The 112,118-nt window shown below is 51.6% G+C and overlaps 7 protein-coding genes across 9 annotated transcripts; 3 read left to right on the top strand and 4 right to left on the bottom strand.

Moving 5' to 3' along the window:
- The first annotated feature begins 6,198 nt into the window (after window positions 1-6,198).
- On the top strand, window positions 6,199-14,385 carry LOC122920555 (uncharacterized protein KIAA0895-like). Its single transcript, XM_044270145.1, has 7 exons — window positions 6,199-6,290; window positions 8,034-8,615; window positions 9,006-9,149; window positions 12,026-12,158; window positions 12,697-13,002; window positions 13,352-13,449; window positions 13,529-14,385. The coding sequence occupies exons 2-7, from the start codon at window positions 8,103-8,105 to the stop codon at window positions 13,691-13,693; spliced, it is 1,359 nt and encodes a 452-aa protein (XP_044126080.1). The 5' UTR covers window positions 6,199-6,290; window positions 8,034-8,102; the 3' UTR covers window positions 13,694-14,385.
- Window positions 14,386-20,486: 6,101 nt separating this feature from the next.
- LOC122920978 (anamorsin-like) lies at window positions 20,487-28,546 on the bottom strand. Its single transcript, XM_044270838.1, has 9 exons — window positions 28,409-28,546; window positions 26,681-26,844; window positions 23,938-24,090; window positions 21,836-21,912; window positions 21,466-21,607; window positions 21,305-21,378; window positions 20,897-21,018; window positions 20,742-20,823; window positions 20,487-20,654 (listed from the first exon to the last, which is right to left on the bottom strand). The coding sequence occupies exons 2-9, from the start codon at window positions 26,841-26,843 to the stop codon at window positions 20,544-20,546; spliced, it is 924 nt and encodes a 307-aa protein (XP_044126773.1). The 5' UTR covers window position 26,844; window positions 28,409-28,546; the 3' UTR covers window positions 20,487-20,543.
- LOC122920977 (ubiquinone biosynthesis protein COQ9-B, mitochondrial-like) lies at window positions 28,465-35,526 on the top strand. Of its 2 annotated transcripts, none has more exons than XM_044270837.1 (9): window positions 28,465-28,628; window positions 31,352-31,493; window positions 31,569-31,704; window positions 31,778-31,920; window positions 34,408-34,489; window positions 34,840-34,944; window positions 35,033-35,188; window positions 35,265-35,318; window positions 35,407-35,526. In XM_044270837.1, exons 1-9 carry the CDS (start codon window positions 28,547-28,549, stop codon window positions 35,440-35,442), a joined length of 936 nt encoding a protein of 311 aa, XP_044126772.1. In that variant the 5' UTR covers window positions 28,465-28,546; the 3' UTR covers window positions 35,443-35,526. The 2 variants fall into 2 exon arrangements, with proteins under 2 accessions (XP_044126772.1, XP_044126771.1); XM_044270836.1 differs by having other exon boundaries at window positions 34,405-34,489.
- A 3,631-nt stretch (window positions 35,527-39,157) lies between these two features.
- On the bottom strand, window positions 39,158-47,429 carry LOC122920711 (U3 small nucleolar RNA-associated protein 6 homolog). Its single transcript, XM_044270419.1, is given in 21 exon segments — window positions 39,158-39,632; window positions 39,746-39,818; window positions 39,901-39,967; window positions 40,996-41,099; window positions 41,170-41,250; window positions 41,327-41,506; window positions 41,578-41,655; window positions 41,915-41,994; window positions 42,071-42,252; window positions 42,664-42,745; window positions 42,820-42,901; window positions 43,023-43,100; window positions 46,001-46,037; window positions 46,039-46,103; window positions 46,105-46,118; window positions 46,531-46,594; window positions 46,671-46,718; window positions 46,793-46,885; window positions 46,964-47,005; window positions 47,081-47,165; window positions 47,241-47,429. Coding segments are annotated over 21 exon segments (1,785 nt in total). The 5' UTR covers window positions 47,333-47,429; the 3' UTR covers window positions 39,158-39,474.
- Window positions 47,430-47,482: 53 nt separating this feature from the next.
- Window positions 47,483-51,266, top strand: LOC122920713 (DNA-directed RNA polymerase II subunit RPB3). The gene is made up of 9 exons (XM_044270422.1): window positions 47,483-47,593; window positions 49,201-49,250; window positions 49,572-49,640; window positions 49,718-49,770; window positions 49,857-49,985; window positions 50,363-50,414; window positions 50,547-50,715; window positions 50,926-51,000; window positions 51,080-51,266. Exons 1-9 carry the CDS (start codon window positions 47,508-47,510, stop codon window positions 51,222-51,224), a joined length of 828 nt encoding a protein of 275 aa, XP_044126357.1. The 5' UTR covers window positions 47,483-47,507; the 3' UTR covers window positions 51,225-51,266.
- A 37-nt stretch (window positions 51,267-51,303) lies between these two features.
- LOC122920712 (docking protein 4-like) lies at window positions 51,304-62,605 on the bottom strand. 2 transcript variants are annotated; one of them, XM_044270420.1, is made up of 8 exons: window positions 62,359-62,605; window positions 58,054-58,161; window positions 55,201-55,315; window positions 54,977-55,096; window positions 54,664-54,853; window positions 52,866-53,004; window positions 52,349-52,469; window positions 51,304-51,508 (listed from the first exon to the last, which is right to left on the bottom strand). In XM_044270420.1, exons 1-8 carry the CDS (start codon window positions 62,422-62,424, stop codon window positions 51,429-51,431), a joined length of 939 nt encoding a protein of 312 aa, XP_044126355.1. In that variant the 5' UTR covers window positions 62,425-62,605; the 3' UTR covers window positions 51,304-51,428. The 2 variants fall into 2 exon arrangements, with proteins under 2 accessions (XP_044126355.1, XP_044126356.1); XM_044270421.1 differs by having other exon boundaries at window positions 58,082-58,161; window positions 62,359-62,418.
- Window positions 62,606-69,295: 6,690 nt separating this feature from the next.
- On the bottom strand, window positions 69,296-88,682 carry LOC122920462 (coiled-coil domain-containing protein 102A-like). Its single transcript, XM_044269980.1, has 9 exons — window positions 88,609-88,682; window positions 84,362-85,131; window positions 83,867-84,048; window positions 74,673-74,781; window positions 74,101-74,217; window positions 73,814-74,023; window positions 72,850-73,020; window positions 72,339-72,442; window positions 69,296-70,395 (listed from the first exon to the last, which is right to left on the bottom strand). The coding sequence occupies exons 2-9, from the start codon at window positions 84,905-84,907 to the stop codon at window positions 70,272-70,274; spliced, it is 1,563 nt and encodes a 520-aa protein (XP_044125915.1). The 5' UTR covers window positions 84,908-85,131; window positions 88,609-88,682; the 3' UTR covers window positions 69,296-70,271.
- Between the last annotated feature and the right edge of the window lie 23,436 nt (window positions 88,683-112,118).

Below are 112,118 nucleotides of genomic sequence, written 5' to 3'. Positions count from 1 at the left end.
CTGAGCTGTGATAGGAAGAGCATGGACACGCCTCTTGAGCTGCAGTAGAAAAGACACGCCCCTTGAGCTGTCCACTTGATATGAATGTAGCAGAGCAATGAATGGGGAGATCTCTGGATCCATGTGAGGTACAGGGCTGGTTCTAGCTTTCTTAGAAAGAGGTGGTCATGGACTATATGATGTCTGATTTTTATATTAGTCATGGGATAACCCCTTTAATCCTTTGTCTGCCACGTTTGCAGCACTCCATGTATGAGAGGTTGCAGAGGGTTGAGAGGCCTGTGATCGTTAGGCCTGATGCACCCAGATCCTGATCCATAGGTGTCTCGTGGTCTGAGCTGTGGCTTGGATTCTGTGTTGCATTTGGCTGAGTTGGTGTGAGATCCTCTCTGGTGTTCCTGTTCTTCCATCTCTACAGAAGTTAAGTGTCACGTTTGTATTTGTTATATTCCCTGTTGTTGTATCTGGGCCTGAGACAGAGACTTCCATTCCTCCATCTGGGGAGGAATGGGTTGTCTCTGGTCCTATATTTATTCCAGGGCCTTATAGGGAAATCAGGGCCTAGGTATCCTGCTTATGAATATTCCTACCTTCAAGGTCTATTCATACTGATAGGTAGTCAAGGCTCGGATTCGGGTTGTCTAGGAGGTGACCTGTTTCTTCCTTAGTTTCTAGGCCCAGTTACTGTCCCCCTTCTCTCCGGTGTTCAGTGTGGAGTTTCCCCCCCCCCACACTGATCGTGACACCTGCGCTCTCTTCCTCTGAGCCATGCTGTCCTTCGGGATCATTCTGACCTGAGGTTTCTTCCTTTTGCGTCGAGCCATTCTACAACTATATATATATATATATAAGAACAAAGAGGAAATGGAGCTCAAAACGCCAGAAATAGAAATTATTATAAATATTTATTTATATCATAAAAAACACATCAAGGTTACATATAGCAGAATGCAATGATACAGGGACAAGAAGAAAACAGGGAACAAATGGCTAACAGCGCCACCCTGGCTGGTTCTCTCTTGGTCTATTACTGTGGTGAGTTCCATCTTATTATGTGCATTCCGGTTTGTCTCACATGGATTTCCATTGTGCCGTCAGGCATTGACTTATAAACTGGATGCTTTTGCCCTCTGGGGTATGGGTTTTTCTACCTTGACCTATTTCTTCTTTTTACATCTTTGGACTCACCCCCACTATTGTATTTATTGACATCTGCGGCGCTATTATGCCATTACTATGTACCAGTACCATTGTGTACCTATTCCGCTGACTGTGTCTTTCTACATTCATGACCAGAGCCTCCCATCCAGGGTGGCGCTGTTAGCCATTTGTTCCCTGTTTTCTTCTTGTCCCTGTATCATTGCATTCTGCTATATGTAACCTTGATGTGTTTTTTATGATATAAATAAATATTTATAATAATTTCTATTTCTGGCGTTTTGAGCTCCATTTCCTCTTTGTTCTTATCTATGCTCGGGAGCTTTAGCCGAGTCATTCTCATTAGGGGTGTCGTTTTGGGTATATTGGGGGAGCACTGGCCCCCCTGGACTTTTTTGTCCCCATTTGGACGCCCCTAGGGTCACCCCCTCCTTTTCTATATATATATATATATATATATATATATATATATATATACAGTCATGTGAAAAAATTAGGACACCCTTTGAAAGCATGTGGTTTTTTGTAACATTTTTAATAAAAGGTTATTTCATCTCCGTTTCAACAATACAGAGAGATTAAAGTAATCCGACTAAACAAAGAAAACTGAAGAAAAGTCTTTTCAAGATCTTCTGTAAATGTCATTCTACAAAAATGCCTATTCTAACTGAGGAAAAAGATAGGACACCCTTGCCCCTAATAGCGAGTGTTACCTCCTTTGGCTGAAATAACTGCAGTGAGACGGTTCTTGTAGCCATCTACCAGTCTTTGACATCGTTCTGAGGAAATTTTACCCCACTCCTCAATGCAGAACTTTTTCAGCTGTGAGATGTTTGAGGGGTTTCTTGCACGTACAGCCCTTTTCAAGTCACCCCACAGCATCTCAATGGGATTCAAATCTGGACTTTGACTTGGCCATTCCAGGACTCTCCATTTCTTCTTTTTCAGCCAATCTTTGGTTGATTTACTAGTATGTTTTGGGTCATTGTCATGTTGCATGGTCCAGTTCCGCTTCAGCTTTAATTTTCTAACTGATGGTCTCACATGTTCTTCAAGCACCTTCTGATACACAGTAGAATTCATCGTGGATTCTATGATGGTGAGCTGACCAGGTCCTGCTGCAGCAAAGCAGCCCCAAACCATGACACTTCCACCTCCATGCTTCACAGCTGGTATGAGGTTCTTTTCTTGGAATGCTGTGTTTGGTTTACGCCAAACATGTCCTCTGCTGTTGTGTCCAAATAATTCAATTTTGGACTCATCTGTCCAAAGAACATTATTCCAGAAGTCCTGGTCTTTGTCAACTTTATCTCTGGCAAATGTCAGTCTGGCCTCGATGTTTCTCTTGGAAAGCAAAGGTTTCCTCCTTGCACACCTCCCATGCAAGTTAAACTTGTACAGTCTCTTTCTGATTGTAGAGGCATGTACTTCTACATCAACAGTAGCCAGAGCCTGCTGTAGTTCTCGAGATGACACTTTAGGGTTTTTGGAGACCTCTTTTAGCATCTTGCGGTCTGCTCTTGGGGTGAACTTGCTGGGGCGACCAGTCCTGGGCATGTTGGCAGTTGTTTTGAAAGCCCTCCACTTGTAGACTATCTTCCGGACAGTGGAATGGCTGATTTCAAAATCTTTTGAGATCTTTTTAAATCCCTTCCCAGACTCATAGGCTGCTACAATCTTTTTTCTGAAGTCCTCTGACGGCTCTTTTGCTCTCACCATGGTGCTCACTCTCACTTCAACAGTCAGGAGCACACCAAACTAAATGTCTGAGGTTTAAATAGGGCAAGCCTCATTCAACATGCAGAGTAACGATCTACTAATTATGTGCACCTGGTGTGATATACCTGTGTGAGATCTGAGCCAATTTAAGAGGGAATACATGTGAGGGTGTCCTATCTTTTTCCTCAGTTAGAATAGGCATTTTTGTAGAATGACATTTACAGAAGATCTTGAAAAGACTTTTCTTCAGTTTTCTTTGTTTAGTTGGATTACTTTAATCTCTCTGTATTGTTGAAACGGAGATGAAATAACCTTTTATTAAAAATGTTACAAAAAACCACATGCTTTCAAAGGGTGTCCTAATTTTTTCACATGACTGTGTGTGTATATATATATATATATATATATATATATATACACACAGGGTACAGATATATATATATATATACAGGGTACTGTACAGACATACAGGATACAGTACAGATATTTATACACACAGGGTACAGTACAGATATATATACTAGGGATTAGCGAATTTCATATTTTGAAGTTCCGTCATAATAGAAGTCTATGGCCAGCATAATGGATCCGTCCAGTTTACGTTATGCAGGAGAGGACCCCAGTATAATTTAAACTGGACGGATCCGTTATGCTGGCCATAGACTTCTATTATGACGGAATGAATAACGGAATGTCTCTAAAGGCGTTCTGTTATGCATTCCGTCATAAAATTGCGTTATGGTCCGTGGTAACAAAATCCATAATGCAATTCAGTAAATACCATAACACAAACCCTGCACACGAACTTCAAATTATGAAAGTCGCTCATCCCTAAAAATATATATACACAGGGTACAGTACAGATGATGAGAATAGCAATAGACTGGATACATCACACATCCATTTTCTCAAACAGGTTTCAGGAACAGGCCTTTATACCCTGACTGGTTCTGACCAATTTACTCCATACCCCATATGGCGAGATTCCAGAGCGGGCCAGAGAGACCATCCTACTATATGTCGACCTGGCGGGCATTGCAAAAGATGAGGCTTCTCAAAAACTTATACCCTCTTGGCAAACCCACATTTCCAAGCAGGATCACCCCATAGGGATTTCTACGATTGGCATAAGGAAGGCCGCCCCTCCACCTCTCTATCACTATTCAGGCAGCCCCTCCACCTCTCTATCACTATTCAGGCGGCCGCTCCCCACCTCTCTATCACTATTCAGGCAGCCCCTCCACCTCTCTATCACTATTCAGGCCGCTCTCCACCTCTCTATCACTATTCAGGCCGCTCTCCACCTCTCTATCACTATTCAGGCCGCTCTCCACCTCTCTATCACTATTCAGGCCGCTCTCCACCTCTCTATCACTATTCAGGCTGCTCTCCACCTCTCTATCACTATTCAGGCCGCCCCTCCACCTCTCTATCACTATTCAGGCCGCTCTCCACCTCTCTATCACTATTCAGGCCGCTCTCCACCTCTCTATCACTATTCAGGCCGCTCTCCACCTCTCTATCACTATTCAGGCTGCTCTCTACCTCTCTATCACTATTCAGGCCGCCCTCCACCTCTCTATCACTATTCAGGCCGCTCTCCACCTCTCTATCACTATTCAGGCCGCTCTCCACCTCTCTATCACTATTCAGGCCGCTCTCCACCTCTCTATCACTATTCAGGCCGCTCTCTATCACTATTCAGGCCGCTCTCCACCTCTCTATCACTATTCAGGCCGCTCTCTATCACTATTCAGGCCGCTCTCTATCACTATTCAGGCCGCTCTCCACCTCTCTATCACTATTCAGGCCGCTCTCCACCTCTCTATCACTATTCAGGCCGCTCTCTATCACTATTCAGGCCGCTCTCCACCTATCACTATTCAGGCCGCTCTCTATCACTATTCAGGCCGCTCTCCACCTCTCTATCACTATTCAGGCCGCTCTCCACCTCTCTATCACTATTCAGGCCGCTCTCCACCTCTCTATCACTATTCAGGCTGCTCTCCACCTCTATCACTATTCAGGCTGCTCTCCACCTCTCTATCACTATTCAGGCCGCTCTCTATCACTATTCAGGCCGCTCTCCACCTCTCTATCACTATTCAGGCTGCTCTCCACCTCTCTATCACTATTTAGGCCGCTCTCCACCTCTCTATCACTATTCAGGCTGCTCTCCACCTCTCTATCACTATTCAGGCCGCTCTCCACCTCTCTATCACTATTCAGGCCGCTCTCTATCACTATTCAGGCCGCTCTCCACCTCTATCACTATTCAGGCCGCTCTCCACCTCTCTATCACTATTCAGGCCGCTCTCTATCACTATTCAGGGCGCTCTCCACCTCTCTATCACTATTCAGGCCGCTCTCCACCTCTCTATCACTATTCAGGCCGCTCTCCACCTCTCTATCACTATTCAGGCCGCTCTCCACCTCTCTATCACTATTCAGGCCGCTCTCCACCTCTCTATCACTATTCAGGCCGCCCTCCACCTCTCTATCACTATTCAGGCCGCTCTCCACCTCTCTATCACTATTCAGGCCGCTCTCCACCTCTCTATTACTATTCAGGCCGCTCTCCACCTCTCTATCACTATTCAGGCCGCTCTCCACCTCTCTATCACTATTCAGGCCGCTCTCCACCTCTCTATCACTATTCAGGCCGCTCTCCACCTCTCTATTACTATTCAGGCCGCCCCTCCACCTCTCTATCACTATTCAGGCCGCTCTCCACCTCTCTATCACTATTCAGGCCGCCCTCCACCTCTCTATCACTATTCAGGCCGCTCTCCACCTCTCTATCACTATTCAGGCCGCTCTCCACCTCTCTATTACTATTCAGGCCGCTCTCCACCTCTCTATCACTATTCAGGCCGCTCTCCACCTCTCTATCACTATTCAGGCCGCTCTCCACCTCTCTATCACTATTCAGGCCGCTCTCCACCTCTCTATCACTATTCAGGCCGCCCCTCCACCTCTCTATTACTATTCAGGCCGCTCTCCACCTCTCTATCACTATTCAGGCCGCCCTCCACCTCTCTATCACTATTCAGGCCGCTCTCCACCTCTCTATCACTATTCAGGCCGCCCTCCACCTCTCTATTACTATTCAGGCCGCCCTCCACCTCTCTATTACTATTCAGGCCGCTCTCTACCTCCAGCAGCCGTCCTCGTCCTGCCCGTGACTGAAAAACTACAGCCAGAGCCAAAGCCGCCGGGCCCGGCTCTACTGAACAGCGCATGCGCTGTAACCTAAGGCTACACACGCCTGCTGACGTCACTAACATGAGTCCTCCCACTAATATTCAGTGACAGCGGGTTGTAAGGAGTGGCGGGATGTCACGTGTCCTCTCATCCCAGCCATTGTCCAGAGTCACGTGGTGTCACCGGCACAGAAGATGCTGCTGCTAACGGTAACTGCCAGAAAGGGTTAATATTATATGTGACTGACGTGTATATATATATATATAGTGATTATTATATGCGGTAGATGTGTATACATAGTGTTATTATATGCAATAGACAGTGTATATATATAATATATAGTTATTATATGTGGTAGGTGTGTGTGTGTGTGTGTGTATATATATATATATATATATATAGTGTGTTATATGCGGTAGATGTGTCTATATAGTGTTATTATATGCGGTAGACAGTATATATATATATATATATATATATATATATAGTGTTATATGCGGTAGATGTGTATATATAGTGTTATTATATGCGGTAGACAGTATATATAGTGTTATTATATGCGGTAGACAGTATATATAGTGTTATTATATGCGCTAGACAGTATATATAGTGTTATTATATGCGCTAGACAGTATATATAGTGTTATTATATGCGGTAGATGTGTATATATAGTGTTATTATATGCGCTAGACAGTATATATAGTGTTATTATATGCGGTAGACAGTATATATAGTGTTGTTATATGCGGTAGACGTGTATATATAGTGTTATTATATGCGGTAGACAGTATATATAGTGTTATTATATGTGGTAGACAGTATATATAGTGTTATTATATGCGGTAGACAGTATATATAGTGTTATTATATGCGGTAGATGTGTATATATAGTGTTATTATATGCGGTAGACAGTGTATATATAGTGTTATTATATGCGGTAGACAGTATATATAGTGTTATTATATGCGGTAGACAGTATATATAGTGTTATTATATGCGGTAGACAGTGTATATATATATATATATATATATATAGTGTTATTATATGCGGTAGACATGTGTATATAGTGTTATTATATGCGGTAGATGTGTATATATAGTGTTATTATATGCGGTAGACGTGTATATATAGTGTTATTATATGAGGTAGACCGTATATATAGTGTTATTATATGCGGTAGACAGTGTATATATATAGTGTTATTGTATGCGGTAGACCGTATATATAGTGTTATATGCGGTAGACGTGTGTGTATATAGTGTTATTATATGCGGTAGACGTGTGTGTATATAGTGTTATTATATGCGGTAGACGTGTGTATATAGTGTTATTATATGCGGTAGACAGTATATATAGTGTTATATGCGGTAGACGTGTGTGTATATAGTGTTATTATATGCGGTAGACAGTATATATAGTGTTATTATATGCGGTAGACAGTATATATAGTGTTATTATATGCGGTAGATAGTATATATAGTGTTATATGCGGTAGACGTGTGTATATATAGTGTTATTATATGCGGTAGACAGTGTATATATATATAGTGTTATATGCGGTAGACAGTATATATATATAGTGTTATTATATGCGGTAGACAGTATATATATATATATACAGTGTTATTATATGCGGTAGACAGTATATATAGTGTTATATGCGGTAGACGTGTGTATATATAGTGTTATAATCACCATGGTGCAGGTGAAGCACGCGCCGCTTGTACAGACTGGGACGCGCTCCCTCTTCGGGGAGGACGGACACATCCGGTGTGAGCGCGCGCCTGTGTTCCCGTTCATCTCTGTTTCTTAGGCTCCTTCTCAGGCGTCTCCAGTTGTAAAAAACCCTGAGTGCAACCTTTACCTGCTGATAATGTTGTCTGATAAGCAGCACTGGAATACCTGCGAGCTGCTGATCTCTGGATGGTTTTGCATCTCTCTCCTTGCAGGGGGTCCCAGGGCACAGGATCTCGTCTCCAGCTGTGGTCTTCCCCTTCTGGTGTCTCTGACAGTGGAGAATGGTGGTGGACGCCGCTCGCCAGGCCTATAACACAATGTCGTCTACATCTTCTGATAAAAGTGAGGCCCGCTCCAAGAAGAAGTCCTCTCAGATGAACGGCTTCCATGTGCCCCCGCAGCCTGGTCCCAGCAGGAGCCTGAGTAGGAGCCTCTCGTCGGGTGTGGTGGCCCAGCGGAGGCTCTCGGGGTGCGCGCTCTACGGGGGGGCATGTAGTTGGCTGCGTCGCAGTGAGAGCTCCTGCACCCTCAACAGTAGCAGCAGCAGCAGCAGCTCCCGGGGCAGAATGCGTCCTGCCGGGTCTCTGCCGTCCATCAGTAAGGCTGCTGACAGCAAGGCCATAAAGAGGACCTCCTGCCTCCTTGTCGCTCTTCGGCCCACCAATGTGGAGCAGGAGCGTGATAGTTTCTTCCTCTCCAACTATAGCTACAACCCACAATTCCAGTATCAGGAACCCATGTCCCTCACTGTGCTGGAGAAATACAGCCAAGCATCGAACCAGTTCCTGGTCCAGGTAGGTAATGCGCCATGCCGAGCCTTCCCTACTGGGGCAGGATAGAGATACCGGCCAGGTGTAAAGCATAACATGGTTTCAGAAATACTGCAGTTTTCATACTGGCCACTAGATGTCACACAGCGCTGGAGCAGACGCCTCGCTTTACAGCTGCTGCGAGGACTGAATGCTGTCATCTCGTTAATCAGCAGGGTGGTCCCGCACCTGTGATTTCTCATGTAGACCCCCAGCCACACGTCTGTTGCGTTTATTGGGATCTATAAAGAACGTGTATTTTTCTGTTTGCAGTAGTAAATGTTTTAGCGTCAATTCAGGAGAAAAGTCCAAAATGAGCCTTAATTATTAGCTGCACCATGTCCGGCGTGACTGCTCTCCGTGTTCTCTCTGCAGGCGCTGAGAATACTGAACGCGGTCCTGGATAAATATGGAAGTTATGAAAGCTTTGAGTCACAGACTGGAGGAAATCTGCTCAGCAAGTGTCAGATCTGGTCGTGTTGTCGGCGGTACATGCAGAAAGAGAACTGCAGCGGTGAGGTGAGAGGGCAAAGCTGGAAGACGGGAACATGCATGAAGGGAAAGCGTGAGGATGTGAAAAGCGTGACGTACGGCTGTGAGGGGACTGCAGGGAAACCATAAGGTGAAGCTGACACGTGGAGGAGGAGAGCTGCAGAGGGATGGAGGTGACACGTGGAGGAGGAGAGCTGCAGAGGGATGGAGGAGAGCTGCAGGGCGATGGAGGTGACACGTGGAGGAGGAGAGCTGCAGGGCGATGGAGGTGACACGTGGAGGAGGAGAGCTGCAGGGCGATGGATGTCTGTGTGGAGGTGACACGTGGAGGAGGAGAGCTGCAGGGGGATGGAGGTGACACGTGGAGGAGGAGAGCTGCAGGGGGATGGAGGTGACACGTGGAGGAGGAGAGCTGCAGGGCGATGGAGATCTGTGTGGAGGTGACACGTGGAGGAGGAGAGCTGCAGGGCGATGGAGGTCTGTGTGGAGGTAACATGTGGAGGAGGAGAGCTGCAGGGGGATGGAGGTGACACGTGGAGGAGGAGAGCTGCAGGGGGATGGAGGTGACACATGGAGGAGGAGAGCTGCAGGGCGATGGAGATCTGTGTGGAGGTGACACGAGGAGGAGAGCTGCAGGGCGATGGAGGTGACACGTGGAGGAGGAGAGCTGCAGGGCGATGGAGGTGACACGTGGAGGAGGAGAGCTGCAAGGCGATGGAGATCTGTGTGGAGGTGACACGAGGAGGAGAGCTGCAGGGCGATGGAGGTCTGTGTGGAGGTGACACGTGGAGGAGGAGAGCTGCAGGGCGATGGAGGTGACACGTGGAGGAGGAGAGCTGCAGGGCGATGGAGATCTGTGTGGAGGTGACACGAGGAGGAGAGCTGCAGGGCGATAGAGGTGACACGTGGAGGAGGAGAGCTGCAGGGGGATGGAGGTGACACGTGGAGGAGAGCTGCAGGGGGATGGAGGTGACACGTGGAGGAGGAGAGCTGCAAAGCGATGGAGGTCTGTGTGGAGGTGACATGTGGAGGAGGAGAGCTGCAGGGCGATGGAGGTCTGTGTGGAGGTGACACGAGGAGGAGAGCTGCAGGGCGATGGAGGTGACACGTGGAGGAGGAGAGCTGCAGGGCGATGGAGATCTGTGTGGAGGTGACACGAGGAGGAGAGCTGCAGGGCGATGGAGGTGACACGTGGAGGAGGAGAGCTGCAGGGCGATGGAGGTGACACGTGGAGGAGGAGAGCTGCAGGGCGATGGAGATCTGTGTGGAGGTGACACGAGGAGGAGAGCTGCAGGGCGATGGAGGTGACACGTGGAGGAGGAGAGCTGCAGGGGGATGGAGGTGACACGTGGAGGAGGAGAGCTGCAAAGCGATGGAGGTCTGTGTGGAGGTGACATGTGGAGGAGGAGAGCTGCAGGGCGATGGAGGTCTGTGTGGAGGTGACACGAGGAGGAGAGCTGCAGGGCGATGGAGGTGACACGTGGAGGAGGAGAGCTGCAGGGCGATGGAGATCTGTGTGGAGGTGACACGAGGAGGAGAGCTGCAGGGCGATGGAGGTGACACGTGGAGGAGGAGAGCTGCAGGGCGATGGAGGTGACACGTGGAGGAGGAGAGCTGCAGGGCGATGGAGATCTGTGTGGAGGTGACACGAGGAGGAGAGCTGCAGGGCGATGGAGGTCTGTGTGGAGGTGACACGGGGAGGAGGAGAGCTGCAGGGGGATGGAGGTGACACGTGGAGGAGGAGAGCTGCAGGGCGATGGAGGTGACACGTGGAGGAGAAGAGCTGCAGGGCGATGGAGGTGACACGTGGAGGAGGAGAGCTGCAGGGCGATGGAGGTCTGTGTGGAGGTGACATGTGAAGGAGGAGAGAGAGCTGCAGGGGGATGGAGGTGACACGTGGAGGAGGAGAGCTGCAGGGGGATGGAGGTGACACGTGGAGGAGGAGAGCTGCAGGGGGATGGAGGTGACACGTGGAGGAGGAGAGCTGCAGGGGGATGGAGGTGACACGTGGAGGAGGAGAGCTGCAGGGCGATGGAGATCTGTGTGGAGGAGGAGAGCTGCAGGGCGATGGAGGTCTGTGTGTAGGTGACACGTGGAGGAGGAGAGCTGCAGGGCGATGGAGGTCTGTGTGGAGGTGACACGTGGAGGAGGAGAGCTGCAGGGCGATGGAGATCTGTGTGGAGGTGACACGTGGAGGAGGAGAGCTGCAGGGCGATGGAGGTCTGTGTGGAGGTGACACGTGGAGGAGGAGAGCTGCAGGGTGCGATGGAGGTCTGTGTGGAGGTGACACATGGAGGAGGAGAGCTGCAGGGCGATGGAGGTCTGTGTGGGGGTGACATGTGGAGGAGACACGTGGAGGAGGAGAGCTGCAGGGCGATGGAGGTCTGTGTGGAGGTGACACGTGGAGGAGGAGAGCTGCAGGGCGATTGAGGTCTGTGTGGAGGCGACACGTGGAGGAGGAGAGCTGCAGGGCGATGGAGGTCTGTGTAAAGGTGACACATGGAGGAGGAGAGCTGCAGGGCGATGGAGGTCTGTGTGGAGGTGACACATGGAGGAGGAGAGCTGCAGGGCGATGGAGGTCTGTGTGGAGGTGACACATGGAGGAGGAGAGCTGCAGGGCGATGGAGGTCTGTGTGGAGGTGACACATGGAGGAGGAGAGCTGCAGGGCGATGGAGGTCTGTGTGGAGGTGACACATGGAGGAGGAGAGCTGCTGGGCGATGGAGGTCTGTGTGGAGGTGACACATAGAGGAGTGTAATTCCAGGTCTTTTTCTGTGTCCCGCTTCTGGTCCCACTGTCCTTTCTTTTTGCTGCGTCTCCTTGTTCCTCTTCCCTCAATGTCCTCATGGGTGGTCTGCTGCTGCTCTCTGGGTTTCCATCTTTCTTTCTCTGGTGGTGTCTAGGTGGTGGTCCAGCTGACCGAAGACTTGCTGTCTCAGGCGGTCATGACAAATGAGAACAGCCGTCCGACACTAACCATCAACTTACTAGGTGCACGGCAGCACTGGCTGGAGGGCATGCTCCGACACGAGATAGGTAGGCGCAGGCCGGGCCCTCTGGTGGAGTGGAATTTGGGTCTGTATGTTATTAGACACTGGGTGGTCTCAGCAAATGCCTCCTACAGCTAAGTGCGATGCCAAACTGCCCACTTTGTGAAGCTGCACCCCCTCTCCCTAACCTGTCCCCTTGTGGCTATGTGGGTCGCCCTAACGCAGTCATTGACCCTGAGGGTCTCCAGATTTCACTTGCAAGAAGAACAGGGCCATCACCAAATCGAGATGCACAGGAACAACCCAGTAGACAGGCTGTCTAGCCATCCTCAGCCCGGTGTATACCCCGATGATAGTGGCTATATGTGGGGACATGCACTGAGCAGAGGCCGTGGCCCCCGATGATCTGGGGCTCCTGAAAGTCTCAGTAATGGCCCGTTTTATGCTCCTAATAGACTATACAGAAAGGTTCCAGTGAGAGATGACGGGGAGCCTGTGCAGTACCCCCTGGAGATTGTGGCAGTTCTTGTAACACCCTATAACCCATTACTGCTGAGCAGGGCTCTCTTTTTCTGTCTCTGCAGGGACGCATTACTTGCGAGGAGTGAACGACGCTCAGCAGCCCTGGCATGGTTCAGAAAGTCGCAAACAATTTGGATTGAAGCCAGCCAACCCCACAGAGGAAGGCCTGGCTAGCCTGCACAGCGTGCTTTTCAGGAAACACCCCTACTTGTGGCGCGCTGCCCTCCTCTACTACGCCATCAGTCGTGCCGCCACCTGCAGCTTCTCCAACCTGTTTAATGACCTGCAGCAGTTTGTAGAAGACCCTGCTGTGCGGTGGGAGTACTGTGTGCGGGCCAAGAGGGGCCAGAAGGACACCGGACAACCAGGCAAGCATGGCGTATCCCAGGTTTAGGAGGCAGCGGCTGAGCGCAGGGCTTGTCCAAGTCGGGCAATTACCGGGCACAGGTCAGGTGGTGCCTATAAGACTGCACTTAGCCCCTGCTGAGAGACCTCCTGACAGCCACCGACTGGTGGACCATAACTAGAACCACAGCTTCCTCTCTATTGGTGGAGTTCACCAGGACCACATGTTGTTTAAAGCCAAAACCAGCAGCACATCCTAAACACCAATTATAGCGGAAGATGAAATGTGTGTGACTGGAGCCTAGTGGTGGGGCCAGCATACCCTTCCCCATTCTCCTAGGCGAGGCTGACCCCTGACTTTATCTCCTACAGGCTGCTTCAGCAAAGATCAGGTCTATCTGGACGGCATCATCCGCATCCTGCGACACCGCCACTCCATTGACTTCCGCCTGCTGACTTCTCTGGGAAAGGTAAGCCGTCACGAGATGGCGGAGCACGAGATGGCGGAAAGGTTGTGGATGCAGATTACTGACATTGCCTGTTCTCTAGGTCGCCTTCGAGGACGTGGAGCGGCTTCGTCCATTTGCTCAGATGAAGGACGCTCGTCTTCCTCACTTCATGCAGGACATGGAGAAGTATCATCAGCATCTGAATCACATCATGGTGATGAACCAGCTGAGCGACGAGGAGCTCCGGAGCCTTCTCCCAGACTGACACGCTCTTTCTATATTTATTCATGGGGGACTGGACTTTTCTATTGGGTCACACGAGCCTCACCTTTTTTATTCTTACGCTTTTTATTAGTTTTAATAACGCTCTGAAGGTCCCGGGGATCGTGGAAGGTGTGATCCCCATAGTTGTGTGTTGTGGCCCCGGGCTCTGTTTATTAAATGATAAACGGACTGATCCTCGTCACCATCACTGTTCAGTGCTATGTACTATCAGATCCTGGAGGATCGGCGTATGGCCACACGGTCAGGATTCCAAAATCAGGAGACAAGGTATTAAAGGCAGATACCACTTTTTTTTCAATTCACTTCTGGTTTGGGATAAAAATAAAAAAACCCTGACCTTGTGGCCATACCCTTAGAGACACGTTGGCAGCTGGCTGTTCTCTGATGCTGACTGCTCTAGACCACTGGTTGTCAACCTTTTCACGCCAAGTACCCCCTAGTGAAAAGAAGTTCTAACAGAGAACCCCCAAGAAAGCGAACAATGATAGATTTTAGGGTAAGTTCACACTCTGCCAGAGCTCACTGTATCCGGCCTATAAAAAGGACTAAAACGGGATCCACGTTTTCCAGCGTGAGGTTTCGGACGGACACAAACAGTTGTGTGCAGCACTTTCAAAATGTCAGGCACCACATTAGGATCTATTATGGATGACTAGGAGCTAAAAAATTAAATTCTGCTCTACCAAACATACAGGAGAATACAGCGCGCCTTCCTTCTTACGTCCAGTGACGTCTCCTCTGATGTAGACGTTCTTTCCTCACCTTCTACTTTCAGCCACTTGTCTCTCCAGAGTTTGACAGACAGACATCTTTCCTTCTGAACATCCCATCCTGCCACCCACAATACCAGCAGAAAGAGTCCCCCTGAAGATTCGGGTACCACACAGGTAGTGCCCCCTTCAGTAAGTATTGGCACACAATACCCTAAAAAATAACTACATCCAGCAAATAGAGCCCAACCCCAATAGTGTAAACATAATGTCCAAAATAACAATAACTTTTACAAAGACGGGTACACTCCGCGGTCTTACTAAACCCTCATACTGGTGTTAAATATGAGAGATTAGCCAACAAATCCTGCTGTGGAGGACACGTCTGAGCCCGAGCACCGTGCCAAGGTTTCTCAAGTAGTTCAGGACCTAACGCTAAACCTACCTGTGCCGTATGGCAATACCAGGAGCCAGTGGGCGAATTACAGGAGCGCAAGGTCCGACTCTCAGGATATGTTGGCTAATCTCTCAAATTTAACACCAGTATGAGGGTTTAGTAAGACCGCAGAGCGCACCAGTCTTTGTTATTGTTATTTAGTCTTATTGTTTATCACATCCACACATTTGCTATCCTGTGTAGGATGTCTATTGTGGTACTTGTGGTCCGCTGCGGGCATCCGCCATTGTATGCATTTTGCTGGGGATTGCCATTAGCAGCGGACCACAAGTGCAGGATCTGCCCCCCCCGGTATACATGCACCACTGCTTATGGGGTTGAGCACTGCCTGCTTTTTAATACCACGCCAATTTGTAGTTTATAAACATAATTTCCCCAAAAAAAGTATTGAGCTAAGCTGATACTGTGCCAGAGTGCGCCCCCCCCCCCCAGTAAAAGGACTCCCTAAAGTCCCACCAATAGTAATAATTCTCCCCGTAGTGCCCCAGAAGTAATAATGCCCCCGTAGTGCCCATATTAGTAACCATATATCTGTATAAAATAATGTAACACCGCGCGCTATAGTGCAATTGATACCAAAGAACTACACAGAGCGCCTTCCTCCTTATCACGTAGTAGCCGACCGCTACAAACCTATGTCTAGGTCCTACCTTCACTTAGACGTGTCTGCTGCGGTACAGTGTTCTGTAATAGTCCACGTTTCTATTCTGTATCTGGTGCAGAACAGGAGGAATGGATCCAGGAGAGGATGGCTGTAGCATTGGCTTTAATATTTAGGTATTAGGAAATTCGCTCCGGCCGGTGGCAGAATATACCCGTTACCTGTTGAATTGAACGCTCACGTCTGAGCTGGTGACGTCACCGCGGGTGAGCTACGGGTAGCAGGTCCACTTAGCAGGTTACGGGACTGCTAATACACCGCTGCGAATTTGATGTGGTGTAGCGCTAGTTGACAACATTGTATGTACATATTAGTAACCATGTTCCCCATAGTCCCCTAGTAATAATATCCCCATAGTAATAATTCCCCTTATAGTGCCCCAGTAGTAGTAGAGCTCACCATTATGCCCCCAGGAATAATCCCCCCGCCTAGTAATAAAGCCTCTCAGTGTTTTTCAGTATTTATAATGCCACCAGTAGTAATAATTCCCCAGTAGTAGTAGAGCTCGACATTATGCCCCCAGTAATGAAGCCTCTCAGTGTTTTTCAGTATTTATAAAGCCCACCGTAATGCCACCAGTAGTAATTATGCCCCCGTATAGTGCCCTCCAGTAGTGGCAGAACCCACTGTCATGAAATCGGCTTGTGACCGACGACGAGGGGCTCGGAGCACGAGGAGTTGTCACCCGTGAGCAGTTTATTGGAGGTCACACATGAAGTTGCCGTATTGAAGCAAATCCAGGAGAGAATGCCTAAGCTTGGGGTTACTACCCCCCACATCTGACTACTACCCCCAGTCTCAGAGATACTCAGAAACACATCCGTCCTTCCCCTGTCAGTAGCAGGGGACAGGTTACTACCCCTGTAGAAGTGTAGAGTTCCCAACATTTCCTGAGGGTCACAGAGGTCCTCATCTCTGGTACCAAGGAGATGTGAAGACCATCACTACAACCCCCAATATCTAATACAACACACACTGACCAGATCTAGACAAAATCATAGGAAAATGACAGCCCACAGCGACACCCACCATAATACCCCCCAGTAGTAATTATTCCCCTTTAGGGTCCATTCACACGTGCGTAGTGTATTGCAGATCCGCAACACCACCACCCCCCACCCCATAGAACTGCCTATTCTTGTCCGCAATTGCAGAGCTGCAGCCCGGAAGTTCGGGTCCGCTCTCCGCATCTCTTCCGGCCCCATAGAGAACAAATGGGTCCGCACCCGTTCCCGATATTGAGGAACGGGTGCAGACCCATTTGCGGACGTGTGAATGGACCCTTATAGTGTTGCGACGCGGGGCACAAGCCTCTTCCGGTCTAAATCCTGAGCTGCTTGTTGCCCTAATGAGGTGGTCGGTATGATGATGTCATCGTGCTGTCCTCTGGAAGGCTTCAGGCCTAGTGACTGGTGTGGGAGAGAGACATCACCTCCGTGCCCCGGTGCAGCATTCAACTTCCCTCTGTCCGGCAATGAAGCACCGCTGTATGCCGTGGGGTGCCACGTACCCCTTACTGCAGTGCTGGGCCTCATTCACATGCTTTCTACAAGAGACTGACCAGAATTGTGTCCGAGTCCTCACGGGAGGGACATGTTGGGGGTTGTACAGCCATGTGGTGCTCGGGTGCCAGCGTCCCACATGCAGCACGGCTGTGCCACGGGGGCGTTCCCTGTGCCACACGTCAATTCTCCACTTCAGTGGGGGGCAGAGAAGTCTGCAAGTACAGCTGTGGTTTCAGCATGGCTTTGGCCTGGGGATTTCCTACCTTTAGTCCCCAGCACGTGACCAGTATGAGCACCAGGCCCCGTCTGCCGGCGCAGATAACGGTGTCTGACAACTTAACCCTCTGGGCACCAGGCTGAACTGCGATCATTTTCCTGATTAACTGTACAGTGTAAAGTGCAGAAGCTGTGCAGAGGGTTAACGTGATAACGCTGCGCAGGCGACCGCACACAGGACTGAGAGCAGAACATTTCCTTTACTACTACATACTGCAGCACACAGATGGATTGGTAGCGTCGGGCCTCATTCACACAGTGCAGATGTGGGGCCAGAACTGGGGCGATATACAAGAAGGGTTTCATACTAATTCTGTACAATCCTGACCAAATCTGCAGCGTGTGAATGAGGCCATAAGACAGGGCAGCTATCTCCAGGCTAGCGTCCCTGCAGAGATCCGACATTATAAGCGATACGATGGTTCTTCATAGCTACGTCCATGTAGAGGCGCTCCTCTAGTTCTCATAAATATGCCTGGCCATAATGAAAACCACCATTCTTTACCCTGCTGGCTGAATTCAGAAGAAGTCCTTGTGTTCCCGGAGCCATTAGTCTTTAAGTACAGTCTGTACAGCAATTCTTCTAATTGTTTTCTCAGGTCGATTCGCTCGCAGCCCCCGATAGTGACAGACCTCATCGCTCTCGCACGGACCGGTCGCCTTTACTATACGTACGTTTAGACCCAGTTAATGTTCAGACTGAAAGGAAAGGTTTAGGGCATGTTCACATTGGAGGAGTTCAGATCTGCTGTGGTGAATGACCCCCACGCGTGCTCATGGCTGTTCATGTCTCCTCTCTGCTTTCTGATGGTGCCTCGGCACTGACTCCAACAACCTGCCCGTCACTTTCTCCTCCAGCGGGGGCGCTCTTTCCCACTTGAATCTCTGGTCGCAGCTCCAGCATGAGCTCAGCGCCCACCCCAGTTACCGGGGCCAAGTCCTCCACCCGGCGGAAGCCGTGGATCTTGCGGCGATGGGCTGTGATACTCTGAGCCAAGGCCCGGGTCACACCTGGCAGGGTCATCAGCTCCTCTTCTGTGGCCGTGTTAATGTCCAAGCAGCTTTCCAGTGGTGCAGATCCCAGGAAGGACATCGTCCGTGTCCGTCTTCCCGTTCTACAACTCACAGCCGAACCCATGGCCAGTGTGAACAGTGAGGGAAGAGAGCCGTACAATGCTCACCCCCTCCATAGAGAAGTGCAGCGCGCGGACTCTGGCCCCGGAGGAAGGCGTGCCGCAACCTAATGACTAACTATGCGACCTTTCCACCTCTAGATAAAGGACTACAAGGCAGCGGGAATCACCTACTGACAACCCCCATCATCAGAGCCGCCTCTGCACTCCACACTACCCTCAAAGACCACCCTACAAGGCAGCGGGAGGAACACAACCCCCATCGTCACAGTGCCTCCAGTGCACTACCCTCAAAGACCACCCTGCAAGGCAGTGGGAAGAACACAACCCCCATCATCAGAGTGCCTCCAGTGCAACCCCCAGCAAAGACCACCCTACAAGGCAGCGGGAGGAACACAATCCCTCATCATCAGAGTGCCTCCAGTGCAACTCCCCGCAAAGACCACCCTACAAGGCAGCAGGAATCACCTACTGACAACCCCCATCATCAGAGCTGCCTCTGCACTCCACACAAAAGGTAGTGCACTACCCTCAAAGACCACCCTACAAGGCAGCGGGAGGAACACAACCCCCCATCATCAGAGTGCCTCCAGTGCAACCCCCAGCAAAGACCACCCTGCAAGGCAGTGGGAAGAACACAACCCCCATCATCAGAGTCCCTCCAGTGCACTACCCTCAAAGACCACCCTACAAGGCAGCGGGAGGAACACAATCCCTCATCATCAGAGTGCCTCCAGTGCAACTCCCCGCAAAGACCACCCTACAAGGCAGCGGGAATCACCTACTGACAACCCCCGTCATCAGAGCCACCTCTGCACTCCACACAAAGGTAGTGCAGTACCCTCAAAGACCACCCTACAAGGCAGCGGGAGGAACACAACCCCCATCGTCACAGCGCCTCCAGTGCACTACCCTCAAAGACCACCCTACAAGGCAGTGGGAAGAACACAACCCCCATCATCAGAGTGCCTCCAGTGCAACCCCCAGCAAAGACCACCCTACAAGGCAGCGGGAGGAACACAACCCCCCATCGTCACAGCTCCTCCAGTGCACTACCCTCAAAGACACAGCGCCTCCAGTGCACTACCCTCAAAGACACAGCGCCTCCAGTGCACTCCCCTCAAAGAACACCCTACAAGGCAGTGGGAAGAACACAACCCCCATCATCAGACTCCCTCCAGTGCACTACCCTCAAAAGAACACCGTAAAAGGCAGTGGGAAAAATAACCCTCATCCTCTCCAAAGGAAGTGTAAGAACACAACCGTCATCGTCACAGCAACTCCAACGCACTCCCCACAAAGACCATCCCCTACAAGGCAGTGGAAGGATCACAACCCCCATCGTCAGAGCCACCACTAGTGCACTCATTGGACTCCCCCAAAGGCCTTCCTGCCAGGCAGACGACCCCTGGTGCTAGTGAGTGTTTGGGGGGGGGGGGGTGCAGAGTAAATACAGGAGCAACAGCACAAATAAGGAAGACAGAGGAGTCCACCACATGGTTCCAGGGGCCCTAGATTTGGGGCCACACTACAGATTTGCAGCCAGTTAGATAAGAATGTAGAGAAACACCGTAGCGAGGAGCCTCCAAGTCTACAAGAGGTGCAAGAACATGTACAGTGACACGCACATACAGACACAAGCATGTTCAGAGGCACGCACATACAGACACAAGCATGCTCAGAGGCACGCACATACAGACACAAGCATGCTCAGAGGCACGCACATACAGACACAAGCATGCTCAGAGGCACGCACATACAGACACAAGCATGCTCAGAGGCACGCACATACAGACACAAGCATGCTCAGAGGCACGCACATACAGACACAAGCATGCTCAGAGGCACGCACATACAGACACAAGCATGTTCAGAGGCACGCACAGGCGTGTGTGTGTGTGTGTATACACACATTATATATACACACACACACACACACACACACATACCGAGAACCTCCACAGATACACGTGTGCAAACAGTTCTACACATGCGCGTGCAGTCACAGCGAGACAGTTACCAGACACAGTAACAGCAGCACAGATATATTTTATTTAAATTACAAACACAAGGGGCCCCGGGCCCTCACTAGGAGTCCCCCAGATGACCCGGATTCAGCAGAACCTTCTCTCCTGGTTTAAATGCCGGCATTCCCAAATACGGGCAGCTGGCGCAGCGAAATGCGTCTCCCAGGTAGCACTGAAAGACAAAAAGCAGTCACGGGGACAGCCTGGTGTCTGCGCGCCCGGGCCCCCGGAGTCTGCCAGCCGCTCCCTCCATACTTACGTTACCACACGCTGAGCTGGCAGGTTTGGGGGCAGCGCTCTGGCTCTTCTCTTCCTCCAGCTCCTCCGCGAGGCCACACGAGCTGCAGAAGACAGGAGAAGGTGAGAGATCTCGGCTGCAGACCGGACCGCCACTCCCGCGGACGCGGCGCTCACCAGTTCTTGCAGGCTTTGCGTTTCTTTTCACTCCCTTCCCCGCAGCCATCCGCTCGCAGAGAAGAAGGAGGCGGCTTCTTCAGGTCGTCTTGGTCCAGGAGCTCATCTGAGTCTAAGAGATCCTGACAAGACAGAAGTAAAAAGATAAAAGCAGCCGGCAGTCTACATGACACGATCCCCTCCCCCAGCCCACGGACCACCATCCTCCTCTCCCGGCCCTCAGGCTTCTCCCCCAAACTCTAGCTCAGTGACCCCATCCCCTGGCGATAGGTCCAGGTAACCCCACGTGTCACTCTCCTACAGCTTCCACCATTCTCCTGCTCTACCACCCAGTGTTTTCCAGAATCACGTTGTGCCCCTCCACCCCTGGTGACCCCTCAATGCCCCCGAGCTGGAGAAACAACTGACCACGTCCTCGTCATTCATGTCATTGGCCGACAGCGTCCAGAGCTTCACGGCAGCCGGATCCGCAGAGGACTTCCCTGGAACACAAAGTCCTCATATTGTCAAAAGCCCAACCCACTGATTTAACCCTTCCCCCGAGCATCTCAGACCCCCACAGTCCGTACCGAGCACCGGACGTCTGGACAGTGACAGCTGCTGTGAAGATCCCACTTCATAGTTTGGTTTTTTAGCTGCTAATGTAACAGGAGCCACGTCGGCGCTGGAGGGCCCCTGATCCTGCTGGATGCCGTCCGGCCCCTGAAGAACCTGCCGAGGAAACACAGAGAAGAGCTGCGTAACTAAGACACTCAAATCGGACAACTGTGCGCGGGTTTAGCCACTGCGACTAGACCGCAACACGTGAATACGCCATAACCACACAAGCCAGGGGCCACCAACTGCTCACAGGACGTGCTGCAGCCCCAGGAGCTGTTCAGGCCCCCACCCGGGTCACACAGGCATGGCAGCCGCCCGCATCACAAGTACGGCACCCACCTGCGTCACTTCTGTGAATCCAGACAATTTGAGTGCGGAGTAGAGCTGTTTCAGGGACCGGAGCAAAGCACCGCCATCTACCAGAGGAAGGCATCAACATGGTCAGAGATGGGAGGGCAGGGCTTAGTCAACTTCTGTGAAGAGCAGAGTTAGTAGGCGGGGTCTGTGCAGCGTGGGGGGGGGGGGGGAGTTAGTAGGCGGGGCCTGTGCAGCGTGGGGGGAGTTAGTAGGCGGGGTCTGTGCAGCGTGGGGGGAGAGTTAGTAGGCGGGGTCTGTGCAGCGTGGGGGGAGTTAGTAGGCGGGGTCTGTGCAGCGTGGGGGGGGGGGGGAGTTAGTAGGCGGGGTCTGTGCAGCGTGGGGGGGGGGGGGAGTTAGTAGGCGGGGTCTGTGCAGCGTGGGGGGGGGGGAGTTAGTAGGCGGGGTCTGTGCAGCGTGGGGGGGAGTTAGTAGGCGGGGTCTGTGCAGCGTGGGGGGGAGTTAGTAGGCGGGGTCTGTGCAGCGTGGGGGGGAGTTAGTAGGCGGGGTCTGTGCAGCGTGGGGGGGAGTTAGTAGGCGGGGTCTGTGCAGCGTGGGGGGGAGTTAGTAGGCGGGGTCTGTGCAGCGTGGGGGGGAGTTAGTAGGCGGGGTCTGTGCAGCGTGGGGGGGAGTTAGTAGGCGGGGTCTGTGCAGCGTGGGGGGGGAGTTAGTAGGCGGGGTCTGTGCAGCGTGGGGGGGAGTTAGTAGGCGGGGTCTGTGCAGCGTGGGGGGGGAGTTAGTAGGCGGGGTCTGTGCAGCGTGGGGGGGGAGTTAGTAGGCGGGGTCTGTGCAGCGTGGGGGGGAGTTAGTAGGCGGGGTCTGTGCAGCGTGGGGGGGAGTTAGTAGGCGGGGTCTGTGCAGCGTGGGGGGGAGTTAGTAGGCGGGGTCCTGTGCAGCGTGGGGGGGAGTTAGTAGGCGGGGTCTGTGCAGCGTGGGGGGGAGTTAGTAGGCGGGGTCTGTGCAGCGTGGGGGGGGGAGTTAGTAGGCGGGGTCTGTGCAGCGTGGGGGGAAGTTAGTAGGCGGGGTCTGTGCAGCGTGGGGGGGAGTTAGTAGGCGGGGTCTGTGCAGCGTGGGGGGGGAGTTAGTAGGCGGGGTCTGTGCAGCGTGGGGGGGGGGGGGGAGTTAGTAGGCGGGGTCTGTGCAGCGTGGGGGGGGGGGGAGTTAGTAGGCGGGGTCTGTGCAGCGTGGGGGGGGGGAGTTAGTAGGCGGGGTCTGTGCAGCGTGGGGGGGAGTTAGTAGGCGGGGTCTGTGCAGCGTGGGGGGGAGTTAGTAGGCGGGGTCTGTGCAGCGTGGGGGGGAGTTAGTAGGCGGGGTCTGTGCAGCGTGGGGGGGAGTTAGTAGGCGGGGTCTGTGCAGCGTGGGGGGGAGTTAGTAGGCGGGGTCTGTGCAGCGTGGGGGGGAGTTAGTAGGCGGGGTCTGTGCAGCGTGGGGGGGAGTTAGTAGGCGGGGTCTGTGCAGCGTGGGGGGGAGTTAGTAGGCGGGGTCTGTGCAGCGTGGGGGGGAGTTAGTAGGCGGGGTCTGTGCAGCGTGGGGGGGGAGTTAGTAGGCGGGGTCTGTGCAGCGTGGGGGGGAGTTAGTAGGCGGGGTCTGTGCAGCGTGGGGGGGAGTTAGTAGGCGGGGTCTGTGCAGCGTGGGGGGGAGTTAGTAGGCGGGGTCTGTGCAGCGTGGGGGGGGAGTTAGTAGGCGGGGTCTGTGCAGCGTGGGGGGGAGTTAGTAGGCGGGGTCTGTGCAGCGTGGGGGGGGGAGTTAGTAGGCGGGGTCTGTGCAGCGTGGGGGGAAGTTAGTAGGCGGGGTCTGTGCAGCGTGGGGGGGGGAGTTAGTAGGCGGGGTCTGTGCAGCGTGGGGGGGGGTTAGTAGGCGGGGTCTGTGCAGCGTGGGGGGAGTTAGTAGGCGGGGGTCTGTGCAGCGTGGGGGGGAGCTAGTAGGCGGGGTCTGTGCAGCGTGGGGGGGAGCTAGTAGGCGGGGTCTGTGCAGCGTGGGGGGGAGCTAGTAGGCGGGGTCTGTGCAGCGTGGGGGGGAGTTAGTAGGCGGGGTCTGTGCAATGCGGGACAAGTAGCAGGAATTGGAATTGACCCCTCCCATCTCACCGGCTTTAGGGTCCACGGGCTCCTTGAGCAGCACATTTCCTCCAGGCTTTAGGATTCGAGCTACTTCTTCCAAAACTTCGGCGCTGTGGACAGTAGTGCTCCCAGGAACGAGACCGAGGAGGACGGCGTCAAATCTGGAGTCAGCGTGAGCGGCTGCACAGGAGGGAATGTGTTAAAGAGGAAAGAGTGACAACCTCATGACCCTGCGCCCCACGTCACCCCCCAACAGTTCTGCCCCGAGCTCTGCTCAGGCTTTAAAGGGGTTCTGCAGTTCTTTTAAACTAATGATCTATCCTCTGCTGGGACCCCTGCCGATCCCCCGTGCGTGGCCTTCTCTCTGTTTACCGCAGGCCCAGCGATGCCACGACTATGGCAGCTTCAATGGAGCTTATCCCCGCACATACTAGTCGTGATGTCACTGGCCTGAGGAAAAAAGCGAGAAGACCGCGGTGCTCTAGGAACGCTGCTGCATTCTCAAACAGCTGATCGGCGGGGGTCCTGGGTGTCAGACCCCCACCAATCAGATGCGGATGATCTTCAGCAGAGGGAAGGAGCTCTAGCCCTGCGGTCCCTCATACAGTCTGTAGCAGAGTGCTAGCCCTGCGGTCCCTCATACAGTCTGTAGCGGAGTGCTAGCCCTGCGGTCCCTCATACAGTCTGTAGCGGAGTGCTAGCCCTGCGGTCCCTCATACAGTCTGTAGCAGAGTGCTAGCCCTGCGGCCCCTCATACAGTCTGTAGCAGAGTGCTAGCCCTGCGGTCCCTCATACAGTCTGTAGCAGAGTGCTAGCCCTGCGGTCCCTCATACAGTCTGTAGCAGAGTGCTAGCCCTGCGGTCCCTCATACAGTCTGTAGCGGAGTGCTAGCCCTGCGGTCCCTCATACAGTCTGTAGCAGAGTGCTAGCCCTGCGGTCCCTCATACAGTCTGTAGCGGAGTGCTAGCCCTGCGGTCCCTCATACAGTCTGTAGCGGAGTGCTAGCCCTGCGGTCCCCTCATACAGTCTGTAGCGGAGTGCTAGCCCTGCGGTCCCTCATACAGTCTGTAGCAGAGTGCTAGCCCTGCGGTCCCTCATACAGTCTGTAGCGGAGTGCTAGCCCTGCGGTCCCTCATACAGTCTGTAGCAGAGCGCTAGCCCTGCGGTCCCTCATACAGTCTGTAGCAGAGCGCTAGCCCTGCGGTCCCTCATACAGTCTGTAGCGGAGTGCTAGCCCTGCGGTCCCTCATACAGTCTGTAGCGGAGTGCTAGCCCTGCGGTCCCTCATACAGTCTGTAGCGGAGTGCTAGCCCTGCGGCCCCTCATACAGTCTGTAGCGGAGTGCTAGCCCTGCGGTCCCTCATACAGTCTGTAGCGGAGCGCTAGCCCTGCGGTCCCTCATACAGTCTGTAGCAGAGCGCTAGCCCTGCGGTCCCTCATACAGTCTGTAGCGGAGTGCTAGCCCTGCGGTCCCTCATACAGTCTGTAGCGGAGTGCTAGCCCTGCGGTCCCTCATACAGTCTGTAGCAGAGTGCTAGCCCTGCGGTCCCTCATACAGTCTGTAGCGGAGTGCTAGCCCTGCGGTCCCTCATACAGTCTGTAGCAGAGTGCTAGCCCTGCGGTCCCTCATACAGTCTGTAGCGGAGTGCTAGCCCTGCGGTCCCTCATACAGTCTGTAGCAGAGTGCTAGCCCTGCGGTCCCTCATACAGTCTGTAGCAGAGTGCTAGCCCTGCGGTCCCTCATACAGTCTGTAGCAGAGTGCTAGCCCTGCGGTCCCTCATACAGTCTGTAGCAGAGTGCTAGCCCTGCGGTCCCTCATACAGTCTGTAGCAGAGTGCTAGCCCTGCGGTCCCTCATACAGTCTGTAGCAGAGTGCTAGCCCTGCGGCCCCTCATACAGTCTGTAGCAGAGTGCTAGCCCTGCGGTCCCTCATACAGTCTGTAGCAGAGTGCTAGCCCTGCGGTCCCTCATACAGTCTGTAGCGGAGTGCTAGCCCTGCGGTCCCTCATACAGTCTGTAGCAGAGTGCTAGCCCTGCGGTCCCTCATACAGTCTGTAGCAGAGTGCTAGCCCTGCGGTCCCTCATACAGTCTGTAGCGGAGTGCTAGCCCTGCGGTCCCTCATACAGTCTGTAGCAGAGTGCTAGCCCTGCGGTCCCTCATACAGTCTGTAGCGGAGTGCTAGCCCTGCGGTCCCTCATACAGTCTGTAGCGGAGTGCTAGCCCTGCGGTCCCTCATACAGTCTGTAGCGGAGTGCTAGCCCTGCGGTCCCTCATACAGTCTGTAGCAGAGTGCTAGCCCTGCGGTCCCTCATACAGTCTGTAGCGGAGTGCTAGCTCTGCGGTCCCTCATGCAGTCTGAGTGCTAGCTCCAAATATATGCACTTCAGACAAACTCAAAATCTACTTTAAAGAGGACCTTTCACCTGGAAAAACAATGTGAACCAAGTATGCTGCCCTGCAGAGCGGCGCCCGGGGATCTCACTGCACTTACTATTATCCCCGGGCGCCGCTCCGTTCTCCCGGTATCTTCCCTCTGTGAGTTATAGTAGGCGGAGTCTGCCCTTGTCCTGTGGGCGTCTCCTTCTCCTAGGCTGCAGCGCTGGCCAATCGCAGCGCACAGCTCACAGCCTGGGAGAAGGCTGAAAGGTCCTCTTTAAGACGACATTTTCTGGAGGGTTTTCCCCAATTTGAATGTGACTATTAGTTTAATCGCCACACCCCCAACCTTGTGACCCCGCCCCCAAGAGATAGCCAGCTGATTCACTCACATGAGATCAACCGCTCCACGTTCTCCACGCTGACCCGCCCCCCAGGGGCCACCAACGCCTGCACGTCAGACACAAACCCCTGCAGAGCGTCCTGAACGCAGCTGACATCCCACGTGACGAGCACGGACTGAGAGCGTGACAGGCGGTCCTTCAGAGCGGCCATCCTGCAAAGAGAAGACGACAACATCAGAGGAGCCGACAACCACCCGACAACCGTGTGCGTCCTCAGACCCCCCCCTGTATACAGTGCACCCTCAGACCCCCCCCCCCCCCGTATACAGTGCGTCCTCAGACCCCCCCCCCCCGTATACAGTGCGTCCTCAGACCCCCCCCCCCCCGTATACAGTGCGTCCTCAGACCCCCCCCTGTATACAGTGCGTCCTCAGACCCCCCCCCTGTATACAGTGCACCCTCAGACCCCCCCCCCCCCCCGTATACAGTGCGCACTTCCTCTCAATACTCGGCCCCGCTGTATAAGGCCACGTTCACATCTGCATTCTGGTTTCAGGACCTCAAACCCGGATCAAAACACCTCAGGATGCGGATGTGCGAAATCAAAATGGATCCGTCACTAAATACACTGAAAGTCAAAGGGTGATAGATCCGTTTTTTTTTTTAGGATCCTAAAAACCGGGTCAGCAGTGTTTTTAGTGACGGATCCGGTTTGTTCCGTTTCGATGACCGGACACATAAGGGAAAGCTGCCGGAACGGAAGGCGCGTATCTCATCCAGAACGCATGGGACAAAACGGAACCATTCTGGCCTGGTTTTCAGATCCTCCGCCTCTCCTGATGTGAAAGCAGCCTAATCCGGTTATGTCGTATTACGCCGCGTATCGCACGGTACATCCCCCTATACACATCACACGACCCGCCGTGGCTGGACGCCGCCACATCACACGACCCGCTGCACTGGACGCCGCCACATCACACGACCCGCCGTGACTGGACGCCGCCACATCACACGACCCGCTGCACTGGACGCCGCCACATCACACGACCCGCCGTGGCTGGACGCCGCCACATCACACGACCCGCCGTGGCTGGACGCCGCCACATCACACGACCCGCCGTGGCTGGACGCCGCCACATCACACGACCCGCCGTGGCTGGACGCCGCCACATCACACGACCCGCCGTGGCTGGACGCCGCCACATCACACGACCCGCCGTGGCTGGACGCCGCCACATCACACGACCCGCCGTGGCTGGACGCCGCCACATCACACGACCCGCGGTGGCTGGACGCCGCCACATCACACGACCCGCCGTGGCTGGACGCCGCCACATCACACGACCCGCCGTACTGGACGCAGCTACATCACACGACCCGCCGTGACTGGACGCCGCCACATCGCACTACCCGCCGTGACTGGACGCCGCCACATCACATGACCCACTGTACTGGACGCCGCCACATCACACGACCCACTGTACTGGACGCAGCCACATCACACGACCCACTGTACTGGACGCAGCCACATCACATGACCCACTGTACTGGACGCAGCCACATCACATGACCCACTGTACTGGACGCAGCCACATCACATGACCACCCGTACTGGACGCAGCCACATCACATGACCTATTATATGACATCACCGTCAATTACACCACATTCTATGACGTCTATTACATCACATCCCATTTTATGACATCACCATGTCTCACACCCCTCCCCGTCATATGACATCACGGCCGTTCTCTCACGCTCTGTATAACTCACGTTTGCCGCCGCTGCCGCTGTTTTCTTTACACTTCCTGTTCTATGAGCAAATTCTCCTCGGAAGTGACGTCGTCATGCACGGCACGCCCACTGCCTGGCAGATGAGTCTCCGCCGGTTCCCCGCTGCCAGGACCTGAGATGGCGGCAGCCGCGGTGAGGTCGCTGTCCTTTGCGGGCGGGCGAAGGCTTCTCCTGCTGTGCGGGCGGCGGCGGCGGGCCGGTGAGGAGGGGGCGGGGAGAGATGGCGGGGCGGCAAGGTCAAGTGAAGGGCACGGCCCCAACCGCTAAAACGTGTCCTCCAGTCACCTCCCAGTATATGTCCTCAAGTGTCCAGTCACCTCCCAGTATATGTCCTCAGGTGTCCAGTCACCTCCCAGTATATGTCCTCAAGTGTCCAGTCACCTCCCAGTATATGTCCTCAAGTGTCCAGTCACCCCCAGTATATGTCCTCGTGTCCAGTCACCCCCAGTATATGTCCTCAGGTGTCCAGTCACCTCCAGTATATGTCCTCGTGTCCAGTCACCTCCCAGTATATGTCCTCAGGTGTCCAGTCACCCTCCCAGTATATGTCCTCAAGTGTCCAGTCACCTCCCAGTATATGTCCTCAAGTGTCCAGTCACCCCCAGTATATGTCCTCAAGTGTCCAGCCACCCCCAGTATATGTCCTCAAGTGTCCAGTCACCTCCCAGTATATGTCCTCAAGTGTCCAGTCACCTTCCAGTATATGTCCTCAAGTGTCCAGTCACCCCCAGTATATGTCCTCAAGTGTCCAGTCACCCCCAGTATATGTCCCCAAGTGTCCAGTCACCTCCCAGTATATGTCCTCAAGTGTCCAGTCACCTCCCAGTATATGTCCTCAAGTGTCCAGTCACCTCCCAGTATATGTCCTCAAGTGTCCAGCCACCTCCCAGTATATGTCCTCAAGGTCCAGTCACCTCCCAGTATATGTCCTCAAGTGTCCAGTCACCTCCCAGTATATGTCCTCAAGTGTCCAGCCACCTCCCAGTATATGTCCTCAAGTGTCCACTCACCCCCAGTATATGTCCTCAAGTGTCCAATCACTCCCAGTATATGTCCTCAAGTGTCCAGTCACCCCCAGTACATGTCCTCAAGTTCCAGTCACCTCCAGTATATGTCCTCAAGTGTCCAGTCACCTCCCAGTATATGTCCTCAAGTGTCCAGTCACCTCCCAGTATATGTCCTCAAGTGTCCAGTCACCTTCCGTATATGTCCTCAAGTGTCCAGTCACCTTCCAGTATATGTCCTCAAGTGTCCAGTCACCTTCCAGTATATGTCCTCAAGTGTCCAGTCACCTTCCAGTATATGTCCTCAAGTGTCCAGTCACCTTCCAGTATATGTCCTCAAGTGTCCAGTCACCTCCCAGTATATATCCTCAAGTGTCCAGTCACCTCCCAGGTATATAGTCCTCAAGTGTCCAGTCACCTCCCGGTATATGTCCTCAAGGTCCAGTCGCCTCCCGGTATATGTCCTCAAGTGTCCAGTCGCCTCCCGGTATATGTCCTCAAGTGTCCAGTCGCCTCCCGGTATATGTCCTCAAGTGTCCAGTCGCCTCCCAGTATATGTCCTCAAGTGTCCAGTCGCCTCCCAGTATATGTCCTCAAGTGTCCAGTCGCCTCCCAGTATATGTCCTCAAGTGTCCAGTCGCCTCCCAGTATATGTCCTCAAGTGTCCAGTCGCCTCCCAGTATATGTCCTCAAGTGTCCAGTCGCCTCCCAGTATATGTCCTCAAGTGTCCAGTCGCCTCCCAGTATATGTCCTCAAGTGTCCAGTCGCCTCCCAGTATATGTCCTCAAGTGTCCAGTCGCCTCCCAGTATATGTCCTCAAGTGTCCAGTCGCCTCCCAGTATATGTCCTCAAGTGTCCAGTCGCCTCCTAGTATATGTCCTCAAGTGTCCAGTCACCTCCCAGTATATGTCCTCAAGTGTCCAGTCACCTCCCAGTATATGTCCTCAAGTGTCCAGCCACCTCCTAGTATATGTCCTCAAGTGTCCAGTCACCCCCAGTATATGTCCTCAAGTGTCCAATCACTCCCAGTATATGTCCCCACGTCTCCAGCCACCCCCAGTATATGCCCCCACGTCTCCAGCCACCCCCAGTATATGCCCCCACGTCTCCGGCCACCCCCAGTATATGCCCCCAAGTCTCCGGCCACCCCCAGTATATGCTCCCAAGTCTCCAGCCACCCCCAGTATATGCTCCCAAGTCTCCAGCCACCTCCCAGTATATGTCCTCAAGTGTCCAGTCACCCCCAGTATATGCCCCCAAGTCTCCAGCCACCCCCAGTATATGCCCCCACGTCTCCAGCCACCCCCAGTATATGCCCCAAGTCTCCAGCCACCCCCAGTATATGCTCCCAAGTCTCCAGCCACCCCCAGTATATGCTCCCAAGTCTCCAGCCACCCCCAGTATATGCTCCCAAGTCTCCAGCCACCTCCCAGTATATGTCCTCAAGTGTCCAGTCACCCCCAGTATATGCCCCCAAGTCTCCAGCCACCCCCAGTATATGCCCCCACGTCTCCAGCCACCCCCAGTATATGCCCCCACGTCTCCAGCCACCCCAGTATATGCCCCAAGTCTCCAGCCACCCCCAGTATATGCCCCCAAGTCTCCAGCCACCCCCAGTATATGCCCCCAAGTCTCCAGCCACCCCAGTATATGCCCCCAAGTCTCCAGTCACTCCCAGTATATGCCCCCAAGTCTCCAGCCACCTCCAGTATATGCCCCCAAGTCTCCAGCCACCCTGCTCTCCAACCCTCCAGAACATCCCCTATCACCTCAGAATCCTGGTTGTTTTGGCACGGTGTGGGCACAGAGACGAATGGGCTTCAGTGCGGACCCCCACGTTCTCCCCGCCTGCCCCGTGTAGTGTATGGTGTGACCCCTGAACCTGGTCACCCACATTTCTGCCTCTTCTCTTTCCAGCTCTGACACGGCCAGCCTGGTGCTCCACTCGGACCTTGTGGGTGACCTCCGCTGTGAGATCTGGAGATCAGAAGCCCTCGCCACCTTTTCCAGATGCCCCCCCATTGGACACAGCAGAGGAGCTGGGCACTGCACCCCCCAGGTAAGGTGAGGGCTCTCATTGTCAGGATCAGCTGTGGCCCCTGAGGCCCCAGTCTGATCCCAGCTGTGGCTGCAGGTACACGGACCAGGGTGGAGACGAGTCGGAGGGTTATGAGAGCGAGGAGCAGCTCCAGCAGCGCATCCTCTCCGCTGCACTGACCTATGTGCCCGAGTACGGCTGGAGCGCTGAAGCCATCGCTGAGGGGGCAAAGGTAAGTCCTGGCTCAGTGAGGTCAGTCCCACGTCTGGGGTCGGAGTCGTGTGACCTCTCCCCTCTCTTCACAGTCCCTGGACCTGTCCTCAGCAGCAGCAGGAATGTTCGAGAACGGCGGCAGCGAGCTCGTCCTGCACTTTGTGTCTCTGTGTAATAGGAACCTGGCGGAACTGCTGGAGCAGGAGCACAAACTGGTGCAAGTGGGCAGTGCCGAGTGAGTACGGGGCCCCCTGCTGGATAGGATGGACACGTGACGTATAATCCGCAGGGTAGAATGGACACGTGACGTATAATGTGCAGGGTAGAATGAACACGTGACGTATAATGTGCAGGGTAGAATGGACACGTGACGTATAATGTGCAGGGTAGAATGGACATGTGACGTATAATGTGCAGGGTAGAATGGACACGTGAGTATAATCCGCACGGTAGAATGGACACGTGACGTATAATGTGCAGGGTAGAATGGACACGTGACGTATAATCCGCAGGGTAGAATGGACACGTGACGTATAATGTGCAGGGTAGAATGGGCACGTGACGTATAATGTGCAGGGTAGAATGGGCACGTGACGTATAATGTGCAGGGTAGAATGGACATGTGACGTATAATGTGCAGGGTAGAATGGACACGTGAGTATAATCCGCACGGTAGAATGGACACGTGACGTATAATGTGCAGGGTAGAATGGACACGTGACGTATAATCCGCAGGGTAGAATGGACACGTGACGTATAATGTGCAGGGTAGAATGGGCACGTGACGTATAATGTGCAGGGTAGAATGGGCACGTGACGTATAATCCGCAGGGTAGAATGGACACGTGACGTATAATGTGCAGGGTAGAATGGACATGTGACGTATAATGTGCAGGGTAGAATGGACACGTGAGTATAATCCGCACGGTAGAATGGACACGTGACGTATAATGTGCAGGGTAGAATGGACACGTGACGTATAATCCGCAGGGTAGAATGGACACGTGACGTATAATGTGCAGGGTAGAATGGGCACGTGACGTATAATGTGCAGGGTAGAATGGGCACGTGACGTATAATCCGCAGGGTAGAATGGACACGTGACGTATAATGTGCAGGGTAGAATGGACACGTGACGTATAATCCGCAGGGTAGAATGGACACGTGACGTATAATGTGCAGGGTAGAATGGGCACGTGACGTATAATGTGCAGGGTAGAATGGGCACGTGACGTATAATCCGCAGGGTAGAATGGACACGTGACGTATAATGTGCAGGGTAGAATGGACACGTGACGTATAATGTGCAGGGTAGAATGGACACGTGACGTATAATCCGCAGGGTAGAATGGGCACGTGATGTATAATGTGCAGGGTAGAATGGGCACGTGACGTATAATGTGCAGGGTAGAATGGACACGTGACGTATAATCCGCAGGGTAGAATGGGCACGTGACGTATAATGTGCAGGGTAGAATGGGCACGTGACGTATAATCCGCACGGTAGAATGGACACGTGACGTCTAATGTGCAGGGTAGAATGGACACGTGACGTCTAATGTGCAGGGTAGAATGGACACGTGACGTATAATCCGCACGGTAGAATGGACACGTGACGTATAATCCGCACGGTAGAATGGACACGTGACGTATAATCCGCACGGTAGAATGGACACGTGACGTATAATGTGCACGGTAGAATGGGCACGTGACGTATAATCCGCAGGGTAGAATGGACACGTGACGTATAATCCGCAGGGTAGAATGGACACGTGACGTATAATGTGCAGGGTAGAATGGACACGTGACGTATAATGTGCAGGGTAGAATGGACACGTGACGTATAATGTGCAGGGTAGAAAGGACACGTGATGTATAATGTGCAGGGTAGAATGAACACGTGACGTATAATGTGTAGGGTAGAATGGACACGTGACGTATAATGTGTAGGGTAGAATGGACACGTGACGTATAATGTGCAGGGTAGAATGGACACGTGACGTATAATCCGCAGGGTAGAATGGACACGTGACGTATAATGTGCAGGGTAGAATGGACACGTGACGTATAATGTGCAGGGTAGAATGGACACGTGACGTATAATGTGCAGGGTAGAATGGACACGTGACGTATAATGTGCAGGGTAGAATGGACACGTGACGTATAATGTGCAGGGTAGAATGGACACGTGACGTATAATGTGCAGGGTAGGATGGACACGTGACGTATAATGTGCAGGGTAGAATGGACACGTGACGTATAATCCGCAGGGTAGAATGGGCACGTGACGTATAATCCGCAGGGTAGAATGGGCACGTGACGTATAATGTGCAGGGTAGAATGGACACGTGACGTATAATTTGCAGGGTAGAAGGGACACGTGACGTATAATGTGCAGGGTAGAATGAACACGTGACGTATAATGTGCAGGGTAGAATGAACACGTGACGTATAATGTGCAGGGTAGAATGGACACGTGACGTATAATGTGCAGGGTAGAATGGACACGTGACGTATAATCCGCAGGGTAGAATGGACACGTGACGTATAATGTGCAGGGTAGAATGGACACGTGACGTATAATGTGCACGGTAGAATGGGCACGTGATGTATAATGTGCAGGGTAGAATGGACACGTGACGTACATTATATCCTGAGCCCTTTACATTACAAGTCACATGATAATTCACATTATATTCATTATTATATTTTGTGGCAGAAGGAAACCAACAGCTCAGTTCCTGAGAGACGCCCTGGAGGCCAGACTGAGGATGATTGTGCCGTACATCGAGCGCTGGCCCCAGGTATACTGAGTGCACCTAGCAGGTGGAGAGAACACACTCATACCTGGAAAGCTGTGATGTCACTTCCTGTATAATATACCTTGTATCTTGAGAGCAGTGATGTCACCTCCTGTATAATATAGCTTATATCTGGAGGGCGGTGATGTCACCTCCTGTATAATATAACACATATCTGGAGAGCGGTGATGTCACCTCCTGTAGTGTATAATATAACCCATATCTGGAGAGCGGTGATGTCACTTCCTGTATAATATATATATATACTGTATGTTATACACACAAGGACACATGGCAGCAGGTGTAAGAAGTGGAGCGTGAGGAGATTGCAGTCAGTTGTGTTACTTTTCCAGGCGTTGGGGATCCTCCTTCTGCCGCCCAATCTTCCCTCCAGTCTGGCGCTCCTGATGGCCATGGTGGATGACATTTGGCACTATGCCAGTGACCAATCTACAGACGTGAGTGCCCTCTATGATGGGCCTGTTCTGGTCTTGGGGGCAGCAGGCACAGTTCCTGACTAGTTTCACGCCGGTGTCATGTCCGCAGGTCAGCTGGTACACGCGCCGGGCAGTGCTGGCCGGGATTTATAACACCACCGAGCTGGTCATGATGCAGGACAAGTCTCCAGACTTTGAGGACACCTGGAACTTCTTGGACAACCGCATCTCTGAGGCCATGACTATGGGAGACTCTGTGAAGCAGGTATGGCCCCGGCCAAAGCGGCCACTCACCCCGCGGAAATACTTGCACTCTACACATTGTCTCCTCTCTGCCATAGGTGACCGCCACAGGAGAAGCTGTGATCCAGGGGCTGATGGGCGCTGCCGTCACTGTGAGTACCATGAGGTAGAGGCCACCATGCTTTTGCTCCTGGGGCCCTCAGCACAGACGTAACTCAATTTATTTTCCTCTTTTTCCAGTTGAAGAACCTGACCGGTCTGAACCAGCGGCGGTGAACCTCTGCCCCTCCCACATGACTCCTGTACGGTGCAGCGCTGCCCCTCCCACATGACTCCTGTATTAAAGACATGTAGACAGCAGCTGCCTCCAGTGATTGTGTGCACCCCCGGTGTATGATCACTGGGCATTACAGCACTCCATAGTTAGGCCCTGTTAGGGTCCATTCACACGTCCGTTGTTTCTTTCCTGATCTGTTCCGTTTTTTGCTGAACAGATCTGGACCCATTTATTTTCAATGGGTCCTGAAAAAAATCGGACAGCACAATGTCTGATTTTTTTTTTTCAGGACCCATTGAAAATGAATGGGTACAGATCTGTTCAGCAAAAAACGGAACAGATCAGGAAAGAAACAACGGACGTGTGAATGGAATTTAGCCGTCCGTATTCCTGGTGCGTTCCGTGGCCTGACTGCACGGGTAACTGACTCGATCCTTAGAATGCTGTGAGTGCAGGTCAGTAGATACAGCGGCCATAACATCTGAATGTGGCTCCATCTTTAGGCCTCATATACACAAACGTGTTTTCTTTCCGTATCCGTTCCCTTTGCGGACCTATTCATTTCAATGGGTCCTTTCCGTATTTCCTTTCCGCAAACAGAACATGTCCTATTACTGTCCGCATTACGGACAAGGATGGGGACGGCTGTTCCGTTCTCTACACGGACGTCATCAGTATTTTTTGCGGACCGCAAAATACATGTGGTCGTGTGCATGAGCCCTTATACATAGTCTTACTGTTACCTCGCTCTTAGGACAGGCCGTCACGATGAGAAGGGTGAGGTCCGACTGATTACAGCAGGCTGCTCGGGTAGTCAGAACGCCCATGTTGTCGGGCTCCTATAGGTACAGCGTTCTGACTACACAAAGCAGCCTGCAACCCGATGTAAACACTGGAGATGCTGCGGCCCCCTGACTGCACTGAAGGAGCCCATCCTGAAAGGGCCACTAAACCCAGAATCCTAAAAGATTCAGCCAAACCTCATCTCCTTGTGTGTCTGATATTTGCACCAATTTCATCAGATATCACAAATGGAAAAGCCAAGCACTGTTGTCTCAGGCCGCAGCCATGTCTATGATGCAGGGCTTCTCAGCCTGCCTCTAGTCTCCACGCCCCAGCTTCTGCCCTCTAAATGGGTAACAGAGCTTACATTTGTTAAAGAGGCTCTTTCATGTATTCATTTTTTTAGTTTAATAAGTACCCTTACTTGCGGGGTACGCTCCACAGTTTTTTCCCCAAATACCCCTCAGTTGCCCGCATGCAGTTTTCACACCCAGTACATTAATACTGAGCATCGGTACAGGGAGGAGGAGACGCCCAGGTTTCTCAATGGGTGTCTCCTCCGTGGCTGTGACGTGCTCTGCTGCGACAGGACCACAGCACAGCCATGGAGAAGCAGAAACCCTGGCGTCTTCTCCTGCAGAGGGGCAAGTGAGCGGTATTTAAAAAAAAAAAACAATGATTGAGGAATCAGCAGAGCATACCTCACAAGTAAAAAGATACTTACACAAAAAAAAATATAAATACATTAAGGGCTGTTTCACACGAGCGGATGCCGTGAATGACAGCCAGGACCCGATGCGGACAGCAGAAGCACGGAGCAGTAACATGATTGATAACGCTCCGTGCCTCTCTACTACGAAATCACAGTGACAACTTTATCTCACTGTGATTTCGTAGTAAAGAGGTCACAGAGAGGCACGGAGTGTTATCAGTCATGTTACTGCTCCGTGCTTCTGCTGTCCGCATCGGGTCCTGGCTGTCATTCACGGAGCGGATGTCACGCACGGCATCCGCTCGTGTGAAACAGCCCTAACAGTCCTCTTTAAGCCGGATTCACACATCAGTGTTTTCCATAATTGTTTGAGGGACAAAACCAGGATTGGCGCTTCACAGACATGGGCTGGTTTCACATCGGACTCGCTGCGTGTCTGCGGAAGCTCCTGACCTCCCAGCACTGCCGGGGTCGCATAGTATTATATTGATTTATAATGCTATGTAATCCTTAGGCCTCTTTCACATGGGCGCAATGCGTGAGGTGAACGCATTGCATCCGGACCCATTCATTTCTATGGGGCTGTGCACATGAGCGGTGATTTTAATGCATCCCTTGTGCGTTGCGTGAAAAATCGCAGCATGCTCTATTTTGTGCGTTTTTCACGCAACGCAGGCCCCATAGAAGTGAATGGGGCTGCGTGTAAACCACAAGCGGATGCGGTGCCATTTTCACGCACGGTTGCTAGGAGACAATCAGGATGGAGACCCGATCATTATTATTTTCCCTAATAACACTGTTATAAGGGACAATAATAGCATTCTGAATACAAAATGCATAGTACAATAGCGCTGGAGGGGTTAAAAATAAAATAAAAAATAATTTAACTTAATCCACTTGTTCGCGCAGCCGGCATCTCTTCTGTCTTCATCTTTGCTGTGCAGCAGGAAAAGGACCTGTCGTGACGTCACTGCACTCATCACATGATCCATCACCATGGTGATAGATCATGTGATGAGCGCAGTGACATTATCAAAGGTCCTATTCCTGTGCACAGCAAAGATGAAGACAGAAGAGATGCCGGCTGTGCGAACAAGTAGATTAAGGAGAGTTAAATTATTTTTTATTTTTAACCCCTCCAGCGCTGGTGTACTATGCATTCTGTATTCAGAATGCTATTATTGTCCCTTATAACCGTGTTATAAGGGAAAATAATAAAATCTTCACAACACCGATCCCAAACCCGAACTTCTGTGAAGAAGTCTGGGTACCAAACATGCAGATTTTTCTCATGCGTGTGCAAAATGCACTACAATGTTTTGCACTCAAACGGAAAAATTGTGCATTTTCCCGCATCTTATCCGGCCCTAAAACATGACGCCAGTGTGAAAGAGGCCTTAGAGTTCTGGAATGTAGTGTATAACACTGACAAAATGCTGGCCATGTTATACAATACATTCCAGACCTGGAAGGGTTACATAGTATTATCCTGATTTATGATGCTATGCGACCCCGGCCGTGCTGGGAGCTGCTGCGAGTCCGACATGTGGCACTTGCTCGTCTGAAACCAGCCATAAAGTATAAGGGAAAGATCTGCGCCTGGTTTTGGCTCCAAATCACGGACGAGTGAATGAGGCTTTCCGTGTCAGTGCTCACCATATTGCAGGACACCGTTACGTGTGGCAGAAAAGTCAGTCAGATAAGAGTTTTCCCCAAGTTGATAAGTGTCAGTTCCTGCAGCTTTTCTAAAGCAAACGTCTCCATTGCAGAGGGGGCGACGGAGAATACAAGCCGCTGCCTCACACTTTTACCCAATGTCCTGCTGAGGATGGATTCTCCGTTGTAAAGGGTCAGAGCGATGGGGGAGACTCGCCAGTTTTCCAATAAATGATCACATCCCCTAGTCCAGGGTATTACAGGAACACTTACACCGCGTGGTCCAGGTCGGTGTGGCTCCTCCAGAAGGCCCGGACACACCTTAGGTTCTCAAGCAGCTGCTGGTAACTAATGTGTGCAAATACTCCCATCATCCATAGGGAGAATTCTTCATCTCCTGGGACCGCAGTTTATGGGGTGGGGACACAGCTGGCGGTTTCTACCCTTTACATTGTGCGGCTCCTGTGACATGAAGAGTTCAGGACTTAAGAGATAAAGAGCAATAACCCCAAAACGGCAGAGTCACCGCCCCGTTCTGTGGCCAAAAACACGTTTTTTTTGTGCAGATTTTTATTTTATTCCTGAAGTCCAGAGAAGTAACTGATGGCATAAAAAAAACCTCAACGGGTCAGGGCCCTGGACATAAAGTTTTGTTGTACAATGTTCCATATGAGAGATGACCGGTCTGTTCACACCTGGAAGATACAACCCACTGACCTACAGCTGATAAGGGGCTGTTCACACTGACCAGGATCTCCCCAATGGAGAGATTAACAACACAGTAACAAACCATCAGCTCTGGCTGAATCTCCAGAACAAGGAAAGTTTCCACTCACTGACAGCAAGCAAGCAGATAGCTGAACATGGTGTGGACGTGACATCATAAGTGTCCGCTCTGCAGCAGTGTGTATTTACTAACAAACACCTCCACGTCGGCCCCCTGCAGCACTTTCATGGCTCTCCAGTGGATGGCGCCACAGTTCTCCGGCTTCCCCTCCCCATGGCCGAGCTCTTCTCTGATATAGGACAGCCAGAGGTCTGAGGAGGAAAGAAACTGCTGTCAGCCCAGCTCCAAATACAGACCTTACACCTGCTGCCCACTAGGAGGCGCTCCTCATACAGCAGAGCTGGGAGGGTATCAGGACACTGACCTGGCTGTGTGGCACCAAACTCCCTCAGTGCCCGCTCATAGTACTCTCTCAAATTCGCCATCTTGCTCTTCTCCTATTTGTGACAAGGAAAGATGAAGTAAGTGCTGCAGAGCAGAAATCCCCTCCAGGCGGCCCGCACAGGCCACACCACCCACCTGCTCCTTCTCTATGTCAATCATCCTGGTGAAGAAATCCTCCGAGAAAGGACGATTTTCCTGTAAACTAGAAGAAGAAGAGGGGCAACTCAGGGAAGGCGGAGGCACAGACAACGGGAAAGGGGCAACTCAGGGAAGGCACAGACAACGGGAAAGGGGCAACATATGAAAAGTGGAGACATGGGGCCGGCCGGGAAAGGCGGAGGCACAGACAACGGGAAAGGAGCAACACTGGGAAGGCGGAGGCACAGACAACGGGAAAGGGGCAACACGGGGCCGGCCGGGAAAGGCGGAGGCACAGACAACGGGAAAGGGGCAACACTGGGAAGGCGGAGGCACAGACAACGGGAAAGGGGCAACTCAGGGAAGGCGGAGGCACAGACAACGTGAAAGGGGCAACACTGGGAAGGCGGAGGCACAGACAACGGGAAAGGGGCAACACTGGGAAGGCGGAGGCACAGACAACGGGAAAGGGGCAACACTGGGAAGGCGGAGGCACAGACAACGGGAAAGGGGCAACACTGGGAAGGCGGAGGCACAGACAACGGGAAAGGGGCAACTCAGGGAAGGCGGAGGCACAGACAACGGGAAAGGGGCAACTCAGGGAAGGCGGAGGCACAGACAACGGGAAAGGGGCAACTCAGGGAAGGCGGAGGCACAGACAACGGGAAAGGGGGAACATATGGAAGGCGGAGGCACAGACAACGGGGAAGGAGCAACATATGGAAGGCGGAGGCGTGGGGCCGGCGGAGGCACACAAAGAGGGGGCAGCCCGGAGAAGGTGGAGACAGGAAGAGGGATGACGGCAGCAACAACAACTCGGGGAAAGTGGAGACACACAAAATGGGGAAGCAGCAACATATGGAATGTGGGGACATGGGGGCCGCTCTCTGGAGATAGAGGGGGTGGCAGGCCGCACACAAGAGGGGGCCACCCAGGGAAGGAAGAGACATGGGGCTGCTCTGTGGAGACAAGCAGAGGGATGACAGAAGCAACGCCGGGAAGGATTGGAGGCACACAACGTGGGGAGGTGAAAGCACGCAGGAAAGGCTATAGGGGAATGGGAGCGGATATGAACTGCTGCACACCACTCACCAGCTGAACACCTTCCTTGCTCTATTGTAGCCCTGTGTCCTGTAGGCCCAGTCCAGGTACTTCACCTTCATGGTCCTGGTGGTCACTGGATTGAGGACGAGTTTCTGTAGAGGATCACAGGTCAGGATTGGTGGCTTTGACTGGTGGCGGTGCGGCTGGATGGGGTGCACTTACCTGGTACAGGGACTTTGTGGCTTCCTCATCCCTTTCCTTCTCACTCCACTCCACCATCAATGTCCACAACGGCAAACTGTCCTAAAACAAGCATGGAGGCCGTGAGCTGCCATGACGATCATGTCCACCACAGCAGACACCCCCTTCTTCCCAGTACCTGCATCTTCACCAGGGTCAGCGCTTTCTCAAAGACTTGCTCCACGTTCTCAGACTTCAGGGTCATCAGAGTCTCCAGTCTCTTCTTCCACATGTCCACAGACCCAGGGAACCTGTCTGTAGCTGCTGCCAGTACCTCTGCTGCCACCTGCCCCTGCTCCAGCGCCATGAGTAAGGAGACCTAAAAGACCACATCACAATCAAGCCCTGGCACCAGCTTCCACCCCTCCCGCACATCTCACCTCTGCTCACCCAGTCATGGTATCTTGCTTGTGGTAAGAGGCCAGCATCATGGGCCTTCTGAAGAGTGGACAGCAGCCTGTCCTGCCTCTGAAAACATAGGATAGACGTCACAAGAGCTCACAATCAGTCTGTACCAGATCTCCTGCAGATAGCGGAGAACCCCTGAACTCCAACCCTCAGCTGTGGACATGGGAGTCCTAGTATGGTCAGCTCAAATGTAGTCAATGTCACCACTCACATTTCCCTGGCTGTAGAGAGGAGCCTCTAGTCATCCTGTATTTCCTGGGCCAGGAATAGAATGCTAGAGCCTCGGTGAAGACTGACGTTTGGGTCCTTCACAACATACCTGCTGTTTTAGCTCTTTGCTGTTGGTTTGCCGCCTGTATCTCTCCTGACAGAAGGACACATATAGCTCCCACATGGATTCTGGAGACGAAATATGGCAGGGTCAGCAGAAGCGCCGGCCAAATGGTGGCTTACACAATCACTCTGTCACCATCACCTGTTTGCAGAGAGCCTAGTGCCGTCTCATACACACGGCTGCTCTGCTCCTCCAGTCGCGCCAGCTCTTGTGCCTTTGTCTGTTTGGACGTGTACTCCGCTGAGGGTAACGGCTTGGCGGACAACTCCTGTCGGGCCAGAAAGTCCCAGGTGAGGGGGTCCTCTGCATGGAGAGCCTGCAAGCTGAAGCGGCACATCATCAGTCCCTGTCCCCACCCTGAGGCATGATGGGAGTAGATGCAGGTGGAAACCAGAACAATCAGTGATAAGTTATAACGAGACGACACAGTAGTAGATGACAGTGGTGTTCATCTAAAAGCAAAAGGGACAATACCTCCCATCATCCCTAGGGAAAAACCCTTCATATCAACAAGACAACTCTCAACAGATCCAGGAATTATCCTTAAATCTATAGTCTGCTTCTAGAATGCCGACCCACTGGTGAATCAACTGGTGGTCACATACTGAAGTGTGTACCAGAGTAATGGCCGCCCCTCACCCCCCAACAATAAGGAGGAGGTTATGAAGACAAGACGTCCTGCGGCCTGACGCGCTTGCCTTCATATTTCCCTGAACAAGCCGGAGGTAACTCACTCAGACAAAATGTCCTTCTGCAGATCTTCAGTGAAGTTAAACTTCTTGGCGATAGAGAGAAGTGAGAGCTGGAACTCGGCCCCTGGAATGAGGAGGAGACGCTGGTCACATGAGCCCCCTGCACGCTCCGCCACCCTCACACGGACCCGAGCTCACCTTTAATCTTCTGCACAGCGGATTTATAGACCACACGGACCAGTCCTCCACGCAGAATCTCATCCGAGTACGAGGCTTCCCCCTGAGAGGAGAGACACACGGGGCCCTTATATAGACTGCAGGCAAATCATCTCCAAGGGGGTGAATCCTGTACATATCACCGGGGGATACAAACTACAGCGCAAGGGGGAGGCAGAGCTTACAATGTCCGTCAGTGTCTGTCCCAAATCTTCTCTCTCTTTTCTCTGCTTCTCGACATTCATCAGCTCCATCCGGAAATACTAAGAGGAAAAACCGCGGTCAGACGATGGATTATACATGGTGCGCTACATTACAGAGGCAATACAACTACTATAATACCGCCTCCTATGTACAAGAATATAACTACTATAATACTGCTCCTATGTACAAGAATATAACTACTATAATACTGCCTCCTATGTACAAGAATATAACTACTATAATACTGCTCCTATGTACAAGAATATAACTACTATAATACTGCCTCCTATGTACAAGAATATAACTGCTATAATACTGCCTCCTATGTACAGGAATATAACTACTATAATACTGCATCCCATGTACAAGAATATAACTACTATAATACTGCTCCTATGTACAAGAATATAACTACTATAATACTGCTCCTATGTACAAGAATATAACTACTATAATACTGCTCCTATGTACAAGAATATAACTACTATAATACTGCTCCTATGTACAAGAATATAACTACTATAATACCGTCCCATATGTACAAGAATATAACTACTATAATACCGTCCCATATGTACAAGAATATAATTACTATAATACTACTCCTATGTACAAGAATATAATTACTATAATACTGCCTCCTATGTACAAGAATATAACTACTATAATACTGCTCCTATGTACAAGGATATAACTACTATATACTGCCTCCTATGTACAAGAATATAACTACTATAATACTGCCTCCTATGTACAAGGATATAACTACTATAATACTGCTCCTATGTACAAGAATATAACTACTGTAATACTGTCTCCTATGTACAAGAATATAACTACTATAATACTGCTCCTATGTACAAGAATATAACTGCTATAATACTGCTCCTATGTACAAGAATATAACTACTATAATACTGCTCCTATGTACAAGAATATAACTACTATAATACTGCTCCTATGCACAAGAATATAACTCTATAATACTGCTCCTATGTACAAGAATATAACTACTATAATACTGCTCCTATGTACAAGAATATAACTACTATAATACTGCCTCCTATGTACAAGAATATAACTACTATAATACTGCTCCCTATGCACAAGAATATAACTACTATAATACTGCCCCTATGTACAAAAATATAAATACTATAATACTGTTCCTACGTAAAAGAATATGACTACTATAACACCGCTCCATATGTACAAGAATATAACTACTATAATACTGCTCCTATGTACAAGAATATAACTACTATAATACTGCTCCTATGTACAAGAATATAACTACTATAATACTGCTCCTATGTACAAGGAATATAATACTATAATACTGCCTCCTATGTACAAGAATATAACTACTATAATACTGCCTCCTAGTACAAGAATATAACTACTATAATACTGCTCCTATGTACAAGATATAACTACTATAATACTGCCTCCTATGTACAGAATATAACTACTATAATACTGCTCCTATGTACAAGAATATAACTACTATAATACTGCTCCTATGTACAAGAATATAACTACTATAATACTGCTCCTATGTACAAGAATATAACTACTATAATACCTGTCCTATGTACAAGAATATAACTACTATAATACTGCTCCCTATGTACAAGAATATAACTACTATAATACCGCTCCATATGTACAAGAATATAACTACTATAATACCGTCCCCTATGTACAATAACTATAACTACTATAAACTCTAACCGTCTCCTATGTACAAGAATATAACTACTATAATACTGCTCCTATGTACAAGAATATAACTACTATATACTGCTCCTATGTACAAGAATATAACTACTATAATACTGCCTCCTATGTACAGAATATAACTACTATAATACTGCTCCTATGTACAAGAATATAAACTACTATAATACTGCTCCTATGTACAAGAATATAACTACTATAATACTGCTCCTATGTACAAGAATATAACTACTATAATACTGCTCCTATGTACAAGAATATAACTACTATAATACTGCTCCTATGTACAAGAATATAACTACTATAATACTGCCTCCTATGTACCCGAAATATAACTGCTATAATACTAGCTCCTATGTACAAGAATATAACTACTATAATACTGCCTCCTATGTACAAGAATTATAACTACTGTAATACTGTCTCCTATGTACAAGATATAACTACTATAATACTGCTCCTATGTACAAGAACTATAACTGCTATAATACTGCTCCTATGTACAAGATATAACTACTATACTACTGCCTCCTATGTACAAGAATATAACTACTATAATACGCTCCTATGTACAAGAATATAACTGCTATAACTACTGCTCCTATGTACAAGAATATAACTACTATAATACTACTCCTATGTACAGGAATATAACTACTATAATACTGCTCCTATGAACAAGAATAACTACTATAATACTGCCTCCTTTGTACAAGAATATAACTACTATAATTACTGCCTCTATGTACAAGAATATAACTAACTATAATACTGCCTCCTATGTACAAGATATAACTACTATAATACTGCTCCTATGTACAAGATATAACTACTATAATCTGCCTCCTATGTACAAGAATATAACTACTATAATACTGCTCCTATGTACAAGAATATAACTACTATAATACTGCTCCTATGTACAGGAATATAACTACTATATACTGCTCCTATGTACAAGAATATAACTACTATAATACTGCTCCTATGTACAAGAATATACTACCTAATACTGGTTCCTATGTACAAGAATATAACTACTATAACTGCTCCTATGTACAGGAATATAACTACTATAATATGCTCCTATGTACAAGAATATAAACTACTATAATACTGCTCCTATGTACAAGAATATAACTACTATAATACTGCTCCTATGTACAATGTGTGGCAGGGTGTGCCCGATGCATTAGGTGACCCTGGGTCATGGACTCACCTCCTGGTACAGTTTGGCGGAGTCTGGTGGAAGCGCAGGCTCGCAGGAATAGTTGTCTAGCGCTCTCAGACGACAGCTGATCCTCAAACTCCCACTTTGCTGCCCATGATCCATAGGGCTAGAAGGGATGAGAGCGAGGTTTAGGGCTCTTTCACACCAGCGAGTCCAATACAGGAATCTCGCTCCGTGTGGGAGGGTGACTCTCCGTTCTGGACTTGGAGGAGCACACGGCATGATACTGATTTATAATACTGTGTGCCTCTGCTTGACCTTACTGCTACGGGATCATACTGACAGCATTATATAGCAGTAAGGTCAGGCAGAGACACACAGCATTATAAATCCGTATCATGCTGTGTGCTCCTGCAAGTCCAGAACGGAGGGTCACCCTCCCACACGGAGCCAGATTCCTGTATTGGACTCACTGGTGTGAAACAGGCTTTAGGCAGGAGGGGTTCCGCAGGGGCGTGCTCTGGGAGGTGGGGAGGGGCAGGGGGCGTGCTCCGGGAGGTGGGGAGGGGCAGGGGTACCTGGTTTATCGGGGTGCACGGCCAGGAGGGAGGAGAAGATGCGGCTCTGCTGATTCTTGCAGTTCTGCAATGGAGAAGCGGCAGAGTCAGAGTCTGCACGGCGGGCGGCCGCTGAGCAGCAAGATGGTGGAGACACTCACCCACTTCTTACAGAAGGCCACATGAGACAGCCACAGCTGGAGATCTTCCTACAAGACAAAAGCAGGGGGATCAGACTCCCACCAGGAAGACTACCACTCCCAGCAGGCTCGGCATCACTTACCTTCCACTTGTTGGTGGCACGTCTGAAGAGCTCATGGATCCGCTGCAGGATGACGTACTCAATCTCCTCCTTCTTAAAGGCGTATCCAATGCGCTGAAGGGAATAGACCGACCAATCACCAGCTGTCACTGACCCCGCCCCCGCAGAGCCGCTGACCATGTGACCACTTACCTGACGCCTCTTCTTCAGCAGCTCCAGGTAGTTTATCTCATACTGTAAGGCAGAGAGAGGGGCAGTGAGGGGGGGCGGCGAGGGGGCTGCGGAGGATCACTCCCACCAGACACTCACCTGGATGTATTGGAGGTAGTCCTCCTTCTCCGCGGTCCTCCTCTTCAGCTTATACTCCAGCGCCGTCACCTTCCTGATCACCGCCCTGCAGAGAACAGAGGTTAGGGACCCGGAATGAGCAGAGGAGGGGCCCCGCAGGAGCCGGTATCCCGGGCCTCACCTGGCTTCCTTCCCGGTCAGAAGACCGACTCTCTCCAGCTGCTGGAGCTCGGGAATCTGGTTCTCCACCCGGCGCTGCACAAACTCAGCCATGCTGTTCCACAGCTCCGAGACGTCACTTCCGTCTGTTCTCACGTGGGCGCTCTATCCTCCACCTGGGGGCGCTCTGTCCCAGTCCTTCTCCTGTGGGCGCTCTATCCTCCTTCTTTTCCTCCTGTGAGCGCTCTATCCTCCTCCCATTTCCGGTTTTGGTCCTCTGGTTCTAAAGATGCCGTACGCCAACCAGCCTACTGTTCGGATAACGGAGCTCACCGAAGAAAACGTGAAATTTGTGGTGGAGAACACGGACCTAGCGTAAGAACAAACCTCCTGACTGCTGCTCCCCCCCCCTGTAGACCTCCCGACTGACTGCTCCCCCCCTCCTGTAGACCTCCCGACTGACTGCTCCCCCCCTCCTGTAGACCTCCCGACTGACTGCTCCCCCCCTCCTGTAGACCTCCCGACTGACTGCTCCCCCCCTCCTGTAGACCTCCCGACTGACTGCTCCCCCCCTCCTGTAGACCTCCCGACTGACTGCTCCCCCCCCCCACCTGTAGACCTCCTGACTGACTGCCCCCCCCCCGTAGACCTCCTGACTGACTGCTCCCCCCCCCCTGTAGACCTCCTGACTGACTGCTCCCCCCCCTGTAGACCTCCTGACTGACTGCTCCCCCCCTGTAGACCTCCTGACTGACCCCCCCCCGTAGACCTCCCGACTGACTGCTCCCCCCCTGTAGACCTCCCGACTGACTGCTCCCCCCCTGTAGACCTCCTGACTGACTGCTCCCCCCCTGTAGACCTCCTGACTGACCCCCCCCCGTAGACCTCCCGACTGACTGCTCCCCCCCTGTAGACCTCCCGACTGACTGCTCCCCCCCTGTAGACCTCCCGACTGACTGCTCCCCCCCTGTAGACCTCCCGACTGACTGCTCCCCCCCTGTAGACCTCCCGACTGACTGCTCCCCCCCCCCCCGTAGACCTCCTGACTGCTGCTCCCCCCCCCTGTAGACCTCCCGACTGACTGCTCCCCCCTCCTGTAGACCTCCCGACTGACTGCTCCCCCCCTCCTGTAGACCTCCCGACTGACTGCTCCCCCCTCCTGTAGACCTCCCGACTGACTGCTCCCCCCCTGTAGACCTCCCGACTGACTGCTCCCCCCCTGTAGACCTCCCGACTGACTGCTCCCCCCCCCCCGTAGACCTCCTGACTGCTGCTCCCCCCCCCTGTAGACCTCCCGACTGACTGCTCCCCCCCCTCCTGTAGACCTCCCGACTGACTGCTCCCCCCCTCCTGTAGACCTCCCGACTGACTGCTCCCCCCTCCTGTAGACCTCCCGACTGACTGCTCCCCCCCTGTAGACCTCCCGACTGACTGATTTCCCCCCTGTAGACCTCCCGACTGACTGCTCCCCCCCTGTAGACCTCCCGACTGACTGCTCCCCCCCTGTAGACCTCCCGACTGACTGCTCCCCCCCTGTAGACCTCCCGACTGACTGCTCCCCCCTGTAGACCTCCCGACTGACCCCCCCTGTAGACCTCCTGACTGACTGCTCCCCCCCTGTAGACCTCCTGACTGACTGCTCCCCCCCCCCTGTAGACCTCCTGACTGACTGCCCCCCCCCCCCCGTAGACCTCCTGACTGACTGCTCCCCCCCCCCCCTGTAGACCTCCCGACTGACTGCTCCCCCCCCACCTGTGGACCTCCCGACTGACTGCTCCCCCCCCACCTGTGGACCTCCCGACTGACTGCTCCCCCCCCACCTGTGGACCTCCCGACTGACTGCTCCCCCCCACCTGTGGACCTCCCGACTGACTGCTCCCCCCCATCTGTGGACCTCCCGACTGCTCCCCTTGCATGTATCTCGCCCCCCTGCAGAGCCCAGTAATGATGTCATCACAGTCTTTTGCCTTCTCTTTCCGCAGGATCGCTAACTCCATTCGCCGTGTTTTTATTGCAGAGGTTCCTACGATTGGTGAGTGAGGTCATGTGACCTGGGGGGGGGCCTGCATTCTGTGTGTGGCACAGCGATGTGTTCTGGATGTCACTGGGCAGATCCTGTGTCTGTTTCAGACCCTGCGGATATACAGGGGTGCGGGGCGGCTGCCACCTCTGGATATCTGGAGTGACTGCCAGCTCTGCAGCCAAGACATTGCTGGTACCCTCCGCGTGCATGTCCTGTGGACGCGGCCACTTCTCTGACTCTTCCTCCACAGCGGTGACCTTGGGGTGTGCGGGGGCACAGAGTATTGTATTCCAGGGGGGATTTCACAGCCCTTTAATCTGTCTCTTGCAGCCATTGACTGGGTCCAGATAGACGCCAACTCCTCCGTCCTCCATGATGAGTTCATAGCGCACAGAGTAGGTGAGTCGGGGGACAGGCACCCAGATGATTCTCTGTGCCCTGTGCCTCCATGACCCTCCTGTTCCTCATATCCGCAGGCCTCGTTCCTCTGACCAGTGATGATATTGTGGACAAGCTGCAGTTCTCCAGGGTGAGTGTGGCAGGACCACTGTGCAGTACATGCGTCAGTAATTGCCCTGGTATCTGTGTGTTATCCTCGGTGTTTGCCCCCTGCAGGACTGCACATGCGACGAGTTCTGCGCAGAATGTTCTGTGGAGTTCACACTTGATGTACGGTGCAACGAAGATCAGACGCGTCATGTGACCTCTCGTGACCTCATCTCCAACAGCCACAAAGTGATCCCGGTCAGTGTCCTGGTGCTGTGACCCTCTGGAGGTCCAGGCATGCAGGGTGTGATTACTGCCCCTTCTATCATTGCCATGGCCTCCCCAGCTTGTGTTCTTTGAGGGCAAGACGCTGAATGCTTCATGTTTATGTGCTCATGTAGGAAACGTTGTGTGTAGTAGCCTGAGTGCAGCCACTGTACCCATAAATGGTGACCCTACCACGCCTGGGGTGCCACAGGAGCTGCCATGCACTGTCCACATGTTGAGATCACATCTTCCTGCCTCTCATTCCAGTGTCTGACTGCTGTGGCCGTACGGACGTTCTCTGGCAGGCCCCCTCTCTCTTGGGTGGGCGATTGCTCTTGTGCTCAGCATTTCTGTGAATCGTTTTTTAGGTGACATCACGGAACAGAGACAACGACCCCAATGACTACGTGGAGCAGGACGGTGAGTTGCTTAGATTCCCACGGGCACAATAGCCACATTTCTGATGGGGCTCGGCCCAAGTGGTGGCCGTACTGGTGGAATGTGCGGAGGCTGGTATATGGTGGAGTGTGAGATTTTCATATCTCCCAACAGATATCCTCCTGGTGAAGTTGCGTAAAGGTCAAGAGCTGCGACTCAGAGCTTATGCCAAGAAAGGGTTTGGAAAAGAGCATGCCAAGTGGAACCCTACCGCAGGAGTAGCATTTGAGTACGACCCTGACAACGCACTGAGGCACACGGTCTACCCCAAACCTGAGGAATGGTATGTCGGGGGGGGCCAGCCCGATGGAGGCCAAAGGGCCTATCTGCCCCAAGCTCAGATGCACTGGCTCTCACATCACACTCTGCCTGGTCTCGGTGACCATAAAGTGTAGCAGCTGACTGCACCCTACAGGGGGCGCTGTACGGAGTAGGCTCTCCCTGAGACCCTGCAGATTCTTAAATCTCACCCTTTCCTTGTTTCTTCCTCCAGGCCAAAAAGTGAATACTCTGAAATTGATGAAGAGGAGGCAGAAGCTCCATTTGATCCCAATGGAAAGCCAGAGAGGTGAATGTATAATCCCCCCCCCCCCCCAATATTACATTTCCTCTAAGAATTCCTCTAATGCTCCCCTCCCCCTCCCCAGGTTCTATTACAATGTGGAGTCCTGTGGATCTCTCCGGCCCGAGACCATCGTCCTGTCAGCTCTGTCAGGGTTAAAGAGGAAGCTGAGTGATCTGCAGACACAGCTGAGCCACGAGATTCAGAACGACGTCCTCACTATTAACTGACCCCCCCCCCCCCTCATTTTGTAATAAAACTGTTTGCTTGTAACCCCACGTCTGTGCCTCAGAAGTGAATATCACACCATACAGCAGAACTTTTCTTTTATAGTGCAAAACTGATATTTCTCCAGAATCGCCCCTCCAACGAACATTGCGCTTTAGGGGCCGCTCCATCCATTGTGTGTCCCTCGTCCTAGAGTCCACGTCTGGTCACTGTGAGGCTGATGTGGGCAGTTTCCGAGCAAATGTCCTTCTTGGAATGGGATCTGAATCTCTTCCACTGTGAGGTCCTGGAACGTAAAGTGTTATCATCATGGAGGAGGCTCCATCCAAAGACTGCAGCACCAATGTGGACCCACAACTACACCCAGGACACATTATAGGGAGACCATGCTGCACCAACATAGACCACACTCCACCCAGAGAAGATTGTGCGGAGACCATGCTGCACCAACGTGGACCACACTCCACCCAGAGAAGATTGTGGGGAGACATGCTGCACCAACGTGGACCTGAGACTACACTGCACCCCGGACAGATTATGGGGAGACATGCTGCACCAACGTGGACCACACTCCACCCAGAGAAGATTGTGGGGAGACATGCTGCACCAACCTGGACCTGAGACTACACTGCACCCAGAGAAGATTGTGGGGAGACATGCTGCATGAACCTGGACCTGAGACTATGCTCCACCCCGGACAGATTATGGGGAGACATGCTGCATGAACCTGAGACTACACTGCACCCCGGACAGATTATGGGGAGACATGCTGCACCAACGTGGACCTGAGACTACACTGCACCCCAGACAGATTGTGGGGAGACATGCTGCACCAACGTGGACCTGAGACTACACTGCACCCCGGACAGATTGTGGGGAGACATGCTGCACCAACCTGGACCTGAGACTATGCTCCACCCAGAGAAGATTATGGGGAGACATGCTGCACCAACCTGGACCTGAGACTACGCTGCACCCCGGACAGATTATGGGGAGACATGCTGCACCAACGTGGACCTGAGACTACACTGCACCCCGGACAGATTGTGGGGAGACATGCTGCACCAATGTGGACCTGAGACTATGCTCCACCCCGGACAGATTATGGGGAGATCTGCTCACTTACTGCTGCTGGAAGACTCTGTGCTGCTCTGTCCGCTGGTGATGTGATGCCAGTATGCACTGCGGGGCAGCATGGAGGTGCTGGGACCAGGGTGAGGCACATTCTCGGGTTCTTTGTTCAATAGCTAAAGTGTAAAAAACAAACCAATGAGCTGCTGCAGGGGCCGTACGGTGCTGAGGGCCCACACACAGCAGTGTACATGATGGATTCTCGTACTTTTTCACACCACATCTGCTTGTGTTGGGGATTCTGTTGCGGATTTTGACTTTGTATTACAAAGCGTGAAATCTGGACTGACCTGCTGGGAGAAAGGGGACGTGTACAGGAAAGTCCATCAGTGTTGCTGGTACTGTATTGCACTGCAGAGTTTTCGGATGTAATCTGCACTGTGTGCATGTGGCCCAAGATAGATTTTTGCAGGAAGCAAAGGGTTACTACCTGCAGCTTGGCCCTAATGTTAACGAGCACCTTATGGCTGGAGCCACCACCTTCTTAGATGCGAGAAAAATGTGATTCTTACCCGGGAATTTTTTTCCATCTCGAGAAGGAGACTCTTGTGCTGTTCAGCCAGAGCCAGGACGGCCGTGTGCACTCGCTCATAGATCTGCTGTCCTTGAAGGGTCTGGAAGGTGAAGAGTCCCTCGCTGATCCCACACACCCTAAAAGACAGCAGTAACGGTCAGGACAGACTACCCTCTGTGACAGTCTCCTCGCTGCTCTCCGTACGCCGCCTACCCTCTGTGACAGTCTCCTCGCTGCTCTCCGTACGCCGCCTGCCCTCTGTGACAGTCTCCTCGCTGCTCTCCGTACGTCGCCTGCCCTCTGTGACAGTCTCCTCACTGCTCTCTGTACGCCGCCTACCCTCTGTGACAGTCTCCTCACTGCTCTCCGTACATCGCCTGCCCTCTGTGACAGTCTCCTCACTGCTCTCTGTACGCCGCCTACCCTCTGTGACAGTCTCCTCACTGCTCTCCGTACATCGCCTGCCCTCTGTGACAGTCTCCTCACTGCTCTCCGTACATCGCCTGCCCTCTGTGACAGTCTCCTCACTGCTCTCTGTACGCCGCCTACCCTCTGTGACAGTCTCCTCACTGCTCTCTGTACGCCGCCTGCCCTCTGTGACAGTCTCCTCACTGCTCTCCGTACGCCGCCTGCCCTCTGTGACAGTCTCCTCGCTGCTCTCCGTACGCCGCCTGCCCTCTGTGACAGTCTCCTCGCTGCTCTCCGTACGCCGCCTGCCCTCTGTGACAGTCTCCTCGCTGCTCTCCGTACGCCGCCTGCCCTCTGTGACAGTCTCCTCGCTGCTCTCCGTACGCCGCCTGCCCTCTGTGACAGTCTCCTCGCTGCTCTCCGTACGCCGCCTGCCCTCTGTGACAGTCTCCTCGCTGCTCTCCGTACGCCGCCTGCCCTCTGTGACAGTCTCCTCGCTGCTCTCCGTACGCCGCCTGCCCTCTGTGACAGTCTCCTCGCTGCTCTCCGTACGCCGCCTGCCCTCTGTGACAGTCTCCTCGCTGCTCTCCGTACGCCGCCTGCCCTCTGTGACAGTCTCCTCGCTGCTCTCTGTACGCCGCCTGCCCTCTGTGACAGTCTCCTCGCTGCTCTCTGTACGCCGCCTGCCCTCTGTGACAGTCTCCTCGCTGCTCTCTGTACGCCGCCTACCCTCTGTGACAGTCTCCTCACTGCTCTCTGTACGCCGCCTACCCTCTGTGACAGTCTCCTCACTGCTCTCCGTACGCCGCCTGCCCTCTGTGACAGTCTCCTCACTGCTCTCTGTACGCCGCCTGCCCTCTGTGACAGTCTCCTCACTGCCCTCTGTGACAGTCTCCTCACTGCCCTCTGTGACAGTCTCCTCACTGCCCTCTGTGACAGTCTCCTCACTGCTCTCTGTACGCCGCCTGCCCTCTGTGACAGTCTCCTCACTGCTCTCCGTACGCCGCCTGCCCTCTGTGACAGTCTCCTCACTGCTCTCCCTATAATGCCTGACGCATACATGACTGTCTCCTTGCCGCTCTCCATATACTGCCTGGCATCTACATGACTGTCTCCTCACCCCTCTCCATATACTGCCTGGCATCTACATGACTGTCTCCTCACCCCTCTCCATATACTGCCTGGCATCTACATGACTGTCTCCTCACCCCTCTCCATATACTGCCTGGCATCTACATGACTGTCTCCTCACCGCTCTCCATATACTGCCTGGCATCTACATGACTGTCTCCTCACCGCTCTCCATATACTGCCTGGCATCTACATGACCGTCTCCTCACCGCTCTCCATATACTGCCTGGCATCTACATGACTGACTGTCTCCTCACCGCTCTGCCTCAAATGTGAAGCGTGAGGAGTCACTCCCATATCGTCGGAGGGCGCAGAGGGGCCAGGACAGCAGCTTAGTGCGAGGCTTGTGAGGGTCCCAGAGGTAGAGGTTCTCTTCCGTTATCTGCATCTTGCACTCTCCGTACACTTCCAGGATGGACGATGGCAGCAGGAAGACGTTGAAGCGTTCTGAAAAGAAGCGAAGGATCAGTCTGGCTTCATGTCTCCCTCCTCCAATAATGGGGACTATATAAGAGCCAGGTCTCCAGCAGACCCGTCTTCTCCGGATTCACCTGCAGAGGGCGCCCTCACCTGTCTGTTCACTCTGCACTCCTGGAGTCAGCAGGTCTGGTTCTCCGACATTACAGTCCGTAACCCGTGTGCCCGGACAGTCCATGGACAGCACCTTGAACCACTCCTCAGCGTCCAGCTCTAGAATGTAGAAGAGACCTTCAGCATGGAGGACGGCGGACACAGACCCCTGCTCCCCGGACTGTATGAACTGTCCAGATTCCGGGGCTTACAGCACAGCTCACCTGAATCACAGGTGAAGGTGCGGGCGAGGTCGTCGCAGAAGATAATGGCCACCGCTTGTCGCTTTGTTTCCTTAGGAAGCCGCATGATGCATTTAACATTACTGATCTCCATCACCTGAAGAAAGAGCAACAGAGAGGAGTCCAGTGACAACCTCCACCGCACGGAGCTGAGAGCATCATATGACCCCTCAAGAGACCAGCGGCCTCCAGAGGCTCAGAAGAGTGACCTAAAGGAGGATATGTGGAAGAGCTGAAGACCTGCATCTCCACTTGTCACCTGCAGTCCTATGCAACACCACAGATAACACAGGGATCGCTCTCTCAGTACAGATAATGTAGTAGAAGTCACCTGCAGTCCTATGTAACACCACAGTGATAGGTCTCTCAGTACAGATAGTGGATGTCACCTGCAGTCCTATGTCACTCTACAGATAACACAGTAATAACGCTCTGAGTACAAATGTAGTATATGTTACCTGCAGTCCTATGCAACACCACAGATAACACAGTGATCGCTCTCTCAGTACAGATTATGTAGTAGATGTCACCTGCAGTCCTATGCAATATCACAGATAATACAGTGATAACTCTCCGAGTACAGATAATGTACAGTGCTCAAAAAAATAAAGGGAACACAAAAGTAACACATCCTAGATCTGAATTAATTAAATATTCTTGTGAAATACTTTGTTCTTTACATAGTTGAATGTGCTGACAACAAAATCACATAAAAATTGGAAATTAAATTTTTCAACCCATGGAGGTCTGGATTTGGAGTCACACTACAGGCTGATCCAACTTTGATGTAATGTCCTTAAAACAAGTCCAAATGAGGCTCAGTAGTGTGTGTGGCCTCCACGTGCCTGTGTGGCCTCCCTACAGCGCCTGTGCATGCTCCTGATGAGGTGGCGGACGGTCTCCTGAGGGATCTCCTCCCAGACCTGGACTAAAGCATCTGCCTAATCCTGGACAGTCTGTGGTGCAACGTGACGTTGGTGGATAGAGCGAGACATGATGTCCCAGATGTGCTCAATTGGATTCAGGTCTGGGGAACGGGCGGGCCGGTCCATAGCATCAATGCCTTCGTCTTGCAGGAACTGCTGACACACTCCAGCCACATGAGGTCTAGCATTGTCTTGCATTAGGAGGAACCCAGGGCCAACCGCACCAGCATATGGTCTCACAAGGGGTCTGAGGATCTCATCTCGGTACCTACAGGCAGTCAGGCTACCTCTGGCGAGCACATGGAGGGCTGTGCGGCCCTCCAAAGAAATGCCACCCCACACCATTACTGACCCAATGCCAAACCGGTGATGCTGGAGGATGTTGCAGGCAGCAGAACGTTCTCCACGGCGTCTCCAGACTCTGTCACCTCTGTCATGTGCTCAGTGTGAACCTGCTTTCATCTGTGAAGAGCACAGGGCGCCAGTGGCGAATTTGCCAATCTTGGTGTTCTCTGGCAAATGCCAAACGTCCTGCATAGTGTTGGGCTGTAAGCACAACCCCCACCTGTGGACGTCGGGCCCTCATGGAGTCTGTTTCTGACCGTTTGAGCAGACACATGCACATTGGTGGCCTGCTGGAGGTCATTTTGCAGGGCTCTGGCAGCGCTCCTCCTGTTCCTCCTTGCACAAAGGCGGAGGTAGCGGTCCTGCTGCTGGGTTGTTGCCCTCCTACGGCCTCCTCCACGTCTCCTGATGTACTGGCCTGTCTCCTGGTGGCGCCTCCATGCTCTGGACACTACGCTGACAGACACAGCTCGCATTGATGGGCCATCCTGGATAAGCTGCACCACCTGAGCCACCTGTGTGGGTTCTAGACTCCGTCTCCTGCTACCACTAGAGTGACAGCACCGCCAGCATTCACAAGTGACCAAACCATCAGCCAGGAAGCATAGGACCTGAGAAGTGGTCTGTGGTCACCCCCTGCAGAACCTCTCCTTTATTGGGGGGGTCTTGCTAATTGCCTATCATTTCCACCTGTTGTCTATCCCATTTGCACAACTGCAGTGAGACTGATTGTCACTCAGTGTAGCTTTCACAGAAGTGCGATTGACTTGGAGTTACATTGTGGTGTTTAAGTGTTCCCTTTATTTTTTTGAGCAGTGTAGTAGATGTCACCTGCAGTCCTATGTAACACCACAGATACACAGTGATAACTCTCTGAGTACAGATAATGTAGTAGATATTACCTGCAGTCCTATGTCACTCTACAGATACTATCGTGATAGCTCTCTCAGTACAGATTATGTAGTAGATGTCACCTGCAGTCCTATGTAATATCACAGATAATACAGTGATAACTCACGAGTACAGATAGTGGATGTCACCTGCAGTCCTATGTCACTCTACAGATAACATCGTGATAGCTCTCTCAGTACAGATTATGTAGTAGATGTCACCTGCAGTCCTATGTAACCACATATAACAGTGACACCTCTCGGAGTATATATCATGTAGTAGATGTCACCTGCAGTCCTATGTAATATCACAGATAATACAGTGATAACTCACGAGTACAGATAGTGGATGTCACCTGCAGTCCTAGGTCACTCTACAGATAATGTAGTAGACGTCACCTGCAGTCCTACGTAACACCACAGGTAACGCAGCGATTTCTGTAGTTGGGTGCACAGGTGACACGGTTGCCTCCATGCTGTGGACTGACTCTGCCCTCACTTGTAGCTGTATACTAGAGGTCGGTGCAGTACGGGCTCAGATTTCCGTGGCGCTGGAATATGGCCTTGGTCAGACTCGGTAATACGGCCACCATTGATCGACCGCACACAGTAGACTGAGAACATCCCCCCCCAGAGGCTTAGAAGTAGCTTGCAGCAGGAATTCTGTCCCTCACCTTTGGGCACATGCGCAGGAGGACTGACCTCTCATCCGGATACTTCTCCAGTCTCCAGGGTCCCTTACTGGAGGATTTCCTGAGCACCAGCCAGCAGCGGCGGTAGATCTGCAGATAAGAGGGTCACAGGTTACACAGAGCGGGGGATCCCAGGAGACGATGGCTTCCTATACTGGTGGCAGAAGGGGTTAAAAGGGAACCAGTCAGCATGATGCCTGCCACCCACAACCACTTATTGGACTCAATGGGCGAAGTGGAGACCAGGTAAAGGGGCCCGTGTGATGTTCACCAAGACGTTTAACCAGCTGTGCGCCGTGATGCCAAGTGCCCCATGGACGCTAATTCACTTGAGGAAACACACGTGAGTAATAAACGCGCAGCACAGCGGTAACTAACCGGACTCCGATCACACAGCTCCGCGCCCCCAGCGCTCCCGTCACACAGCTCCGCGCTCCCGTCACACAGCTCCGCACCCCCGGCTCTCCCGTCACACAGCTCCGCACCCCCGGCTCTCCCGTCACACAGCTCCGCGCCCCCAGCGCTCCCGTCACACAGCGCGGCACCTCCAGCGCGGCACCCCCAGCGCTCCCGTCACACAGCGCGGCACCCCCAGCGCTCCCGTCACACAGCGCGGCACCCCCAGCGCTCCCGTCACACAGCGCGGCACCCCCAGCGCTCCCGTCACACAGCGCGGCACCCCCAGCTCTCCCGTCACACAGCGCGGCACCCCCAGCGCTCCCGTCACACAGCTCCGCACCCCCGGCGCTCCCGTCACACAGCTCCGCGCCCCCGGCTCTCCCGTCACACAGCTCCGCGCCCCCGGCGCTCCCGTCACACAGCGCGGCAACCCCAGCGCTCCCGTCACACAGCGCGGCACCCCCAGCGCTCCCGTCACACAGCGCGGCACCCCCAGCGCTCCCGTCACACAGCGCGGCACCCCCAGCGCTCCCGTCACACAGCGCGGCACCCCCAGCGCTCCCGTCACACAGCGCGGCACCCCCAGCGCTCCCGTCACACAGCTCCGCACCCCCAGCGCTCCCTTCACACAGCTCCGCACCCCCAGCGCTCCCGTCACACAGCGCGGCACCCCCAGCGCTCCCGTCACACAGCTCCGCACCCCCAGCGCTCCCTTCACACAGCTCCGCACCCCCAGCGCTCCCTTCACACAGCTCCGCACCCCCAGCGCTCCCGTCACACAGCGCGGCACCCCCAGCGCTCCCGTCACACAGCGCGGCGCCCCCAGCGCTCCAGTCACACAGCGCCGCGCCCCCAGCGCTCCAGTCACACAGCGCGGCGCCCCCAGCGCTCCCGTCACACAGCTCCGTACCCCCAGCAATCCCGTCACACAGCTCCGCACCCCCAGCGCTCCCGTCACACAGCGCGGCACCCCCAGCGCTCCCGTCACACAGCGCGGCACCCCCAGAGCTCCCGTCACACAGCGCGGCACCCCCAGCGCTCCCGTCACACAGCTCCGCACCCCCAGCGCTCCCGTCACACAGCTCTGCATCCCCAGCGCTCCCGTCACACAGCTCCGCGCCCCCAGCGCTCCCGTCACACAGCTCCGCGCCCCCAGCGCTCCAGTCACACAGCGCGGCACCCCCAGCGCTCCAGTCACACAGCGCGGCACCCCCAGCGCTCCCGTCACACAGCGCGGCACCCCCAGCGCTCCCGTCACACAGCGCGGCACCCCCAGCGCTCCCGTCACACAGCGCGGCACCCCCAGCGCTCCCGTCACACAGCGCGGCACCCCCAGCGCTCCCGTCACACAGCTCTGCATCCCCAGCGCTCCCGTCACACAGCTCCGCGCCCCCAGCGCTCCCGTCACACAGCTCCGCGCCCCCAGCGCTCCAGTCACACAGCGCGGCACCCCAGCGCTCCAGTCACACAGCGCGGCACCCCCAGCGCTCCCGTCACACAGCGCGGCACCCCCAGCGCTCCCGTCACACAGCTCCGCACCCCCAGCGCTCCCGTCACACAGCTCCGCATCCCCAGTGCTCCCGTCACACAGCTCCGCGCCCCCAGCGCTCCCGTCACACAGCTCCGCATCCCCAGCGCTCCCGTCACACAGCTCCGCGCCCCCAGCGCTCCCGTCACACAGCTCCGCATCCCCAGCGCTCCCGTCACACAGCTCCGCGCCCCCAGCGCTCCCGTCACACAGCGCGGCACCCCCAGCGCTCCCGTCACACAGCTCCGCACCCCCAGCGCTCCCTTCACACAGCTCCGCACCCCCAGCGCTCCCGTCACACAGCGCGGCACCCCCAGCGCTCCCGTCACACAGCGCGGCACCCCCAGCGCTCCCGTCACACAGCGCGGCACCCCCAGCGCTCCCGTCACACAGCGCGGCACCCCCAGCGCTCCCGTCACACAGCTCCGCACCCCCAGCGCTCCCGTCACACAGCTCCGCATCCCCAGTGCTCCCGTCACACAGCTCCGCGCCCCCAGCGCTCCCGTCACACAGCTCCGCATCCCCAGCGCTCCCGTCACACAGCTCCGCGCCCCCAGCGCTCCCGTCACACAGCTCCGCACCCCCAGCAATCCCGTCACACAGCTCCGCTCCCCCAGCGCTCCCGTCACACAGCGCGGCACCCCCAGCGCTCCCGTCACACAGCGCGGCACCCCCAGCGCTCCCGTCACACAGCGCGGCACCCCCAGCGCTCCCGTCACACAGCGCGGCACCCCCAGCGCTCCCGTCACACAGCTCCGCACCCCCAGCGCTCCCGTCACACAGCTCCGCATCCCCAGCGCTCCCGTCACACAGCTCCGCGCCCCCAGCGCTCCCGTCACACAGCTCCGCGCCCCCAGCGCTCCCGTCACACACAAGTACTTGCTGCTGATCATTGAAACAAAGAAAAGCTGCGGCTGATCCCTGACACATAGAAGGGCTCCCTATTAATCACTGAAACCTTTAATAACTTGCTGCTGATCTGTGATACAGAGAATAAAAATCTCTGCTGATCCATAAGAAACAGAAGAACTCATTGCTGATCATGGACACATGGAAGAACCGGCTGCAGATCGTGAGCAAACAGAAAAGCACAACTCCCTGCTGATCTCTTCAAGAACCACTACTACCCTCAAAATATATAACACTTGTGCAGTGTCCGTACACAGGGGGCTCCGTGTCGGGGCGCAGCGTCCATACACAGGGGGCCCCGTGTTGGGGTGCAGTGTCCATACACAGGGGGCTCGGTGTTGGGGCGCAGTGTCCGTACACAGGGGGCTCGGTGTTGGGGCGCAGAGTCCGTACACAGGGGGCTCGGTGTTGGGGCGCAGAGTCCGTACACAGGGGGCTCGGTGTTGGGGCGCAGTGTCCGTACACAGGGGGCCCCGTGTTGGGGCGCAGTGTCCGTACACAGGGGGCCCCGTGTTGGGGCGCAGTGTCCGTACACAGGGGGCCCCGTGTTGGGGCGCAGTGTCCGTACACAGGGGGCCCCGTGTTGGGGCGCAGTGTCCGTACACAGGGGGCCCCGTGTTGGGGCGCAGTGTCCGTACACAGGGGGCCCCGTGTTGGGGCGCAGTGTCCGTACACAGGGGGCCCCGTGTTGGGGCGCAGTGTCCGTACACAGGGGGCTCGGTGTTGGGGCGCAGCGTCCATACACAGGGGGCTCGGTGTTGGGGTGCAGTGTCCATACACAGGGGGCTCGGTGTTGGGGCGCAGTGTCCATACACAGGGGGCTCGGTGTTGGGGTGCAGTGTCCGTACACAGGGGGCTCGGTGTTGGGGCGCAGTGTCCATACACAGGGTGTTGGGGTGCAGTGTCCATACACAGGGGGCTCGGTGTTGGGGCGCAGTGTCCATACACAGGGTGTTGGGGCGCAGTGTCCATACACAGGGTGTTGGGGTGCAGTGTCCATACACAGGGGGCTCGGTGTTGGGGTGCAGTGTCCTTACACAGGGGGCTCGGTGTTGGGGTGCAGTGTCCATAGGGGGCTCGGTGTTGGGGTGCAGTGTCCGTACACAGGGGGCTCGGTGTTGGGGCGCAGCGTCCATACACAGGGGGCTCGGTGTTGGGGTGCAGTGTCCATACACAGGGGGCTCGGTGTTGGGGCGCAGTGTCCATACACAGGGGGCTCGGTGTTGGGGTGCAGTGTCCGTACACAGGGGGCTCGGTGTTGGGGCGCAGTGTCCATACACAGGGGGCTCGGTGTTGGGGTGCAATGTCCGTACACAGGGGGCTCGGTGTTGGGGTGCAGTGTCCGTACACAGGGGGCTCGGTGTTGGGGTGCAGTGTCCATAGGGGGCTCGGTGTTGGGGCGCGCACCGGGAGGTGTATGGAGGGTGGGGCCCCAGGATTCGGATACACACCCCGAGTTTCCTGCTCTTCATCCGCACGTAGCCCTGTCTGACGATGTCCGTGGAGCTGGAGGCCATGACGCAGCTGCACCGGCCCGGCTCTCCTCATCCTCCTCTCGGCTCCGCTCCTGTCACTGCCCGGTTCCCCCTCCAATAACCAGTGGACAAATCCATGGATCCCAAGGCCAGGGGAGGACCGGCGCAAACCATTACACGAGACGGGGAGGAGCATCCAGGCGGCTCCATTCAGACAGTCAAACATCGGCTCGGCCACATCCATAGCGAGGAGGGAGGGTGAGAAGCGGGAGGCATAGAGACCTATAGAGCAGATATATATATATACACCCGACACCTATAGAGCAGATATATATATATATATATACACCCGACACCTATAGAGCAGATATATATATACACCCGACACCTATAGAGCAGATATATATATATATATACACCTGACACCTATAGAGCATATATATATATATATATATATATATACACACCCGACACCTATAGAGCAGATATATATATATATATACACCCGACACCTATAGAGCAGATATATATATACACCCGACACCTATAGAGCAGATATATATATATATATACACCCGACACCTATAGAGCATATATATATATACACCTGACACCTATAGAGCAGATATATATATACACCCGACACCTATAGAGCAGATATATATACACCTGACACCTATAGAGCAGATATATATATATATACACCCGACACCTATAGAGTTTATATGGATATACACCTATAGAATATGTGTGTGTAGACACCTATAGCATATATATGGACAGACAGACACCTCTAGAGTATACACGCTACTTACAAAAAGTTAGGGATATTTGGCTTTTCGGTGAAATTAATGGAAAATGTAAGAAGTTCCGGCTCCAGTGATGTTATGTGATGAAAGTCGGGCATGAAGCAGAAGCAGTAATTCCTCATCTCAAACAATTTATTATAACAGCCGGCCCCAGTGCTGGGTACACCGCCACCAAATGTCAGTGTCTTGGTGAAGCTGCCTTTAATTAAAGCAGTTAAAGGGAACCTGTCACCGGGATTTTGTGCATGGAGCTGAGGACATGGGTTGCTAGATGGCCGCTAGCACACCCGTAATACCCAGTCCCCATAGCTCTGTGTGCTTTTATTGTGTAAAAAACTGATTTGATACATTTGCAAATTAACCTGAGATGAGTCCAGCACCGCCCCGAATCCTCAGAATCTCCTCCTTGCTCCCCGACGTCATAAAGCCAGAGCGCCGTAATCTCGAGATGCGTGAGCTGGCACATGCGCAAGGGCGTCATAGTGTTCCTTCCCTGTAGCCTCAGGGAAGGAACTGCGCATGTGCTAGCTCACGCATCGTGAGATTACGGCGCTCTAGCTTTATGACGTTGGGGAGCAAGGAGGAGATTCTGAGGATTTGGGGCGGTGCTGGACTCCTTCACGCTGGACTCATCTCAGGTTAATTTGCAAATTTATCAAATGGTTTTTTTTACACAATAAAAGCACACAGAGCTATGGGGACTGGGTATTGTGGATGTGCTAGCGGCCATCTAACAGCCCGTGTCCTCAGCTCTATACCCCAAATCCCGGTGACAGGTTCCCTTTAAGAGATACACTATGGTGCTCCAAATCAAGGTACCCCAAGGGGTTAATATCCGCGTGTGGCAGACATACACTGACACAAAGGCAGGTCAAAGACAGACTCTCCTTATTACAATGAGTAAGGCAGTTTATACATCCTCGGGGGAGGGGCTGCATCCCCTTTTGAGGCTAATTCCATTATTTCATTGGCTTAGAACAGGCATCCTCAATCTGCGGCCCTCCAGCACTACAACTCCCACAATGCCCTGCTGTAAGCTGATACCTGTAGGCTGTTCGGGCATGCTGGGAGTTGTAGTTTTGCAACAGCTGGAGGGCCGCAGTTTGAGGATGCCTGGCTGAGAAGGTAAAGCAGATCAGATAACACTTGGCTTCTTGATATTCACACTTCTCTTTCAGTCTCAGGAACTTGTCTGTGGCCTTGAGCATCAATTCCATCTTGACAACAACGTCGCCTTAGGGTCCATTCACACGTCCGTAGTGTATTGCGGATCCGCAGGACACCCGGCCGGCACCCCCATAGAACTGCCTACAAGAATAGGACATGTTCTATTTTATTGCGTTCCGGAAATGCAGATACGGACCGCACACTGTGTGCTCTCCGCATCCTTTCCTGCCCCATAGAGAATCAATGGGTCCACACCCATTCCGGATAATTGCGGAACGGGTGCGGACACATTCTACGGACGTGTGAATGGACCCTTATCGTCCGCTGAGGCACGGCATCCTACTCTTCTTGAAGGGCGGCCCTCAGGTCATTGAGGTTCTGAGGTACAGAGTTACGAGCCTCTACGCTGGTGCATTGTCCTCCATGAAGATGACATTAGGCCGGTGTTGTTCCTACAGAGGCACGATGACTGGAGTAATGATGTCCTTCAGGTGGTCTGGGCTGTCACTGGACCATTCACAGTGTAGGGCAGGTCTGTATGGACTAGAGACACCTGCTGCCCGCACTGTGACACCACCAAAGGCTCGTCTGGTGACCACAGTGGCTGATGCACAGCGCTCTCCTTGACGTCTCCATCATCGTTGGCGCCATCATTTCTGCTCAGTGTGAATGGACTTTCATCAGTGAACAGCACTGGTCCCTCGTCCAGCGTAGACGCTCCCTGGCCCATGCAGGACGATGACGCGTGTGCCTGGTGGTGCGGTCAGGTACCTTGCAGGTCGTCCAGCACACAGACCACAATGATGTAAATGGTGTGGAATGGTCTGACGTGACACTTGGTGCCTCTCGCCTCCCTGTGCCTGGAGTTCTGTGGCATTCACCATCCGGTTCCTCAGGGCATGGTTCACCATGAAGCGGTCATCAGGGTGGGATGTGGCCAAAGGACGTCCACTTCTCTGCCTTTCTGTGACTCTTCCAGTCTCTCTGATACAACCTGCTGAGGACTCTCTGTGGCTCAGGGGCCACTTCCATCTGAGAACATCCTGCTTGAAGCCTCGCAATGGTGAGGGGCTGTTCATTAATTGTTAGGCGCCGTCTTGGTCTCATGATGACAAAATGTGAGCAGCATGATGAGATCCACTGAGACGTCCACGAAGAATGAGATAGTGGCACCATTCAGGTTAGCAGGACCCTTCTGTCGGGCCAAGGTCCTGGAGGGAGAGGGCGGGTGGGGATCACCACAAACGCCATTGAAAAGAAATGTTCCCTCAGGTTTCCTTTAGGCCACTTCTCAGCGAAGCCTTCTGGATTTTTTTTTTAGCTTCTAGAGAGCATCAGAGACACGTCTGCTCACATAGCTAGGCTTCTCCCCCAGAGCTTCAGAGACATGTCTGCTCATATAGCTAGGCTCCTCCCCCAGAGCTTCAGAGACAGTCTACTCACATAGCTAGGCTCCCCCAGAGCATCAGAGACACGTCTGCTCACATAGCTAGGCTTCTCCCCCAGAGCTTCAGAGACAGTCTGCTCATATAGCTAGGCTCCTCCCCCAGAGCTTCAGAGACATGTCTACTCAGTCTCCCCCAGGGCTTCAGAGATACGTCTGCTCATATAGCTAGGCTCCCCCAGAGCTTCAGAGACATGTCTGCGCACATAGCTCGGCTCCTCCCCCAGAGCTTCAGAGACATGTCTGCTCTCATAGCTAGGCTCCTCCCCCAGAGCTTAAGAGACATGTCTACTCAGTCTCCCCCAGGGCTTCAGAGACACGTCTGCTCATATAGCTAGGCTCCTCCCCCAGAGCTTAAGAGACATGTCTACTCAGTCTCCCCCAGGGCTTCAGAGACATGTCTGCTCACATAGCTCGGCTCCTCCCCCAGAGCTTCAGAAACACGTCTGCTCATATAGCTAGGCTCCCCCAGAGCTTCAGAGACATGTCTGCTCACATAACTCGGCTCCTCCCCCAGAGCTTCAGAGACATGTCTGCTCACATAGCTCGGCTCCTCCCCCAGAGCTTCAGAGACATGTCTGCTCACATAGCTAGGCTCCTCCCCCAGAGCTTCAGAGACGCATCTCACATAGCTAGGCTCCTCCCCCAGAGCTTCAGAGACATCTTCTAACATAGCTAGGCTCCTCCCCCAGAGCTTTAGAGACGCATCTCACATAGCTAGGCTCCACCCCCAGAGCTTCAGAGACACATCTGCTCACATAGCTAGGCTCCACCCCCAGAGCTTCTTACTGAGAGATGACAGAGCAGACAACATGAAGGAGGCGGGACCACTTGTTTTTTTTGGTGGTTACAGTAAGACCACCAGATGAATGGGGTGATAATTGAATCTGGAAAAAGTTGTGCTGGGACAGGCATCCTCAAACTGCGGCCCTCCAGCTGTTGTAAAACTATAACTCCCACCATGCCCTGCTGTAGGCTGATACCTGTAGACTGTTCGGGCATGCTGGGAGTTGTAGTTTTGCAACAGCTGGAGGGCCGCAGTTTGAGGATGCCTGTGCTGGGACAAAGACGAGTCTGAACAGACACCTGGGAATGACTCATCTTTATGAGCAGGGACCAAGGGCAAGTGCCCCTTATAAGCCGGGATCACTGGGGGCATGTGCCCATTATAAGTCAGGATCACCGGGGGCCTGGGCCCATTATAAGTCAGGATCACCGGGGGCCTGGGCCCATTATAAGTCAGGATCACCGGGGGCCTGGGCCCATTATAAGTCAGGATCACCAGGGGCCTGGGCCCACTATAAGTCAGGATCACCAGGGGCCTGGGCCCATTATAAGTCAGGATCACCAGGGGCCTGGGCCCATTATAAGTCAGGATCACCAGGGGCCTGGGCCCATTATAAGTCAGGATCACTGGCGGCATGTGCTCATTATAAGTCAGGATCCCCAGGGGCATGGGCCCATTATAAGTCGGCATCTTTGAGGTGAGCACTGGGGTTTCATGGCTAGAAGACTTTGCGGCTGTCTTGTTCAGATGGAACACCAGAGAATGTGTCACCTGTGAGTCACTAGCGGATGATGAGTGGTGTAGTCACCTGTGTGAGGGTTTTTACAGATCACGATTGCGGTATTCCTATATGGTCTTATGATACAGGGGCACCCTGGATGTAACATTCACATACCATGGGGAGGGGCAGATGTGGCGCTGGCACACAGCGATTACTGAGGTGAGGCCCCCATATCCCCGACACCACACAGTCTGTAAAACCAGTTTATTTCCATGAAGTCGGCTGCACTTACAGAAAAGTATAAAAAATAGATAATAGATATAAGGCATTGTGCAGAGCACGTCCCCTATAGAGGGTACGAGGATCCAGCAAGGGGGTTCCTGCAGACCCTACAGAATGTCAGGAGACGTCTGTCTGTATCCTCTGGGGTCATATATGGCACTGAGGCATGCCCACAACCTGATGCAGGTGACTACCATATATATTTATGGGGAGCACGCTGTAGATACTGGAGAAAACCACAGCTTCCTTACCACTAAAGACTTTACTTTTTTTGCTCATCAAAAGTTTAGTTGGCAGACATGGCTTACCTGGAGCGAGCGTGGCCTCACAGAAAACTTATAAAATCTACACCTCACAGATTTAGTTTTCAGTGTGCACCTGGTCACACGCACACCGCGGAGCGCGAGCCTGGTCACACGCACACCGTGGAGCGTGAGCCTGGTCACAAGCAAACCGCGGAGCGCGAGCCTGGTCACACGCACAACCGCGGAGCGCGAGCCTGGTCACACGCACACCGCGGAGCGCGAGCCTGGTCACACGCACACCGCGGAGCGCGAGCCTGGTCACACGCACACCGCGGAGCGCGAGCCTGGTCACACGCACACCGCGGAGCGCAAGCCTGGTCACACGCACACCGCGGAGCGCAAGCCTGGTCACACGCACACCGCGGAGCGCAAGCCTGGTCACACGCACACCACTCATGCTGAAAATGTGTTGGGAGTCCATACTCCATGAAATACTGGTCAGAGGTCTATGGTCCATTATAGATCTATTATACAATGAGGAAGAGAAGTATTTGAACACCCTGCGATTAAGTTCTCCCACTTAGAAATCATGGAGGGTCTGAAATTCACATTGTAGGTACATTCCCACTCTGAGAGACAGAATTGAAAAAAAAATAGACGCCAACTACTACCATGGGCAAGACCAAAGAGCTGTCAAAAGACACCAGAGACAGAATTGTGGACCTCCACAAGGCTGGAAAGGTCTACGGGGCAATTGCCAAGCAGCTTGGTGAAAATAGATCAACTGTTGGAGCAATTGTTAGAAAATGGAAGAGGCTAAAGACGACTGTCAGTCTCCTCGGACTGGGGCTCCATGCAGGATCTCACCTCGTGGGGCATCACTGATGATAAGAAAGGTGAGGAATCAGCCCAGAACTACAAGGGAGGAGCTGGTCAATGACATGAGGAGAGCTGGGACCACAGTGTCAGAGGTCACTGTCGGTGGATCACTAGGCCGTCATGGTTTCAGATCATGCATTGCACGGAAGGTTCTCCTGCTCCAGTCATCACATGTCCAGGTCTGAAGTTTGCCAATGACCATCTGGATGATCCAGAGGAGGCCGGGGAGAAAGTCATGTGGTCAGAGGAGACCAAAGTAGAACTTTTTGGTCTAAACTTCACTCGTTGTGTTTGGAGGAAAAAGAAGAAGGATGAGTTGCATCCCAAGAACACCATCCCTACTGTTAAGCATGGGGGGGGGGGGGGGGTAGCATCATGCTTTGGGGGGCTTTTCTGCGAAGGGGACAGGACGACTGCGCTGTATTAAGGAGAGGATGAATGGGGCCATTTATTGTGAGATTTTGAGCAACAACCTCCTTCCCTCAGTCAGAGCATTGAAGATGGGTCGTGGCTGGGTCTTCCAACATGACAACGACCCGAAGCACACAGCCAGGATAACCAAGGAGCGGCTCCGTAAGAAGCATATCAAGGTTCTGGAGCGGCCTAGCCAGTCTCCAGACCTAAATCCAATAGAACATCTTTGGAGGGAGCTGAAACTCTGTGTTGCTCAGCGACAGCCCCGAAACCTGACAGATGTAGAGGAGATCAGTGTGGAGGAGTCGGCCGAAATCCCTGCTGCCGTGTGCGCAAACCTGGTCAAGAACTGCAGGAGACGTCTGACCTCTGGAACTGCAGACAAAGGCGTCTGGACCAAATATTAACACTGATTGTCTCAGGTGTCCAGATACTTCTGTTCAGCAGCAAGACAAAGACATTCTTTAAAAATCCTACAATGTGATTTCCTGAATTCTTTCTTTTTTTAAATTCTGCCTCTCAGATGGGAATGCACCTCCACTGTGAATGTCAGACCCTCCATGATTTCTAAGTGGGAGAACTTGCAAAACCGCAGGGGGTTCAAATACTTCTGTTCCTCACTGTATTCCTGCTGGGAGTCTATGCTCCATGATATACTGGTCAGAGGTCTATGGTCCATTATGGATCTTCTAGATTAGAGAGTCCATACTACGCTGTACGTTTGATTCACTGCTTGGAATACCATTGGGGCATTATGGATTCTTTACCTGTCGGGGTATGCAGTCCATTATAGTTCTATTGAATACCTGTATATAGTCCCTTAAATAGCAGTTATATACCTGAAGTCCATTATATATTGGTCCTATGGTCAATCCCAGGCATGGGAGGACAATGAGGTGAAGAGTGCAGTGCTGCACCTGTATTACGCCAGTGACTGGGTGCATCGTGGGTAGGGTGCACTGACTGGCAGGGCAGGTAGAGGGTGGTAGGTCCGTCAGCTCTCCATCCGGGGACTGATAGAGCAGGGTGTCCTCCATGTATGACCACGATGAAGGTGCAGGTGGAGGACACTTCAGTGCGACACTGACAGACGCTCCTCATCCTCTTGGATATCAATCCTCTCAGACTAGGACAGACACTTCTATGGCACTTGGATCTGAAGATCATCCTCGTCAGGGTCACTTCCGATCTCCCCGGTGTCATCATTTCCAAATCGTGAAGTGCGCAGCTTCCCGAACAAGGGAGGATTCTGCTGCCGCCGTAGCCTGCGGGAAACAGACAGCGACTATGGGGTTAATGCAGAGGTCAGGGCCCGATCATAACATGATACTCTGATATTGATGGCCTATCCATTGGCAGGGGTCCGACAACCAGGACCCCCGCTGGTCAGCTGTGTGAGGAGGCCTTGGCACTTGGTGAGCGCAGCGGCCTCCTCTCAGCTTACCAACCACAGCACCGTCCACTAGAGGCCACGCTTGGTACATAGACTCTCTGTATATGTATTTAGAGACACAGTGTATATTAAGGGTTAAACACAGAACGTGAAAAGTAAACCAAGATCAAACCGACGATAAAACTGAAATCCACGCTGCAGGAAGACTAAGTGTGACCCCGACCTCCATAAGTACATGTCCTATAAGAGCAGTGTGAACCCGTCCACGTAGAGGGGAGATACCCCGACCTCCATAAGCACATGTCCTATAAGAGCAGTGTGAACCCGTCCACGTAGAGGGGAGATATCCCGACCTCCAGCAGTACATGTCCTATAAGAGCAGTGTGAACCCGTCCACGTAGAGGGGAGATATCCCGACCTCCAGCAGTACATGTCCTATAAGAGCAGTGTGAACCCGTCCACGTAGAGGGGAGATACCCCGACCTCCAGCAGTACATGTCCTATAAGAGCAGTGTGAACCTGTCCACGTAGAGGGGAGATATCCCGACCTCCAGCAGTACATGTCCTATAAGAGCAGTGTGAACCTGTCCACGTAGAGGGGAGATACCCCGACCTCCAGCAGTACATGTCCTATAAGAGCAGTGTGAACCTGTCCACGTAGAGGGGAGATACCCCGACCTCCAGCAGTACATGTACTATAAGAGCAGTGTGAACCTGTCCACGTAGAGGGGAGATACCCCGACCTCCAGCAGTACATAATCTGTAAGAGCAGTGTGAACCCGTCCACGTAGAGGGGAGATACCCCGACCTCCATAAGTACATGTACTATAAGAGCAGTGTGAACCTGTCCACGTAGAGGGGAGATATCCCGACCTCCAGCAGAACATGTCCACGTAGAGGGGAGATATCCCGACCTCCAGCAGTACATGTACTATAAGAGCAGTGTGAACCCGTCCACGTAGAGGGGAGATACCCCGACCTCCATAAGTACATGTACTATGAGAGCAGTGTGAACCTGTCCACGTAGAGGGGAGATACCCCGACCTCCAGCAGAACATGTCCACGTAGAGGGGAGATATCCCGACCTCCAGCAGTACATGTACTATAAGAGCAGTGTGAACCCGTCCACGTAGAGGGGAGATACCCCGACCTCCATAAGTACATGTACTATGAGAGCAGTGTGAACCTGTCCACGTAGAGGGGAGATACCCCGACCTCCAGCAGAACATGTCCACGTAGAGGGGAGATATCCCGACCTCCAGCAGTACATGTACTATAAGAGCAGTGTGAACCCGTCCACGTAGAGGGGAGATACCCCGACCTCCATAAGTACATGTACTATGAGAGCAGTGTGAACCTGTCCACGTAGAGGGGAGATACCCCGACCTCCATAAGTACATGTACTATGAGAGCAGTGTGAACCTGTCCACGTAGAGGGGAGATACCCCGACCTACATAAATACATATCCTATAGGAGCAGTGTGAACCCATCCACGTAAAGGGGAGATACCCCGACCTCCAGCAGAACATGTCCACGTAGAGGGGAGATATCCCGACCTCCAGCAGAACATGTCCACGTAGAGGGGAGATACCCCGACCTCCAGCAGAACATGTCCACGTAGAGGGGAGATACCCCGACCTCCAGCAGAACATGTCCACGTAGAGGGGAGATATCCCGACCTCCAGCAGAACATGTCCACGTAGAGGGGAGATACCCCGACCTCCAGCAGTACATGTCCTATAAGAGCAGTGTGATAGATATATATATTTAGATAGACAGCTGACACATATACGTAGGTAGGTCCCAGCATGCACCTGGACTGTAGATGCTCCACTTGAACCTGCAGGTTTTCATTCAGCTCGGTTTGTTCATCGAGGGATCTCTGTAATTTGCGCGTCTGATTCTGCGTCTCATCCAACTGCAATGAGAGATTCATCGAAGGATCTGAGACATCAGCAGAAAGGATCCCAACCCCCAGGGAGTGTATTAGGCATGATAAAGAGGCAGGTTGTCAGCGGTATTAGATGTTCCTGTAGTCTAAGGTGTGTGGATCTCATGTCTGATCACGTCATTACATCAGTGATGTCATCAGCAGGGGGCGGGGCCGACAACCTCTCACACGATATACAGGCAGGTTGTCAGCAGTAATAGATGTTCCTATAGTCTAAGGTGTGTGGGTCTCATGTCCGATCACATGTCATTATATTAGTGATGTCATCAGCAGGGGCGGGGCTGTGAAGGTGTGGGCGGGGTCTAGTAGTGGCAGGTCTTGGCTTTGGACATGCTTGCTTCTGGTTCCTGCCCTCTGGTCATCCACCATGTTACCTGGTCCTCTGCCTGCCCCAGCTCCTTCTTCAGCTCCTCCACCCGGAGGCGCAGTTTCTTCACCTCCCCCTCCAGCTGCTCCAGGCGGCGGCCGGCGTGGGCGAGCTCTGCGGACTTTTCATGATGCTGCTTCTTCAGCTTGGTGTGATTATGCCGCAGGTCGGAGAGCTCCTAGTGAGAACAGGAAACATGGAGGGGATGTCACCTGAGCGCACAGACGTGGCAGGTCCAGGTCACAGGAGGGGACACCGGGGAGAGGCCTCCCCGAACAGGAGGCGTCGGGGGAGGGGGTCTCCCCGTACAGGAGGCGTCGGGGGTCTCCCCGTACAGGAGGCGTCGGGGGAGGGGGTCTCCCCGTACAGGAGGCGTCGGGGAGGGGGTCTCCCCGTACAGGAGGTGTCGGGGGTCTCCCCGTACAGGAGGCGTCGGGGGAGGGGGTCTCCCCGTACAGGAGGTGTCGGGGGAGGGGGTCTCCCCGAACAGGAGGCGTCGGGGGAGGGGGTCTCCCCGTACAGGAGGTGTCGGGGGTCTCCCCGTACAGGAGGCGTCGGGGGAGGGGGTCTCCCCGTACAGGAGGCGTCGGGGGAGGGGGTCTCCCCGTACAGGAGGTGTCGGGGGTCTCCCCATACAGGAGGCGTCGGGGGAGGGGGTCTCCCCGTACAGGAGGCGTCGGGGAGGGGGTCTCCCCGTACAGGAGGTGTCGGGGGAGGGGGCCTCCCCGAACAGGAGGTGTCGGGGGAGGGGGCCTCCCCGAACAGGAGGTGTCGGGGGAGGGGGCCTCCCCGAACAGGAGGTGTCGGGGGAGGGGGCCTCCCCGAACAGGAGGTGTCGGGGGAGGGGGCCTCCCCGAACAGGAGGTGTCGGGGGAGGGGGCCTCCCCGAACAGGAGGTGTCGGGGGAAGGGGTCTCCCCGTACAGGAGGTGTTGGGGGAGGGGTCTCATGCATGAAGGGGGGCTCATGCACCTTGTTCTTCTCGAAGAGCTCTGCCTGGATGGTCTTGAGGTCGGAGTCCAGGGCACTGACAGTCTGTCTTCTCTTCCGAGTCAGAATCTCCTCCAGATCCTGGATCTGAAGCCGCAGCTTCTTGTTCTCTCGCTCCAGGTTGAGTTTCTCGGTCTCCAGTCGCTCGCGCCGTCCCCACTCCTCTGCGTTCTCCGCCTGGAGCCCCTCCATCTATACAGACCATATAGAGACTTACAAAAGGCACAACAGGAGACAGGGTGATAATGGGGAGAAGAGTGGACAGGTACCTCCGCCCGCAGGTCCGCCAGCTTCTTATCCATGCTGCAGCGCACCCCAAGCTCGTCCTGCAGATCTTCAGAGATCCGACCCAACTCATCCTGGTGCCGGTCCCTGAGGAGGGTGAGCTGGAGAAACAGGGTCAGCCTCTATTATACAGCCTCCAATCACTAGGTGACCCCACCCATGTATGACAGCTCCATCCCCCAGCCTCCTTGCTATACACCCACTGCCCCGCCACCATCATCACCAGATGTCACCACCCTCCCGTCACATTCCTCGGCCCCCTGACTATACACCCACAGCCCATCCCCCATCACATTCCTCTGCCCCCTGACTATACACCCACAGCCCATCCCCCATCACATTCCTCAGCCCCCTGACTATACACCCACAGCCCATCCCCCATCACATTCCTCAGCCCCCTGACTATACACCCACAGCCCATCCCCCATCACATTCCCCAGCCCCCTGACTATACGCTGATATAAGCCCACACATCCCATATCCCAAGCTCCTGACTACACATTCATATAGCCCCGCCCCCACATCATGGCCATGGCGCTGGATGGAGGTCTGTTACCTGGGTGACGGCCTCCTGTCTTGACTTGTTCAGCTCCTCACATTTCATCCTCCACTGGCTGACCTCGGCCTCCATCTTCTCCAGACTCTTACTTAGAAGCATCTTGTCTCTATACAGATAGGGAACATTATATACGTAACACCATGCAGAAGGGACATCAGTGACGCCTATAGGACAGCTCCTCCCGTATAGGGCTCCTCCCGAATAGGGCTTATATACAAACATACACAGTGACCTCTAAAGACTGTATATAACTATACAGTCCCAATACACACTCCCACAAACAAGCTCTATATACACAGATACATCCCATATAGGACTAGGGATGAGTGAACTTCTGTTTTCAGGTTCGACGTACAAGGTTCGGGTTATCTAAGAATTCCGCTATGGATTCCATTACCACGGATGAAAACACAAGTTTGTATATCCCTATATAGGACATACAGCTATATACAGAGATACATCCCATATAGGACCTATACAGGCTATATACAGAGATACATCCCATATAGGACCTATACAGGCTATATAGAGATGCATCCCATATAGGACCTATACAGGCTATATACAGAGATACATCCCATATAGGACCTATACAAGCTATATACAGAGATACATCCCTATATAGGACATACAGCTATATACATAGATACATCCCATATAGGACCTATACAGGCTATATACATAGATACATCCCATATAGGACATATACAGGCTATATACAGAGATACATCCCATATAGGACCTATACAGGCTATATACAGAGATACATCCCATATAGGACCTATACAAGCTATATACAGAGATACATCCCATATAGGACCTATACAGGCTATATACATAGATACATCCCATATAGGACATATACAGGCTATATACAGAGATACATCCCATATAGGACCTATACAGGCTATATACAGAGATACATCCCATATAGGACCTATACAAGCTATATACAGAGATACATCCCATATAGGACCTATACAGGCTATATACAGAGATACATCCCATATAGGACCTATACAAGCTATATACAGAGATACATCCCATATAGGACCTATACAGGCTTTATACAGAGATACATCCCATATAGGACCTATACAGGCTATATACAGAGATACATCCCATATAGGACCTATACAAGCTATGTACAGAGATACATCCCATATAGGACCTTTCCCGTTTCGTCCTCCGGCAGCACAGAATGGGTTAACCTCGTCGTCATCTTTTCCAGGACCGCCCACCTAGAACATATTAATTGACAATTAATCAATCAATTCACTCTCCTATAAGGTCTCCTCCTCCACAATGCCTCCTTGTGTTTTTTTTTTGTCCTCATCTGAGGATGAAGCCCACCGATATTGTGCGGCCGTTATGCCTTGTTGTGACAAGGTGCAAGGCCTCAGAATGGGGATAGCCATGTGTGTCCTGGCTCCATGTCTGACCCGCTAAGCGCCCTTAGATCGGGGATTGAACTAGCAGTTGCTAACCTCCTCAGTCCAGCGCTTCCTGGCATCGATCCAAGTCTAAAGGGCCCATTCAAGCACGACTACCTGTGGACGCAGCTGCACGTGGCGCAGGAGAGATGCGAGGAGTATGAAGCGGCCGTCAGCCATTGAAGAAGCCGCAGTACCTGCTTGGGAAGCGCCGGTGCCGATACTTCCGGTTTGGTGGAACGCATGTGGAACGCAGGCGCAGTGCGTCTGACGTCATCTAAAGCGGCCTCTGCCCCGATCTGGCGCCAAATTTGAATTTAAAAGAGCGGTGTTGCTGAGCTTCGGTGCCTGTTGTGCCTGGCAGCCGAGCTCTAGCGTTTTAAAGGTATAGGCCTGTCCTATTGTCAGGCAAACCTTTTGATAATATGGGAACCTGGATGTTTCTGAAGTCTGCAGCATATTCTGTGTTTAATGCTCTGTTTTCTTCATTCAGATGTCCAGCGCGTCCGGCAGAGGAGAAAAAAGTTCCCGCAAAAGCAGGCACAGGATGTGTCAGTCATGCGAGCAGCCACTCCCAGATGACTTCCCTCAGGATCTCTGCATAAGGTGCCATCGGGATACCCAGGAACCCTCGCCGCCAAGGAAAAAACGGAGGTCTAGCTCACCCCTCTGCATTTCCTGTCTTCAATCCCTACCGGATGATCACGCCACTAATATATGTGAGCAATGTTCTCACCCTGATGGTTCTTCGGATGACGAAACGAGCAAGATGGTCTCCCTCTTTAAAGCCTTCCTGAAAAAATCCAAGGCAAAGAAAAAGAGTACTAAAAGAAGACCGCGCTCCCCATCCTCATCTGAGAAATCGTCGCGCTCTGAAGGAGAAGTCTCATCCTTTTCGGATTCTCCCGTTATTGAAGATAATTTTTTATTTGACAAAGCAGATACAAATCAGCTTATTAAAGAGGTCAAGAATATTATGGAAGCCAATAAGGAGAAATGCAGCAAACATAATGAAGAGGATCTTTTTTATTTTCCTAAAAAGAAGGCGTCAGTGTTCCCTGGACACCCAGTCCTGGATGCCGTGATGTCTAAAGAATGGGAGCGTCCGGTAGGAAGGATCAACCTAGGATCCAGGTTCAGAAGTGTATACAAAACAGATCCAGCAGAATCATCCTCCTGGGCAACCCCGGCTAAAGTGGACCCGGCTGTAGCTAGATTAGCAAAAAGATCTTTTTTTCCCTCTGATGACTCAGCCCTGTTGAAGGATCCGATGGAGAAGAAGGCTGATGGTCTCCTCAAGAGACAACATACATATCTCGCCTCTCTTAATAAGGCTGCAATGGCGACTGTTCCTGTTGCTCGAGCACTTAGAGTGTGGCTCAGCCATCTGGGCAGGGACATCGAAGATGGAGTACCAAGAGAGGAACTCCTCAAGCAATTGCCTACACTCAAATCATCAGCGGAATTTCTCTGTGACTTCCCGGTTGATACGATACGATTGTGTGCCAAGAACATGGCATTGGCCAACTCGATCCGTAGATCTCTCTGGCTGAAGATCTGGTCTGGTGACGCCTCTTCAAAAAATAACCTATGTGCTCTTCCTTTTGAACCGGGGAAGTTGTTTGGATCACAGTTAGATAAACTGCTGGAAGCTAACAAAGAAGATAAAGCTTTGAATTTTCCGCAACCCAGACGCAGGGACAAAACCAGATTTTTTCGCCCCTATAGGGGACAAGATTCAGGAAGATCAAACTTCAGAGGACGTTCTGGACGGGGGAGATCTGATCGGAAAGCCTGGGCCTCCTCGGAGAAGTCTAAGAGGAAGGGAGAGGACAACAGACCCCCAAAATCCGAGTTTTGACGCCAGAAGACAGAGAGTAGGAGGTCGGTTATCTCTCTTCTACGAAAGCTGGTGTCGCATCACGTCAGACATCTGGGTCCTAGGGATTATAAGAAGAGGTTATCGACTAGAACTCGACTACTTGCCAAGAAACAGATTCGTACTCAGCAAGGGGGAAGATCCACAAGTCTTCCTATTGCTAAAAGAGTTCCTAGACAAAGGGGTTCTGGAGGAAGTCCCAAATTCTCAGAAAAATTCAGGTGTATATTCCAGGATCTTCTGTATTCCAAAAAGAGATGGCAAAAGTCGGTTGATTATAGACCTCCGCTACCTGAATCGTTATATGAAGAAGATCCGCTTCAAAATGGAGACGATAAGATCCATCACAGCGGTTCTCAGGAGGAAGGTGTTTATGGCATCGTTAGACCTAAAGGACGCATACCTCCATGTCCCAATAAGTCAAGAGTCGAGAAAATTCTTAAGACTGGCCATCAGGAGAAATGGGGTGACACTCCACTACCAGTTCAAGGCCCTGCCATTTGGGCTATGTTCAGCCCCAAGAGTCTTTACGAAGATAGCTGTGGTACTTGCAGTAGCACTTCGCCTCCAAGGGGTCCAGATCTTCCCCTACCTGGACGACTGGCTAATTGCAGCCGAGTCGGAAGCCCTGTTACGTTTCCATTTAAAGAAAGCTATAGAACTCCTACAGTCAGTGGGATTCCTAGTGAACTGGGAGAAGTCGGATATCATTCCAGCCACCTCCAAGACCTTTTTGGGCTTCACAATAGACACAAAGGCCATGAAGCTCTATCTCCCCCCCGGGAAGATAAGGACACTGAAGACAGAAATAAAAATATTGATTTCTCTTCATTTCCCATCGGTCCGCAGAGTAATGAGGACACTCGGACATCTCACATCAGTCTCAGATGCTGTTCCCTGGGCGAATATTCACAGCAGAGATCTGCAACAAGATATGCTACAGGCTTGGCGTCGGAACGGGTTCAAGTTGGACGCAAGAATGAGGATAAGACCCTCTACTATCCAGAGTCTCAGATGGTGGTTGCGCACGAGTCATCTGACTATGGGAAAAAGATTTCAGTTCCTCACCCCAGTGATTATCACCACGGATGCTTCCGGTCAAGGATGGGGGGCTCACCTCCAGGACAAATGGGTGCAGGGCCTCTGGTCTTCCAAGGAGAAGATGGAGTCCTCAAACTACAAAGAGATGAAAGCAGTCCTGTTAGCCCTCTACCGGTTCGAAACCTACATATCAGGGAAGCCCGTGCTGATTCGGTCGGACAACCTGTCAACCGTATTTTATCTAAACAAACAGGGTGGGACAAGAAGCTCTCATCTTCTGAAGCTATGCAAGGAAATATTCAAGTGGGCGGAGTTACATCTGCTGGAATTAAAAGCGATGCATATCAGAGCTTGCTACAATACTCGAGCGGACCATCTGAGCAGGAAGACGATCAATCAAGCCGACTGGGAGCTCAACCCAATCATCTTTCATCAGATCATAGCCAGATGGGGGACACCGACCTGGGATCTGATGGCATCAGCAAGAAACAAGAAGCTGGACAGGTTCTGTTCTCTAAACAGTCACGACAACCCCACTGTAGTAGACGCATTTTCTATGAGCTGGAAACATCTGTCGGTCTACATCTTCCCGCCAGTCCCCCTCATCCCGAGAGTCCTGAGGAAAATAGTAGAGGAGAAACCTCAAGCTATAATAATCGCTCCTTTTTGGCCGAGGAGGTCATGGTTCCCACTCCTATTCCAGCTGTCCAAAGGCCACTTCTGGAAACTTCCTCCACGTCCGGATCTTCTGATTCAGAATGGATTGCATCACCAGAGTCTGGGCCATCTACACCTTACTGCTTGGAGGCTGAAAGAAGTAGATTAGAGGGGAAAGGCCTCTCACAGTCAGTTGTTAATACGCTGCTTTCTTCCAGAAAAGATTCTACGAATAGAAAATACGCCAAAATCTGGAGAAGATTTATGTCCTGGATGTCGGAGACTGGCCATAAAAACATTAGCGTTTCCTCCATCCTTCAGTTTCTCCAAGATGGGTTCCAGAAAGGGCTAAAGCCCAATACCCTAAGGTCACATATGACCGCTATTAATTCCATGACTGAGAATAAATACCTCCATCATCCGTTGGTTCTCAGATTTTTTAAGGCGGTCAGAAGACTTAACCCTACGCATAGGAATCCGTTTCCGGTCTGGGATCTCTCCTTGGTTCTGAAGAGGCTGACCCTCTCTCCATTCGAACCATTGGAAGAAGCTGACCTCAAGTGGCTCTCGTACAAAGCACTTTTTCTCACGGCCATCACGTCTGCAAAAAGACTGGGGGAACTCCAAGCTTTATCCTCCAAGTTTCCATACTTACGTTTCCTTCCAGATGGAATATTGCTTCGCACCATGCCATTCTTCGTGCCCAAGGTGCCGTCTTCAGTAAACAGAAATAGAGAAGCGTTCCTTCCAGTATTCTGCCCCGAGCCTCTCAATGAAGAACAGAATCTTTGTCATACCTTGGATGTGAAAAGAGCTTTAGAGATTTATCTCCAAAGAACAGGAGAATTCAGAGGCAGTGAAAACCTGTTCGTCCTTTTCTCTGGTCCAAGGAAAGGACTCTCACCTTCCAAAGATACCCTGGCGAGATGGATAAAGTCCACTATTCTGGAAGCGTATTCACTTGAGGCCATACCTCCTCCATTTCCTGTCAGAGCTCACTCGACCAGAGCCACAGCCACTTCCTGGGCGGAGATGGCACAAGTTCCGATAGAAGAAATCTGCAATGCAGCATCTTGGTCTTCATCGCTCACCTTCGTGAAACACTACCGTCTGGACATCAACGCTAGAAGTTCAGCCTTTGGCACTGGCGTATTGTCGGCAGCTCTTTCTGAAACTCCCCCCCTTTGAGATCTATAAAAATCCCATTCTGTGCTGCCGGAGGACGAAACGGGAAAGGGAAAATTCTTACCGGGATTTTACTTTCCTTGAGTCCGGAGGCAGCACAAGTATACCCTCCCTAATAAATTCTCTTTTTTGGCATCCACTATTTGTCGGAGTCTATTATTTTTAAAACACAAGGAGGCATTGTGGAGGAGGAGACCTTATAGGAGAGTGAATTGATTGATTAATTGTCAATTAATATGTTCTAGGTGGGCGGTCCTGGAAAAGATGACGACGAGGTTAACCCATTCTGTGCTGCCTCCGGACTCAAGGAAAGTAAAATCCCGGTAAGAATTTTCCCTATACAAGCTATATACAGAGATACATCCCATATAGGACCTATACAAGCTATTTACAGAGATACATCCCATATAGGACCTATACAGGCTATGTACAGAGATACATCCCATATAGGACCTATACAAGCTATGTACAGAGATACATCCCATATAGGACCTATACAAGCTATATACAGAGATACATCCCATATAGGACCTATACAAGCTATATACAGAGATACATCCCATATAGGACCTATACAAGCTATATACAGAGATACATCCCATATAGGACCTATACAAGCTATATACAGAGATACATCCCATATAGGACCTATACAAGCTATATACAGAGATACATCCCATATAGGACCTATACAGGCTATATACAGAGATACATCCCATATAGGACCTATACAAGCGATATACAGATAATATATACATCTTAAACACGAGCTTGCACACATAATGTACAGTCATGTGAAAAAATTAGGACACCCTTTGAAAGCATGTGGTTTTTTGTAACATTTTTAATAAAAGGTTATTTCATCTCCGTTTCAACAATACAGAGAGATTAAAGTAATCCGACTAAACAAAGAAAACTGAAGAAAAGTCTTTTCAAGATCTTCTGTAAATGTCATTCTACAAAAATGCCTATTCTAACTGAGGAAAAAGATAGGACACCCTTGCCCCTAATAGCGAGTGTTACCTCCTTTGGCTGAAATAACTGCAGTGAGACGGTTCTTGTAGCCATCTACCAGTCTTCGACATCGTTCTGAGGAAATTTTACCCCACTCCTCAATGCAGAACTTTTTCAGCTGTGAGATGTTTGAGGGGTTTCTTGCACGTACAGCCCTTTTCAAGTCACCCCACAGCATCTCAATGGGATTCAAATCTGGACTTTGACTTGGCCATTCCAGGACTCTCCATTTCTTCTTTTTCAGCCAATCTTTGGTTGATTTACTAGTATGTTTTGGGTCATTGTCATGTTGCATGGTCCAGTTCCGCTTCAGCTTTAATTTTCTAACTGATGGTCTCACATGTTCTTCAAGCACCTTCTGATACACAGTAGAATTCATCGTGGATTCTATGATGGTGAGCTGACCAGGTCCTGCTGCAGCAAAGCAGCCCCAAACCATGACACTTCCACCTCCATGCTTCACAGTTGGTATGAGGTTCTTTTCTTGGAATGCTGTGTTTGGTTTACGCCAAACATGTCCTCTGCTGTTGTGTCCAAATAATTCAATTTTGGACTCATCTGTCCAAAGAACATTATTCCAGAAGTCCTGGTCTTTGTCAACTTTATCTTTGGCAAATGTCAGTCTGGCCTCGATGTTTCTCTTGGAAAGCAAAGGTTTCCTCCTTGCACACCTCCCATGCAAGTTAAACTTGTACAGTCTCTTTCTGATTGTAGAGGCATGTACTTCTACATCAACAGTAGCCAGAGCCTGCTGTAGTTCTCGAGATGACACTTTAGGGTTTTTGGAGACCTCTTTTAGCATCTTGCGGTCTGCTCTTGGGGTGAACTTGCTGGGGCGACCAGTCCTGGGCATGTTGGCAGTTGTTTTGAAAGCCCTCCACTTGTAGACTATCTTCCGGACAGTGGAATGGCTGATTTCAAAATCTTTTGAGATCTTTTTAAATCCCTTCCCAGACTCATAGGCTGCTACAATCTTTTTTCTGAAGTCCTCTGACAGCTCTTTTGCTCTCACCATGGTGCTCACTCTCACTTCAACAGTCAGGAGCACACCAAACTAAATGTCTGAGGTTTAAATAGGGCAAGCCTCATTCAACATGCAGAGTAACGATCTACTAATTATGTGCACCTGGTGTGATATACCTGTGTGAGATCTGAGCCAATTTAAGAGGGAATACATGTGAGGGTGTCCTATCTTTTTCCTCAGTTAGAATAGGCATTTTTGTAGAATGACATTTACAGAAGATCTTGAAAAGACTTTTCTTCAGTTTTCTTTGTTTAGTTGGATTACTTTAATCTCTCTGTATTGTTGAAACGGAGATGAAATAACCTTTTATTAAAAATGTTACAAAAAACCACATGCTTTCAAAGGGTGTCCTAATTTTTTCACATGACTGTATGTAGACACTATGGGGCTCAGATTTACATGCCGGTCTGCGGGGGGGGGGGGGGGGGGGGGCTGGGGGGGGGCTGCGGGGGGCGCAGGCAGAGGGGCTGCGGGGGGCGCAGGCAGGGGGGCTGCGGGGGGCGCAGGCAGAGGGGCTGCGGGGGGCGCAGGCAGAGGGGCTGCGGGGGGCGCAGGCAGAGGGGCTGCGGGGGGCGCAGGCAGAGGGGCTGCGGGGGGGCAGGACTCTACATAACTTTGGCGCTTCCTCCAGCAGGACCGTGCGACAATCTTATATCTACACCAGCTCCCTTGCTGGCATCGAATTAAGTCATTTTGTACACCAAAAACTGGCGTAGAAAATGATGAATGAGACGGACCTGCCGGCCGAGCCTCTTCCCCGCCCGCGCCACGGCCCCTTTTTTTTACGCCTGTCGGCAAAGCGGCGTGGGAAATGTCACAGATTTTGTTGCAAAATGGCTTGCAACAAAATCTGCGACTGACATTGGCCATACATCGTTTCATAAATGGGCCCCTATGTAGACAAGTATGAATAGAGCCGAGACAGAGCCCGTATACGTGTCCTATGGCCGGTACTCACTCTCGCTCCTTTAGAAGAAGCTTCTGACCCTCGTCCAGTCTCAGCTTCAGGGCCGTAATCTTGGGCGCGTCCTCTTCTGCCAGGTCTCGCTCCTCCCAGTGCCGGGGTCTTGGGCTGCGAGACGAGCCTCCGTTGTGTTGCTCCGAGACCTCTGGTTGCAGGTTGCCGTGTAGGTCTGTCTCCTGAAATCAGAATTTGAAGGCTTGTGAGAGCCAAGAGTAGGAGGGAAAGAGGCTTCTGCAGGTTCTAGAGGCGCTACCTGCTCAGTTCATGGGTTCTCCTGTGGTTCCTGCCAAAGCTGCAGATTAGAAATCGGTGACATGATGCACTCTTTCTATTGAGCTATGACTGCAATGGTGAAACCTGCTGATTAAATAAACAGCAATCAATAATGCAGCTTTGGTAGCAACCACAGGAGATGACAGCCACCATAATGGGTGAAAATTAGCTTTTTTCACACTTCTCTGCACCGTCCCAGGGTCCTCAGGGTCTAACCTTGATGTTGACTGGTTTCTCGGTGTCCACATCCCGCACCGGCTCCTCGTTCTCCTGCTCTGTGGTCTCTTTGCCGCGCAGTCTCTCAAGCTCCCGGCAGAGCTGCTCCATTTCGCTGCTGGCCTCCTGACGCTCTCTTTTTAGCGCACTCAGCTCTTTGCTCAGGACTTCCAGTCGCCCGCGGAGCTGCACCCCTTCCTCCCTAGCTTTGTTGCGCTCAGCTCTTACTTTGCTCCACTTCTCTCTCCAGTTGGCGGTGCAGTCCGACCACCAGCGCATAGTCTTCTCCATCTGAGTAGCTCGTGCCCTGGCCTCCTCGAGCTCGCGCTGCCGTAACTCCTCGCGACTCTCCCAGTCTCCGGCAGACATAGGAATAGAAGTCTGGGGAATGGGAGACGGTGGAAGGCTCTTTGGTGAAGGTGTCAGAGAGTCTGAAAGTCGCATCCGTTCGGGCTGTGCACTTCCCAAACTGCAGAGCATCTCTGAGCTTTGTAAGAGCAGAGGGTCGTCCACCAGCCGGGCGCTCGGACCACTGCCCTGACTCATAGTGATGGAGCTGCGCAGGCGCTTACAGGACTGGAAGACAAATGTCTGAGGGGGACAGGCTCCTGGAACTGGAGACGCTGACCCCCCTCAGACAGCAGCAGCACCGTAAATGGACCCTCCGATCAGTTCTAAAAATGCCAGCCGCCCCACATCCTCTGTGTATCAGCTAAAGACATGGAGCATCTCCCAGGCAGGGACTTCCAGGGTGGAGACTCTAATCAGCCCTGTGACAAACAAAAAATATCATTAGCAGAAAGCAGAAGAGGGAGGCAGCGACCACAGATAGCGAGCGGCCGAAAAGAGAGGCCGGAGGGAGGCCGTGACCAGAGAGAGTGAGCGGCTGAGGAGAGAGGAGGCCACGACCAGAGAGAGCGAGCGACTGAGGAGAGAGGAGGCCGCGACCAGAGAGAGTGAGCGGCCGAGGAGAGAGGAGGCCGTGACCAGAGAGAGCGAGCGACTGAGGAGAGAGGAGGCCGCGACCAGAGAGAGTGAGCGGCTGAGGAGAGAGGAGGCCGCGACCAGAGAGAGTGAGCGGCTGAGGAGAGAGGAGGCGGCGACCAGAGAGAGCGAGCGGCTGAGGAGAGAGGAGGCCGCGACCAGAGAGAGCGAGCGGCTGAGGAGAGAGGAGGCCGCGACCAGAGAGAGCGAGCGACTGAGGAGAGAGGAGGCCGCGACCAGAGAGAGCGAGCGACTGAGGAGAGAGGAGGCCACGACCAGAGAGAGCGAGCGACTGAGGAGAGAGGAGGCCACGACCAGAGAGAGAGAGCGTCGGAGGAGAGAGGAGGCCTTGACCAGAGAGAGCGAGCGACTGAGGAGAGAGGAGGCCTTGACCAGAGAGAGCGAGCGACTGAGGAGAGAGGAGGCCTTGACCAGAGAGAGCGAGCGACTGAGGAGAGAGGAGGCCTTGACCAGAGAGAGTGAGCGGCCGAGGAGAGAGGAGGCCTTGACCAGAGAGAGCGAGCGACTGAGGAGAGAGGAGGCCTTGACCAGAGAGAGCGAGCGACTGAGGAGAGAGGAGGCCTTGACCAGAGAGAGCGAGCGACTGAGGAGAGAGGAGGCCTTGACCAGAGAGAGTGAGCGACTGAGGAGAGAGGAGGCCTTGACCAGAGAGAGTGAGCGGCCGAGGAGAGAGGAGGCGGCGACCAGAGAGAGCGAGCGGCTGAGGAGAGAGGAGGCCGCGACCAGAGAGAGCGAGCGGCTGAGGAGAGAGGAGGCCGCGACCAGAGAGAGCGAGCGACTGAGGAGAGAGGAGGCCGCGACCAGAGAGAGCGAGCGACTGAGGAGAGAGGAGGCCACGACCAGAGAGAGCGAGCGACTGAGGAGAGAGGAGGCCACGACCAGAGAGCGCGAGCGACTGAGGAGAGAGGAGGCCTTGACCAGAGAGAGCGAGCGACTGAGGAGAGAGGAGGCCTTGACCAGAGAGAGCGAGCGACTGAGGAGAGAGGAGGCCTTGACCAGAGAGAGCGAGCGACTGAGGAGAGAGGAGGCCTTGACCAGAGAGAGTGAGCGGCCGAGGAGAGAGGAGGCAGAGGGAGGCAGCGACTGCAGATAGTGAGTGGTGGAAAAGAACGAGCGGAGGGAGGCAGCGACCACAAACAATGAGTGGTTGAGGAGAGAAGATGGAGGGAAGCAGAGGGCCGCAGAGGGAGGCTGGGAAGCATCTACACCCCCCACTATGGGGTTCACATACGGTATGCAGACAACTACAGACGGGACCAGGACTGGCAGCGAGACATCGAGGACGTCATCGAGCCCAAGACAAACATCTGCTCAGATTTCCAATGTCTGTTGTGGTTTGGATGCAATGTCTATTATATGTGGAGGCTGTGCCATGGAGGTGACAACACCCCCCAAATATGTATAGAAGAGCAGCTCCGGAAAATGAGAGAAGACGGCCTGGAGAATGTAATGCGACGAGTGAGTGGAGACTGACACAGGATAAACTGCTAGTGATACTTGGTCACTGATCACAAAAGGTGGAGCCCCCTTTATTTTAAAGGGCTTCTGTCATCCCCCAAAAGTCATTATATTTTTGGGCTAATTAAAATCTTTATACTGTGTTTTTCACTATATAGCGCTCTTACCCTTTTCTGTTAGTTTCTTTAAAAACCGCACTTTTATAATATGTAAGTGACCTCTCTACCAGCGAGCAGGGCAGTTACTTGCTGGTGGCCGCCCCCTCCTCCTGGTGATTGGCAGGGCCAGCGAGCGCTCTGCTCCTCCGGCGGGCCCTGCCTGCAATTCAAATCCTGCGCCTGCACCTCATTCCGTGCAGGCGCTCTGAGAGAAGGACGCTCGCTCCCTCAGCACTCCCTCAGTGCGCCTGCGCCGATGACGTCACCTCTAAACCCAAAAGAGAAGACGGGATTTGAATTGCAGACAGGGCCCGCCGGAGGAGCAGCCGCAGGAGGGGGCGGCCACCAGCAAGTAACTGCCCTGCTCGCTGGTAGAGAGGTCACTTATTATAAAAGTGCAGTTTTTAAAGAAACCAACAGAAAAGGGTAAGAGCGCTACATAGTGAAAAACACAGTATAAGGATTTTAATTAGCCAAAAAAAAATAATATATGACTTTTGGGGGATGACAGAAGCCCTTTAAGTTCTGCAGCAGGGTGTATGTGGAGGTCACATAATACTGAGTAGCATCTCCTGCTGCTGCCATACAGGCTGCCCTCTAGCATGGTGGCGGTCATACAGATGCTGGATATCCTCCTGTGGTGGCGGTCATACAGATGCTGGATATCCTCTTATGGTAGCAGTCATACAGAGGCTGGATATCCTCCTGTGGTGGCGGTCATACAGACGCTGGATATCCTCCTATGGTGGAGGTCATACAGATGCTGGATATCCTCCTGTGGTGGCGGTCATACAGACGCTGGATATCCTCCTGTGGTGGCGGTCATACAGATGCTGGATATCCTCCTGTGGTGGCGGTCATACAGACGCTGGATATCCTCCTGTGGTGGCGGTCATACAGATGCTGGATATCCTCCTGTGGTGGCGGTCATACAGATGCTGGATATCCTCATCTGGTCATTCCAAGCTCTTCCATCTTGGAGCCGTAGTTCACACAAGGAGGATGTCGGCTACTGTACATGGGAGATTTGTTGCCTCATCCCGTCCCACAAATTCTCCACAGAAGGATATCCAGCGTCTGTATGACCGCTACCACAGGAGGATATCCAGCCTCTGTATGACCGCCACCACAGGAGGATATCCAGCCTCTGTATGACCGCCACCACAGGAGGATATCCAGCATCTGTATGACCGCCAACCACAGGAGGATATCCAGCCTCTGTATGACTGCTACCATAAGAGGATATCCAGCCTCTGTATGACTGCTACCATAAGAGGATATCCAGCATCTGTATGACCGCCACCACAGGAGGATATCCAGCCTCTGTATGACCATCAACAGGCTATATGGCATAAGGGGAGATGCTAGGCAGTATTATGTGACCTCCATACACTGATCCCTGGTCGTCTTCTCCCCTTTTGAGTTGTAATGTATAGTCTGGGGTAGTAGACAGGGGAGCAGTGTATATACCATTAGGGTGCAGTATACGGTCTGTATAATATAGAGGGGAGGGGTGTATATAACAGCAGGGTGCAGTGTATATAATATCGGGGTGCAGTGTATATAATATCCGGGTGCAGTGGAGCAGTATTCGGGCTGTACCGGACACTTTCCCCGCTTACTGACCTGTAGCCGGATCCCGGGAGCAGCAGAAAACTTCTCAACTTCCCGTGATCCCCGGAGGCCCCGCCCCCCGAGCCGCTTCCTCCCCCGCCCCCACTCCCTCCTGTGGGCGGAGTCCAGTCTCCGAGATTATATAATAATAGGGGTAGTAGTATACAGAGGTGGTGTGTATAGTAATGGGGTGCAGTGTACGGTCTAGGGTGGTATACAGGGGTGCAGTGTACGGTCTAGGGTGGTATACAGGGGTGCGGTGTACGGTCTGAGGTGGTATACAGGGGTGCAGTGTACGGTCTGAGGTGGTATACAGGGGCGCGGTGTACGGTCTGAGGTGGTATACAGGGGTGCGGTGTACGGTCTGAGGTGGTATACAGGGGTGCGGTGTAGGTCTGAGGTGGTATACAGGGGTGCAGTGTACGGTCTGAGGTGGTATACAGGGGTGCAGTGTACGGTCTGAGGTGGTATACAGGGGCGCGGTGTACGGTCTGAGGTGGTATACAGGGGTGCGGTGTACGGTCTGAGGTGGTATACAGGGGTGCGGTGTAGGTCTGAGGTGGTATACAGGGGTGCAGTGTACGGTCTGAGGTGGTATACAGGGGTGCGGTGTAGGTCTGAGGTGGTATACATACAGGGGTGCAGTGTACGGTCTGAGGTGGTGCACAGGGGTGCGGTGTAGGTCTGAGGTGGTACACAGGGGTGCGGTGTAGGTCTGAGGTGGTACACATGGGTGCGGTGTAGGTCTGAGGTGGTATACAGGGGCGCGGTGTACGGTCTGAGGTGGTACACAGGGGCGCGGTGTACGGTCTGAGGTGGCACACAGGGGCGCAGTGTACGTCTGAGGTGGCACACAGGGGCGCAGTGTACGGTCTGAGGTGGTACACAGGGGCGCGGTGTACGGTCTGAGGTGGTACACAGGGGCGCGGTGTACGGTCTGAGGTGGCACACGGGCGCAGTGTACGTCTGAGGTGGTATACAGGGGTGCGGTGTACGGTCTGAGGTGGTACACAGGGGTGCGGTGTACGGTCTGAGGTGGTACACAGGGGTGCGGTGTACGGTCTGAGGTGGTACATAGGGGTGCAGTGTACGGTCTGAGGTGGTACATAGGGGTGCAGTGTACGGTCTGAGGTGGTACATAGGGGCGCAGTGCATGGTCTGGGGTGGTATACAGGGGTACAGTGTACGGTCTGAGGTGGCATACAGGGGTACGGTCTGAGGTGGTATACAGGGGTGCAGTGTACGTTCTGAGGTGGCACACAGAGGTGCGGTGTACGGTCTGAGGTGGCACACAGGGGCGCGGTGTACGGTCTGAGGTGGCACACAGGGGCGCGGTGTACGGTCTGAGGTGGCACACAGGGGCGCGGTGTACGGTCTGAGGTGGCACACAGGGGCACGGTGTACGGTCTGAGGTGGTACACAGGGGCGCGGTGTACGGTCTGAGGAGGCACACAGGGGTGCAGTGTACGGTCTGAGGTGGTATACAGGGGTGCAGTGTACGGTCTGAGGTGGTATACAGGGGTGCAGTATACGGTCTGAGGAGGCACACAGGGGCACGGTGTACGGTCTGAGGTGGCACACAGGAGTGCGGTGTACGGTCTGAGGAGGCACACGGGCGCGGTGTACGGTCTGAGGTGGCATACAGGGGTGCAGTGTACGGTCTGAGGTTGTACATAGGGGGGCAGTGTACGGTCTGAGGTGGTACATAGGGGCGCAGTGCATGGTCTGGGGTGGTATACAGGGGTGCGGTGTACGGTCTGAGGAGGCACACAGGGACGCGGTGTACGGTCTGAGGTGGTATACAGGGGTGCAGTATACGGTCTGAGGTGGTACATAGGGGCGCAGTATACGGTCTGAGGTGGTACATAGGGGCGCAGTGCATGGTCTGGGGTGGTATACAGGGGTGCAGTGTACGGTCTGAGGTGGTATACAGGGGTGCAGTGTACGGTCTGAGGTGGTATACAGAGGTGCAGTGTACGGTCTGAGGTGGTACATAGGGGCGCAGTGCATGGTCTGGGGTGGTATACAGGGGTGCAGTGTATGTGCACTGCAGCAGTGGGACAGAGGCTGGTGGCAGGTGGACCACATCCTATGTGAGGAGGTGCATATGGACCAAGTGACTGCCGGTTTGAGGACGTGTCAAGAGGAAGCCCTGGTTCAGGATGGGCCGAGGAGAGCAACCCTAGCCTCCGCTCTCCATGAGCACCAGGAGTGTATGGAGCATCGGGCTGTGGTGACAGAAGCCACTAAATACTCCGCCTCGCTGTCCCCGCATGGAGGTGATACAACAGCAGGGGGCGCTGTGACTCCTTAACTTTTTTTAGACACTTCTTCTATATAACAATAGTCAGGAATCCAGCGTGACCTCATATAAACTGCAGCTTGTGGGCTGTTCTACCTGCCTCCGGGACAGCAAAGAATCAGTGGAAGCCGAGACCATACTCGTAAGGACTGACCACCTTGTGAGCACCGTGTCCTGTTTACAGGTGAAACGCGAAAAATTAGAATATCGTGAAAAGGTTCAATATTCTCGGCTCAAAGTGTCACCCTCTAGTCGGCTAATTAATCCGTACCCCCCGAGCAAAGGGGACCTGGGATTGTGACTTTGGGGTTTGATAAACTGTAGCCATAATCATCCAGATTATAACAAATAAAGGCTCGGAATATCTCGCTTTGCCTGTAATGAGTCTCACATGTTAGTTTCACCTTTTAACTTGCATTACTGAAATAAATGAACTTTGCACAATATTCAAATTTTTCGAGTTTCACCTGTATACAGCGCTCCTTCAGTTACAGGATGCAGTCTACCATTACCACAGTGTATAACATCCAGCCTCTAGCCGTGCAGTCTACCATTACCACAGTGTATAACATCCAGCCTCTAGCCGTGCAGTCTACCATTACCACAGTATATAACATCCAGCCTCTAGTCATGCAGTCTACCATTACCACAGGTGTATAACATCCAGCCTCTAGTCGTGCAGTCTACCATTACAACAGGTGGATAACATCCAGCCTCTAGCCGTGCAGTCTACCACTACCACAGTGTATAACATCCAGCCTCTAGCCATGCAGTCTACCATTACAACAGGTGGATAACATCCAGCCTCTAGCCGTGCAGTCTACCATTACCACAGTGTATAACATCCATCCTCTAGCCGTGCAGTCTACCATTACCACAGGTGTATAACATCCAGCCTCTAGCCATGCAGTCTACCATTACAACAGGTGTATAACATCCAGCCTCTAGCCATGCAGCCTACCATTATCACAGTGTATAACATCCATCCTCTAGCCGTGCAGTCTACCATCACCACAGTGTATAACATCTATCCTCCAGCCATGCAGTCTACCATTACCACAGTGTATAACATCCAGCCTCTAGCCGTGCAGTCTACCATTACCACAGTGTATAACATCCAGCCTCTAGCCGTGCAGTCTCCCATTACAACAGGTGTATAACATCCAGCCTCTAGCCATGCAGCCTACCATTATCACAGTGTATAACATCCATCCTCTAGCCGTGCAGTCTACCATCACCACAGTGTATAACATCTATCCTCCAGCCATGCAGTCTACCATTACCACAGTGTATAACATCCAGCCTCTAGCCGTGCAGTCTACCATTACCACAGTGTATAACATCCAGCCTCTAGCCGTGCAGTCTACCATTACAACAGGTGTATAACATCCAGCCTCTAGCCATGCAGCCTACCATTATCACAGTGTATAACATCCATCCTCTAGCCGTGCAGTCTACCATCACCACAGTGTATAACATCTATCTTCCAGCCATGCAGTCTACCATTACCACAGTGTATAACATCCAGCCTCTAGCTGTGCAGTCTACCATTATAACAGTGTATAACATCCATCCTCCAGCCATGCAGTCTACCATTACCACAGTGTATAACATCCAGTCTCTAGCCATGCAGTCTACCATTACCACAGTGTATAACATCCATCCTCCAGCCATGCAGTCTACCATTACAACAGGTGTATAACATCCAGCCTCTAGCCATGCAGCCTACCATTATCACAGTGTATAACATCTATCCTCCAGCCATGCAGTCTACCATTACCACAGTGTATAACATCCAGCCTCTAGCCGTGCAGTCTACCATCACCACAGTGTATAACATCCAGCCTCTAGCCGTGCAGTCTACCATTACCACAGTGTATAACATCTATCCTCCAGCCATGCAGTCTACCATTACCACAGTGTATAACATCCAGCCTCTAGCCGTGCAGTCTACCATCACCACAGTGTATAACATCCAGCCTCTAGCCATGCAGTCCACCATTACCACAGTATATAACATCCAGCCTCTAGCCGTGCAGTCCATGCTTGTATATCTTGCTCCTGAGGAAGGGGATTTATTTACTTCCCTGAAACACGTCAAGCTCATTTAAATTGGAATAAAGCAACCTTCTGATGCTCCATCCTGTGAGGTCCCTGTTTTACCACTCTGGGATAAGGCATCCATTACATCTGTCAAGCGATCTCGGCGAGGGTACGAGTGTATTAAGTTTATCTCGCACTCCCCTCCCTGGTAAAGTAAGTGGTTAATATACCATTTCAAAACCAGTATCTTCCCCTACTCAGAAGTATGTTGTTTTTTATCTTTTACTTTGTAATCCTTCACTAACTAACACACCTAGGATTGGCATTTCTTTGGCGCCCCACACTTCATATGCACCCTGTGTATATTCCATTTTAAAGTTTTATCTTGCTCTCTTCCACTACACAACTTTCCCCCAGCCTGAGGAGATCCCAGGTGTGGCTACTGGGATCATTACTGGGGAATAAATAGAGGCCTCAGGGCCTCAGTCAGGGGCAGAGCATGGAGGCTGTGTGAGCCACATTCTCCTGATACACTGAAGGTGTAGGTGAGTGAGGTCTCTGTATAGTCAGTGCCCAGAGGGTACTGACAACAATGGCAAATAATGTCAGAGTGACACTGACATATATAGCAATGGGTTACCGCAAACAGCGTGTTTAATATCACACTGCACCATCACATGTCTTATGCTTTTTCACATACAAACCTTCCAAAAATTGTCCCCTTATCGGGGCAGATGATGTTTAAATACACACTGTGTTATCAGAAAAATACAGTGGCTTGTTGGGATCAAGTGTCCAAACACTATGCCTTAACAGGGCAGATCCAGGCCCCTGTTTATACACACACATGTTAATGTCAAAAGAAAATGTGGCTTGTTCTGTACATGTCCAAAAATGTTGCCTTACCAGGGGCAGAATTTCTGCCCGGATTTATACGTGCTCAAGTGTTAATTGTCAGAACAATGGCTTGTTCTGAACAAGCGTCCAAAAATTATACCTTAACAGCGGCATATTACTGCCATATTTATGTATATGTTAATGTCAGAAGAAAGAGTGTCTTGTTGTGCAGAAGCATCCAAAAAATATGCCTTAAACAGGGGCCGAAGGCCTGCCCATATTTATACACGCACAAGTGTTATTTGTCAGAAGAAACACTGGCTTGTTCTGAACCAGCAGGGAAAATTCTCCCTTTTATTTGGGAGCAGCAGCAGTGCAGTGTGGATGCGCACTTTTGAAAATCCTCTCTAAGATGACACTGGAGGCTGGGCAAAAGAGAACAGAGACAGCATACTGGGACATTTCCAGCCACTGTTGCAATCTGCCTGCCCAAACGTCCATGGGGTCGGGATACACAGTATGTGCCAGAGAAAGGAGTCATTTAGAAAATTAGACAAAATGAAGCTCGATTGGATAGAGGCTGCCCAACGTAAGGAGCAAAAGAAAAACAAGGAGATTGGCTGAGCGTGGAGGAATCTAACAGCCTCCTTGATTTCTCTTGATTCAGTGTTAATAGGGTTAATGACCACTTCCCTTTTCTCAGCTGTTGCTCAGTGGTCATCACTTCTACCCTTTATAGTCTCACCCCACCCTTCTGACTATGCGGTTGATAACTTCATTTGGGTTTGGCTGAGCTGGTGTGAGATCCTCTCTCGTGTTCCGCGGAGATCTATTGCTCTGAATTTAGGAGATGGGCTACGGATACGGAGTGGAATGATCCCGCTCTCCATAGCCAGTTCTGTCAGGGTCTATCTGAGAGGTTGCAGGACGCGTTGGCCTTTCATGAAAAACCTGAGTCATTGGAAGCAGCCATGTCCCTTGCTGTACGTCTGGATAGACGCTTGAGGGGGAGATCTAAGGGTCCTCACCCTCAGGATCTACTGTCAAATAAGGTGGCGGCTTCCTTTGACACTTATGGTAAAGAGACACCTGTGGTTACACCTTGTGAGGAGTCTGTGCAGTTGGGGGAGCTACTCCTGGGACTGCTGGTAAGAGCTCTGGTCATATGAAGGGAGTCTGTTTTTGTTGTGGAAAGAAGGGACATTTCGTGAATATTTGTCCGTACATTCAGTGTCAAGGTGTAAACAAAAAACAAAAAATTGAATCGACAGTGGGGCTGAGGTTAACCTGATTGATGGACAGTTTGTTCGTATTCATGGGTTGACTACTGGTGCACTAGAGAGAAGCGTTTCTTTCTTTGCAATTGATTCTGCACCTCTTACCCAGAAATGCCTGTAGCAGTTGGTAAATGACATCCAAGAGTGGGTGACTTCCATCAGGAATCTGTCTCTTGTTATGTGTTGGAGGGTCTGCCTGCTCCGATGGTGTTGGGCTTACCATGGTTAAGCAAACATAACCCTACCATCGACTGGCAAGCGAGACAGATTCTCGATTTGAGTGATTTTTGCATGGACAACTGTCTTAATGACTCTGTGGTCACCACTAAAACTGTACCCTCGTTCATTTCCGAATTTTCTGATGTGTTTTCCGAGAGTGGTAACCAAGAGTTACCCCCGCATCGGGAGTATGATTGTCCCGTCAATCTTATTCCTGGAGCTAAACTGCCCAAATCTCGGTTGTATAATCTTTCGGAGATCCTAGTCCTATTTTGTCTGAAGGGGTAGTCATATCTGCCCTATATCCTGATCTTGAGGCTAAGGTGTTGGAGGCCCAAGAGGATGCTCCGGACTTTTGTCCTCCAGGGAAATTGTTTGTTCCTTCAGACTTACGTCATAAGGTATTTGAGGAACATCACTGTACTGTCTTTGCTGGACACCCTGGGAGTAGATCCACTGTCGATCTCATCTCGCGCAGATTCTGGTGGCGGGGGCTGCGTAAGTGTGTTGAGGACTATGTGTCCACCTGTTGTACCTGTGCTCGTGCTAAGGTGACACATACTCGGCCTTCTGGATCTCTTCTTCCGTTACCCATCCCGTCCAGACCTTGGACGCATTTGTCCATGGACTTTATCAAGAATTTACAGAATTCTTCGGGAAAAAACGTGATCCTGGTGGTAGTTGATCGGTTTAGCAAAATGGCGCATTTTATAGCATTGCCTGCTCTACCTAATGCCAAGACTCTTACACAGGTGTTTGTCGATAACATCGTGAAACTACATGGCATTCCCTCTGATGTGGTGCCTGATCGGGGGACTCAGCTTGTTTCCAGATTCTGGAAAGCGTTCTGTACTCGTCTGGGGGTACAATTGTCCTCTTCTTCGGCCTTTCATCATCAGTCGAACAGACAGACGGAGCGCACCAATCAGAGTCTGGAGACTTACTTGAGATGTTTTGTCTCGGAGAACCAGGAGGAGTCATCTTCATTCTTGTCGTTAGCTGAGTTTGCCATTAATAACCATAGACAGGAGTCCACTGATAAGTCGCCGTTTTTTGGGGCATATTCCATCCACAGTTTGGCACATTTTCTGGTTCTTAAACTTCCGGTATTCCTGAGGAGGAACGATTTTCCTCTTCTTTGTCTTCGATTTGGCGAAAAATTCAAAATAACCTAAAAAAGATGGGCAACAGGTATAAGCGTGTGGCTGACAGGAGACGCATGAATGGTCCGGACCTGAGAGTTGGTGATTCTGTGTGGCTGTCCACAAGAAACATTAAGCTTAAAGGGGTATTCCCATCTTAGACAATGGGGGCATATCACTAGCAGGGCCGGACTGGCCATAGGGCAGACCGGGCATTTGCCCGGTGGGCCGGGCCGAACACAAGCAGCCGTTTTTTTTTATTTTTTATTAATGTGGCAGGCAGCAAACAGCAACAGGACGGCCTGATGTGGGCGGAGCTATCATAGCCCCGCCCCTTTTCTACCCGCGAAGCGATTCCTGCAGCCTGAACCTTTCCTGCCCAGCAGCAAGCTGAACATGAGTTGGATTGTCACCAGTTAACTGCACCAGTGATGTGAGTGACAGGGGAACTGGGGTTATATTCAGCTTTCCCAGACTGTGCACATGTGACCTGCAGTACAGTAGGAAAGCTGGGTGAATTATATAATGAAATGTCATCCAGCTTCCCTGCTATCCTGCATGGCACAAGTGCAGAGGCATTAGAGTATGGGGGAGAGGCACAGCAGGAAAGTTGGGTGTTTATATATGTGTATGGTATATGTGTGCGTCCATGTATGTGGAGAGTGTGTGCATGTGTGCGTCCATGTATGTGGAGAGTGTGTGCATGTGTGCGTCCATGTATGTGGAGAGTGCGTGTATGACTGCGTCCATATATGTGGAGAGTGCGTGTATGACTGCGTCCATGTATGTGGTGAGTGCGTGTATGACTGCGTCCATGTATGTGGTGAGTGCGTGTATGACTGCGTCCATGTATGTGGAGAGTGCGTGTATGACTGCGTCCATGTATGTGGAGAGTTCGTGAATGACTGCGTCCATGTATGTGGAGAGTGCGTGTATGACTGCGTCCATGGATGTGGAGAGTGTGTGTATGACTGCGTCCGTGTATGTGGAGAGTGCATGTATGACTGCGTCCGTGTATGACTGCGTCCATGTATGTGGAGAGTGCGTCCATGTATGTGGAGAGTGCGTGTATGACTGCGTCCATGTATGTGGAGAGTGCATGTATGAGTGCGTCCATGTATGTGGAGAGTGCATGTATGACTGCGTCCGTGTATGTGGAGAGTGCGTGTATGAGTGCGTCCGTGTATGTGGAGAGTGCGTGTATGAGTGCGTCCATGTATGTGGAGAGTGCATGTATGACTGCGTCCGTGTATGTGGAGAGTGCATGTATGACTGCGTCCGTGTATGTGGAGAGTGCGTGTATGAGTGCGTCCATGTATGTGGAGAGTGCGTCCATGTATGTGGAGAGTGCGTCCATGTATGTGGAGAGTGTGTGTATGACTGCGTCCATGTATGTGGAGAGTGTGTGTATGACTGCGTCCATGTATGTGGAGAGTGTGTGTATGACTGCGTCCATGTATGTGGAGAGTGCGTGTATGACTGCGTCCATGTATGTGGAGAGTGCGTGTATGACTGCGTCCATGTATGTGGAGAGTGTGTGTATGACTGCCTCCATGTATGTGGAGAGTGCGTGTATGACTGCGTCCATGTATGTGGAGAGTGCGTGTATGTGTGCGTCCATGGATGTGGAGAGTGCGTGTATGACTGCGTCCGTGTATGACTGCGTCCATGTATGTGGAGAGTGCGTGTATGACTGCGTCCATGTATGTGGAGAGTGCGTCCATGTATGTGGAGAGTGCGTGTATGACTGCGTCCATGTATGTGGAGAGTGCGTCCATGTATGTGGAGAGTGCGTGTATGACTGCGTCCATGTATGTGGAGAGTGCATGTATGAGTGCGTCCATGTATGTGGAGAGTGCATGTATGACTGCGTCCGTGTATGTGGAGAGTGCGTGTATGAGTGCGTCCATGTATGTGGAGAGTGCGTCCATGTATGTGGAGAGTGCGTCCATGTATGTGGAGAGTGTGTGTATGACTGCGTCCATGTATGTGGAGAGTGTGTGTATGACTGCGTCCATGTATGTGGAGAGTGTGTGTATGACTGCGTCCATGTATGTGGAGAGTGCGTGTATGACTGCGTCCATGTATGTGGAGAGTGCGTGTATGACTGCGTCCATGTATGTGGAGAGTGCATGTATGACTGCGTCCATGTATGTGGAGAGTGCATGTATGACTGCGTCCGTGTATGTGGAGAGTGCGTGTATGACTGCGTCCATGTATGTGGAGAGTGCGTCCATGTATGTGGAGAGTGCGTCCATGTATGTGGAGAGTGCGTGTATGACTGCGTCCATGTATGTGGAGAGTGCGTCCATGTATGTGGAGAGTGCGTCCATGTATGTGGAGAGTGCGTGTATGACTGCGTCCATGTATGTGGAGAGTGCGTCCATGTATGTGGAGAGTGCGTCCATGTATGTGGAGAGTGCGTGTATGACTGCGTCCATGTATGTGGAGAGTGCGTCCATGTATGTGGAGAGTGCGTCCATGTATGTGGAGAGTGCGTGTATGACTGCGTCCATGTATGTGGAGAGTGCATGTATGACTGCACTATGGGGGCATCTACTGGGGGCCCTATATACTGGCACGCATTATAGGTGGGCACTATGGAGAAGTAGGGGACAAGAGCACTATGAGGGCATTATATAGGGGCATTTAATACTGGTACCCATTTTGATGCCACTATGGGGAAGGGAGGAAACGAGCATTATAGGGGTATCTATGTCGGGCATTTTATAGTGCCACATTATGGAGGGCACTATGGAGACGGGGAAGGAGCACTATGGGGGCATCTTCTGGGGGGACTATATAGGAGTATTTTATACAGGCACAAATTATAAGGTCACTATGGGCACCTAAGCTCAACTGGGCACTAAGTGTTTTTTGTAGTGGCACACAGTGCAGGTCATTAGAACACATGAGGGCACTCTGGGGACATTGGCTCTACTGGGGGCACTAAGAGGAGGTGTTTCTTTTTTTACTGCCACACGACTGAGCATTTTTTGTACTGGTGCACATTATAAAGATAATTATTACTATCGGGGCATTATGGTGGGCTTTATTACAACTGGGGGACTATGGGAGCATTATTACTTGTGGGACACATTACTGACTTTGGGAGCACCATTACTTTGGGGGCACCCTGGCACAGCATCAGTTTAGCACAGTTCTTTTTGCAGTATAGTTTTGGGGAGCACAGCTTCTCATTATTGGGGGTGCATGATGGGATGTTAATTGGAGGATGATGGAAAAGTAGGAAACTAAGATGTCTGTCAAACTCTGCAGAGACGTGAGATGGCTGAAAGAAATGATCACGGTGGTCTGGTCTGAATGGAGAAGATGAAGAAAGAGAACATCTACATCAGAGGAGACGTCACTGGATATAAGAGGTATGGGGCGCTGTATGAGGCTACTGTCACATCTGCGATAGTGATCCTGGCGGCTGTTCCAGCTGAGAATTCACTGGATCCAGCACTGCTGGATGCAGACAGAATGCCCGCCAGCCCCATTAACTATAATGGGGTACGGCAGAGATCGGCCACAATCTGGGAAAAATGCAGAGAATGAGCGGGACATAAACCGCTGCATGCTGTGCTTTGTGTCCAGTCGATTCCTTGCATTTTCTGCCGGATTAGGTGGCCGGATCGTACTAAGACCCCTAATGTCACCTGGGGACCCCCAAAGAACCTTGTGTGTTGGCTGAAGCCTTCCTATCTTACTGGTGGCTGGCCCTGCCTCTCAATTGTGCTTCCGATGGTGGCTCCGCCCCTAGACTGCAAGGGGGTGGGGCCTGTTGTGGGTCATGTGATTGGGCTGCTCAGTCAAAAATGCCCGGGCCTATTTTTTGTCCCAGTCCGGCCCTGATCACTAGGATATGCCCCCATTGTCTGATAGGTGTGGGTCCCACCGCTGGGACCCGTACCTATATCGAGAACGGAGCAGGAAGCGCTGTGGCGGGAAAACCCCAGATTTCCCGGGGTCTGTCCACCACCAAGCGCTAATCCCCGCCTCCCCCCCATAGAAGTGAATAGAGGGCGGCAGCTATTTTTGGTGGCTTCATAGAAGTAATTGGAGGGCGGCTGCGCATGCGCAGTGCGCTCTCCTTCACTTTCGGGGCTCCATTCTCGATATAGGTGCGGGTCCCAGCGGTGGGACCCACACCTATAAGACAATGGGGGCATATCCTAGTGGTATGCCCCCATTGTCTGAGATGAGAAAACCCCTTTAAGGTACCTTCTTGGAAGTTGGGCCCAAGATTTATTGGTCCATATAAGATCACTGCCATTGTTAACCCTGTAGCCTTCCGTCTTGAACTTCCTTAAGGCTTTGAAAATTCATAACGTATTTCATAAGTCGTTGTTGAAATGTGTCGAACCTGTTGAACCGTCCTCCTTGCCTTCCGCTCCTGTCATGGTAGACGGTAATTTAGAATTTCAAATCAGCAGGATTGTGGACTCCCGAGTTCTCTGTAGATCCCTCCAGTATCTCGTCCACTGGAAGGGTTACGGACCAGAGGAGAGGATGTGGGTTCCAACGGCCGATATTAATGCTAATCGTCTGGTGAAGGCCTTTCATAGAGCCCATCCTGATGAGGTTGGTCCTGGGTGCCCGGAGGTCACCCGTAGAAGGGGGGGTACTGTCACGGTCCCTCAGGTGATTGATGTCAGAAAATCAAGGAGATTGGCTGAGCGTGGAGGAATATAACAGCCCTGATTTTTCTTGATTCAGTGTTGATAGGGTTAATGACCACTTCCCTTTTCTCAGCTGTTGGGCAGTGGTCATCATTTCTACCCTTAATAGTCTCACCCCACCCTTCTGACTATGCGGTTGATAGCTTCATTTGGGTTTGGCTGAGCTGGTGTGAGGTCGTCTCTGGTGTTTATGTTCTTCCATCTCTACAGAAGTTAAGTGTTGCGTTTGTTTCTGTTTGTTGTTGTTGTATCTGGGCCTGAGACAGAGACTTCCATTCGTCCATCTTGTCCGTGCAGTAATCCTGCACCCTTTAATGGAGGTCACCTTGGGAACTTGCTGTATTGCTGGGTTATCTAATCTCCCTCCGTGCAGGACACATCAGGACGAGGAGAGCGAGTTGGGCCTCTATGTTATTAGCTGATTGGGTTAAAACGTATTTTACCTTTTCCTTTTTGAGGTTTATATCTGGAATGTCTCAGTTGTCCTTCCTCCCAGGAATACACCCCGGTGATCATTTGAACCATAGTGGATGTTGTCTAAGCTCCGACACGATGTTGTTTAATACACCTATGGGGGCTTACTGTCTTCTTTTGGGCTTCCCCTATGTGATCTGATCAGATTACTTTACAGTGAACTATGTTGGGGGAGCCTCCGGGAACGAGCGGCGATGGGCGACCCTTTGGAACATGTATATCAGGCCCATATGGGATGGATCAGTAGGGTCCATGGCCTGAGCTTACTGCGAGGGTGCATTCACACAACTGTACGGATTTTGCAGTTTGCAAACCGTGTATGTGATGTCCGCATCCATATGTCCGTTCTGCAAAAGATAGAACACGTCCTATACTTTGCCACAAAATGCCGACTGTGGACCCATTGAATTTAGTGGGTCCACTACAAGATGCAGACACCACACAAATTGCATTTTGTGGATCCGAGATTTGTGGACCGCAATATGGATACAGTCGTGTAAATGCACCCTAATGGGCAGTGAGTGTGGACCCATTGTGCCAGCTGTCCGGTTAGACTTTGAGCTAGTCCTAAGGGTGTTCTCCTGACAGTCCACTGGTTTTCACCCTATACAGGGAACCTGGTGTTAGGGTATGACAACACAGAAGCATGCCCACACAGGGATAGTGTTGCCCTAAAATTTTCAGACCCGCTATCACTGCCTACTTGCACAAGGTGACCCCACAACTGGTCGATGGTCCCTATACTAAGTAAGTGAGGTAGCGACAGAGAACAAACAGACACAATAAGAATAGTCGTACCGTACCAGGGTCAACAGCCAGTCGGTCAATGAAGTGTCAAGAACACCAGAAGCAAGTGAGAAAGCCAGACACGCCAGAAGTAAAAAATCAGGAGAGCAGTACAAGACCAAATCGCCAGAAAACGTAGTCACAATACCAGGTCTTAAAGTCCACCTTCAAAGTAAAGTGCAAGACCACAAGAGAACAGCAGGGGGAGCCAGAGGAAAATAAATTAAGGGCCATCTGTACTCTGCAGATTCCAGCCTTTATACTGGGAAGAGCCAGCTCACGCCAGCGCTCGGGAGCCCCGGCACACACTCAAGGGACCAGGGTTCCAAGGGCCAAAAATCCAATAAACCAATAAACAAGTCTGAGGTCAGAACAGGCGTCAATGAGGTAAAACAAGAAACAGGCTATGGTCAGGGCAAGCAGCTTGGATTCAGCGTAGGTTGTAAGACAGGAGTTCGGTGCATGGGTAGTCTGACAGATTATCATACCATCACTGGTAACTAGAGACTAGGAACCTAAAGCTCAGGCACCCTACCACCTCAAATACCCATAGGCTGGGTAAGAATTTGGATATGCTCTCTGGCCTTTTAAAAGTCTGAGAGTGAGTGCTCGGAAAAGCCTAGGAAGAGGGTGAGATACATGGAGCTCCTAAGGCTGGACCTGCAGCAGATGACAGAAGACGGCATGCGGGTCCTGATCACTGGTGAAGCTGGAAGTAGGGCCAAGTAAGAAATGCACCTGCTCTGGAGAGTGGAGCAGTGGTGGGTACAGGCAGTGGTATTGCAGTGTTCTAGGGATCATCCACAGATAAGTACACGTTCCTGATTCTTTACTCATGCAGTCAGCATGGCTCCAGATGCCTGTGACAACCTACCAGGACCTTACTGAATCCCTCCCCGGACGTCTAGCTGCACACTGCGGTTACTCTGGAGATTAGCTGCTGCTACTCACAATAATAGGACCCCACTGTGTACAACGCTTTCAGTAACATGGGTGTAATAATGGCGTTATTGCAGTATTGCTTTTACTATAACACTGAACAGTATCTTGCAGTAATATACAATGCGTTCAATAACATGGGTATGATGCACTGAAATGTCAAATTACAAACACTAACTAGAGAATAAATGGGCAAATCCTCAGTGTTTGCAGCAGAATGTATGCTATTGGGGTGCTGGCAATAAGTCTATGAACTGTAGAAACATTTTTACAAAAAAAAGCTGTCTGGTTGTTGATACAGAAAAATAAAAGAACTTGCCGACAAGCTGTATAAAGTCCCTCACTTTCTCTGTGCTATGCTTTCCCTGATAACGCTCTGAAATCTACCGAATTATATCTCTGTTCTCCCTAGAGCGCTCCCTAAAGTACTGTCCCTACAGTGCCCCAATAATTTGCTCCCTACAGTGCCCCTACAATTTTCTCCTTACAGTGCCCCTATAGTTCTTTCCCTACAGTGCCCCTATAGTTCTTTCCCTACAGTGCCCCTATAATTCTCTCCCTACAGTGCCCCTATAATTCTCTCCCTACAGTGCCCCTATAATTCTCTCCCTACAGTGCCCCTATAATTCTCTCCCTACAGTGCCCCTATAATTCCCTCCCTACAGTGCCCCTATAATTCCCTCCCTACAGTGCCCCTATAATTCCCTCCCTACAGTGCCCCTATAATTCCCTCCTTACAGTCCCCCTATAATTCCCTCCCTACAGTGCCCCTATAATTCCCTCCCTACAGTTCCCCTATAATTCCCTCCCTACAGTTCCCCTATAATTCCCTCCCTACAGTGCCCCTATAATTCTCTCCCTACAGTGCCCCTATAATTCTCTCCCTACAGTGCCCCTATAATTCTCTCCCTACAGTGCCCCTATAATTCTCTCCCTACAGTGCCCCTATAATTCTCTCCCTACAGTGCCCCTATAATTCTCTCCCTACAGTGCCCCTATAATTCTCTCCCTACAGTGCCCCTATAATTCTCTCCCTACAGTGCCCCTATAATTCTCTCCCTACAGTGCCCCTATAATTCTCTCCCTACAGTGCCCCTATAATTCTCTCCCTACAGTGCCCCTATAATTCTCTCCCTTTAGTTTCTGCAATTGTTTTTCACATCCACAAATGAGAACAGAATGGTGTTTAGCTCAGTAGAAGACCTTGCTGAATACTGTCCTGTGATTGGATGATCAGGCTGTCTGTCAGCCTCTGAGCCAATCAGGGCAAGCCACTTCCTCCCAGTGTTATGTGATCCTTCATCTTCTTCCTCCCTCCTGTTTTCCCTGGCTATTTCCATATTAAAATAGCCCTGGGTGCCGTACTTGTGTGATTTGTCTGAAATAAATTGGAAAAACTTTGGATTAGTTTGGCAGATGAATTTTTGTTAAATTCGTAACAAATCTGATTAATTTAGACTCAATTTGCTCATCTTTAGCTGAAAGCTTCATGGCATGGGTTTCCATCATCATGCACAATGCCAAGCGTGAGACGGAAGGTGTAAAGTACCCACAACTGGACTCTGGAGAGTAGAGACATCTTCTGTGCAGTGACCAGTCACACATGGAGAACATTACCTGCCTGACTGCATTCTGCCCGCTGTACAGTCTGGTGGAGGAGGGGTAATGCTTAGGGGGGTCTTCAGGGGTCGACCTTGACCCCTTAGGTCCAGTGAAAGGAAATCTTAATGCTTCAGAAGACATCATGGACAATTGTATGGTGACAACTTTGTGGGAACAGTTTGAGGGAGACCCTTTTCTGTTCCTCCTTGACTGCGCCCCATGCACAAGCTCCATAAAGACGTGGTTGGGTTAGTCTGGAAGAACTTGACCAGCTGCCCAGAGCCCCGACCTCAACCCCATCCAGAACGGAGGCTGCGAGCCAGGCCCTCTCCTCCAACATCAGTGTCTTCTGGATGAAGGGGCAAAAATTCCAACAGACACCCACCAAAAGCTTTCCATACAACCAGCTCCATATTAATGCCTACGGGTGTAGAATGTGAGGTCAGAAAAGCTCCTGAAGGTGGAATATGTGGTTCTCCCAGTACACCTACAAGTTGTGCTCAGAAGTTGGCTTTTTACGCAAGAGACGCTTGTCTCGCATTGTAAGCAGATAAATTACCTTACATCAACTCAAGAGTCTGAGGTCGAGAAAAGCTGCAATGGAAGAGAACTGAGAATGTGGTCAGATAGTTCAAGCTATTCTCCGCCACCACCATCTGACATGAAGACACAGATGTAGCCAAGAGAACACCATCTAAGAGTGTCAGATGTATGTACCTGGGCCCCTTCAGCCAAGAGAGCTACAGTTGTGCTCATAAGTTTACATACCCTTGCAGAATTTATGATTTCTTAACCATTGTTCAGAGAATATGAATGATAACACGGACACTTTTCAGTCACTCATGGTTAGTGGTCGACTGAAGCCGTTTATTGTCAGACAACTGCGTTTACTCTTTTTAAATCATAATCACAACACAAACTACCTAAATGACCCTGATCAAAAGTTTACATACCCCAGTTCTTAATACCGTGCATTGCCCCCATTAACATCAATGACAACATGAAGTCTTTTGTGGTAGTTGTGGATGAGACTCTTTATCTTTTCAGATGGTAAAGCTGCCCATTCTTCCTGGCAAAAATCCTCCAGTTCCCCTAAATTCTTGGGCTGTCTTGCATGAACTGCAGGTTTGAGGTCTCCCCGGAGAGGCTCAATGATATTGAGGTCTGGAGACTGAAATGACCACTCCAGAACCTTCACTTTATTTTGCTGTAGCCAATGACAGGTCGACTTGGCCTTGTGTTTTGGATCATTGTCATGTTGTATTGTCCAAGTATGTCCCATGCGCAGCGAGTGCACATTTTCCTCCAGTATTTATGATACATTACTGCATTCATATTGCCATCAATTCTGACCAAATTTCCCGAGCCTTTGTAGCTCACACATCCCCAAACCATCAGCGATCCACCACCATGTTTCACCGTAGGAATGGTCTACCTTTCATCCTAGGCCTTGTTGACTCCTCTCCAGATGTAGTTTTTATGGTTGTGTCCAAACAGTTCAATTTTAGTCTCATCGCTCCAAATGACTTTGTGCCAGAAGGTTTGAGGTTTGTCTCTGTGCTGTTTGGCATATTGTAAGTGAAATACTTTATGGCATTTGCCTAGTAATGGCTTTCGACCACGCGGCCCATCTTTCTTCAAGTGCCTCCTTATTGTGCATCTTGAAACAGCCGGACCACATTATTTCAGAGAGTCCTGTATTTCACCTGAAGATATTTGTGGGGTTTTCCTTGCATCCCGAACAATTTTTCTGGCAGTTGTGGCTGAAAGTCTAGTTGGTCTACCTGACCTTGGTTTGGTTTCAACATAACCCCTAGTTTTCCTCTTCTTAATTAGAGTTTGAACACTGCCTTTGATATTTTCTTCCATCCCTTTCCCGTTTTATAGAGTTCAGCTACCTTTTCCCACAGATCCTTTGACAATTCTTTTGCTTTCCCCATGACTTAGAATCCAAAGAACATCAGTGCAGCACTGGATGAAAGATGCAAGGGTCGGTCAGGAGTCAAGAAAGTCACTGACCTTCATACACAACCATCAATTACAAGCAAACAGATCACAGGTGAAGATGGTCACCTTTAATAGCCATTGTAACCCTTTTGTGTCAAGTTGTGTGCATGTTATCAGGCCAAATCACCAGGGTATGTAAACTTTTGATGAGGGTCATTTGGGTAGTTTGTGTTGTGATTATGATTTAAAAAGAGTAAACTGTTGTTTGACCATAAACGGCTTCAGCCGACCACTAACCACGAGTGACGGATATTCTCTGAACAATGGTTAAGAAATCATAGATTCTGCAAGGGTATGTAAACTTATGAGCACAACTGTAGCTCTCTTGGCTGAAGGGGCCCCAGGTACATACATCTTAGATGGTGTTCTCTTGGCTACATCTGTGTCTTCATGTCAGATGGAGGTGGCGGAGAATAGCTTGAACTATCTGACCACATTCTCAGTTCTCTTCCTCTGCAGCTTTTCTCGACCTCAGACTCTTGACTTGATGTACGGTTGAGCGTCTCTTGAGTAAAAAGCCATTCTGGTCAGGATGTAGTGGGTATGCAAAATAATCACTCGAACATGGTGTGGATAATGGTGTATGGCGACTTTCTTCTAAAGGTGAACGATTCCACAAAGAGATTGGTATGTACTTACCTGTCCACACTCCCACGAGGAGTCCGTCTGGACATGCAGCATGCCGGGACGCTGTACCAATTAGGCCCAGCGTCATCGTTCTGTGTGAGCTGACATCACGACGGGGTCCGGTGCGATGTCAGACCAATCGGCCCATGTGATGGTGCTCAGCGACAGACGAACAGATGGCCGCAGTCGCCTGCGATGCGGTCTCCTGAACCTCACGAACGTTATTGTTATCGGCTTGAATTCTTGGATTTTGGACCCTTGCTAGCCTTTTGACCTCACTAATGTCTTCTGAATCTGCCTGACCCCCTGGTTCTGACTTGGTACAGTACTGATTCTTGGTTCTGACATCTCTGGCTAGGACTTAGGCTTGTTCAGACTCTTATAGTGTCTGCCTGATTTGGTTCCGGCTTTTTCCTCCCTCTTCCCTTTAAGCCCGTGCACTTGGCAGGAAAGGGACTGTTGTCCAGTTGGCGTCCGCTGTTTAGGGCGAATCGTCCAAGTAGGTAGGGACAGTGCTGTGGTTTTAGGCTACAGGGCGCACTGTTCCCTACCAGACGTGACAGTGATGCTGAGAACACGTGGTGTCATTGCGGCTGTAGTCACTTACATCACTTGTGAAGCGATTGTTAAATGGCTACAGGCGTTCCTTGTCATGTGAGGGTGGATATGGCAGTACCGCATGGAGTCCTCATCATGTGCAGGCTGAGAGTTCTTTGGTAGGAATAATGAAGCGTGGATCCGGGGGCGGAGGGGGGGGGGGGGGCAGGGGTTTGACTTTGGCTCTTGGACTTCTCTTGGTCTTACATTCCTGGAATTCACCTGCAGGGCTTCAGCATTTCGTCCTCTACTCTGGGCTCCAATCCACCTTCATTAACAGAGAAGAATGATGGAAGGGATCCAAGAAGGAAATAGGAGGGGGTGGGGGCGTGCGTCAGACTGATTCCCCGACCCAGCAGTGAGCAGGTGACATCAACACCTGCCAGACACAGACTCCACGCCGAGACAGGCCGAGGCACATCCTACAGGGGCCCACAGTTACTATCAGGGATCCCTGATCTCTTCAGAAGACCTAAATCAGCCCCAAAGTGTGCCCTGTGACTCCATATATAAATGCACCTCGTGAATCCATATATACAAGTCCCCCCTATGAATCCAGACCTTGTAGCAGCAGCTTCAGCAGCAACAACTTGAAGACCTGGTTTCTTGATGACTTTATCAGTCTCTTGGTCCGGTCACAGCATTTCTATGGGGTTGAGGTCTGGACTTGGGGCCATTGCAGCACTTTGATTCTTTTCTTTACAACGTTCTTCAGGTCACTGAGGTTTGTAGGCGTTCGTTTTGCTCTCTTATAGTCCGGTCACAGCATCTCTATGGGGTTGAGGTCTGGATTGTAGACCATTGCAGCACCTTGATTCTCTTTTTTCTAGGGCTCTGCTGTTATTTTCCGCTGTTTTCGAGTTCATGGTGACTGCACGGTGTGTAGGTCCTGTGGCTGCAGAACAAACCCCAGTCATCCCCCTCCACCCCAGTGCTGGACAGCTGGCATGAGGGGATTTCACCAGATGTGGGGCTATGCATTATGGCCAAACATCTCCACTTTGGTCTTGTCTGTTTGGCGAGATGTTCTCCTCTCTCCTACTTATTATCAGCAGCTAAGATCCTTATTCCTCCACTATGGAGAACTACAACATGTCTCGCTATGTCTCAATGGTTGCGCAAAGCTGACCAATTATACCGCATTGAAGAAGTAGCTGCGTTTGCTAACCATTCACACGCTAATTTCTACATGAAGAGCTCCCCGGAATATAGCACGGCTCGCTATAACCACCTAGCTGCAGTACTATAATATTCAATCAATAGCCGGCTCTATATAATACATGTAGCATTTTATTTTAAAAAAATATACCTTTCATACAATTTAAACATCAATCTAAAATTAGATAAAATAAAATAGCATAAAAAATAAAATAAAAAATATATATATAGCATATACCGTATCTCTTAATAATATATTATTTCGCTGATTGTGGTCTCGGTCCTTCTTTTGGTTCCAATTGCGGAGCTCACACAGTTTTTGGAACCTTCAGTAATGTATTGCGGTATTATAGAAGCATATAGTTCTCCAACTGATATATTCATGCACAACGTATCGTCTTATATTGATGTGGTTCAGTCTTATTGCCACTTTGTATTATATTTCCATATGCAGCATACTTCGTGCGCATTTAAGCAGGATACAATGTATTTTTATCTTGCTTACCAGTGATCTGGTGTGTTCGTCTGATGTTGCCAATATAATAGTTAATACATACTGTACGTGGCTTTCCCCGGTGGGCTGTTTCCTTCCGAGACCGCTGAATCCCGCAGTCAGTCCCCACGCTTGCGCCGGCACTCTTGTTTCAGCGCATGCGAGTTAGGGATATCGGGACGCCAACTCCGCTTTGTGGCATGTGTCTTGTTCTTTGATAGATCTTTGCTTCTTAAATACCGGAGTATTATCTCCTGTAGTTCTTTACCAAACGCGTTTCGAAACCTTCTTCAGTGGTCAAAAGATATGATATAAAATGAGGGACAAGTTGCACCTTATATTGAGCAAATGTTAATCACTTAAAACCCGGACCGGACTGTATCAAGCCGGTACGGCGGCAAAAAACTTGGACCGGACTACAAATTACCGTTTATCTCTTATACACATGTTGCGGTACATTCACCTTCTCATAGCAAAATTTTTTCCATTATTTCCTTACTTTTAAATAATAAACACCTTCATATATATCCATATAATACGAAAAAATACCAATGTAATATATCTGTAGATGTTATAGGGCTAGTTGGAGGATGCAGGTCCTGTCGATGTGCTGGAAAACAGCCTGGCATCGACATGTCATATACACCTGCCACCGGCCCGTTTATAGGAATGCCAAAAATTTCCAATTCTGAATTGAGTCCCAAATGGGCCAACGACCCAAATTCATAGATTGTTCTAGACTCGTATCTCAACATTTTAGAGATAAAGTCGCCTCCCTCCAATCTTTCTTCACTGATTGAATTATTTCACACCTGATGGATTACTGGCATGGTGTATCTTAAAGTGACATGATAAAGTGCGTTTTAAAGTGACATGATAAAGTGCGTTTTAAAGTGACATGATAAAGTGCGTTTTAAAGTGACATGATAAAGTGCGTTTTAAAGTGACATGATAAAGTGCGTTTTAAAGTGACATGATAAAGTGCGTTTTAAAGTGACATGATAAAGTGCGTTTTAAAGTGACACGATAAAGTGCGTTTTAAAGTGACACGATAAAGTGCGTTTTAAAGTGACACGATAAAGTGCGTTTTAAAGTCACATGATAAAGTGCGTTTTAAAGTCACATGATAAAGTGCGTTTTAAAGTCACATGATAAAGTGCGTTTTAAAGTCACATGATAAAGTGCGTTTTAAAGTCACATGATAAAGTGCGTTTAAAGTGACATGATAAAGTATGTTTTAAAGTGACATGATAAAGTGCGTTTTAAAGTGACATGATAAAGTGCGTTTTAAAGTGACATGATAAAGTGCGTTTTAAAGTGACATGATAAAGTGCGTTTTAAAGTGACATGATAAAGTGCGTTTTAAAGTGACATGATAAAGTGCGTTTTAAAGTGACATGATAAAGTGCGTTTTAAAGTGACATGATAAAGTGCGTTTTTCTTACCCCTTTTTGATATTGTTAATATGTTCTGATACTCTAGTTTTAAACGTTCTGCCTGTGCGGCCTATGTACTGTTTAGCACATGGGCATTCTAGAACATATACGACTGCCTCACTGTTACATGATAGGGTTTCTTTGATTTTCCATTCAAATGCATTTACCTTAGACGTTATTTTAGTCGTCTTCCTGTCAAACTTAGTCGCTCTACAGTTTCTGCATAAACCGCATCTGTAGAACCCTTTTAAGTTTGCCCGGGGTGTAAATATAGACTTTTGACAGGACCAGGTGTGATGACCTTTTCACTGCCTGGCCCTGTCAATCAAAGTGCAGAGGGGGTGGCAGTTGCAGAGAGAGCAGAGTCTCTAGGTGTAATGGTAACGCCCCCGTTGCTCCTAGATGCAAGATGGATCCGTCATGAACTCTATTGAAAGTCAATGGGGGACGAATCCATTTTCTAATGTGGCAGAGAAAACGGATCCGTCCCCATTGACTTGCATTGGGGTCATGCCGGATACGTTTTGCTCCACATTCCAGGACGGAAAGCAAAATACAACATGTTGCAGTTTGCTCTCCGGTATGGGAACATGGAGCGCTCCGTTCTGTTCAGTTCAGTTTTGTCCCCATTGACAATGAGTGGGGACAACATGTTGAAGGATCTCAATACCGGAAAATAGAAACGCTAGTGTGAAAGTAGCCTTAGTCAATGACTACATGTAAACGGGGCTGACTAATGATGAGTCAGTGTGTGTGCTGCTGCAGATAAAGGCCGTGTAATCAGCATCAGTGCTACACATCGGGGGCTGCCGCCTGAAATACAAAACAACACAACCTACCAGAGAAGGAGAAGAGCCTGCCAGGAGGAGAGAGGAGAAGAGCCTGCCAGGAGGAGAGA

The sequence above is a fragment of the Bufo gargarizans genome, chromosome 10 (genome assembly GCF_014858855.1).
Source record: "Bufo gargarizans isolate SCDJY-AF-19 chromosome 10, ASM1485885v1, whole genome shotgun sequence".
Taxonomy (NCBI): domain Eukaryota; kingdom Metazoa; phylum Chordata; class Amphibia; order Anura; family Bufonidae; genus Bufo; species Bufo gargarizans.
The sequence above is the reverse complement of the archived record's forward strand: the minus strand, read 5'-3'. Positions and strand labels throughout refer to the sequence as shown.

What these genes read in the sequence shown, in the direction of transcription:
- LOC122920712 (XM_044270420.1), bottom strand. Translation starts at nt 62,424, where the DNA reads ATGGCCTCCAGCTCCACGGACATCGTCAGACAGGGCTACGTGCGGATG. An exon ending in TTCACATTTGAGGCAGAGCG is followed by an intron (nt 53,005 to 54,663) that starts GTGAGGAGACAG and finishes GCTGTCTTTTAG; the next exon opens with GGTGTGTGGGATCAGCGAGG. An exon ending in AGATGGAAAAAAATTCCCGG is followed by an intron (nt 52,470 to 52,865) that starts GTAAGAATCACA and finishes TTTACACTTTAG; the next exon opens with CTATTGAACAAAGAACCCGA.
- LOC122920555 (XM_044270145.1), top strand. Translation starts at nt 8,103, where the DNA reads ATGGTGGTGGACGCCGCTCGCCAGGCCTATAACACAATGTCGTCTACA. An exon ending in AAGAGAACTGCAGCGGTGAG is followed by an intron (nt 9,150 to 12,025) that starts GTGAGAGGGCAA and finishes GGTGGTGTCTAG; the next exon opens with GTGGTGGTCCAGCTGACCGA. An exon ending in TGCTGACTTCTCTGGGAAAG is followed by an intron (nt 13,450 to 13,528) that starts GTAAGCCGTCAC and finishes CCTGTTCTCTAG; the next exon opens with GTCGCCTTCGAGGACGTGGA.
- LOC122920713 (XM_044270422.1), top strand. Translation starts at nt 47,508, where the DNA reads ATGCCGTACGCCAACCAGCCTACTGTTCGGATAACGGAGCTCACCGAA. An exon ending in TGACTACGTGGAGCAGGACG is followed by an intron (nt 50,415 to 50,546) that starts GTGAGTTGCTTA and finishes ATCTCCCAACAG; the next exon opens with ATATCCTCCTGGTGAAGTTG. An exon ending in TACCCCAAACCTGAGGAATG is followed by an intron (nt 50,716 to 50,925) that starts GTATGTCGGGGG and finishes TTCTTCCTCCAG; the next exon opens with GCCAAAAAGTGAATACTCTG.
- LOC122920977 (XM_044270836.1), top strand. Translation starts at nt 28,547, where the DNA reads ATGGCGGCAGCCGCGGTGAGGTCGCTGTCCTTTGCGGGCGGGCGAAGG. An exon ending in GTGCAAGTGGGCAGTGCCGA is followed by an intron (nt 31,921 to 34,404) that starts GTGAGTACGGGG and finishes ATTTTGTGGCAG; the next exon opens with AAGGAAACCAACAGCTCAGT. An exon ending in CCAGTGACCAATCTACAGAC is followed by an intron (nt 34,945 to 35,032) that starts GTGAGTGCCCTC and finishes TCATGTCCGCAG; the next exon opens with GTCAGCTGGTACACGCGCCG.
- LOC122920462 (XM_044269980.1), bottom strand. Translation starts at nt 84,907, where the DNA reads ATGAGTCAGGGCAGTGGTCCGAGCGCCCGGCTGGTGGACGACCCTCTG. An exon ending in CTTCTTCTAAAGGAGCGAGA is followed by an intron (nt 74,782 to 83,866) that starts GTGAGTACCGGC and finishes CTATCTGTATAG; the next exon opens with AGACAAGATGCTTCTAAGTA. An exon ending in GACAGGAGGCCGTCACCCAG is followed by an intron (nt 74,218 to 74,672) that starts GTAACAGACCTC and finishes CTGTTTCTCCAG; the next exon opens with CTCACCCTCCTCAGGGACCG.
- LOC122920978 (XM_044270838.1), bottom strand. Translation starts at nt 26,843, where the DNA reads ATGGCCGCTCTGAAGGACCGCCTGTCACGCTCTCAGTCCGTGCTCGTC. An exon ending in CGTGGAGCGGTTGATCTCAT is followed by an intron (nt 24,091 to 26,680) that starts GTGAGTGAATCA and finishes CCTCCTGTGCAG; the next exon opens with CCGCTCACGCTGACTCCAGA. An exon ending in GATTCACAGAAGTGACGCAG is followed by an intron (nt 21,608 to 21,835) that starts GTGGGTGCCGTA and finishes TTTCCTCGGCAG; the next exon opens with GTTCTTCAGGGGCCGGACGG.